Source organism: Corapipo altera, unplaced genomic scaffold, assembly GCF_003945725.1.
Source record: "Corapipo altera isolate COAL_440 unplaced genomic scaffold, ASM394572v1 69, whole genome shotgun sequence".
Lineage (NCBI taxonomy): Eukaryota > Metazoa > Chordata > Aves > Passeriformes > Pipridae > Corapipo > Corapipo altera.
The window spans coordinates 2,682,848-2,827,026 of NW_020884908.1; the positions used below are offsets into that span (position 1 = coordinate 2,682,848).

At 41.8% G+C, this 144,179-nt stretch overlaps 1 protein-coding gene across 1 annotated transcript; it reads left to right on the plus strand.

Annotated features, from left to right (window-relative positions):
- Positions 1 to 17,110: 17,110 nt before the first annotated feature.
- Positions 17,111 to 92,847, plus strand: AFF1 (AF4/FMR2 family member 1). The gene is made up of 21 exons (XM_027652786.1): positions 17,111 to 17,220; positions 42,084 to 42,204; positions 42,721 to 43,719; positions 66,172 to 66,216; positions 67,265 to 67,351; positions 67,956 to 67,992; positions 68,348 to 68,399; positions 72,888 to 72,942; positions 73,074 to 73,111; positions 74,538 to 74,694; positions 75,928 to 76,806; positions 79,177 to 79,274; positions 81,102 to 81,345; positions 82,358 to 82,449; positions 83,126 to 83,189; positions 84,033 to 84,169; positions 84,926 to 84,997; positions 85,573 to 85,666; positions 85,769 to 85,812; positions 86,617 to 86,861; positions 89,365 to 92,847. Exons 1-21 carry the CDS (start codon positions 17,204 to 17,206, stop codon positions 89,484 to 89,486), a joined length of 3,699 nt encoding a protein of 1,232 aa, XP_027508587.1. The 5' UTR covers positions 17,111 to 17,203; the 3' UTR covers positions 89,487 to 92,847.
- The last annotated feature ends 51,332 nt before the right edge of the window (positions 92,848 to 144,179 follow it).

The window sequence follows — 144,179 nt, forward strand, 5'->3', positions numbered from 1 at the left end:
TGTGGCAGAGGCCAGTGTAATATCCACTCCTGCCAACCTCTTAGATGAAGGCAGAAGATAATAGTTGGGCCAGGGTAAGTAGTGCATATTGTTAACAGTGCAGAATAAAATTTTAGTCTAAGCTTTGTGGGTTCAAAAATAGCAGACTTGCAGGTGGTAAAATGCTTACAAAGTGGTTCTGACTTCCTCCATGTTAAAAAAAAAACCAAAACACCCAAACCCAAAACAAACAGGAAAACAACTTCTCTTCCACTGAGAAACCAGAGCAGCTTGGCTCCTTGTGTAGGCTAGCAACTTTCTGATATATGTCTTCTCAGTATTTCTCACATAAGTGAACCCACTTTTAATACTCATGATGTCTGTGATGTCTTTTCTGCAAGGGTACAGAAACCTATGAGCCAAATTCTGTTAATGGAATGATCTCGGCCAGGTGAAGGGTAAACTCAGGGAAATGTTACTCACTGTTTAAGCAGCTTTGAGAGGACAGTGTAGCAAAGGCTCTGAATAATTAAGTGTTCACCAAATACTCATTCAGTGAATGACATTCACCTGGCTGGGCAAAGTCCAGCAAGTGGAACCAGCCACTGGAGAAGAAAAGGCCAACTCAACACTGGGAAAGTATGATAGAAATAAACAGTATATTGGATATACTGAAAAGACAGAGTAGCATTACAAATGTTTGGTAGGATAACAAGTTCCAGTGGCATGTGGTTCTAAACAAACTGGAGTGCAGCCACTGAATTGGAACTGGAGGTAAACTAAATTTCTGGATTCCATCTTTTGAAAAATTCCTTCTGTAGTTACCATACAATTTCAACAGTGACTCTCCAGTGAATTATTGACCGATTAAGGTGTTGTGCTTGGCAATAGTGAATCTGTCACTTTTTCTGAGCACTGGTGTGTTTTTCAGGAGAATTTGTGGAGGGGGATGTTTGAGACCAAATTCTCCCATGAGAGCTGGGATGAAAATGTCCATCTGTGTCCAGAATTTTGGCCAATATGGGTTCTCTGCAGATGCACATCTTGATCCATCCAGTTCATGCCAGGTTCTGATAAAACTGGTGGTAGCCATCGTGGGCAGTCTTGTATTGCTGTGGACATTGGTGACTGAATTTCCAAATGCTCCATAACCCACTGCATTTGTTTCTTTAATTTCATTCTCACTGGCCATCATGACTTGGAGCATGTTGTCTCTATGTGTTTTGTCTTTGCCAGAGATCATGATATTTTAAAGCAGTACTGGTTTATTTGTCTCTCTGGGTTTTGTTGTAGCCATAGCATTGCCAAGAGATGCCAGGGAGATTTCTTTTGCTGTCCAAATATTGGAAGTCAAATGGGTACCTGCACCTCTGGTAAGACAGACAACCTGATTCTGCCAATAAAACTTTACCATTAAAATTTGAGCACTGTGGGTCTGAATGGCCAGTGGTTGTTGATGAGCTGTTGCCAGTGTCTGGTGCTAAAGTGACAGCAGAATCAGTTAAAGTCAAAATATCCCCACAGTGTGCTGAATCCATAAAGGCAGTTGTTATTGTCTAGTCCTCATCCAGCAGTGGATTTGTAGAGAGGATTGTTGTAGTCAGGCAAGACACAAGTTCAAGTGGTTTTCGTGATGACTCTTTCCGAGTTACTCAGAATCGCAGCGCCACCTTCCCAAGGAATTACTCTCTCTGTCAGCACCTTGCGTGTTGTTGCCCACTGGTACCCCAATATCAGTAATGGTTTTATTATTGTCAGTCAGAATTACAGGATTGTTCAATCCCTGGGAAGGTTGGGACAGAAATTGTAACTAACTTGTGTAGGCCATCACTGGTAGCCCATCAAAGGCTAAGCACGAAAACCATCTCAGAAAGTGGTTTCTCCTTTTAGGTCATTGAAAAACTTTCAGCGTTACCTCAGATCACACTTATTTCCCATTTTCCATTTTTTTATGTATGTCGTTTAAATAAACTCAAGTGCCTTTCAGAGCCAATTTTGCACCTTGAAGTGCAATGGAGTCCAGCTGTGCTAGGGCTGCTTTTGAGCAGCTGTCAGTCTGAGTTTCACTGTTCTTTCCATCTTCCTCAGGCAGCAGTGCTGTCTGCTGCCCTTGAAATCTGTTGTTCCTTTGAAGCACTTGTCAAAGACCAGTAGTTTCCCTTCACTTTTCATATCACATGTATGTTAATTGCTTGTACACATGACAAACCATACATGAAAGAACCATACAGGACTCCCATGATTGAATTGTCTGTGCAGTAGTATTGGTGACAGCAAATATGCTTTGGATATCATATGTGGCAAACTGAGAACTGGTTAAAGAAAATCTGACAGAGTGCTGGCACTGGAAAGTGAAGTCCTTTGTCCCTCATGGTAACAGGTACAGTGTCTGTGCTAACCCAACATGGATTACTCAGTCTAGTAGAAGTGTGGCTTGCTGGAATCCCTGCTCACAGCAGCAGAATATCCCTGTGTGTTGTGCAGGTGTGTTGTGATGTGACCATCTGTGATCTCGGCATCACACAGAGAACTGGCAGACTCGGTGCAGGCTTCAAAATGTATTCCATGGCTCTGACTAATACTGCAAGGCCAAATACAGGTGTTAGTCATGTGGCCAGAAGATATTCCCATTCCTCTTTGTCCTATTCTGTTTCTTATCTCCCTTTACTACAACTCTCCATTCCAGCTCCTAGAACATTGTTTGTGCCTTTGATAATGGGTGAATCTCACAGAGTTCTGAGATAAGCCTTTGCTCCACCCACTGCTTTCTTCAAAACTGGAAGGTTATTTTGCAAACAGCAAAATTAAGTATGAATGTACAGTTAATAACCTGCGTTAATATACAGATTTAGTTAAAGAAGGTATGCAAAGGAGTTCTGGGGGTTAGATTTCCTATTTTCCCAGTATTGCATATGTCTGTGATTGTAGCTGCAGCTCTGCCTTCAGCTGTGCATGCTGTAGTTGTCATTGCAAGGAGCAGACCACTCATGAAGAACAGTCAACACCTCAAGTTATTGTTCTTGCCTTGAAGCCTAGTCAGAGGTGGAAGTCAAAGTTTCAGTAAAGGAGCTTGATTTTCAGTTCCACCTCTAACAGTGTTGAGCTTTCAGGCCAAGTCCACTGAAATTGGAGCCGAGTGTTTTGAGCATTTTGTGAATAACAATTCTCTGTCTCCTTGAGATGAGTAAGCCAAATTTGATGTGCTGAGGAAGCCTGCAGTAGTGTTTTGGAAGCTGGACAGGGTTAGAGGATAAAGCAAGAGAGTTCTTGACTATGCACTGTAAAATGGGGGTCACTTTCTCCACAGCTACTTTGGCACTTGTCAAGTAAATAAATTTTCTCTTGTCAAACATTTATGGGTTTAAAAATATCCTGGCCTTGAGTGGTCAAGTGTTGGGGAGTGCAGCAGAACTTTTCTTGCACTTCCTTGTATCTCTTGTGTGTGGTTTTTCATGGAAGAAAGAGAAGGAAGACTGCCTATAATATATGGTCACTGCAGGATCATTTGAAGCCAGACCTTTCTAGCCCATCACCTTGTCTATATCTCTGTAGTTTACTCTTGTTCTGATGCCGCATAGGCATCAGTATGTTCAAAATAGAGACTGTCAGCCTGGCGTGTGTAGTCTGGTTGCTTTCCTATGCTGTCTGTCTATCTGCTGTCATCCTGTTGACTCCTAATATATAAGTTGCAAATTTCTTGTGTTCAGATCTGTCTTTAGATTCTGGCATTGTTCAGTACAGACTTACTATGTGACAAGGCTTTTTATAAGTTAGTTCTTTAAGAACAAATAATAATGTCTCAAAGACCAGTGACCTCTGACTCAGTAATTAAAATAACTGGTCTGGATCTCTTTGATGCATCCATGAGAAAAATCTTCATTTACACTAAATGAAATGATAAAGTAAGGTCAAGTCCGTTAATCCCCTCAATATCTTTAGCAAATGCTGAATGCTCTGAAGCAGCAGTAACACTGCCTGGTAGATCCTAAAGCTGTCTGTTGGGATAGTGACACAAAGGCACCATTTCCAGTTCTACTGTGGAAAAGATTATCATGCTGATGCTACAGATAATAGGGGAGTGAGTGGTTATCAGGAGACATTTCCTCACCAATAGTGTTCCTAGAGCGCTGCCAGTCTTCCCGTCAGCACAATTTGGTCATCTTACCCAGTAACCTAAAGGAAACAATTCCTGAAGCACAGCTACTTGCTTCACTTTTCTCAGTGAATCATAAAACACTAGCAAGCAAGGTTAGGTTAGGCAGGAGTTATGTGGGCCAAGCTAGGATGTCCATTCATATGATCTGCATTCATTCCCTTTCTGTAACCTGTTTTATCATGTAGAGCTGCTTTCTCTTCCCAGCAGACCCTAAATTTTTGGTTTGTTTTTTCAAATCCCTGTATCGCTGTAAGCATTCAGCATTTCTGTCTGCTGTGGTAAGTCCTTACCATGACTGTTTCGTGCTCCCAGCAGCTCAGGCTACTTGCCCTGGGCCTTCTGGTCCCAGGACTTTGGATATAAGCTCCTTGTCTAGTGATGTGTAGCACTGACATGGTGATGGTTGCTTTAGAAATGACCATTATCTTAGGGCAGGATTCAACAGAAACATTTGGCTGAATGGGATTTTTGTGACTAGTACAGCCACATGGATATACTAGTAGGAAGAGTTGCTTTTTTTACCTCAAGAACACTTACCTTCTTAGCCCCCAAATTAGTTTGTCTTTTTTCTTTCTCTTTTTATTATTCTCTTGTGAGACAGACATTATTTGCATGTCTCTTGTGTGACCAGTGACTTGATGGTTTATAGCACATAGGGATAATGCAATTTTCAGAACTTGGGTTTTTTTCTGGATTTGGGCATGGTATCAGAGGCTCCTAGGCATACAATAACCTTCTTTTGCAATCCAAGGTTTTGGAACTGGGCAGAAATCACGTATAAAGGGAAGCACATAGGTGCCTTATCATTCAAGATCTCCTGGCTCCCCAAGCACAATTTATTGTGCAGTCTGGCTGCGTCATGTTGTCCACTTGTCTCATTCACTTAATTTGTTGAGATTTGCCAGTGTTCTTGGCACTTGGTTAGAACACAAATCAGCACCTGACATGAGAAATTTTTCATATTATGTATATGGAGATGTGGATTATATTACATTCCAGTCAGTTTCTTTTTGTAGAAATTCACCTTTGAGCCCAAAGAAGCTGTGGTTTGAAAGCACAGCAGAAAGGCTGGAATGGAAAAAGGTGGGTTCTACAAAGGGCATTTCAAAAGCAGCAGAATGACCCCCATCCTCTGGAACATAAAGTTGCCTCGCTTGCTGTGTATGAATCAGCTCATCCAGGAAAGGAATCCAAGAGGGAATTGTGCCGAGCAATCATAATTCTAACAAAGTACTTATGACGAGTCTAGTCAAATGTAATGTTTATTTAAGAAGTTTCCTCCTCTGTCTAGCTCTTGCCTTACTTTCAAGCAGCTTCTGTGACCTTACACTTGTCCTTGTTGAACTTGATAAGATTTTTGTTAGCCCACTCTTCCAGCCTCTCCAGGACTTCCTGCAGGGTGCCTCTCCCTTCCAAAGTGTCCAGTTCCCCACTCAGTTTGGTATCACTGGCAAACTTCAGGGTGCAGTTGATCGCATCATCCAGATCACTCGTGAAGATACTAAACACCGCTGGGCCCAGTATCCATCCCCGGGGCACCCCACACACAGGTTGCCAGTCTGAAAAGGAGCTACTTACCGGCACCCTCTGGGTGCTGCCTGCCAGACAGCTCCCACCCACCACATCAGTCACTTGTCTAGACTGTAACACCTACCTTGGTCCAGGAGGAAGCTGTGGGAAACACTATCCAAAGCCCTGGAGAAATCCAGGTAGACACTGTGCACCTCTCACCCCACTTGGACCAAACAGGTTCCTTTGCCATAGAAGGTGATCAGGTTTGCCAAGCACGATTTGCCCTTGTTGAATCCGTGCTGGCTTTTCCCAATCACGTGATTCATTTTTCTTGTGACAGCCCCCAGGAGGATTCTTTCATTAACTTTCCCAGGAACGGAAGTGTTACTGATGGGCCTGTAATTTCCTGGATCCTCCCTTAGGCCCTTCTTGTAGACAGAGGTGACATTAGCCTTCTTGCAGCCTTTTGGGATCTTCACAACTTCTCAAAGTTCGTGAAGAACAGCCTCACAACAACATCATCCAGCTCTCTTGACACCCTTGGATGGATATTGTCAGGGCCCATCGATGAGTAGGGGTGAAGCTCCTGTGACAGTTCACACACCAACTCTTCCTCCACTGATTCTGGGGGGTCTGTGTTTGCACCAACAGTTCTGGTAAAGACAGAGGAAGTCAATTTTAGCTAATCTGTTTAATTCAGAAGTCCTTTCAGCCTCTATGGCTACACTCTAAGGGGAAAAGAGAGAAAAAGTAAATATACTGAAACCTTTTCAGCACTCATATACAGTATTCTGAATATAAACTGTAGTGTTAGGGTCTTCCCAAGAAAAGGAGAGGAAAAAGATTTTCAGTAATACTTTTTTATTTTTGATTTCCAAGAACTGGAAACTTGTTCATGATATGATTAAGTAAAGCACTATCTATTGCAAATGTGATTTTGGTGAGTATTTATCTATTTCACCAGGACAGGAGGTCTCAAAAGGACAAAAAGAGGAAAAAAGAATTTTTTTCTCCTACCCTTTCTTTCACTACCATCTTCATAAATTATTGTGCATATTAAGAGAAGCTCTTCTACTGGCGTATTTTTCAGTCTGAGTTAAATGATGAGCTTTTGCCAAACATTCAAGTACAGTCAGATTCCATTTTACAACTTAAAGTTGCAAAGGGACTTTATATTCACAAAAAAACATAAATAGGCTCTTTCTGTATAAGCAAACAGAATTTTTGTGGTCAGTAGGGGCTGGAAGGGCTTAGTCAAGTAACTGGTTTAGGTCAATTCTAACAGGAATAGGCCCATTTCATCTGACATCTCTGAATAATTAAACTCTACAGGAAGCAATACAGCTTCAGTAGCATTTGTATTCTGGAGTCTGTCTGAATGCTGACATTAATTCTAGTAGGATTGTTGAGGTGTAAGAAATTCCTCCAAGACACCGATACCATCAGAAGTTAAAAATAAACTTTATTTTTTTGAAATATATTTTAAAAGTTAAGCAACAGAATTAAATGCCTTAGTGCTTGATTTGGAGAAGTGAGTTTGGTTTTTCCTCTTGATTTAAGTGATTGCAGTAGGAGTTCTGAGCTAGAATCTTGCCCAGGTTCAATTCAGTTTTCATGCACTTTAGCACTGCCCTTGAGAGGCAACTAGTGATCTACCATTTACAGAGGGGATTCCCTCTGGGAGGTAAAACTGCCAAGCTGAATTCCACTCTCCTCTGTTCTGCTAAAAGAGCATTCAAAAAACTGTCTCCCTACTTGCCAGTGGCTAGCTCACACTTCAGGACACCCAGAACTATTACTAAGCAGAAGCTGAAATGTGCCTGCAGGTTTTTTTATCTGTAGAGTAAGCATGAGTTAGTAACTAGGAATCAAGCAAGTAACTAGGAATAAAGCAAGTGCAAATACTTCTGCACTTTATTAAGTCATGTCTATATCCATTTTTATTTCTATATTGATGTCTGCATTCTGCATGGATTCTGTCTGCATTCTTCTGATAGGACTAGAGCAGACCTGCATTAGATTCCAACTTACAAGTCGTAGAGCCATGCAGTGCTTTGGTTTCCCTTTTGGAAAATAGTGATACCATAATTAATTCTGTTGATAGCACCCTGAGATTTTTTGATGGAAATCCCTGTGTTGTCTCTGTTTTGATACGTTTCAATTTACATATTTTACTTTAGCATCAGTTAATTAGTTCTGTTTCTGAAGGTGCAGCTGGATCTAATTGTTAGTGTCTACATTTTAAGCATGCCAAGTGACTATTTCACATCTGCAGTCACTGTCATTGTCTGAAGCACCAACATAGTAGTCACTTCAAGTCAACCAGATTTGAAGACACATCTTTGGGAGCATAAGCATCTTTCCTAATCAGAAAGATCCTGTGCTGCTTCAGAAAGCAAACAGTACCATCTTTTTGTGATATTGGGCCTTTCTCAATGGTTACAGCTCTCTGCAATGTGACAGCATGTCTCTTGAGGATGTCTTGATAAGCCTTCACAGCTACTGCAAAGCTCATTCCATGGGGTCATGCTTGTGACATTTCCAGCAGAAGAGAAAGAACAGATCTTATACAGCTTTGCTGTGTAGTGCTAATCTTTCCTCTTTCTCATTTAAGAGTTATGATGTATCCTAAATAGTGTTAGAATTGCTAAGGCTTCAGTAAAGCAAATAGTCAAAATGTGACCTTTTCTCACACAGCAAAGTCTGTCTCCTTTTGCATTGCCTCATTTTCACATGACTGTTAGTGGCATCATTTTTGGAGGACAAGTTAGCAGCTTGTATAAATGCACACAGGCATTAATTTCTATTTTCAATTGGAAATTCTTGAATAATTAAACAAAAAAACCCCACATCAAAGAACAAACTTTGCAGAAATGGTTATTAGCATTTTTCATATCTAAAAAGCAATTTTCGCCAGTCTTTTGCAAAGGTGTTTCCCGAGTGACTCAGAAGGAAAACCTTGGCATCCTAGAGTTCTTGAAACATTGAAGAGGGGTGTATTGGGCTGCAGGGCAATAAGCAATATACATCACTGAAAGTGAGTGAAGCAACAAACCATTTTAAGCTTTTTGAACAAAAAGTATTGTTATTAACAAAAATGTTGCTTTTAGAACAAGAAAAGGCATCCTAACTAAATTACCTAGCTGGGCTAATTGACATCAGGGAGGAAAGCTTGCATTTATAAACATAGCTTGGTTGCAATTTGTTACTTGGGGAAATACGTCAGGTTAATAATGTCCAGGCAACCGCAAATCCATGGGGCATCCATGTGGTTGAAAACCTGGCCTGGTCAAAGGCATTTGCCAAACTTGTAAATTGTTTAATGAAATCTAGATTTTACTGCTGATGGGATGGTGGAAATAGGTGTTGGACACAGACTTAGCAAACAGTGTTGTAGGAGTGTGCTCTGAGTTCATCTCTTTTGTATGGACCAAAGCAAGGGGAATTTTTTATTTTATTTTATTTTCTGTGATGAGCCAAAATGGTCTAGTTGTGTAGTGGCTGAAACTTAGCTGTGTCTGAGGGCCTGGCTGTGGGGAACTGCTGTTGTAGTGAAATCAGGAGCTCACTCTCTTGCAGTAATTGCTCCGACATCCTCCCCCTTCTGTTTCCTCCTTGCTTTCTGACCACTGCTGCTTTGAATTTTTATCCACTGTTACTTTTTAATCTATAGCTGTCTTTTTAATGCTTGTTTTTTCTCTTCTCTCCTTCCCATTTCCATGAATGCTGCCATTTGTCAGAGGCCTATTTGATTGTCTAAAGGGAGGGCCCTAATGACACATTTATTCTTAAAACTGAACCAAATATCCAGGAGGCTGTAGCAGTACCCTGGTTTGTCATGCTCTTGGCCAAGTCTGAAATTCTCTTTAAGAGCTGACCTGAAATGCAGCATCACCACTGGGGGAAAAGGGAAAATGGATCTTTTGATTCTCCCATTTTTAGCTACATGTAATACATATGTTTGGATTGTGTATGTTTAGGAGCACTATAATGACTGTCAGTTGGACATTCCAGACTGTGTGTAGCATGTCCCTGGAGATCCTGACCCACTCTCCCTACTTTAGGCAGGTATTTGTCCAGCTGCAGTTTAGTTCCCTGTTTGGAATGCTCAAGAGCTCAGCAGAGATGCTGGCTTAGGCAGCTGCTACTCCTTTGAAAAACCTGCTGTGAGAGCCAACATCACATAGTGGCTCCTGCTGCCTTGCAGTTCTAGACACATGATTACTAAATGTATTTTGTTGTTCCTAGACAGTTAAGGCCAATTTCTGCAAACACTCATTATCATCTAGTAATGACAGTGTGTGGCTCTAACAAGTGTCTCTTTTAAACCAGCAGAACTGTTTATAGGAGCATCCCCAGCATTTACAAGCTTTTCTCAAACAGTTTCTTAAACTGTAAGTGTGTTTGGTGCAGAGATTGTGCCACAGCCTCTTGGGAATTGTGTGTGGAGAAAACTGTCAACCTAGTGAATAGCAAAAATTCCAGTGATTTGCTGCCTCTGGTAAGCCGTCTGTTCTTTAGGTTCCATCTAACCTTCCTGTTGTGTTTCACTGAACATAATTGTAATAGAAACATGATTTACACTGCTAGGGAGAATTGAGGGATTCACACAACTCTGAAAATCTCTGTGGGAGTGTTGGGGGCAAGTATTGTGTATCTTTTAATTTTGCAGTGCAGAATTATTTTGGAGAGTTAAATTAAAAGGGAGATTTTGGATGTAACACACACACAAACCTAAATGCAGAGTGTGCACCCACAGACACACATCGACAAAGGAAATAAATGTTTAGATTTCATTTTTTGTTTGAAGGAAATAAGTATTTAGATTTCATTTTTCGTTTGCTGTAACAATTACTGGAATGACCTGCTAGTTTGGAAACTGAAGATTTTCCATGTATGCCTTCTTGACTCTCCCTTTTTCCCTCTGCTGACCCCAAGACTTCCTGGGTTGGTCTTTGTGACTGTGGAAGCAAAGCTAAGGTGACATCTACTGTGTACAACATGCAGTTCTTTTGTAAAAGTGATGTTGAATATCTGGTTTTTCTCTTCTAGAAAGCTGTCTCAAATTGAGCCTTCATAATGGAATCTATAGATTGTATAGAAGCAGAACAGTGACAATAGGGATTCATTTGATGTAATCTTGGCTTTCCCAGGTGCTGTGACAAATGTCAGGATGGTTTAAAAAAATAATCCCTCCCTCAATGCAAGAATCATAATCACTGAGTGGGAGAAGAGGAGTTTCAAATCTAAATGCTGTCTTTTATCAAACAATTGATGACTTTTGTAACTTGAATCTGTTTTGAAATTTTCAGTGTTGGGCACTGGGTCTCAATGGGACCCTCATGTAGACATATTGCTTAGGAACAAGGTTTAGTGGTGGACATATTAGTGTTAGGTCAATGGTTGGACTTGATCTTAAGGGGCTTTTCCAACCTAACCTAAATGATTCTATGATTCTCACTGGTGAGAGTGCCCCTTGTTCCATGTAAACTCATCACGTGGAGTGGAGGTGTTTGCCTACAGCACCCTGTGCCCCCCCGCCTTTTCCCAGGTAGTGTTTATGCCGTTCCCATTTCCTTCTCATTTAGATCTTTACAACTGCCAGTATGCTTTATGCTCATACCACCTATTACATGTGCCATCCTGAGACATGAAAAAGCAAGGATCGCTGGATCACTGCCCAATCACATTAAAGGGGGAGGCATGGGTGGACAGAGATACTGTGAAGGCTATCTATAGCACCTCCCCTGCTATCTCTCTCCAAAGTACATAATTTTTTTTTTTTTTTGGCAATAGATCTGCAAGGAATGAACTTTAACTTGTGAAAGTTCATACTTGTTATGGAACGTTTTAAGGCGTTCAGAGTGATAAGTGAGTAATGCCAAGTAAGATGAGGGAAACTGCTCCCTGGTGGCTGCCAAAAGCTAGTAGGGTGCAGCCCCTAGTGTAGTCTGGTGCCTGGGAGAAGGCGGTTTCTTTTTCAAATTTGTTTTCTTCAATTTAGGTACTGGAAGACAAAGGGTTGTTTTCCTCTCTTTTCTCAGAAAGGTTTGATTCCTAACATCTGTAGAACAATTTCTTTCGTAGCAGGCTACACCCAAGTTAGTCTTCTGTTGTTAAAGTCGACATATCCTTTTGGTTGTATTCTTCCTTGCCTGTTCTTTCAGTGTTGTACTCAGCGCAGTTTCTTTCCTTTGCCCTGCAGCTCCTCTAGCCTTGCTGTAGCTATGCAGTGTGGATTAGACCCAGTGAAATCTAAGTGCTTTTCAGGATTTGCCCAGCAAGGATGTGCTTCTCTAGCAGTCAGCTTTGGTTCTGGAAACTGCTAAGGCTAAGAAGGTGCAATAAAACAAGCCTATAGAGAAGTGCTTTGCCAAAGCAGGGTTAATAGAGAGTTTTGCTGCCTCAGCCTTCTTCAGACTCATCATTGCTCACAGCTTCATTTACCTTGTTGAACTGGTTTTTGTGTGTGCTTGCCTGTATGGGTTTCTGAATTTTGCTTGCTTTCCAACTGTACTTGGGAGGCAGGAGTTTGAGGATAAGATTAACCAACTCCTTTTCTCCAAATGTGTGGAGCCCTTGGAATCCTGCGCTTCATGGTTGTAGCGCCTGCTTTACGGCAGCAACGAATGCATTTGTTGTGTGGCTAGTTCCTTGCCTGCTGGTGGGGAAAGACACAAGAGAATCAAGCCCTTAGCAGGTTTGTGTGGGGTTTGGGATTGCCAGAACACAAGCAACTCTGCAGTCATGTAGCATTTTGTGTAGAGGTAGCAAGGAGATGCAAGGCAGAAGGGTGCTGACAGCCAGACAGGGAGGTTGGTGGGGCTGAGAGGTTTGGGATTGTTCTACTGGTCTGGGGCAGCAGAGCCTATTTGGAGCATGGTCCTTGCCTTCTGACCTGGTGCAGAAGTCCGCTTTGCAAATGAAAAGGCTACCCATGGCTGCCTCAGGCCGGGGAAACAATATCCATTGGACCCTTTTCACCTCCCAGTTCGAAGGACTCATCAGTGGCAATAAATGGCAGTGGTAAGATGGATTTCTTGTCAACAGAGCTGGGAGAACACACTGTAATTAAAGGGCAGCAGTGACTCTTCAAAAGTGAAGGTGGAGGGGTGTGTCTGTTTAAAAACCTGATGTGGTACAGTGCAATGAAATGTTTTGAAAAGCTTGGTAAGGGCATGAATTTGACCTATTTCTGTGTATAAAGAAATATGTCTTTTACTTTACAGCAAATATATTTCAGGAAAGCTTACTTACCAGCTATTTAATTTAATAATTTTAATATTGCTTGGTATGTATTCCTTCTTCATTGGCACTCTAGCTTGATTAATTGTTCCACAATACTGTAAGCTTCTGGTGTTTGTCCCACAAATTTAATGGATTATCATACGTTTATTAGAATAATGTCGTGTTCCATTTTTTTTCTGAGTTAAGGAAAAAGTTAAGGATGTTGCATTCCCCTTCCTGAACCAACACTCCGGTATTGCCAGCATTGTTAGTGGTGAGCAAAGAGATACCAGTCTTCCTTCTGTAGGAGTGCCAGGCCCTGCTGCAGACGCTGTAGGCACAGGGTTTGGCAATGTATCAGCATCTGCACTTTATCTGGAAATAATGTTGCTTTATGCTTGAAACTTCTGAGTCTTTTTGTTTATTTTTCCCCTAGTACTATTAGCTTTCTTTTGGTCAGCATGTCCAGACACAGGTAGGTATACAGGCAGGTGAGAGGGTGCTGTGTACTTAAGATGCACATAATGTACCCACAGCCTGTGCTTTAGCAGTGATGCCTGAGGTCAGTAGTCTGGCATTTTCAGGAATTCGAAATTAGAAACAATGGCATCCAGGTTGCCTGCACACCTTTGTTCAGTTGGATTTGCATTTCTATGAAGTGTTTAGATCACAAGCTCCATGTCTGGAGTACTTCCTTTTCCTCCAATGCATAGGCAGATAAGAATGGATCTTCTAATATTAAAATGCTTATAGACAGCTTAAATACAGTTTGGAATTATGATCACTTGTAGGAAGCTTTTCCTGAAAAGTTTTTAAGGAGGAGATAGCTCAGGAGTGCATTATGAGCTTATGATGAGCTAAAGAGTACAGTAAACAGCTTATTTTATTGATTCGATTTGTTTGCATTTTACTTAGTGGAAACATTTTCCTTGATTTGCAATACATCTTAAAAAGATAATGACTGAAAAAGAGGAAATTCGTATCCCTGATCAGTGAATAAAAATAGGTGAGAAAAGTTGCAGTCTGCTAATTTTGGCAACAACCACGAGGAAGGAGTCAACAGGTGACAGGACATATTGTGACAGAAAGCCTTCTTTGGGGAAACACTGATTTTTCAGACTTGAAATGTTCCTTAGGAACTTACCAGATTTCATCAGATTTTCCAACAAAAATGGCATAATTTGGTTCTTAGAGCAGCTAGTGAGCAGAAACCAGAGGCAGGAAGAGTGAGGCATCTCAGCTCTTCCCTTACATGTGTGCCTGAAACTTCAAAAAAAGCATCAGAATGCAATTTGCTTCACATGAAAAGTTTGTGGCACAGGATTTGTAGGGCTTTATTCTGGGTGGGATGTTTGATGATCTGTCCCTGATCTCCTTCCTTAAAAGTGGAAAGTGGCTGTCAGCACAGCTCAGGAATTATTACTTATCTCTCTCAGGACAAAGCAGACTCCAAAGACTTGGCTCTTTGGAAAACCCTGGTAAGTAAGTGGGATTGCTGGTAAGCTTTAGAAAATCTGAACAATATTGTTCAGTTCATTACCTTCCTTTTTTTATCTTCAGCAAGCTGAGATACCTTTCCTTTCCCTGAAGATATCATCCTGGGAAAGGAGAGCAAAAAAGCCATGCTGAGAACTCAGCAGGAGAATGTTGTTGTATCACTTTGAGCAGCACTGGGGAAGTCTAGTAGTCCTAGTGTCCTAGTCTCCCAGCCCTTTCCTGCTTTGATTCCTGATATTGTTTTTCCTGTCTTTCGGTAGTTGGCAGGATCTCAATATTCTCTACCTTTTCTGTGTGATTTTTTGCACAAAGGTTTCAAATGCTTTGATTACTGATTTTACTTAGAAGCTCCTTTCAGGGGATATGTGTAACATGAGGTTATGATGACTTTGTTAATCTTTTTTAACAGCTGATACTAATCCACTTTTTAATTCACTGTTAAACCAAACTCACTGTGACACAAATTGGTGGAAGGGAAGAGACCATTAGGTAAAAAATACCATACATAAAGATTTAGATGGTTTAAGTAAAGTTCGGGTATCAGTTGACTGACAAAGGGAGGATTTCCCAGGGTGCTTGCCTTTACACTCCCCTTGGTTTCTGTGCCAAAGTTTTATTTGGCCAAACTTTTGATTTACCCGCAGGTTTGCAATCTCATCAGAGTCTCAACAGCGGTCTCTGCTGTGTCCTTTGAAGAAATTGATGGTAGGCAGCCCTTGCCTGGCAGTGTGAAAGGGGGTTAGATTTCACTGTCAGAAGAGGTTTGTAGGTTTGCGAGATGGGCACTGAAATACAGAAGTGGAATAATGACATGGAGGTTTGTCTCCTTCTGTCCTTGGTTCTCTTGAAAGCCTCTGTTCTTCCAGCACAGGTGCCTCACCTTGGCACAGCCTGGTGGTAATACCTTGGATCAATCGAGAAGCACTTGAGCAAGTGCTTTTCAAGGGGGGCAGGGGGAAAACTGCTAGAAACTTTGGATGAAAGCAAACCATTTTTTTCCTGGAGAAAGCACAGGCGTTGTGGCAAGTGTATAGAATATATGTTTTCATTATCTTTTGTTCTGCCCAAAAGAACTGATATTAATTTCACTTAATCTTCAGGGTGATAGCTCAAACTGGAGATTCCCATACAGGTTATCTGGAATAAGAAAAGAATCAAGAGGAAACTGTTTTCTTGGTATCTGCTGAGTACTTCAACACAAGTTGTGCTTTAAACAAGAAAATTAGGAGGAACGTAATGTTGTTGCAGGGTTGGTAGAAACCTTAGCCATGTACAGTTTGTGAGAAAAGTTGAAGTGATCTTGCATAAATGTTTTTTTGGCGGCTGAATGCTTCGTCAATTCCTGGTTGAAAGGAGTTGCAGGAGTAGTTTGTTTTTACAATGGTGCCAAGAAACACCCAGAGCAAAGGACAGGTATTGCTGCTTTCCAAGTGAGTCTACAAACCGCAGTCAGGACCAGAGCCCAGGAGAAATTGCATAACAAACTCTACATACACATATAAATGCACAACGAACTTTTTCTTAAAGGTTTCTTAACCCACAACTCCAAGTTATGGTGCACCTGCAAGTTTAGTATCACGCTCGGGCTTTCCTTTGCTATATCCATGCAGACACGTGGGATTCATGTTTTGCAGCCGGGTTCTGGGTTTGTTTTGAAAACTGTTTTGAAAACTTTTGAAATGTTGAAAAAAGAAACCACCACCAAAACCACAAAACCAATTCCAAGCCGTTTTCTTTTGCTTATCTAAAAGAAGAAACAAATACCTCCCAAACGAACAATAATAAAAAAAAAATCTAACCACCCCAATAACAATAAAAACAAAACAAACAAAAAAACCCTCAAGAAAAACAAAACAAAAACCCCCAACAAACAACAAACACCCCTCCCTAAAAACACAACCCTCCCCAAAAAAGACCAACGAAAAAATCCCCAAAGAAACAAACAAACAAAAAAACCAAAAAACACCCCCCCAAAAAAAATCAACCAAACAATAAACAACAAGAAAAAAACCCAAACAAAAAGAAACCAACCAACCAACCAAACAAACAAAAAAACCCTACAAAAAAACCCAAAGCATAACAAAAAAAATCCAACCCAAACCAAAACAAAAAAACTCCCCAAAAATCCCCCAAAACCGAAAAACAAACCCAAACAAAAAAAACCCCCATCACCAAATCCCACCAAAAAAAAAAAACCAAACACAACCAAAACCAAAAAACAAACACCATTACCCTCCAGAGCCCATGGGCTGTGGCAGAGGGTAGGGAGCCGGTACGCGGAGCAGCATCCACCCCTCCCGCTCTCCCTGTCCCCTTTCCCCCCGTTCCCACCAGGCAGCGCCCCTGGCGCGGTCCCGGGCAGGGCACGGCCATCCCTGCCCCTCTCTCCCGGCCCTGCCGGGCCGTACCACGAGCGCTCTCCCGGGCGGGGGGAGGCGGGCGCGGGGCGGCCCCGGAGGCCGCGCTGCCGCCGGACCCGCCGCCCCGGGCAGTGCGGGGGCACCGAGCGGAGACGCGGCCCCGCTGCCCCCCCGGCCCCTCCCGCCCCCGCCGGCTGCGGGCCGGCCCCGGGCGGGCCCACTGGGCCGGGCGGGGTCCCCCTTCCGCCCTCCCCGTGGCCGGGGGTGGGCCGTGCGCCCGGATGTCGATCAAAATGAGCGAGCGCCAGCCCTGCGCCGGCCGCCCGGGCGGGGGGAGCCGCGGCGCGGGGGCACCGCGCAGCGCCGGGGAGGCGGCCGGCACATGGAACGGGGGGCTCGGGCAGCGGGGTAGAGCCCGGGCGGCTGCGGGGAGAGCTCATGGATAGAGGACGCTTGGCAGGATAACCCCGCGATGGCTGCTCAGTCGAGGTACGGCATTGAAATAACTTCGGCCGCGCTCGGTGCATCTCATTGAGGGGCTGCTCGTAGCCCGGCGGTGTTAGTGATGCCCTGGCTCGGGCACAACTCGCTGTAGGTTTTTTACCCCGCGTCTCTGAAGTAGATTTTTGTCTGTATATTTTGTTCACCGAAGTGCCCGCTCCCTCCTCTCGGTGTAAACTTTATTTCAGCAGGGAAAACAAAAGTCTTAATCGCTCCCCGTCAAATGTCTCCTAGTCCAACAAGTTAAAAGCTCTTTGGAACTGATTTTCTTCTGAAACTGATTTTCTTCTGCGCTGTGGACTAGTCTGCTGTTTGTTTGTTTGTTTTCCCCTGTAACCAGCCTAGCGCGAACAGGTTTCTGTCATTGCTCACAGCAGTGTTTTAATAGGCGATAGATGGTTTCTGTCGGGTTGGGCTGGAGAGCTGGCTGGGTGCGATGGAAGCAGGTTGTGTCTGCTGGTGTGCAAATCTGCCGGGTAGGTGGGAGAGCAGAAAATGGTGACAGAGGGGAGTGTAAAAAAGAGTTATGTAGTTGCCGTCAGGGAGAAACATTCAAGCTAAAATACCAGTCTTGGTTAAATACTTTTCATCTGTGGTTATAAAGAAGCAACATCTTGCCTACTCTCGGGGGCGGGGGAAAGTGGGGGGAGTGTCCTATCTACAGTAAATTTCACACTCAGCATGGAGGAGGCAGCTTTTCTTAAGTTGTAGTACTTGATGGAGCAGTGCTATTTAAAGTACCTGTTAAATGCCTTTTTGCGTTTAGGATCCTTTAATGGGCATTTCAGAAATGCCACAGAGAGAAATTCCATTTTGCTCTTTAGTCCCATACCAAACAGCCACCTTGCTCCCCTTTCCTGCAGGCAGGAGGAAAAAAAAAAAAAAAGAGTTAAAATGGTGGCATATCCTACACAGAAGTTTGGCGCTCACAATGTATTTTCACAGTGGTGCTTTTCTGCAGGTTGGAAGCCAAGAGCTGGCTTTAAATTACATACTGGAGAAGGACAGAGCCCTGAGGTCTGGGGAGGAAGGAGGGGAAGACTGATTGCTTGTTTAACAGCTGAGCTCTTGTCCAGCTTTGATTGCCTGCTCTCCCTGCATGTGGGGAGGCTGGCAATACTTGACATAAAGAGTACTTGACAAAAAGGTAAAGGCTCAGTTTTTAACATATTTTTTTTTCTTTTGTGTGATCGCTTATCCACATGATTTACTGGCCTGCATTATCAGCATTGCTGTAATAGGCCTGCATGCTAAGAGAGGACACAGCATAAATCCTAGTGATGCTGCCTGGCCCTGGAGCTTGGATTTGCTCCAAGGCCAGGGACACTCTTGATGTCTCAGAGGTTGCACAGTCATTTTCCTGGGTGGTAGGAGTGCATGAGGGAGCCAGGTCCCAGCAGTAGCCCCCAGCTTCAGCCAACTGGCTGAGAAAGGGCAGAGCTGGCAGTGGGACCAGTGAGCCACATCCGCCTGTAAAGTGAATGGTGCAGAGAATAAAGTTATGTATGTTGAGTGGTTCAAACTGAAGTGAGAAAAACAGGCCAAGGGTTGGGTCCATGGGGCCAAGTACTGCAGGGCAGGTTAAAGGACTGTGCCCCACACCTACCATTTGAGATGGGCATGGGGTCAAGATGTGCACCAGCCCTTCTGTACCCTTCCTTCTTATGCGTCATATGCATTGGCTTTCGTGTTTGTCAGGATGCTGTGAGGTGCTCAAGCTGTAAAACTGCATCAGAGTGTTTCAGCATAGTGAGTAAGGAGATTACTCTGTATCCTTGAAAATCAGTGTTAGAGTAAAAAGGATTATTGCTCATTTTCAGTCATTTAAAGAGAGTAGGAGTGAGTATGAGCAGCAGAAACGAGTCTGTAGGAAAGAGGCAGCATTTGCCAGAAAACCCGATGCTTGTGGTATTTCTGTTTCAGTGGCACAGGTCCACAGGGGTATCCATCTCATTTAAAAAAAATTGTGCTTTGTGAATAAGTAGAAGCTTTTATTCAACAGTAAAGGATTAATTCATATTCATAATAAACAATTAGAGCTATACTGTGTAGACTGAGAGGCAACATGTCTCCAGAATTCATTTGCTGAAACATGTCAGGGGTTTACTCTGCAAGGTAGCTGACAAATGCTGTGAGCTTTTTTGTGTTCATTTCCTCTTTGGAAAAAAAAAAACAAACCAAACAAAAAACCCTCACCAAACAGAAAAAAATTTACTGAGCTTTTTGCAAACTCAGTAAATTACTGATGAGGTGGTGTGATACCGAGCACCGTAGGGTTTTGTGTATCGCTCTGTAGGAGGCCTTCGGGCACTCCTCCATCTGCTCGTGTGCGCTGTTTCTCACATGCTGTATGTTTCAGCTGGTGAAAGTGATGGGTCGTGGGGGAGGATACTTGTTTGGAAACAAGAAAATCCAGCATCCTTTCTTCAGCTTCAGTGCTGTGATGCTGAGCAGCTCAGTATTTGGGTTTCACTGTTTTGAAAGGTGGAAGGGTAAGGAAAACAAGGTGATTAAATATGCCTGTTGCTGCTCTTTAGCATTTAAAAACTGTAATAGTGATGACTGAGAAGCTGATGTGCTACTGGGTGCCATAACATTTTTAAAAATAGTAATCTTAAGAAATGATTATATGGTGGATTGGGTATGGTTTGGTTTCAGCTGTTTGAGAATGATCAGCTTCTACCAATAGCTGCTGTAAATAAGCTTACGTCTGGAACTAGTAGGTGGAGAAACTATCCTCCAGGTAGTGTTGTTTTGTGTATAATGTAAGTTGTTATTTTTTTTTTTTTAAGTTGCTCACTGAGCCGTAGGTTTGCAGCTGTAGCTTTCTATGCTCTCTCTTCTGGAATGCACAGATGATCTGATGCCTGTAGTGTCCCCAGGCAACAGGGCTTGTGTCAGGTTTTTATAGTATATTCAGGAACGTATGAGCAGAAGCAGAATTGATCTGAATGAGAACAAGTTTACTTTCTTGTTGAGTGTGGTGTGATACTCATCACATGCCGTTGGGCTGCTCTGAGGTAGGGCAGGATCCCTAGGAGGGGTGTGAGACAGGCTGGCACCTGCTCTTACTACAAGGGATTAGGGAGGAGTGAAGACACAGCTCCTTAATGGAATGGTGGAGCCCATCTCTTTTCTGCTCCCTTCCTCGTCGAAATATCAGCTCTACTGCAGCAATTGCAAGCTGAGCATCTTCAGATGAATAGCTAGGTTTTTTTAAGGTGTAGGCTACTTTTCTCAGGCTGGTTAGGATAATTTAAAAAGATCTGTAGGCCCAGTAGGATACATTTATTTACAGCTGGTGCATAAACAAAATAGTTTATCATTTTGGATGCTAAGAATTTCTAGTTGTCATATAACCTGCCTTTCAGCCTAATCAGCAATGATTGGTATCATTGCTGGTGTGCAGAACCAGTGCAGTTTCCTAATCTTTGTACATGGGTGAATACAGTAACACAGTCAGAGCAACGTGAAATCTGAGTGTTGTGCTGTCATCCCTGCTGGGCTCACCTTCCTCTTTCTCCTGAGTCAACCCTGCAGGTAAAGGTAATGATGGACAGCAGCCTGGGAAGCCCTCTATTTCCACCCCCTAGAGCCAAGTTGTACCAGCTAAACCCAGCAGAGCCTTGAAACGAGACAGTACCACTCATTTTTGTAGAAAAAGGTAGTGCTGTGCAGAAATAAAACATGGCTTTATCTACATTTAAGTCATGGTGAATTCTGAAGGGAATAATAACACTGAGGCTTTTTTCCCTTAGGAGAAGCTATGTTGAATAATGCAGCTTAAGTTTGTTCTATGTCATTTCACAGCTTTCCTGGCCAGGTCTAAAGACACATTTCATAACTGGTTTGTTTCGTGGGTCGAGTTGATACTGGCATTTGCCTGTATTGGTGATGCTGCATTCTGGTCAGCTGATGTAGGTCAAGAAGGGCTGAAACAATGTCTCATTGGAGTTTACCTGTCTGTTGAAAGCTAAAACATCCCTGTTGGTTTTGCTTGTATGTTGCTACTAGCCCTGCTGTAGAAATACAACTCTGTTTTCTCCAGAACCAGATGCCCAGATGATCCATGGCATGTTTTGTGGGTTTCTGGGGATTTTCAGTTCGCAGTTCCTTATTGCCTGGACTTTCTGAGCCTGGAGTCTGTTGCTTTGGGCAGGCCTACAGCTGAAACTCTCCCATACAGAAGAAAGAGATGCTCACAGAGCAGTGGATTTTTCAGGCAGGTTTGCCGGTGCTTTGTTTGGTTGGTTTTGTTTTTTTTCGCAGTGAGAGTTCCAATTTGTAATAGGCCATTGGAAACTTTGAAATACAGTTGTATACAGCTCAAGTATGCCAGGACAAGGGAATGTTTCCTTAGGTCACATAATTTTCCTATGTCTGAATCTGTGTTATAGAGAGAGGCATTTTCTCACTGCTTTTTATGAGAAAATCATTTGCTAGTAAAACTGCAAGATGCAGCATCAGTAGCAGGAAACAAGCGTTTAATGAACTGCATAAATTCTCCTCGGCACTTTTCTGCTGAGTGTAGTCATAGTGAGTGACAACATGAAGCTTTTAAATGGCTTTAAAATATAATAGAAAAGGTGTCTTCCTAAAGTACGTAGGCATGCTACAAAGATGTCTTTCTGCATGAGGCAGAGGGCAGTGAAGTGAGGAAGAGTTTCCCACCGAGTGCAGGTTGTCTTCCTAAGGCCCGGGCTCTGGCACAGGGTGGTCAAGAGCTTAGAGGCTAATTTGCTTTCATTTGCTTATCTGGCTTGTGAGCACCATGACAAAAGAGTTGCCTGGGCCTCCAAAAAAAAAAAAAAAAGTAAGGAAAGTACTTATCTTGTTCAGTCTTGAACACAGCATGGCGATTTTTTTTTTTTTCCCCCCTGTGGTACGTTTTTCAAATTTGGCTGCTGCAGTTCATCTGTGTCTGTGATAAAAATTAAGAAGACACATGTAGCACTGGCTGGGGCAGGTATCACTCCAATGTTACCATAGGTGGATTAAGATAGAGCTGTATCTCTCCAGCAGAATGCTTTTATGGGGAACAGACAAGAGCTCCTACATGTGCTAAGAGCAGATTTTTCAGAGTTGCTTGTTCACAGGCAACTCAGGGAAGAGAATTTGAATTCTACATCAGTACAGAATCAAGCAGCTGGATTTTGTGTTGGAAAGTGGTGAGAGGTAGAATCCTTCCTGCTTGTCTTCCCTCTCGACTGGGATGGCTACTGTGTGCAGAGCCAGCTGCCAGCTCTCTTGTATGCTGCTGAGGTGCAGAAATTGTTGATCCCCTTATTTAACTGCATGGCTTATTAAAAGCACATTTCTTTTGCTGCCTTATGAGGAGGGAGAGGTGGCAGATGGGAAGAAAAAGCAGGTGTGTGGGCACAAAACTGAATTTGAGAAGGTACTCTGCTCCTGTTAATACTTCAGCATTGTCAAGCTGAGGTGTCTGGGGACGTTTGATTAGGCAGCTTGCTTCACGCTTCATGAAGATGTTTGTCTTCTGGATTAGGTTTGGATATTGTTTAGTCCATAGAATTGTCATTTTCAGTTGTACTGAATGTTTATTGTACTAATGACCTAAAATTGCCTTTGCTGTTGTTTTTACAATGCTACTGTCAGGTTAAGCGAAAATAATGTCCCTGCTTTAATTTTTAGAGGAAGTTCAACAAGCAAATTGTTAATGTTTAACCTCAGAGACAACAGTAAAAGTCGTTTTCAGGATTTCAAGAACTGTGGGTTTCATTTTTATACTTGTAAAAAAAAAAAGGGGGGGGGGGGGGGGTGGCAACAAAAAGGAACCACAAAAACTCATCAAAAATAACAAAACAACAAGAAACTCCCCTACCCCCAATTCACCAGAACCTAAGCAGTAGCCCTTTTTAAAAAGAAACAAAAGAGGAAACTCTCGAGCATATGGTAGTATTTTTATTCTGTGTATCTTTGCTTAGAATGCCATGTACTGTGTAATCTATAAGCACCAAATGATGTATTCAGCAAGGTATGATCAGCTCCTTCATGGCACAGTAGTGTTTAACAGCTGGTATGTGTATGTGAAGTATGTAAGAGAGCATTTAGTGCACGTGCCTCTTCCCCAAGCTGAGTTATGGGCATTGCAGTTTGAAATGTGGGTATCTGCTAACATCTGAAATTGAAAGGAATTATTAAAATGTAGAGTAGTAAAGGGATATTTACATCTTTAAAGCACGTGGTAAGAAATTGCTTGTAGTATTTTTATTCTTCTGCAGTTTGTAAGGTTTTGCTTAAAAAGATATTACTGAGATAATTCATCTTTGCAAGCACAACTCAGAAACTCTCCCTCATAACTGATATGCAGCTATTTCTCAATAATCCTCTCCCCCCATAGGCTATTTTGGAAAAATCATCCTAATCTGAAGACAGGGAATATGCTGGCATTTTAGGAGTGCTTTGGTGACATGCTTCTCTTTTCCCTGTCCCCACAGCCCTCAGCAGAACAAGCTGTTCTAGGCAAAGTTGTTTTTATGATGTCAGTAAGCTGTGGTTCAGCTGAGAACAAGCTGTCAGTCTAGGGACCTATTTCTTCATAGCTTTGCTAAAATAACGTGTGCTAACAGAAGGATTGCATGGGCTATCCCTCTGTGCTGCAGAGCTGGGAGGTTTGCTTGGATTTTTCAAAGACTCCCTTAGAGTTCCCATTACCTGGAAGCTGCCATGTCTGTCTGTCTGTCACTGCAGGCCTGTTTTACTGTGAAAAGTTCTGCTGGCATAGCTAAAAGGTAGCAAATATACTGCAGAGGTGAGATAACTGTGTTAGCTAAAGCTAACTCCATGATAGTGGTGAATAAGGCTTCTGGGAGGATGGATATGGGATGATGGCTATAAGCTGTGTTTGACCAAAGAGCTTTTCTGGACCACTGTGTCTCCCTTCTTTGTCCAGACCCTGCAGCTCCCTTGGAGCAGCTAAATCTGCTTTGTCCAGCAGTTAACTTTTAATTGGTGAAAATAAAAACCCATCTCCATTCAGGGGGACCATGATGTTTCCTGTAGTTCAACTTGAAAGTCTCTCCTCAATTTTACCTGGTTTTGGTTGATCTGTTTGCCATTTTCTGGCTTGTGCCTCTCTTTAGTATTTGCTACTGGAAAGCTAAGCCCATTTGAAAACTCTTCAGTCACAGCTTGGCATGCAGTTAATGCTCAGTCTGTGCTAAAGGACAGTCTTGTCCAATGCATACCCAGATTTGAGGTACATCCCAGTCTGGAGAGGGAACTTGGATGTTTTCCCCATGGTCCTGTCTTGTTCAGACTGATAGGAAACTTACGGCAATACTTGAAGCAGTGCTTCTCCCTTCAAAAATACTTATTTTCAAAGCTTTAAGAACCTCAATTCAGAAGCATGTGAAGTTTAGATGGGTTTTTTTTCCCCTGTGTCTGTGAGCATGTTTTATGTACATTCATTTTTGAAAGCTCATTGTTTTTAACCTGTTTAGATGCTCTGTATCTCAGAAGTGTTTAAATATGTTTAAAGTTTTGGGTTTGATTTTGGGTTTTTTATTTAACATGTGATACTCTGTAACTTCCACTTTGGAAACAAGATGAATGACTGCCTTAATGTTTAAAGGGAATGTGATCACTTTGCTGAGTTTTGGAACACCATTGACAATCCTTATCTGTTTGTAAACCCATATCCATTTTACATTGACCGGCTTCAGCAACCTAATAATAGTCTTTCTTTGCTTAGCTGGGTTTGTGACCCTCCTAAGAGGAAATGCCTGGTTCTGTGTAAAGCACTACAGGGGTAAAAAAACTGCTGGTCTAGAGCCTAAGAAAATTCTGTGTAATCACCCAGATTTGGAAGAGACAGAAAAATAGGTAAAATTGTGTTCTATTCTTTGAGAAAGTCTAATCTGCTTTTAGAAACACCATAATAATGAGGTGTATTATTCAGAAACATGGGGTACTTTTACCATTGCCTCCTACAGGAAAAGCGGTTGACTTGTACGATGAGGCATTAAAACCAATAGACCAAAATAACTTCCTAAATTGGCTAACTTGGAAAAATTCAGTAACTCAGTGTTTCACCTTTGAAAAAAGACTTGATCATTTAGTGAATTAAGTACCACAAAGCTTTCCCCTGCACTTCTCTATTTATTTGTAACAAAAATGAAGAGTTTACCCTGCGAAAAGAGAAGGAAAAAAACATCAACAGCTTTACTTCAGCGAAGTCTAGAATTTCCCTCTGAAGATGGCCTTAACTTTTTGTTGTTGTTCCCTCCTCCTTCTAAAAACAACTCCAAACTCCTGGTGGTTAAATGGCATGACTTCAGCCTTGGTTCCAAGTGAGCCTGATGAGATAGATCCAAACTGGCATTTCTGCACCTACCTTAACATGTCACTGAGCATAATGAGTAGTGCTGTTGCTTGGTGCTGTGGTGCATAGACAGTGCAGCTCTACATGAGCAGGACCACAGTGGATTAAAGAGGATGGATGAAACTGTCAGTCTGCAAAAATTGATAACGTTAGAACTTGGCTCCCAAACTGCTTCTTCCATTACTTAAACATGTGAATCAGTCTGGTTCCTAATGATTTGGAAAGGGTGTTTTCTTTCTAAGTTAGTTAAGTAAACTGAGTGAACTGACCTACAAGAATATAAGTTTCCCTCATTGCACATCCCTTTTTCCTGTGCCTTTGGTGCACTGCATTTCACAGCCAGAACATTCTTTCTGTAATTCTTAAATTAATGAAAGCCATTTGTAATTATAATATAAACTGGTAATTGCAATCAAAACCTTCTTGGGCTGTGTTTTGGCAACTCTTTTGGTGTGTCTTGATGTTGTTTTGCTGTTTGAACAACTTGTGAGAGAATTTATCATGGAAATTGAGAAACTGTGCTTACTAAAAAAATCCAACCAAACCACCCCAAATCAAAGGAAAAGAAAACTACACACACACAACCCTCCTATCCTGTAATGCCTATAAAGCCAGATGTGATCTGGGTTAGGTTTTAAAATCTAATGAACATTTAGTTGACACTCTGTCCTTTGGGCTGAACCTTGTGTCGTTTTGTGGCCAAATACAGTTGTTTCAGTTCTTACTTAGAACTGACTTTAGTATCTGTGCTGTACTTAGTTATAAAGAGACATGTATAGAGCATATGGTGTTTCAGACAACGGTTCTGCATTCAGTACTGTTTCCACTCAGCTCCCTTAAGAGTGCTTATTCCTATAGCCTTCTGATTTGGCAATAATCATTTATGCTAGTCAAAACAGTAGGGAGTAGGAGAAAAGGTCCTATTTTCAGCTATAGCAGAAACACAAAATTGTATTTAAAAATATTCTCTCCCCTTGCACGGTCCCCTCCCCCCCCCAAAAAAAAAAAGTCTGATAGAAATGCAGTATAAAAGAAGGTATTGTGAAGAAAACTCTTCTTTCTGTGTCCAATCCCCATCTTCTGGGGAATTTCTTCTTTACTTCCCTGTTCCTTTGTGCATTGATTTAATATCAAGTTAATGGTTTCCTTTTGTAAAAATTGCTTCCTTGAAAATGGGCCATCCTCCTCCCTTGCAGCCTAATGACGGAAAAGCACAGATGATATTGATATAAGCTATGTTTACTTGTGTGTAACAACTTTAAAGACTGTTTGTGTACAGTAATCTGCCAAGTGAATAATGATTTGGTTTTGCTTGTTCAATATTTCTTTCTTTCCCCTAGAGAGGGGGAGGAAAAACCAGTAGCAGTTGCTGGAGTTAATAAGATGCATTTAAAAGGTCTTTAATTAAGCCATGCAGTTTTCTTCGAAGGTCCTTGAACTATTCTTTCACCCATTCCTCCTCTCTTTCGCTTGGGTAAGAGCAAGTAAGATCCAGTACAAGTGAAGTGCAAGCACTGACTAGGTAGAGGTCTTGGATCCTTCTTACACACAGCGAAGTCTCAATGAAAAGTAGGAAACCAGAGGAGGGTTAAAATGGTTTGTGTGAGTTCGGCTGGCCAAGGGTGTGCTGAAAGCTGAGGCAGCGTTGAGAATCGTGCCAGGGCTCAGCAGGGTGTACGTGCAAGGTGTTGTAACAGCTGCTGCTCCAAATTTCATGGGTTACTCTCGATTTTTCTACATCGTCCTCATTTGGGACCAAATTGTAGCCTTCAGCATGTACACTGGATTCCAGCTGCTCTATTCCCTCCACATCTTTTGAGAGACTTAAACGGTGTATTTTAAGGCGATGTGCTACTTTGGTGAAAAGAGGAATTTAGACCAGTATCTGGTTTTCTAGTTCCCTTTGGCTTTAACCTTTCAAGTCCAATTCAAGAAGGTGTTCCTGGTAAAGAGCTGTGCTTGAGCTTGTGCTCAAAATGAATTCTCGACCTGGAGATTTTACACAGAGAATGGTTTTTGCACGTGTATAAGCACGTGCTCAAAATGGGTTCCTGGTTCACAGTTTGAAACTGAGGAATGACTGCTAGGTGTGTGTGTGACAGAAAAGAACATGTGGAGGAGGCAGGGATATTGACTTTACCATTTCCTTTGTTCTTTCTCTGTTGTGTGTGTTGCTACAAGTATCACAGCAGGCCTGTCTTAAGTGAAAAAATGTGGAGTTAAGGCACAATATGCTAGTCGGGAAGGATTCTAAGAGTTGTTCTGAGAATGAATAAAGGGGAAGTTTCAGGTGGAATAGAAAAAAATGCAGAAATAGTGAGGCTCTGTTCCTTCCTTACTGCCATTTTTCAAGCGGCTTCCAGAAATACTTATGCATAACAAGTTTGCTATGCAGAATTCTACTCCTCTGTGATTGCATGTTCAGTAACTGTGCCAACTAAGCAATTGAGTAAGATGGAAAAGATGTAGAGTGTATTACAAAATGTGTGCTGAGATTTAGTTATCCTGTGGTTTAAAAAAGGAAGAGTTGTTCTAAGTTGCTGTGGTAAGCTTGCATTTTCTTGAGAAATCTAGCTTTCTACAGATGACTTGGCTAGATGTTCCTTGGGTTATGTGAGGTGTTGGAGGTGTTATTCATCATGTTTGTGGATGCTTCATTAATGAATCTTTGGGCCAGCAAGAGACTACAGGGAGATGAAACAATCCAGAGTCACTGCATCCCCATGACGATGCAGGAAGTTGTCTGGTTGGAAGCAGGTTGTTCAAGAGCCTTACCATCCTTGGCACTGGATGTAGCTCTAGGCACGCAGTCAGGGGGTGAGGGAAAATCCAGCAGCCTACATGTAAAAAATTTAAAACATTCTTCAGAAGCTTGATGCAATGGTTACTCGTGGGCATCTGGTCGGTCCCTTGGTGAACAAAGTGCAGACCTCCTGCCTCATCCTAAGGCAATGAATGAGTTCTGTTGGGAACATGCGTGGGAGGGCAGGGGATGAGGAACCCCAGGGAGAGGCAGTGCTGATTCATTCTCCTCCAAAACTGTCTGTTGCCACTGAGGACAGGAACTCAGAGGCTATTGGTTGTTAACGATGAAAATACTCATAAGGGCAGAGGCTGCAAGGGTGTTATCAGAGAAGGCAATGTATTCCCTGGAAGGTGTCCCGAGTCACCACTGAGTGGACAAAATGCTCCATATGCCTGGTGAAACTCTTCATGTGTATTCCTGCAGCACTTTGCTGTGATTTTCTAGCCTTGTCCACAAGCTTGGCATAAAACCACCACTGTTGTTTGGGCAGATGTGACTTCCTTTGAGAGAGAAAAGGAGAACTGGTTGAGAAGTGTCTTGGAAAGATTCAATCCCCTAGATGGTTTAAACTGTAAATAAAACTATACAGAGCCTAGAAGACAATGAAATAAGAGCTACAACATAATTAACAAGTACTTTGATTGCTCCTTGAAGAAGTGGCCACTTTTTATAGATGTAAAATTTCCTTGATATTTCTTACTCTGCTCTTAGAGGCATGAGAAATGATGCTGTGTTTACAGAGGAACTCAGCCCCACATAGGTGTCTGGCCAGTGACTTTTCTCCAGTTTCACCCAGTGTCTTGGCAGGCAATCAACTCTTCCATTGCTTACCCACATTGGCCCATCTGCAAGCATGCTGCCTGTCCTCTCCCATGTTTGAGGACCCTGCCTAAGAGGAGGATCTCTCTATTGACCTGTGAGCACTGCCTGCTCTTCCTGGGCTGCTTCACCGGGGCTCTGCCTGACAGGCTCCTGCTGTTGCATTACATTGTTTGCTCAATTGTTTAACAAAGTGCTTTTAATGGAAACATAAAACCGGATAGAAATACAGAGCCTAATGGAATAATCTCTTAATTGCAGTGCTGCAAATGACTATTCAGCACATGATTACTGTACTTACAGGGGGAACAGTGGGCAGGAAAAAATATTGAATGAAAGACACTAAACACTTCAGCTGCTAAAAATGATGATTTATTGCCAATCTGAGCATCAGGCTAAGCAGGGCAAATAAACTGACAATAGTAAGTGCTTTTGGAGGTAGAAATTGCCTCATTCAGGGTATTCACTGTGTGCAACATGTAAATTCTACCAGGATAAACGCACAAAGAGCGATTAATTAATAGTGGTGAGATACTCATGCATGCAGTGTCCTTAGGCAACCCAGAAAAAGTATTTATCAGCACATTGCCCAATTATTGGCAGATAACTCCTGGCATGTAGTAGTTTGCTACTTCAGCTAGAAAATGCATTGTCCCTCTGCCTCCCTGTAAAAATCATAGGTTTTGCTGTGTTATGTGGTTTGCAAAAAATCCCTCGCGTTTTTCAGCAGCAAATATGTGCTCAGAGGCACACTGACATTATCAATTTTTGGTACTGCTGCAAGCCTTTCAAGACACATTAGTCCCTAAAGAAGCTGTGTCCATCCTTTGGATATCTCACCCGGGTTAGGCAGTGCCAGGTAAAAAAAAAAATATTAATTCAGTATTGAGCTGTTGATTTGGTGTACAGCTGAGTTCTCTCCAGACACAGAGCATGGCTATCAGGGAACATGTTCTCCAGGAGCATATGCTGCTCAGGGAGGCAAGGCGAGTGGTTTGGAAGTGGCCTTGCTGGTTCCCACCAGCACTCCTCTTTCCCATGATTTGATGTGTGGTTTCCCTGTGCTGCCTAAGTACAAGGACGCCTGACCTCGCCTGCCTGCAGAAGCCCCTCTGTCGCTCAGGCCTTTCTTTCCGTGTTTGGGACATGCCACATGCCTGTTGGACTCACATTCTGGTGCACACACATGCAGACTAAGCAGGTCAGAGAGATTTCCAGTGTTTGCAGTGGGTCTTGGCACTGCCAAGCCCATGCTGCTGTCCCGTGGGAACTGAAGCTGGCTGTTGCTTTTGGTCTGAGCCGGTGGGATGTTCCCACTGCCTGCACACAAGTGTGGCTAACGATGGTGAAGCTGATCAGTGTGCTGTTTGTCATGGCAGCTTCCAAAACCAAGGGGAAGATTAGGGGCTTTTCAAATGGAGGTTCAGATGATGCAGGGAAAATTTTTTGTTTTGTTTTGTTTTAACTTGAAAATCAGAAAGGTGTTGGATGAATGTGTACAGAATGGAAGAGGGAAAGTATTTGTGGCCATTTTATTATTATTTTCTTAAAGGAGAAGCTTTTCCTAGTTGCTAAAAGTAACAGCTTGTGTAAATATTCTTAAAAAGCAGGAAAAATAAGAGATAAGATATTTCAGAGTGTATTTTGGAGGGGCATATGCTTTGCAATGTGCATTAGGCATGCATCAGTACCTGCCTAATGCACCCTGTCATGGATTATTGCTCTTGCTTAGATTGAACACTTGCCAAGTTCTTTCAAATGACAATGAGATGCTTTGTTCAGGCTGATGATTCGTATGCAGTCTGAAACTCCAGCATATAGAGACACTAGGCTACAGAGCATGTGCACCTCTTAATAAAATTGAACAACAGATACAAACCATAGGAAAATTAGCAGGTGCTTCTGGGTATGGATGAAAAAAAATAGGAAACACTTCTAGAATAATTATAGTCTGGCAGAGGCTGCAGGAAAGACTTTTAAATAGGCTTTTCACCATATAAACAGATCTTTTCAACAAACATTGCTAATCTTGTTATGTTTCTACGTAGTCCTTGCTATGCAGATAAGACTTGTCCAACCTGTTACTCAGTACATGCTGTTATGTAAGTGGAAAACTCAAGTAGGAAACCTTTTAATTCGTGTGTGATGGGTTTGCTGCTAATTCCTATGAAAGTAGGAAAGAATTCAGCTCTTTAATATTCTTTAATTTTTCTTAATCAGAGTTTAGTTATGGTACTGGCCTTTTCATAGCATGTTGACTGATTCGGGAAGGATTGTTTGGGAAGGATTTGCACATAGAATATGTTTCACAAGAAAATGTACAGATTTGTTTACATGCTTAATAGGTTGCAGGGGATTAAAGATTCAGAAGGCAGAATTGCACTTACCCGTATTTCTGACAGAGTTTCAAATCCTCATAATTGTAGCTTTTGCTTTTGTTATGCTTCACAGCAAATTAAATCACTGATAGCATTTCATGTGTAGTTTATTATTTGAACAGCTTCAGGTTTGCAGTCATGAAAGCAGCAAATTTGAAGGCTGATGTTACATTCTTTTTTACACTGGGCTGTACTTGTGTTGAGCTGTAGGGCTTCAGGACTGTATGCTGGCCAACAGCTGGGATGGTCACAGAGGGCAGAAAGGAGGACCCTTCCAACCATGCAGGAAATCTGAGGTGAAAGGCTCCTGGGCTCTGCAGCAATCTCACTGCCAGCCTTGTAAGCTGTCTGACAGCATTTAGAACAAGCTGGGTGAAATCAGGGTTTTCGGAAGGGTTTAAGGAAACTGGCTTACATGCCTTACAGTTGTGTGGATGTTTTTGTTGCCTCAAGAAGAGGATTGACAAAAGCAGAGTTGTGATGTATGTGCATGTATTAGTGTGTATCATGCAAAGCAAGAGGAGGTAATGCTGAAACTGGTGCTCCACCTGTGTGACACAGTGAAGGGAGTGTGCAGAGGCTCTTGGTGGAGAAATGGTGCTAAGTTGAGCTGCGTGTGAAAGGAGAATGTGGCAATAGATGTATGTTGTGGCACCTGTGGATGACATGCAATGTGACTGATGGACTTAGGAGCTGCTTGGCAGAGCATGGACAAGGTCAGCTGATAGCAGGCTCCTGCAGAAAACCAGTGACATGTTCACGTGGCTGGATGTACAGGAAATTCAACTATGAGAGAAGTATTGTGTGAGAAGATGTTTAAAATGCAGACTCACAAAGCAGCTGCTCATTAAACATTTCAGTTTTTCTTTTACTAATTATATATCTTGTTAAAATTCTTCTTTGATGTATTGGAGAACAATAATATTGGGGTTTGTTAAAAAGCATTTAAGAAGTTCTATAAAATCAATGGACAAAAAGCACATCCACTTGAATAATTTTAATGTAGTCCTAAAGTAGAAAATTTATGGCACTTGACTTTTTGCACCTGAAGGAAGCATTTCAGTATACTCCCAAAAACTGAGGTAGTAAAATACATTATAGGACTTGAATCCTTGATTTAACTTGCAAAATGATTTCACATGGAAAATTAAACACTGGTGTTTTTCTGAAATTTAACAGCTGATATCACCTGGATTTTTTTTTTCTTTTTTTTACATTTCTGTAAGCTACTTTTTATCTTAACCGTTTTTACTGAGAGAATTCTTTGGAAGGCTTATAATTTTTATGAGAATCCTGTAGAAACAGTAACTGAGTTGAAGTGAACCACTGGACTCTGCTTTACTGAGTACTTCTGTGCCAGGTCAGGAATAAAATATTTGGACACTTGGTGTGGAGGAACAGTAGGTCTAAGCAACTGTGGTTTCATTTCCTTTAATCAGTAAGATGGAAATGTGTGTGTGAATCAAAATCTTGTAATTGTGTTAAAATAAATGAATTAAAATAGGTTTGGGAAGTTAATATTAAAGGTAAAATTTTTTTTCCTGATCCCTTAATTATTATGCTCCTTTTCAAACAGTACTAGCTTGCAATAGCCTTTTTACCTAAACTCTCAGATCTCCAAAGTTTGCCAGTAAAGGATGCTTCTTTTGAAGCATATGTTAAAGAAATAGAAACTTGACTTCATCTTTACATTCCTCTTTTTGTAGCTTACAACTGTGAATGCAGTTCTCTTGTTGCCTTTAAACCTATTATCAGTAAATTGATTGTACTCAACAACAATAACAACAAAAAGAGATATTTCAAGGCAAAAGCAAATGAGTGGGTAGGATAGGTTTTATGTAAGGTAGAATGTAAGTTGTACCCTATTCATTTTCCCAGGCAAGCCTACAACAGTTCATCCCAGGTGCTGGATTTCTGCCATTGAGATGAGGAATTCAGAGGCAGATGGGTACGGTGGGAGATTTCATGCACCACTTCACTGAAGAAAGCCTTCAGACTGATTGAGCAGCAGTTGATAACCACTTCTGACTGTTCAAGTATGCCTTGTCAGCGTTAGAAACAGTAATATTTTGCTAGTGGTGGGTGAGCTGATAAAACATGTAGATGCAGTGAAAGGGTATCCCTTCTCTGAAAGGCTTGCTGCTCACCACGTAGCAGTTACCCTGTTTCTGTGTTCGTATAACTGATTTAAAGAACCATAACAGAAAGATTCAGCATAGAGCTAATAGCTGAAGCAGTGCACTGAAGTGCAGAGTGCTGGAGGATCCAGCCAGGCTTAACAAAGCTTGAGTTTTGGCACTCTTCCACTGATTTTACTTCAGTCACATAATCTTCCTGAGCTGGGGTTTGTAAACCAATACTTGAGTTAAATTTATTTACGTATCTCAGGCTGACTTAAGCAACCAGGAGAAACGCAGGATGGTTTCATTGTGAGTGACAAGTAGATAATCAAGAGGAAGAAACACTGTGTGGGAGGGTATAATGTAGGGCAGTCCATTCCCAAGTAGTTAGAGTTGCTCCAGGTTCTTTTATCTTGGTGAAGAGCAGAAGTTGTTAAATTGAGTCTCTAATGGGTCTACTCACCTTAATTTTTCTTGCTGCCTGCATACTGTCTGAACACTGACTTATCCAAACAAATTGCCACTGTGCTGCTCTAACATGACCACATGTGAGTTCATGTCTGCATGCTTAGTTCATAGCAGTCACCAAATGCTTTAGCTACATTTTCATCAAGGGGAAAAAAAAAATCCACCTTGCAGCAAGCTCCTGGTGCTGCAGAGGCAGGGTATGTGCTGCTGGAAGACTTACTGCAGCAGCAGCTGGCACAGGGCTTGTTACCCTGCTGCCAGCATGCCTGTGCCTGCCCTGTGGAGAGTCAGGAATAATGCAAGGTTGCATTTTGTTGATGAGACACTGTGTGACTGTGTCTGACCTTTAAATCTATAAAAACGAGAAAAGGTCACTTCTGAGGGAATCGTGGGTGACTCAGAGTCCCCACTCTGTCCGAGCAGGATCTGCTCAGCAGGGAATGCCGCTTCTCCATACAAATGGGTTCTCAGACAAAGCCAGGATGCAGCATGCTGTCAGAGGGATCTGTGTGTACCAGCTGAGCTTGACCAGATTGGTCCTGGGTCTGGGAGCTCTCTGTGGGAGCTCCTCTGGAGGCGCTTGGGGCTGTGTGAAAATGTTTGCTCAGCTGTGCAATAGAGGAGTTTAGCTGTGTTAGTGGCAGACCGAAGCCTCCCATTTTGACAAAGAGAGTGAAGTTTAGAATAACTCGTTTTTCACTGTCACCACTGCAAAGCAAACCCAGTCATTCGAGCAAGTGTCTATCTGTGTGCCGACAAGGCCAACTTTTTGATCCTTGCTGATGAAGTGAGAAGATATGTGGATGGGCTCCTCTTGACTACAAAAACTGCTCATATGTAACTGCTCAGTCTTGTCACGGTTGAGTCACTGCAATCAAGGCTGCTTGGTGTGCAGCTATGAGGGGGCTCTCCAAACGTGGGGAACTAGTCCTGCACTCAGGTTCCATCCTACACTGCACTTCCAGAGCTGCACTGTCAGTGCTGCAGACAAGGGCCAGCAGCTTTGAATCTTTCTGTGCATACCCAGTTACTGAAATAGCACTAGAGTTGTAGGTCTTTACTCACCTACCCAAAAAGACACACATGCAGGCCTTCAGGGCTGAAATGCAGACCACTCACTTGGCTCAGGGAAATCTGGAGATGTGTGCCTGATGAATTAGACTGCTGTATACAGAACACCTTGCCTCTAAAAGGCAAAGTGGTCAGGATTTTTCATTGCACATCCCTGGTGATTTAAATTTTTCACATTTCCTCCTTTGCCTGCCACATCTAGAACAAACAAAGCCTTAAATTCATCAACTCCTTGTCTGCTTTCCTTGTAATTACACTTCACACAATCACACCTTCTTAAAAGCCCTCCTAGTATATTTGCATTTAGATGGAGAATGACAGCTTTCCTGTTCTCCATCTAACTTATAATTAACACCTTTTCTGACAACATTCTATTAACGTCAAGGTACATAGGGAGGGGCTGAAAGCCTGCGTTTCTTTAGACTTCATTTCTGCAGCATCAAAAGTGAAGAAACTACCATTTGTTTTGTTCAGGTGCTTCAACTACAGCAAGGTAGTTAAGTGCTGTATAATTGTTATGTTTTTCCACATTTCCTAAGTTACTGTTTAGTGAGGCTGGACATCAGCATGAGCTCCTGCTTTTTACTGGGAGCATCTTTCTGTTAACAGACTGTTTGTGTGCTGTATTCTGACCTCTTGGGGACTCACCACTTGGGGAGGGGGCCATTTGTGTTTCTTACTCATCATGAGGCTTTCCTGCCTCTGGCAATCAAAAACCCATTTAGTATGATATTGCTATACTGGCTTTTATTTACAACTAAGTAAAAGATTTTAAACATTTCAGTTCATGAGGTAAAGTCGTAAACTTTTCACTTGTTTGCCTTTTTTGAGTAGGCATAAAGGTGCCTACTTTAAAGGCATAAAGTAGACATGCTACTGTCAATTATTTGCATCTTTAGAAAAGTCTTTTTGCTCTTTTGAGACCTCAGTAGTTTGTGGACCATAGGCTGAGAGATCTTGGGGTGTGTTTTCAAGTGCATAGCTGTTTAGGGTTTTTAGGCAGAAGTCTGAGAAGGATTTGTCATGTTTGAAGAACATCTGAGAGTTCCCAATTCCTGCCAAAGTCGCTGGGCGCTGCAGGGACTCAGTTCTTCTCAGGAAACGTTTGGGCTTACTTCTGGGAACTGCTTGAAGATGAAAGGCCTATTGATGCTGAAAGGAAGCAAAAACCTTCTAATGGCTGAGTAATGAATATAATTTTAAACTTGGCAACAGTGGTAGGAAACAAATAAGTAAGAATTTGAACCCAAAGATTACCATAGGAGAGGCCAAGTGAGAAGATGATTAATGTTACAAAAGCAGAGCTGCCTTTTTTTTTTTTTCTGGCAAAAGCTAACTTAGCTTCTACTTAAGCAAACTGGCAGTTCCCTTCTGCCTGTTGTAACATCCTAGCCTTCTCTACTTCAATTTCTTGGTATAACCTAGGGGTCTGTGTATTTAAAACATAGGAAGAGGTGTATTCAGGATCATTTTTCCATATGCTTTGAAGGAAAGGTTGCAGCAGTTCTGCATTTTCTTGGAACATTATTTGTGATGAAAAATATTTGACTGGAGGTTTTTTGAAATCATTGTGGATAAACAGGTGGGCTGTGAGGCCTTGATCTCTTGCTCAGTGGGTCTAATGCTGCTCTCATACAGTCAATAGTCAGGGCTGGATAGACTCAATGAATTAAAGGAACTAGAGGAAGCAAAATCTTGTCAAGCAAATTCAATTCATATTTCTTCAGTGCAAAGATGTTTATTTTTGGGAAGCATCTACCAAGGCTGATCGATGATGATGCAGAAAATAACTGACTAACTGTACCATCTGTTGCACTTCTGCCTTATGTTTCTATTTTATCATTTGTGTATGTTGAATCTGTGTATCTTCTGCAAAATAGTATTTGATGTGAAACAAATTTTAAAAATTTAGCAAGTCACAACTTGACAATGTTTCCATAAAGGAAAGGAAGCAAAGGTTGGGGCAACACATTTTTGATGCTGTTTGGTGTTAACTGTAATGTTGTCCTTTCATCTGCTTCTCTTAGTCACTGTCAGGCTCACTGCTCAGGTGATACAGTGTGAGAACTGAGCACAGTTGTGATGCTCAGTAACTTTCTGTGCCATGCCATTATCCATGCTTCTTTTCAAGCTGATAGGCTGAAAATTTAATCTTTGTAGATTTGTAGGCTATATAAATTGGTGGCCATTCTTCCATAGAGACTTTAAGAGCAGCAGAATTGGGATGCTGCAGCGAGGCTGTTACGGTGCATCCATGATTTCTGTTTAACTGGTTTTGGGGACAATACGTCTTGCCTTAAACAAGAATATTGTCTCTCAGTCATGAGAAGTGTGGATCAGCAGTTTCTCATGATAAAAAATGAATCCATTTTAATGACAAAACAGTTTCAATAAATTTGTGATTTCCTGCAGTTGTACTCAAATGTTGTCTCTGTGTTTCAGAGGAAAAGGTTCTGTGTGTTGAGAAGGAAGTGAGTGTGTTTGTGTATTTGCTGTGTAGCCTTTCTCCACCCCCCTTCCCTGCTCCTGGATAATTCCTTTTGGCAGCAATAGATCTTTACAATTAAAGCAAATTTTTATTTTCATTTTGTTTTCATGTGGAGAACACACAGGACAGGAGAGGCAGAATTTCTTCCTGCGCCAGTCTATTTTTTGAAAATGTTGTCATGGGCTGGATTGTCACATAGCAGCATTTGAAACTCTGTAGTAAGGATTGGCATGTCACTGAGAGTGATTTCAGAGCATGCTGATATTCTCATGGCTTCTGTTACAGACCCAAGTCTGGATGATGATGTGGGTCAGGGTGTGTGCTTTGCTGAACTTTCTGAACCAAATTTCTTTATTACAGCCTGGGAATATTTTACTGTTTCAGTCTGTAGCAAGGCATGATCTGGGTTTTTTTTGCTGTAGAGGAGGTTTATCATAGAATCATAGAATAGATTGGGTTGGAAAAGACCTCCAAGATCATCAAGTCCAACCTCTGATCCAACTCCAATTACTATATCATGGCACTAAGGGCCACGTCCAATCTCTTTTTAAAAACCTCCAGGGATGGTGAATCCACCACCTCTCTGGGTAGGCCGTTCCAATGCCTGATAACCCTCTCTGTAAAGAATTTCTTCCTAACATCTAACCTAAACCTCCCCTGGCAGAGCTTGAGCCCATGTCCCCTTGTCCTATTGTTGGTTGCCTGGGAGAAGAGACCAACCCCCACCTGGCTATAACCTCCCTTCAGGTAGTTGAAGAGAGTGATGAGGTCGCCTCTAAGCCTTCTCTTCTCCAGACTAAACAACCCCAGCTCCCTCAGCCTCTCCTCACAGGACCTGTGCTCAAGTCCCTTCACCAGCCTCGTTGCTCTTCTCTGGACCCGCTCCAGCACCTCAATATCCTTCCTGAACTGAGGGGCCCAGAGCTGAACACAATACTCAAGGTGTGGCCTCACCAATGCAGAGTACAGAGTACAGAGTTTGTGCATGTGTCCCCTAGCTTCCAGGCTCCAATGTGCTTTGTGTGTTGGTGCTAAGCCTCAAGGTCTGGTTTCCCAAGGCATTTTTGCAAATCAGTAAGTAAGAGTTTGGGGGTGGGTTTGGTTATGAGGCTTTGAGGTTTTTTGAGATCCCGTTCTAGGAAAGCCTAAATATCAAAGTGGCTAGTCTGGAGAGGTTCCTGAAGAACAGAAGCCCTGCAGCTTTGGCAGTAGGGGGGTTGGGGCTCTGTCTGTGCCTGCGCAAGGGATGGCTTGCTGGAGCTGAGCAGGCGGTGTCTCTGCACAGGTTTCCTCTGCTGGCGCCTGGCTGGTCATGGAGACCTCCTCTCCTCTTGGCACAGGTCCCTGCAGGGCCCGAGCTAACTGTGGTTCTCCAAGGCTTTCTGCCTGGCTTCCTAACGCTGACCTTAGGGTAGCCGTTCAGTTTTACGAGTTGCACTGTAGCCCAGGATTTCAAAATCTCTGAAGAGCATGTTGACAAATGCCCTCAATGGCCGGGTTAATGGTGGGCAGGAATGGTGTTTCCACAGGTGTGGAGAGTAGGATATCGACAGGCTTATATTAAGGAAGTGGGCATTTCAGTAGACAGCAGACTCTTCTGCTCTGAATTTGGAATACCATCTAGTGCAATAAAACCTATTTTTAAAAAAAAATAAATGCCCCTGAAGTATGAGATGAGACAGCATGTGTGGAAACATGGCACCTACATGACAAAATGGAATTGAAATGAGTTTTAGCTCTTGTTTTCAGGTAGTTTAAGGTCTTCTCTGTAAATTAAAGGAGGGAGGGCTGCTGGTCTCAACTGCATGATCAAGTAAGTAGCTACTCAGTGTTTCTTCCCTTATCATTCTGCTTTTAAAACTGCAGCTCCTTCTGTTCAGTGAAGCTGGAGGAAACTACCGAACAAAAATAGCTTTGATCCAATTCAGACAGGGAGGCAGAGGGTGGATGAGGAACCTGAACAGGAAAGGGGAGGGGAATGACCCTTCTCCTGGCTGCACAGGCAGCCAGCTGTGCATGGCCAGCAGCCTGGGCCACTAGTCACCGTGAGGGCATGAGGTGGTCTGCAGTGGTACCAAGGCATGACTAACCTTGCCAAGCAGTGCCCTGTAGTCCTGTGCATGTGTGAGCACCCATGTCCACCAGGCTGCTCTGGAACAGGCACCTTTTGTCTTCACTTAAATCTGCAGGAACTGGCATTATGGCAAAAAAGCGGTGTCCCTTCCCCTTGCCTCTGTCCCTCCCCTCTCTCTCCCTTCTCACACTCTTTAGAAAGAATTTATTGCTGGGAAGACAGCTTGGGGTCAAGGAAGGTTCAGGGAAAGAAAAGGCCTTTAGAGGTATTACAGCTGCTGTTTTTGCAGCAAGAGGCATACAAGTTGTTTTACATTCAGTGTTGGGGTACGTATAGGAAACACAGCTACTTCTCACTGTAAATATTATCGTTGCAAGAAGCTCAAGTGGTTTAGGGTTTTCCTTTTGTTTGAATGTGATCAGAACCCCTGAGCAAAACAGCCTGATTGCTCTGAATTTGGATGCTTGCCAGCCTAGAAATAGAAGGACATCCATAATCCACATGGACGTAGGACACTGTTCAAGTAGAAGGCAATTTTCAGGGTCATAATATGTGGCCTGGCTTTCACTTAAAAAAATGCATTCACTTAAAAAATCTTTTGCAAGCATACAGTAGTAGATACAGCCAAGATTGCTTCTAGTTTGCCTTATAATTCCTCCTAAGTTTTTGTCTTCTGTGGTTGGCATCTCCCACACCTGACTGCAAAAAGCTTTCCTGGCACATACAGGGCAACCAACCCACTAACTGCTTATAGATAGGAAATTGCTCACATTCAAAATGACATCAGATGCAGAGGGGAAATGCTTCTATTACATAGTTTGTAACAGAAGGATTATGTATACTGACTGAAGCAATGGTCTGTGATTCCTGTTTGGGATTTTTTTTTGTGTGTTCCTTTTTTTTGTTCGTTTTGTTTTTATTGTAGTTTTTTTTAAATCGTTTGCATTGTTTGCAGAAGTGGGTACATGGATCTTACTGTACACTTCTGTTTTGCTATATTTGGAAACAGTTCAGCGTTAGCAAAGTTGGAAACTATGTTAAATGTGAACAATCTAACCCCTGAATATGTTTTTCTGTTTTAGTGGTACAAGTACATCCTGGCTGCAGTTCCATATATAGAAATTTACCATCAGACAGCATCATTTTTCAGAGCTCCCATTGATCGGGAAACCCCTTCTGTAGCAGTCAGACCTCTTGGTTAACTGCTACAGCAAAGCCAGTCCTCTGCCTTTCCTTTAGGGATCATCAGATTTTCAGGAGCAGATTATTGGTGTAGTATTTGGGAAAATGTTACTGGTGGGGAAGACAAGGCCCTTCACTGGCAAACTCGGGCACTTGAGAAGATGAGTGTATGAAGAATAATATTGGAATTGTGTGTATACAGTAGACTGTGCAGTGGAGTAGACACAGGAGACGAGAGAGATACCTGCATCCACTATGCCTGTGTACTTTTTCTTCCCCAGTGTCTATAAAGATTAGAGCAAGAGATTCCTGTGGTTTGCAGTAGTATTTTAAAGACAAGGTGTAGTTGAAAGGATCTGGTTTTCTGTGAAGTCATTCTGCTGCGCCCGTGACGCGGCTTTATTGGTGTTTTGATGTGGGGCTGGTGGAATTGAGATGCACAGATGTGACTGAGAAAGAACAGGGGGGGTTGACCTTGTGTTTTCTGAATTTCTGATACCTTTTTTCTAAATAAGTTTACATGATCGCTTTAAATGCAAGTACATGGCTTTCCAGGAAAGCAGCTTTTCAGATGTCCATGTGAAGTGGAGAGTGAGTTTTCGAGCCTGTACATTGCCAAGTTGTATTGCCTTGTTTTTTGCCAAGTAGGCAAAGCTCAATCTTTGAAAGGGGCAACACCTTCAAAATAGTGGATTCTCTTTTACTCTTGGATGACGAATTGACGTAAAAGTCTGAAGGAAAACAGGAATGGTGGTTTTTCACATCAATCATTGCAAGCGGGATCTGCCGGCTCATCTGCTTATCACGCCCATTGACTCATTTGTTTCACAATTAAATGGGTAGATAGTTTTTCTTCTTGAAGGATGCTATCAAGAGAAGTAATCACTGAGAATGTGACACTTGTGTGTCACATTACTGTGTTGTGCAGCAAATACTTGACATAACTGATTTGTCAACTGTAACCACTCTGTGAATTACAAAATTACTTTCATTCTGGACATGTACTGTTGTCTGAAAACCAGGGTTTCTGCACAAAGTAGGCACTTGTTGATAACACTAGTGTACAGTGTTAGTCACCCTTTCTTTCTTTCCTTCCTAAAGCTTGTGCAACGAGGACAGAAACTTGCTGCGTATTCGAGAGAGAGAGAGACGGAGTCAGGAGGTTCTAGAGAAGAAAGACCAGTTCTCAAAGAAGATTCCTCTCTTTGCAGAACCCTACAAGGTAATAGTAGGGGGGGAATGGGGTGGAAGGAGAGGAGGAAGAAGGGTTTGGGGGGAAGAGGAGAGCTGTGTCTTCTGCATGGGGTGTAGCAGACTTGAGCATGGTACAGGCAAACAGAACATCTTCCCATCTGCTGTAGTTCAGTTCCTCAGAGGGTGTGCTTAAAGCTCTGCTGGCTGTGCAAGACCACGATGGACTTGGGGTTGGCCTCCTTTGAGGGAGAGTGCTCAGAAGCAGCTTGGCTGCCTGTCTTCAGATGTGCTTATAAAAAATAGATCTGATGTTAGTGTTCCTAAAGGCTGCAGGTGCACCTGCAAGCTTGGCTTGGAATAATTGATAGTGGCTACAGGAGTCCTATTTGCTTTGGAGAGATTTACAGGATCAAGATAAGCTTGCAGGTGCATCACTCATGGTGATGTGTAGTGATTAAGTTAAGATCCTGAAGAACTGTCTCTTCTTGAGCTGGATCTCTTGGGCTGTTTTTGAAATTTCCACTTCTTTGTTCTTCTGTTGCAGACTAATAAAGAAGATGAGTTGTCAAGCCGAATTCAGAACATGCTGGGCAATTATGAGGAGGTCAAGGAGTTCATGAGCAACAAATCCTGTCAGAATCTCATAGGAATTCCGAAAAGCGTTGTTCCTCTGATCCCACCAGGACAGCCTGATTGCCCATACTTTCCTGGAAAGACCAGCCATACGTTACCATCTTCATTCCAGCACCCGCCCCGCCGTCCACCCGTGGGACCTATGGTTGTAGCATCTCGACCTCCAAGCCACTCCATTCACTACCAAAAGGCACAATCAGGAACAGAACCAGCTTCAGGTTTGCACACCAAGAGTCGCAGCTTATCCAACAGTGGGAGCCAAGGTCAAGGACGCAATCGTGGTGGTCGGGAAAGTCAGGCAGGTTTTCAGCACAGTCAGAATGACAAGCCTGGGGATGGTGAAGGTCGTACTCATGAACTGCAGGCCTCCCCTTTGCCACTTTCCCCATTACTGCCATGTTTGTTGTCTTCTCCAGTGGCACCCCTGTCACCTCTACATTCCAGCCAGCATATCAATTCCAGGTCACAGAACAGCAGCAAAAGTCATGGGCCGACTTACAGTCAAACAAAATCATCTCAGGACCTAGTGACAGGATCCCAGGAGAAGGAAAGTCGGGACAGCTCAGCCGTTACCTTGACCAGCACCGCTCAGCCTTCCTCTCAGACTTTTCCCCCATCTTTGACATCAAAAGCCAGTGCAATGCAGCAGAAACCAACTGCCTATGTCAGACCCATGGATGGCCAAGATCAGGCACCATTTGAATCCCTGGAGCTCAAACCTCTTATGGAGGAATACCGTGAAGGACCTAATGAAGATCTCTTGGATTTGAAGGCAAAAGTCAAAGCTGAATTATCCAAATTGGAAACCCCTTCTGAGCCCAAGGAAGAACCCAATGAAGATATCTCAGATTTGAAGGCAAAAGCCAAAGCTGAACTATCCAAATTGGAGACCCCTTCAAAGCCCGCAGAGGTAAGTGCAGGGGTCTCTGTTGCCAGCAGGATAACTTCAGCTCTGGGAGAACAGGTCGTCAAACAGCAGCAACTGCCAGAAGCAATGACAGCTGTACGTGCACGACCCTGTTTAGAAGGTGCATTTTGAGGTTGGCTTTTGATGAGCTGGGTGAGATAGCATCCGGTTTGGATGGTGGAAACAATGCTTTCCATGATTCTTCAGTGGATTCTTCCATTTTCTCAGTGAGGCTGCAGCAGGTTTTATGGTTTGAGAGACTGCTTCTGTGACTATGATTTTTGTTTTCCTCTAAGGCTTATTGAAAAAGAAGGGAGAAATGATGCAGTGAGAAGGTCAAGTGGCAATGCAGTTAGTACATGCAGAGTGTCAGTACTCAATCTGAGTCCCGGTGGGTGGAGGCCCCAAATCCTCACTGAATATTGAGACAGCAAACTGTGCAGCAAGGTCTGCAGTCACCTGGGACTGTGAACACCACAGGATGCTCCTCAGTAAGTTCGTAAGATTTCAATTGTAGACCCACGGGAAAGTATGAATTGCTCTTTTCCAGGCTGAGCCATTTCAGTTGGTACAGCAAGGCTGAGGACAGGGTTTGCAGATCAAGAGATACAGTTCAAAACACATCACTGTTGCTGTTGTACTATTTAAATGTCCTTGACAGAGGGAAAAAAACTTTGGAGAAGATGCTATTTTTTAAAATATTTTTTTTTTTGTATCTTAAGTTGATTAGAGGTTATGGGCAGTGAGTGGCAGAGACTGGCACAGTTGAGCTGTGTTCTATTAGTCTGTTGTGGCTTTCACTTGAGAGAAAAAGAAAAGGACAGTGGACAGATTGGTTGGGAAGGCTTTTCTGAAGATTTCCCAAAGCATCTGTCACCAGCATTCCTATGTTTGGGCTCTGCTGGGAAGTCCTGTAGTTTCACTAGGAGCCAGGTGTATTGTTTAGGAGACTATTAGGAAACATGAGGGGAAAGAGGTGTCTGGAACTATATTTCCTTCTTAACCAGAAAGTTAAGATGTGCTTCTTTCCTTTATAATTATTTTGATACAGCAAGATTCCTTATTGTAGTCCATTTGTTTTTGCTGACCTCAAGACCACCTCTCTGATTTTGTCCTGTGTGATGGAGGCAGAAGCCTTGACTGGTAAAGCAGTGGGAGAGGAGGAGCAGTGCTGATGTACATATGCTGTCCAGCAAACACAGCTCTTTTTCCTGTGGCCTTTGAAGCCCAGTGTGAACTGTGCCAAGGGACCAGCACACTGACCCTGCCTGCCTTGTGGCTTGGTCTCCTGTGAGCTCAAGGGCACTTGGTTCCCTGGTATTTTTTTGGGGTTTTACTCTGCTCATCCTTCAGCACTGAGATTATTGCTCTGCCGTATGGGATATGGGATCCCACAGTGCTGACCTAAAGCAGCAGGGCCAGAAGAGCTACAAAGATATTTTGCCACCTTTGTAATGAAAAGGAAGAGTGTGGGTGAAATCTGCTTTTCATGGAAAAGGGTGTGGATCAGCTACAAATGGCTGTAGGCAATATCTTGTGGAAAATGAGAGGAAATGATCAAAACTACATAGCTGAGAAGTTGTTAATTTTTTTTTTTCATGCTGAGAGATTTTATTTGCTTCCAAATAGGTTTGGCATTGCACATCACAGCTCAAAACAGGAAGTTCACTGAGGTCTGCATTTCCTTATTTACCTGACCAGATATTTTACTCCTGGGGGAGAAGTGAACCAGTGCAGGGCATCATCTTCTGCATTTTCTTACTGTCTCATCTGCATTATTGTCTGTTTCTCTTTTCCCATACTTCTCCTGTGATCTCATGTATCTCTGATTTAACATGAATTTCATTAGGATGATGTTAGCTATGATGCTGTGTGCTGAATGAAACTTCTTTCTCACTTTCCATTGAGCACGTGAGTCTGAGGCCAAATGCCCATGAAAATTCTACAGCTGCCAGTGCATGAGTAGCATTACTCATGCTCCTTCTGTTAGATCTGTGGCAAAGTAAGAACAGAATAAAAAGGGAATTGAAGATAATACAAAAAAAGTTTTTGCACAACCCAGGACCCTGTATTTAATTATAAGCCTAGTCCATTTTGAAGCAGATAGATGAACCTTTTTGTGGATATGCTGAATGATACTGCTTTGATCTAGCGATCTTTAGGCTGTGGCTCCTGACAGTTTTCTGTGCATAGGCATTTTGGATAATGGCTCTGTAAGCCCTTGTGAAAAATTCATTACTTCATTTTCTGCTTATTTCAGTCTTTTCATTGTCACATTTGCCTGTTTCTGTTTGGTCTTAATGATCAACATCTATTTGATAATACAGTCCCTCCAGTGCTGAAACCTGGAGAGGGAGGAGGAAGAAACAGTGAGGTTGCAGCCCTGGCTGTGTGCCCTGTGTGCTGTATGTACAGTTCAGGGCTGGTGACTGGGGAGCAGGGCTGGCTTGGTTTGCTTTTAGGAAACATCCAGTGAGGGCTGCTGCACACAGGTGAAAGATTCACCCAAAGAAAGGATCTTGAGAACGCTGACCAGGGGTCCTTTGGCTGAAAGGTCGTCCTGTTTAGTTTTTGGTGAAACAGAAGCTGCTGGGAGGCTCCTGCTCTGCAATGACCCTGACAGTGAATAGGTCTCAACTAGCAGAAATTCTACTGTTCTTCTCTCCTCCTCCCAGCAACTGGGAGCATGGCTTTACACATTTTATTTAAACTGTTTGGCCCCACTTTACTGAACAGCCACATGCCAAATATGGTTCTTCCCATCATCTCCCTTGACATGACTTAAGAAAGCCATTTCCTCAGCCACATATGTGTTGGCTAATTGAATTTCTGAGGCTTGTGTCACCTGCAGCTGTGAATACGTTATGGACAGCTTCTGCTCATGGGAACACTGAAAAGTTAAGCCTTCCAGCCCAAATAGACACACAGTTCCACTGTAGAGTGAATTAATCCACAGAGGATAACCATGCAGTGACTCACATCACATTTGCATAAAGAAACTGAACAGCTCTTTCCACTCTTTCCCAAATCAAAACCCTCACTTTCAAATGTCATCCCAGTCTCTTTAAGGCATCTTTCCAAATTTATTGTGAGTCTTAAAAATATAGCACACGTGAAGAAGCTTACATGTACCCCTTGTCTTCATGTGCCAGGTTTTACCTCTTCCCCCAGCACCTAAACAAAGATGCTTTTAAAGCTACTCTCTCTTCCCATGTCTTTAGGAGACCTGCAGCAGCAACAGAGACCCTTGTATTTCCCCCATTGACACGGTCTGTGATGTGTGAAAGGGAACTGGCTTGACAGCAGGGCCAAGAAGCAGTGAGGCTCCTTTGAGAGAGATGTTTGTAAATCCTCAAGTATTATTAAGGGCAGAGTGTCTGGAAGGAATGTACAGCCCTTGATGCTCACTGAAGGTTTGGCTTTGTTTTCCTGGCAATTTTGTAAATGTTAGGGCATAGGTATTTTTACCTCTGGACTCTCCTGCCTGTGAACCAGGAAGCAAATAGGGAAACAGCCAATTTAAAGTGTGAAAATGACGAAAAGAAGCAACAATGAAGAGGCCCAGATGTGTTAAGTCTTTTTGGTAACACTGTATTATCCTTGAAGCACAGGGTACACACAAAGATCTTTGTGTTCAAACTGGGATTGCTGTCATTTGAGCTCTGTTCCCCTCAGTAAACATTTATGAATGGTCACCCATTAAAACATGGTTGTTATATAGTATATGTAATGACTAAATACCTACAAAGAAGTCTGGATGACAAATATAAAAAGTCCATTCTAGTAAGTAATTTTTCACTGACTTCTCTCCATGGCAACTGAGCTTTTCTACTGGCAGGAGTTGTCAGACAGGTGAACCCTGTAAGGTAGAAATAAATATATTGTTTCAATCCAGCATCCTTTTGAAATGAAAATCTTTAAAGACAAATATATAGCACTCTTGGCCTTACGTAACGAATACACAGTATTTAATATTAATCTGTTATCTTTCTACCAACCTCATGTATATTTCTCATTTACTGAGTAGAAGGGAGATTGTGCTTTTTTTTCCCCTCTCCCCTCTGTATTCCTTTTTCTGATTTATTTTTTTTCCTTTCTTTGCACCGAGACAGGTAACAAGGTGTTACTTCTGTGTCTCCCCTTCTACCCTTTTTATAATCAGAAGAGCCTTATGTGATTGGAGGTTTCCATGCTTCACCACAAGCATTAATTTGTCTCTCTGTTGGTGCGCGACTTAAAGCAGATCAAACATGAATGAGAATTGTTACTTTTTCTGACTGTTTTGGTTAAGAAAAGTTAAAAACCAGAAAAAGTAAACCTCAACTTCACTATAAGGGCTGAAACTGAGCTATCTGATTTTCAGTAAACGTCCCTAACAACTTGTATGTAAATATCCAAAGCTGTGCAGTCCAAGGCCTTTCTCAGAACCCTTGGGCATTGTGGTGTGAGCTGAAATTAATTGCAATCAGAGAAAGGTTAACTGTGGGATTCTCTGCTTCTTGTTGTAATACCAAGCACCCAAAGACATATCCTTTTACTTGAGTCTTCTCCATGGTCCTTTTTGGCTCTCAGAAGTGAAAGCCGTTTTTCCCCTCAGTCTCTGTAGCAGCTGAGTTGCAGATACATCCAGAGGCAATGACCCTGGTCACTGCTCCTTGGGGTGGTTGCATAGACTACCGGCAGTTTGGGGGTTGACAGAGGTTATGAGGTCAGGATTGCACACAGCTTTTGCATTTTTAGATATGTGAACAGATTCTGGCTCCTCTTTGTTTTCTGTCACTTGATGTGCATGCAGTATCTTAAGAGAAATCACAGTCAATCCCAGGTGACAGGAGAGAATTGTATGGCAGTGCTGAGTTTTGTTCGGTTTTTTTTTTTTTTTTTTTTTGTCTAAACCAAGCCAGAGCATGCAGGTGTAGTTATGTAAACAGAAAAAGCTACTTGTTTTATTTGATTTAATAGGTAAATCCCACTGGATGTGAAGGAGGTATTTCCCTTGTGTGCCCCTCCTTTGGAAGGAGCCACACATTTTATCCAGGTTGGAAATAAACCAGCAATAAAATGCCAAAGCAGCTCTAAGAGCTCACACGAAACATCCTCCACCAACCTGTTTGTAGATTTTTGAAACTCTCTGCACTGCTTCTTGCACAAGTGGAAAGTGCCAAAGGGACAGATGTTGCCAATTTGAACTGTACAGGGGGAAGGCAAATATTGCTAAGCAACAGAGTGCTTGAGAGAGCATTTTTCGGAGAGGAGCCAAGGGAGTTATGCCTGGGAGCACTTGCAGCTTCTCATGGCTCGGCGCAAGGGAAGAGATTAAAAGTTCTTTCCTGTCAGGGCTGACGCCGCCAGCACAAAAGACACCATAACCTATTGACACTGATTAGGGCTGACAAGGGAATGTATGAAAACAGGAAATCTCCCCTGCCATGTAGGAGGGCAGCAAGACATGTTCACGGAGGTAAGTGCACCAGGCAGACGTGGCACTGAGCTGCCTGTGCCAGGGCGGTGTCAGGAGCTGGCTTCGGCGGGAGGAGGTGAAACCCAGGCAGGCGCTGAGTGCCGTGAGGGCCAGCGGGGGCCTTGTCGGGGTCCGGCTGTCACGTCTGACTGGGAGCAGGTCACTGAAGGATGGGCTGGTAGGGAGAGGGGGCTCTTTCCAGTGAGCCTTGTAATTGCAGGCTGCCTCATGTAAATGGAGTTAACTTCTCTAGTTATTGAAGGATGAAAGATCTTATAAACAAGGCGAGTCTTAAAACATCTGTCTGTGGTTGTGCTCCTCCCTGGCCAAGCAGCACTTCATAGCTAAGTGGCAGCCTGGAGGTCTTTCCTCTGGTGGTCCTGAATACCACTGGAGATGTTTCCTCAGAGAGTAAATCTACCCATTTCAAGCCTCTGAATTATTCTGGCAGTAGACTCATAGCGTCCTGTTCAAGAGATGTATTTTCAGGATTGAAACACAGATTTGTTGTCTTATATTGGTCTTTGCATTAATCATCTCCTAATGCTATTTTGAGCACCTCTGGTCTTTGATCTGATTCTTTGCATTGTTTGAGTGAAGGAAAATGGTTAGCACATGCTTTGTGTTGTATTTCTAACTTCATGGGAGTTTTTACTGGCTACCAGTGAACCTCAGTGGAAGTGGCATTTTGCAGCTTAGGGATGCTCCATAGGAATAGTCTACATCAGCACGGTGATGTCAGTTATGACAAGTCTGGTGGTACTGCTCCTGCTTCTTGGGCACTGATCACAGCATTCTTGCCACATACGGTTCTGCAGCAAGAAGTTGCTACACTCAAATATTGGTCAGCTCTCTGGTTTTCAATGAGCCTTGAGGGGAGGAAAGTTTCCCTACTGTTTGTGTGAGCTGCTACAGTCCTGCATCTTAGAAGGGCTTCCTTTTCTTCCCTGGTAGAGCATAAGATTGCCAGAGCTCGCCAAAGCTTGACATACCAATATGTTTAGTTTTCGAAATGAATTCAGCAAGTAGTGGTATTCTTGCCCTGGCATAACATAGTCTGTTTTCTTTCAGTTATGCCTCTCCTACTTGTTTCCTTGTGTGGTTATTCCATACTTTGCAGTTTCAGGTCTCATTTTTTTATTTTCTCTGGTGTCTAACAAGGTTGCTCTCTGAATTATCTTTAACATCCTTTTCCCTCCCAAGATTTAGATGCCAGTTTTCATCTTCATAATGATGAACATATATTACTTAAACAATAAAATAGTCCTTTATTGTTTTAAGCAGCAGAATATTTTAATTCTCAGTTGTAAAAGGTGATACTCCTAACTTTTTGATCACCTGCTTTTCAACACACCGATTTCTCTTCTAAGCAGCATTAGCAGTGCTACACTTACTTGCCAATTTGTTCCATTGGTCAAATGGTTCATAAAATGTCATTTGATATTGAGGCCCTCTTTTTGCGTGCAGTCAGGTGTAGCAAATAGTGCGAGACGTGATCTTGGCAGTCCATCGTGCTCCCAGCAAAAGGTCCGGGTGCATTTCCCAGAGAGGCTCTGCCGTCTGCTCAGCTGCCTTTGCATATAACTAACCTCCTGGGAAACAAACTGCAGCTGACATGACTTTGTGTTTGTTTCAGACACCACAAGGGCTTGATGCTGGAAAGTGTCCTCTGCCCCCTCCCTTCCCCCCAGCTACCTTCCTCTAATAAAAGGCATTACTGCCTTCTGTGAGACCTGCTTCTCCAGGATATTGAATTCAATCGCTTTGGCCTTTCTGCCCATTCTTCAGATGGAGCTTTTCTGGAATCAAAGGAGGAAGGAACAAGTGTGATGTTTGCTTTGGCTGCTAAGGAAATAGAGCTCAATAGTACTTGGCTTGTGGACTAATTTTTAACCGGTTATGAAACTTGACCTAAACTCTCATTACTTACAGAAACTCCAGTTTGGGTGACTTGTACAAATGTGCACTTTCCTTTTAAGTTAAATAGTAACTATTGCCATTCAATACATTACCATATAGCTTAGATTATGCCAAAGTCAGAAATATTGTCTTGGCTGGCTTGTTAAGCTTCATGAAGTCAAAAGAAAAATGTGTCCATTAAACCAAAAAAACCTCAACAAACCACCTTAAAGTTTTCAGATCTCTATTATGCTGCTTGAATTTAGAAAGAATAGTGACAATATACCAATAGTTGCTTTTTCTTTTCCTTGGGAGATGTCAAGAAATTTAAGTTTCTGTATTAGCATAATTTTGAGAGAACTTATGCCTCTTGAATCAGAGCCTAAATTCAAATGTTTGATTTAAGGCACTTTTGAATTGAATAAACAAAGTACCCCCAAAGGGAAAAGTGAGTGAGCACTTCCCCATGATTTTTCAGGCTAACTGCTGCTGTATGTGTTTACAAGTATTTTTCTGTGTCTCTAGAGTGAGCCCACTGGCACAGTGACAGAAAACCTTTTAGAAGTCTATTGTAAAATAAACAATGTGTGGAACGATTTCATGTTAACACTGTGGTATATATTTCTTCTAAAGGTTGTATTTTTTAACATGGTAGAAAAACAGTAGTTTTTTTAAAATATGTTTTGTGAACATTGCATTTTGAATAGCAGTGGCTATGGTTTGGGAAGATGTAGGGAGAATTGATGTAACAGCAGACAAAGTCATGTCAGATTCAGATCCTGCCAACCTACTCCTTCTTATACAAGGAATACTTTGGTTTCTTTATCAGCCTGTCAGCTCACTGTTGTGCAGACCAAGTTGTAATTCAGACCTGGTTGAACACCATCTGTTCACTAAAGGTGAAAGGTGTGGTATATTCAGCCTAAATGTTTTCACTTGAAGCAAGCGTTTCACTAAAGGTGCTCATGGCTGTCACGTTGCTTGTCTATTTGCAGTTTTGCTTTGTTAATCCTTGGCTGGATGTGCTGAAGGAATATCATCTGTGCTTCGCCAGTGCAGGGGACAGGCTGACCTCCCTTGCCTCCTTGGTGTGCTGCGCTGCAGAGCAGGGTCAGCTCCGTTCCTGCCCCTCTGAGCAAATACAGCGTTCGTGTTACCACAGTAAGACTGCGCCTGTTTCCATAATGAAAGCAAGAGGAGAAGCAGTGTGGTATTTCTGTTTCTGTTTGCTATGGTAGCAGTAACCCCTCGGGCATGTCCTACCCTTTCCTTAGACGTTTCCTTAGACATTTCCTCGGAGCATTCTGTGGTGCACAGGGAAATGCTTGTCCAGCTTTCAGGAGTTTGGAGATTGCATGCGACTCTATTGTGATGTAAAGACTTTGCCTGAGAGGTCATAAATTGCAGTATGCAAAGGTGTTGAGCCCAATCCGTCATATGGCTACAAATTATAAAGCTGCCTGCTCACATCCCTGAGTATTTTAAACGGTTTGAGTATTTGCCATTGGTTCGTGGTAACTTTTTGCACAAATAACAGCATGTCTCAGTTTAATGAGACTGAAGTGTTTTGCTAAGGAGGATGAGTTATGAGGAAGACCAAACTCCTCCCTCTAAGCAATTGTAAATCCGAAATTAAGAGGCTCCAATGTTCTGCATTGTAATTGATCCAGAAGCAGCAAGTTTTCCAGCCATACCAAAAGCCTTAATTCCCAACTGCTCGTACAATAAAGATCCTCCTTCACTGGCAGTCTTCAAAAGAAGATGCACTGAATACAAAGAAAATATTGAGACAAACAGCAGGAGTATCACAAAAAGAGCAATTCCAGTGTTAGCCATGGCAAAAGAAAGACCAAGAATGCCACGACCCAGAATAGCATTGCTCAGATTAAATACTGATATTCCAAAGGAAGTAGTACCCGGAGTTTCATATTTCTTCTTTCCAAAATTGAAGTCGAGCAAGAAATGTTGGTTTTCCGGATCAATATCTGCATAGTGGCTCTTCATGGCAGACGGCTTAGTGGGGTACAAGTAGCTGAAGTCGTCGCTGTTGGAGCTGGAGCTGTCCTCGTCGAGGGAGATGTTGAACTTGCCCATCTCGTTGCTGCTCATGCTGGCAGGGCTGCTCTTGTCCTTGCCGGCTGAACTCGCTGCGCCTGCCAACACAGGAGTGGAGGAGGGAGAGGGCAATCTCCTCCCCAAAAAGTTTCTCTGCGGGTGGGTCAAACCCCTCCGATGAAATCCGACCAGGTCCGGGCTGGGGGCAGAACAGGGCGCAAGAAAACGGAGGCGCCGTGGCCAGAAAACAGCCAGATGACCAGGCTGAAAACAGAGTGAATCTCCGACTCCTCAAACACACACCTTGCCTGAGTTAAGGCAAAAGTAAAATGTCCCGTTTCCGAGGAGAGAAGAAAAAAAAGCTCATCACCCCTCCCCACAGTTTTTAGGAGGGCCATCAGCTTGGAATGCAGGCCTGTTAGTTCTTTTGTGTGGATCTATCACCCAAGGCAAACCACCCTCCCCCATTCAACATCTTTCTTTTACAGTGAGGCAGGGGAAAGAAAAATTCCCTGCTTGGTTTTTTAGAACAAGTAAACCTACAGGCTGGGGGCAGAGTGGCTGGAGAGCAGCCAGGCAGAGAGAGACCTGGGAGTTTGGATTGACAGGAAGCTGAACATGAGCCAGCAGTGTGCCCAGGTGGCCAAGAAGGCCAATGGCATCCTGGCCTGTATCAGGAACAGTGTGGCCAGCAGGACCAGGGAAGTGATTCTGCCCCTGTACTCAGCACTGGTGAGGCCACACCTGGAGTGCTGTGTCCAGTTCTGGGCCCCCCAGTTCAGGAAGGATATTGAGGTGCTGGAGCAGGTCCAGAGAAGAGCAACAAGGCTGATGAAGGGACTGGAGCACAAGTCCTGTGAGGAGAGGGTGAGGGAGCTGGGGCTGTGCAGCCTGGAGAAGAGGAGGCTCAGGGGAGACCTCATCACTCTCTACAACTTCCTGACAGGAGGTTGTAGCCAGGTGAGGGTTGGTCTCTTCTCCCAGGCATCGATCAGCAAGACAAGAGGGCATGGTCTTAAGCTGTGCCAGGGGAGGTTTAGGTTGGATATTAGGAAAATTTTCACAGAGAGAGTTGTCAGACATTGGAATGGGCTGCCCAGGCAAGTGGTGGATTCTCCATCCCTGGAGGTTTTTAAGATGAGACTGGATGTGGCACTAAGTGCCATGGCGGTAGTGGATCAAGGGTTGGACTTGATGATCTCAGAGGTCCCTTCTAACCCAGCTGATTCTATGACACAAAGTCATTTGAGCAATTACGTATGAAGTAAAGTATAGGCAGTGAAACAGTAATACATCAAATCTTGAAGTGAGCTTAGTCTTCTCCAGTTTGTTGCCCCTAAGCTGCTTCAGGAAAAGATGCAGAAAGCTTTTTTCTTAAGCAGAGGTTGGTTGGTGTCTTGGTGCTTCTTGTAGCCATCTCCCTTTGTTTGGATTTTAATTATAAGCCATTCAGACTGTATGTTAAATAAGCAAAAAAGCTGCTTCTCCCCTCCAGATTATACAAACAAGGAAAGAAACAGTGAACTGATCCTCTCTCATCCTCTCAGCATTGCTTTGTTTTCTGACAGCCTTTTGAGCTTGGGAGGCTCGTGGCCCAAAGCCATCCTATTACACCTGGCTGAGAAGAATCAATTCTCTAATGCCAGCCAGGTATGTTAGCTCAGCACCTCCTGCTTCACTTAGCTACAGATGAAAATTGTATGTGACACCTCTGGAGTGCCTAAGCCTGACCATAAAGAATTTCTGGGACCTGGGAAACACTGCAGCCTTTAATGCAGAGTTTTGGGGATGATAAAATGTTTTTTAAGGAAGGTTACGTTGTGAATCATAAGAGAGGCAGATGTCTTCTATATTGATTTTAAATACTAATTGTAGACAGGTTGATCTAGGCAGAGCATGAGCAAAGCAGGTCCTAAGAGGCTGTGTCCAGCCCTGGTCTCTGCACCCACCTGGCAAACAAGCTGTGGGTGCTGTGGATTTTCTGCTGAGTGCGCAAAGCTGTGAGGAGAGGATGAAAGGGTCTGTGTATTCAGATGAGTAGTAACAAACATCTCCTAGGAACAGGCCTTGTCAACCTTGGACACTGCTTTTACAGCCAGAAGTTTAAGTTGAAAAAGAAGTTTTAAGTTTCAACAGTTAGTTTTGTGCACTGAAAAGAGTGACCAGGTAACTGGTAGATAGGACTTCCTCTGCCTTCCTATTGTCTTTGGCAAGATAGGGGAGCTTTCCAAGAGACTTGTCCAATATTTTGTCTCCAGAAGGATAACTTTCATCTGTGTATACATGGTGATAATAATAAGGCACTTGGCTGTCTCAACCATGAAACATAAAAACTAGAAATAGTCTTTTTGCATTTAGGTCTGTTGTAAAACAATGGCGAAAGTTGCCTTTGCAAGCAAAAGGATATCCTGCTATTTTTTTTCCCCACAGGTTAGGTTCCTTGGTTTGGAAGCATTTAAAAATATTTTTTTCAGTTTTCATTAAGGTTTAAAAATAACACCTAGGCTCTTTCTGAGTTAAGAACTTTTGGGGGGGTTGGGGTTTTTTTTGGTGTTTTCTTCTTTTTTTCCTGTGGGAATACTATCCTTAGATCCACTAACAAGCATTCCTTTATTCACAACCCTCCCACTTGCCTTCTGCTTTGATGCACTGCTCCTGGTGGCTGATGCCTTCTAGCTCCCCTCCAAGTTGTGTGGTCTGTCCCAGGCAGCAGCAGAGTTGGGCCGGGTGCTGGACTGGGACTGATGATACCGCTCCAGGCTCCAACCTGCCTCTTCAATTCCTTTATTTTCCACATTTTTATTTGCAGTGGTGGTAATACAGGGAAGTGCTGTGAGGCACTGCACAGAGGATCCAGCTGGCTGAAAAACAGATGGACAAATAAAAGGTCTTGGTTCAGAAAAGCAGTCCTGTTAAGTATTAAAGCAGTGTGAGAGCTTGCATCTCCAAGTCTTGTTTACTGAGTCATTAAGAGGAGGTGCACCAATTGCCACCACTATCATAAATCTAACTCAGCTTGCTTTCCAAGAGGAAAGTGGTGTTTGGAAAGAGAAAACATTTCTGAGAGATGGCAGCACTTAATTATTGTCTGAGGTGATCCCCAGAACCACAGGATGCCTCTCATCACCAAAACCCCCAATTCCCTTGATGTTCTTAACAAATGTAGTTATTGTTTTCTTATCTTTTGTTTTATCAGCTTCAGGGACCAGCTTTTTTCTGGAGTAGGCTAGGAGTCAGGCTACTCAAATTGCAATGAGTTAGTATTGGAAATGAGAATACCCGAAATTGTGGCTTGCTGCTCTTACTCAAATGCTTTTCATACTTAAATTTAACACTTAAATTGAAAGACACCTTGTGTTTGTTCTGCAGGGAACAAGAGGGACACAGCCTCAGTCTTTTATTGGCACAATACTTAGAGATTCATATTAAGCAGTATTAAAAATTATTTACAGGAGACACTTTAAGGGGAGAGCAGGTAAGAAAGTTTTGTAGAATCAGGGGGTCGAAATTAGAGTTTTGAGAGCTACTATACAGATGGTAATTGGAATGGGGAGGTGCTTTTGTGTGGAGGTTCTTTATGTAGAACAATTTGCTAGTGAAATAATCAGCCTTGGCTGGAGTCATGGTCTGCATGGCTATATTCAGGTGATTCTGCACTTAATTTTCATGTTTAGTTTGTTTTGATTTCAATTATATTATTATTAGATGAAGGCTAACAAGAGATGCACAAATTTCTTTCAGCAGCTCAAGATTTGTAAAGAATCCTTCATTAAAACATATCAACAGTCTGTTCCCCCAGGGCACAAACCCCTTTGCTACTTCAGTCAAAGAAAGACAAAATAGTGATTTGTTTTTCTTAGACTGTTTGAACACAAGGAGGCCCCTGCATTTATTTTTAGATTCAGCAAAATAATCCATCTCAGAGTCAGAAAAGCGTGTAAAATCTTTAAAGAATGTTTTATTTCCTCCAGGCATCCACGCAGGAACAGGACAGTACAACCATTGTTTGCTGAGTATTTTGATGTAAAATGCTTAAATTGCCAGGATCATTCAGTGTCAGCTGAAGAAAGTTCTCGGGAATGATTTGATTTGTTTTCAAACCTGTGACAAGAGTGGTGACAGGCTGGAGCTGCTGTCTTCTCTCATGAGCTAGGCTCTGGGTCGATGCTGGGGCAGAAGCGGGAGAGTGCCTGGTGGTGTGGCATTTTTTTTTGGTGTAGTAACTTCAGCACTGCCTTGGAAAAAGAGAGGAGTGGACTCAAATGGGTTAAGTGTGCTTGTGAAACTGTCCACAGGGAACTTGGCTACATGCAAGCTGCTGGTTAAACCCTGGTGCCCACAGAGGACCTGAAATAGCAACCCAGAGAAATTATTTTAGAGGGCTCCCGTGGACTTTGAGACTGGTGGATTGGATTTGTAGTCTACAATGAAGTCTTGTGACTTCAAGCAAGCAGCATAAACACAAATGTGAAAACAAATGCATTTATAGTGTAACTTCTAAGATTTTGTCTTGCTAGATGAGGCAGAGTCCTTCCATACACTTCTGTGGTGCCTCGGCATTGTTTTAGTTTTTATGCTTTGTATAAAGCAAAATGCATAAATAGGCTTTGTTTTTTGTGAAATGTAGAAGTGAAACTTGGTGCTGTAAGCAATGTCAAGCAGATCTACTTTAGCTTTGCTTTGATTTGCTGGAATTATTCCAATCTCACTCCATTAGGTTGAAGAACTAATTCGGTGAGAGGGGAGACACAGGACGTATTTCTTGTTTCTGCCTATCCTTCATAGCTAACCCCATCCAGCTGGCTACCTGAAGCTAGCATGAAGCCTGAACATGTGCATCCCCAAATGTATATTTTTTTACAGCTGCTGCAGTATGTGGTACCTTGTTCCTACTCTCCACAAAGATAATCTGATACAAGGTTTTTATAAAATTTCAGTTTTCCATTTCAGTTTTCTTTGTGTTTAATTTTCTCTTTTTGTCCCTCTGTATTCTACTTCCTTATGTGTTTTTTGTTGTGGTTGTCATGTTGTTGTTGAAATGGGGTAAGCTTTCTTCTTCTGTGCTGAAAGTGGTGTGTCTAGTGGTAATTTTTAACCTCCTCTGAAAATTAATCCTGCTGAGAAAATTGCCTTCCCTTCTCATGGATTTGTCAGCTTCTCTGACACCAGTTTCCTGAATTTCCTGCAACAGCTCAAGCTGCTGTTAGAGGGACTCTGCTGCCAAATAGTGCTTGTACGTTATTTTACAGTAGTAATGAGAAATGGCCATTAAAATCTGTAGTTATAACTTATGAAGCCAGTCATTAAACACATATTGAGCTCTGTACAATTTGAGATTTAAAAAAAATGACGCATAGAAAGATTTCATGACTAAAGTCCTTTTGTATTATATATTTCTGAAATAAACATTTTTGAGCTTAATACAAAAATAGCACCAAGGAAAACCTAAATATATGCAAATATTTCCATACTTGTATGGAAGGGAAGTGTGAAGTCAGGGAAGGGATGGTTTAATCCTTAAAATACAGCTTGTTTTGAAGTGTTTGCACATCTTTAATCTGATTTGTTATTGACCTAATTTAAAGCTCACAGGCAGCAGTACAAAGTCTTACACATCTCAGTTTTAGCTCAGACTCCATATTTTTCCTTTCAGGAATCCTAATAATTTTTGCATGCAGTTTAAAAATGAAACAAACAAAAACCCCAATCCCTACAACTTCTGGACCTGAAAGAAATTAGAAAAAAATCTTGTGTTGACTGCCTGCCTGCATCTCTCTTACTTGACACAATTTTGCTGCTTTTGTTTGCCCTTCATCACTGTCCCTGTTGCCCCTGTGTAGTCAGCTCTCCGGTGGTTTGGAGGGGTCTTTTTTATTGCAGCAGCTGCGATAGCAATATTTTCCCTTCATATGTTCTTGCAAAACAACACTTGCTTACAGATGCAGGTGACGTATCTGAATCATTTTGACTTTCAAGTATGTGTGTTTTGGGTTAACCACGTGCCCTGTGAGCCGGATTCTCCGGTTGCTCCCGAATCCTCGCAGCATTGCAGATGGTGCAGGAATGAGGCAGACAAACTCCTGTGCTGCCCAAAGCTCTGGCTGTTCCTTCCCCACAGCCTGCTTGCTGTGCAGCCGGGATGCGGCCGCTCGGAGCTGCGGAGGGCGGAGCCCTGCGGAGCGCCTGGGGCTTGTTCTGTTCTGTTCCCAGCACTGTGGGCTCTGCAGCCCTGCAGCACTGCACAGAGGAGCCAGCTGGCTTAAAAATCTCCGCTCCCTGTGTGTGGGCTCTTGCTCATCTCGATCCTCCACCAGGAACGTTGGTGCAGTGTTTGCTTTTGAGTTCATGTTGCTCCCACAAGCCAAGGAACCCATGTGCAGGCAGGGAAGGTTGTCATGGTGGCAGGCAGTGGCCGTTTGGCTTCTTCCTCGGGAGGTGAACCGAGGTTCACCTGAGTGGTTGTTGGTGCCAGAGCTAAGAAAGTTGTGTTATGTTAAAAGGGGTGGATGCTGATAGATAGAACCTGTGGGTTGAAAATGGAAGTTTGGTTTTATGCCTCAGAGAGCTGTTCAGGTTACTGAGTTTCACCAGCATGCGCTTCAAAACCGAGTCATTGCTCTCAGTTATTTCCAATCTGTTTAACTACAAGCAATTAAAATACCCCTGATCCATAGTTTAGGGAAACCAGTGCCTTGGACTAGGTTAGTGCATGTGGGAAAATACAGCATCATGACACACACTTCTGTGTGCTTTTTTAGGGAAAAGATGATTTGCTGGTAGCAAAGTGTACATTGATTGCATGGGAGGTTTTCTTTGTGTCTTTTTCATAATCTAAAATGCCAATTTAATAAAGTTTTAAAATTATTATTTTGAAGTATTGGGTACACTATAAGAGGCATTTCAGATTTACAAAATGCAAAGAATTGTAACATTTCTGTTTTGTGATATGGAACATTAAAACACTCTTGGCTTGGTTTCTGGTGTTCCTCAAGAAAGTGTGTGAAGACCATTATGAATTTATGTGTTTGTTGATTAACAAGATGGTTTGAACTTCAAACTTTGGAAGCCTTTTTCAATACGTGGCAGATCATTATTGCATCCATCATCAAGATTAGTGTAGAGGCTTGGTTAAAATAGGTCTTGTCTCTTTTGTTGGCTGGTTCATTTTGGAAACGTGCTCTCTGTGCGTGTGCATCTCACATCTCCCTATAGAACGGAGAAGATGGATTTTTAACTACACAGAAATGCAGGTGCAAGGTTGCAGAATAAGTTAGCATGCTATCGCTAGCGTGACTTGTGTGCGAGGATGAGAATGCATCTAATATGCAAGATCTCCTCCTCCTCTGACTGGTTAAGCACAGATGGGTGAAGTGAGGACAAGGATGGTAGCTCTCAGTCTGATTTTTGTCCTGCCTGTTGTTTTCAAACTATCCCTTTGCGCATATGCAGTTTTGTGATCTTCGTTGCATTCAAGTGATAACAACTGTGAGGCTGACATGAAAAAGTAAATTTAAAACTAGATATTTCTATTCAGATACATTAAACTGTAGTATTATAGGGGAAGCAGCTGTAAATGTGAATTTCTTTTTTTTTTAGCATGAGAGCAGGTGACCTTCTCTACTGATTGTTGCAGCGGTAAAGCTCTCATTAGGAAACAAAACTGCCAACAGAATGAAGGGCATGAAACTCGTATTTGGCTTTTCTCATTCTTGCTGCACCGCCTGCTTGGGTTTTCTTGGCTAATAACTCAATCTGAGATGAGGCAAAGAGCAGTAGCTGGCATACTTGAGCTACACACACACATTTCATGTTTTGATTAGGAGATCCCAGGAGGCGTAGGAAACGCATGCGCACTGTAGCTGCTCCTCACCTACACCTCCTGGATATCTGCAGGCACCAGTTTATTAACCTGAGATGAAGGAGGTGGAGAAGTAAGGGGCTTGTTTGTGCACAGGACATCAGATGGGCGGCTCCAAATTGGCTGTGACAGCAGAGGCATGCAGATAACAGAAATAAGCATTTGGGTGGAAATTACTGAGATGAGAAGGAACAGAAAGGTCTGCAACACCTTAATGCTTGCCTGAGAGGCAGCCTGTATCCATTCCAGTTAATATCTCCTTCCAGACCTCCTGTCCTTATCTTTACACACTCTACATACTGTTACTGCCGCTGGCCTTGTTTGAGCGGGTACATCTCAGCAGTGTCATGCGGTGACTTCTGGAATAATGCATGGCCAAGTCTCTCTAGGAGGTGATTTTTTTTGACATGCTGCTTAAAACTACTCTGCTACAGCCTCCAGATGAGGCAAACTATTTAAAGACTAGAGAGAAAGCTTCAGTCCCCCACGCGTGAGAGCTGTACGGTACTTCAGCTCCACTTGGCACATGTGGCAGAGTGGGATAAGGATGTGTGCTGTAATTTTTAATGGAATGTCTTTTAAAAAAGAAGCAACCTTAGAAGTTCTTCAACCCCATCTTCATTACAAAAAGAAAAAAAAAAAGGCACTGCTTATTCATTCTAGTATCTAAGGCCCACATATTATCATGGCCAGTGGGCCATCTCATTTGTGTGCCTAGTGGTTCCTCAAGCAGTTTAGTCTGGTTTTGGATGATTCTTAATATCCTTATTTCCTCATTCTTCTCCCTAACAGAGCTGAGCAAGTCTTGGGGCATGAGCAGAGCTATGTGCTTTTTTGTGATTTTTTGGAATTGCTGATGAAGAGAGGATTTAGAAGTATTTCCGAGAGTTTCGTCACGCAGTTGCTATGAAGCTGGAATTGAGTGCTGCTCAGATTTTAAATTGTTTTCTAAATTAAGAGCTCCCTCTCTTCTTTTGCGGGTATGTGCACCTGTGCATTTTTGCAAGCCTGTTGTACTAAAGACAGACTAATTCCTCATGGAACTTCTAGGGCTTCTTACATTTGTGTAGATGCTTGAAATTGTGTTGGCCCCAGTCCTGAAGTCCTTTTCAGTTCATGATCAAAGTAGTAGGGAATCCTTCAGTGGCTGTTTTCCTTTTTTACTTTTAAATTAGGATTGTTCTTAATATTATTAGTAATTAAATTAGTAGTATTGCTGCAGGGGGGGTAGCCATTACGGAAGTACAGCATCAGTTTTGTTGGGAACACTGGCTTTAAAAAGCCAAACAAAAATCCAGAGACCCAGCAATTCTGGATGTCCTGTGACTGTGCTTGACCTCAACCAAAAGTGACATTTAGAGGTGCCTGTGTCATTCCCAAACTGAAAATGAGTCTGAATGTGGCATGAGGAAATCCTAGCTGGAGATTGTACAGATGTCAGTGTCAGACAGCAAATATGCACCAGGCTTAAATGGAGTTGTCTGTGGGGAGTACATTACAATATTCCCAGTAAAGGCTGTAAAACTGGTAGTGGGGTTATACAGCCACATGTAATATTTGGTCTCCTACACCCACAGTAGAGCTGATCTCATTTCAGTGATTTCTTTGGCTTTATGGCTTTTTAACTCTTCTTGGAGCAGCAGTGTTATTTCTCCTTTTCCCTAAACTCTTCTCTTAAAACTGATAAGGACATCCCTTGCTACTGGGTCGTAATTGTGGTTTAATAGTGGTTTAGTGGTTTAACAAGCAGAAACAAAGCCGAGATATGACTTGAAGGAAAAAAAAACACCAAACAAACCAAAAAAAAAAAGGACAAAAAATTACTCAGCATGCAGAAAAGCTCAACTCCTTCAAGCACTGAATGAACAGCTTTGTAAATGACAGGGAGTCCACATTCACTGCAGCTGGGATGGAGTGAAATGGGGTGTGCCCCACAGTTTTGGGGCACAGGGACGGGTTTGGGCTGCAGGCTTGAGGTGGAAATGACAGTTGCAGTCCTACCTGAGAGCAGGAGTGTTCCCTGGTGGAGTGTTCCCCCGTGCAGTCAGATGACTCTTACCAGCTTTGATGTGGTTTTGGCACTGTGCGTGTCCCTGATGGTCTGTGACTGTAATCTCTAGAGCAATCATTTCACCATGTATTTGATAATGGTGCCTTAAAAAACCCCAACAAAAGTAGAGACCCTTGTGCTGCCAATGCAGACTTGTGCTACTTGTTCAGTGTCATGTGTTTGCTTTCCTTTAAAGTTTGTGCCACAAAAAGAAAAAGCAGTTTCTTCTAAGCCCCTGGACCTGTGAAGAACTGGGGGCACTGAACAGTGCTCTTGGAGGTGTTACGATAAATCCTCCTGACAATTGAACGATAAATACTCACTGTATGTAAACCTGTATGGACATCAAAGCCTCTTCAGACTCATCAGGAAGAACTTCAGGAAGGAGTCTGTGTTGTTTGGCAAGGATAAGAGAGATCCAGGCTGGCTGGTGCAGATATGCTCTGATTCTTGGGTTAATTGAATCCATTTTTGTCATCACTTATCACCTCATAAAACTTAAGTTTCTGAAATACGTGAAGTAAACTGATTTTTATTTCTTGCAATCAATCCATTACAGAGAGAGTTTTCAAATACCTTGTCCAGACAGGATCTTGATTTCTTATCTGTTTTGTGGGAAAGGTTTTTACTGTGTTGCTCTCATGGGATATCTCAGGATTTCTGAAGCAATCTACTAGTTGAGTGCTGCTTTTCTGTACAGGAAGATGCAAGCTTCTGTGTCTGCTGTTCACCACTTAGTGAATTAAGAAGTAAATTAGGTTGAGCCACCTAAACTTGCTGGGAAGAAAAAAGAAAAAGAGGTGCCTTTTTGGCACTATGAGATATGAAGCATCCCTATCTCTTGCCATGTGGTAGTTCCCTGTTGTTTGTTCTCCCCTTCCCCTCCTCCTGCCTGCTCAGGGACACATCTGCAAGCCTTGCTTTCATTCCTGTGACTCATCTGGCCATGCCTCAGCTTCTGCTTGTTTGGGTGAGTAAGGTCAGAAACATCTCTCTGTCCGTGATTTTCTGAAGAAAAGTCGAATCTTTGTCAAACGAGCACTGCCTTGATGAGAGCTTTATGTAGACTCAGACAAATGAGATTGCAGGGAAAAGACATTCCTTATCTCCCTTCTGCCTCCAATGTAAATAGTGCAGCATGTGGGAAACAGATGAGTGGCCTTTCTGTGAGAAGGCCAAGAATGACACTTTTTGTCTTTATTGAAGTGTTTGTTTTGCTCTGTACCTTGTTCTGGGAAAGATCCTTCTGACTGGGCCCTGTAGCTTACTGCCCTCTTTCTTTAAGCTGAATAAGTCTTGCTGGCCTTTGCCTTTTAGTAAACTCCTTCCCAAAGAGGAGCCTGGATGCAGCTGGAATCCAGTCTTAGCCCCAGCCTTTGTCAATGGTTTATGCCTGAAGGATTATATAGGTGTAACTGAACCTTTATACAACTTTCTCCTGCATGATTAAGGATGGTAAACCAGATATATTTATATAAATATAAATAATTTATTATAATAATGGTTAGACAAAAAGAGTTTAATCAGAATTATTTGCTACACAGTATAGGAGCTATAACAGCTAGTATAGTACAGTGCACCATGAAGCAATGTTAAAGCAGTTATATTAAAGTGATGGTATTAAAGCCAGCAGAAACAGTTATTATGTAGAGATTGATGTTACTGCCCCATACTAACGACCATAGGCAAAGCTCTTGCTCAGCCCCAGGGTGTAACCTTGAGGGGGATCCCCACTCAAGGGAGGAATCTCCACACATATGCTCCAAAAGGGGTATGTTAGAAGACCTTGCTGTTAACATTTGGAATTGGGCTTTTATAGTATAAAGTGTTTCACTGTCAGTCAGATGTCTTCTGGCCAACTCAGCAGCTTTAGATAAGTTATTAGTAGTATCACTTGTTTGTTCCTTTATCAGGTACTTTATCAGGTCTACATCTCATTATCAGAATGTTTAACTTTGGGATTGAGGAGTCAGACTGGTTTCAGCATTATTCAATGCCAAAAGCAACTTGACACTCCCTTCTCCTTTTACCACTGGTAGCTTGGCAAATGCCATTGCCCTCCTGCCCACGTGCCTGGGGAGCAGGAGGTGTTAGTTGTGCCTGTCCCAGCCCCTGCCTTGCCCAGCAGTACCCACGGTTCTGATGAGAGGTGTCGCGTGTGTGCCGGGTGGGTGTCCTGCCAGGAGCCAGTAAGTGGGTTTGCTGATATGTTAAAAGCAGATTTATGTGTTTGCACAAGCTGCAGTGTCTTCTGTTTGTTAAATAACTGGCAGATATAAGCATTGCTGTTGCTTTGTACTCTGCCCCAGAGCTTGGCTGGTGAGCCTGGTTGAAGGCAGCTGCAGGCGCTGCTGTGCTGTGTCCTGGTCCCGTTCTGATGGCTTTGGTGGAGTGCCAGGGCACCACAGGGAGCTGGCCTCCCTTCAGAGGGCATCACCACGCTTGTGCTGGGGAACAGGGGCCTCTGCCAGGCAGGCGTATGTGGTCACTGCCTGGCCTCCAGCAAAATGGGTGGGGGAGGTACAGGGGCAGTCCCTTGATCCAGATCTGTGCTATCTGCAGGCTTCTCCAGAAATTGCCATGTTGCCTCTACCCAGCAGTGCGTTCAAGGTTTTATTCTAAACTACACAAGTTAAAATTGTATTGCTTTTGTATTTTTTAATGGCGGTTGATGTTCCCATGAGTCCAAGAGCTGGAATTCAAGGGCCTGGTGCATGATTCCTCCACTTAAAACCACCTCTACTCTGTCTTCTTCAAGCTTAGGACTTTATACTGGCTTCTTTTTCTGCTGAGTACACATGGATGCATAGAATAATGCACATCATGAAACAAGGGGAATCCTGTCAGCTGAATGAACACCATTGCTTAATGAGCTCTGTTTCGCTTTCTTTTTCATCTTTATTAGACCATATCTTCTATTCAAGACTTGAAAACAAGAGGCTTCTTAGAAGTGCATTATTAACTGCCCTTCTGATGGGGCTTTTAATCCTTACTGGCATTTTATTATTAATGGACTTCCATGAAATTTATAGAGCTGTTGCTAAGCAAATCTTCACCAAGTACCTGCTTGTCACATGTCAGTTGGTAAAAAACACAAACAAACTCATGCTGCTTCCCTCTTTCTTGTTTCAGCAAACCAACTCCATTGATGTGCAGTCCATTGAAGAAATTTTGAGGGTAGGTGCTCTTAAATAGTAGATCTCTGTTTGCACATATTTTGTATGCATTAAAGTAATGGATGGGGAAAATGGGTGCTTCTGTTCACTTGATGGTTGTTGCCATTGCTAAAAGTGTATTTTGGTGTACTAAGGAGCACTAAAGGTAAAAGTTGGCCTCAGATACAGCTGGAGTTATAAGATAACCTTTCTCTGTGTATGAGTGTAATACAGTCTAGTGCAGTTCAAGAGCCACACTGACAAGGCATGTGAGACTGACAGATCTGCTCTGTCCTCAAGTCAGGGGTTGCCTTTCCTGAGTGCCCTTCCACCCAAGGCACTGGACACACTGCCTCGTGTCCGTGCTGCCAGCGCCAGCAGCGTGGCCCTGAGCAGGACCACACACCCGAGTCCTTGCACCCACCTGTGGATGGCACTGCTGCTGCCCCTTCCCTGGAATTCCAGTCCACTCGTGCGAAGCCAAGCCAGGTCTGATGCAAAACTGTAACCTGGTGTCTGAGCTGGCTCTGTGAGCAGCACACAGGCTCCCAGTGCCTGGGTCTGAGTCCATGTCACCCCTTCCCTGTGCACAGTGTGAAAATGCCCTGTGATTCCCAAGCCAGTGGTGCTGATCCCGAGTAGACAGTTCCTTGATGTCAGATGCTATTCTGAGACCTGAAGTCCTAGTGGAGGTGTTTGGTTTCTGCAATTCACTTCCCTCACTGTTGCTTCAGGTTGCAAAGTCTTGATGCCTTGATTGCTCTCAAGAAGCTGTTGTTGGGGCAGTGTTTTAGTTGAAGGGGAGCTGTGCACAGGTGCTTGCTGTCTGGTGTGTGCTGGTTGGAATTGCAGTGTGAGGACTCCAGCTGGAAGTCCAGCATCCTTTTGTGTTTCACCAGGCAACCTGCGTTCTTGCATGTTAGGAATGCATATCACTGTTTTTGTAGTAACCATGGAGAAGCGTGTACAAATACATCAAGAGGTAGATCCATATGACTTCTGAAGTGTGAAGCTTCCTCTGTGTCTACCAGCAAAAGTCCTGATAACTCTTCTTCTCAATCTCTTTCCAGGAAATGACTCGATCATGGCCGCCTCCCCTGACAGCTCTTAATACTCCTACTAAAGCAGAGCCTTCCAAATTTCCATTCCCAGCAAAGGTAAAACATCTTCTTTTTGCCAGGACTTTTGATAAACTAGAAGAGAGCTTTCTGGCTCTTGCATGTGTTTTCATCTGATTCATCTGGCCCCCTTTCATAGATAAAGGCTGTTAGGAGGTATTATCTTCAGAAGTCAGATAAATTAAAAGGACAACAGGGATGAATAAAAAATGCTTAATCAACTTAGACATTTGTTGTAATTGTGGTCTTCAAATGTAACTGCTTTTCAGAAACATTTTAAGTATCTCTGCTGAAGCACAAAATATATTTTATCTTTATTGTCAATGGAAATATTTGCTGACTGTGTTAAACAGAAGTGTTTGGCAGCTCTTATAACATTTTTTTAAATATTTCTTAAAAAATGCACATGCCCATAATGTGCTAGCAACACATTTTTGGTGGCAGTAGCATGTATCATTTCTGTCCATGCTAAGCTACAGTAGGCCAACTTAGACTATTGGACACTCCAAAGTCAAACTTTGACAAGCTAGTCAAAGTATTTATTATAGTAAGTAACACATGGAAAACAGATCATCAGTACGCTGCTGTTAAAAGACAGCTGATTTACTTTATTCTCAATTTGCACTTCATCCTTTCTTTCTAGGAATTGCAGCCTGAGGGATCTGTAGCACGGGATCAGAGTAAGTAGAAATCCAAAGAAAACACAGTTATATGTGTATTGACAGATAGTTTTGTGTGTTATATGTTGTGGAGAATGTCAAATGTTTATATTGATTAACAGGCGTGATTTAGTTTGCTTTGTTGAACAGTGATGAATTTAGAAATGGCTTAAGAGATAGTATACATTCATTACCTAAAAATTAAGGCTACAGTTCAGCAGAGGACAAACCCCATTTAGAGTGGTGAATAATCTCAATGGCAAATAATTATGTCCTAGAAGAAAGTGACTAGTCTAATCTGGTGCTCAGAGACCATAAGGTAAAATAGGCTACAAGGGAGGCGAATAAAACCAACCTGTTAATTTTTGATTTACAGAGCAGTATGGCACAGCTTCAGAAACATTACCTAGTTCTCAGCCAAGAACATCGTAAGTAACCAAATCCTGTTCCTAGCTCTACTGTGCAGTTAGTTAAAAGAACCTGGAATTACCTAAAATTTGGGTTACTTGACAATTCTGAAGATTAAGGGTTTTATCAGTCTGATTTTTCTTAGAAAACTTCAATACAGGGAATTTTCACCGACAGAAACATTATTGTTTTGTGATGAAATCGTAGAATGGTTTAGGTTGGAAAAGACCTTTAGGTCATCAAGCCCAACCCTTAACCTAACAATGCCAAGTCTATGAAACCATGTCCTGATTGTGATGACTGTGTTAAAACCAAAACAAAACTATATTAAAAAACAAACAACTACTAATGTACCAGATTCAAGTTTTTTTAGTTCTTTTAACATGTGGCTGATTAATATCACACTTTTTGTGCTCTTCAGCCTACTAATAATGCATCCAACTGTAAATTATAAGGGATACAAACTGAATCTGATCGATTCTGGATATCATCTTGAAGCCTGGGAGGGCTAGTAAAGCTGCAGCTACAAAAACTGTAAAAACTAAGGTGAAATTTTAAAGTAACTGTGTGATATAATTTTCTGCAATTGCCCAAGGAAAAGTTTTCTAAAAAGTGTTGTCTTAATTTTATTTTTATTTAAAAAAACCCACAAAAAATTTGCATGGGTTATCTAAACCCCTCAATTTATAATCTAATAACATAGTTAGTTGCAGAGTGGGGTGAAGATGAAATTTCTGTAGTGTATTTTATTATGTGTGTGTGTGTGTATGTATATATATATAAAATTAAGCGTAGTCACTATGAAAGTTTTACAAAGCAGGAAGGCGCCAACTAATAAATTATTGCTTCAATAGAAAATTTTCTGTTGTTGGATAAAATAACTTGGTACTGTCCTTGTAGGTGAAAGTGGTTATTCATTAATTAGGTTAATTACAGAAGTTGCTTGAAAGCAGTTTTGTGTGGCCTGACATTAGTCTTTTAGGATTAACCTGGCCAGATGGCAGCATTGATGTGTTCTGAGCCCTGAGTGATAAATGGAAATCTTTCAGTGTCTGGAAGGCTCGGGGGTCTATTGCTGAACCATTAAATGCCTGTCAGTTCATGTGATACATAAAGATCTCATGTTACTCCGTAGTATGTTGTTCCATAGAAGGCTGCAAACTACAGACTACAAAGCTTATTCCACTTGTTCTCCTTTTCCTTATTGTGTATCATTTAATTAAAAACAAAACAAAACTGGGCTAGTCACAAGTAAGAGAGAAGAGCATGCCTCCATCTTGGTTGAGATTGTAGAGTTTTGCATTCATGCTCTGTAAGATCTGTTAAATATCCCTTTTCCTACTGTTCCAGCATGATGCAGAGGAGCTCCTACTCACTGGGAGTATGCGATAGTGTCTTGTTAAGCAGTCAACTACTCTCTTAAACCATTCCTTATTTTGCTCCTCTTTCTTTCAGCCTAACTTGCTCTTCCTGAATGACTTCTGGAAATTTTCTTTGCACAATTGAAACTAGTAGTTTCAACTTCTCGAGGCTCTGTCCTCCTTCTCAGCTACCGTATGACCTTCATCATTATTTCAACTCTTGAGCTGCTTGTAAAAATCTCTTTAGTGCTTTAGTCAGTTTTCCAGGCAGCAGAGAGAGAATAAACTTTTCCTGTAGACAAGAATTGGAAAAGACTCCTTTCTTAGCCCAAGGGGCCAGAGTTGTAAATTTGGCATGGTATGTAGCTCTCTCCTTAACCAAGATCCCCTCTCTGCTCAGGGTCCTTGCCAGGCACTTCAGAGCCAGCGCTCATCTGCCAGGGATGTGCATACCCACAGCTGACAAAGGCAGTGGAAGCAGGAGAAACAGAGTGGCTTGGGTTTATGTCCAAAATGAAGTCAAGTGAGATTTGCCCAAGGACTTCTTCTGTATCTTTCCCTTGAACCAATGCATCCCTTCTTTTCTGTGTTTGTTTTCAATGGCACAACAGGGCTGGGCTTTCTTAGCTGTTCAAAGCGCACATGACTGTCTGGAAATTCAGCTGCCTGGAGTAGCTTGTGTTGCAAAGTGTAGCTGGCTGAAAACAAACAGCATTTGTGCTGGTTAATTAGAAGTTGAAATCCCAAGGCATCTGTCCACCCAAATTAAGCATTCAGCTTTTCAGAGCGTGCAAGGGTTTCCCAGATGGCTTTTATTCTTGGATGCAGCCCCGAAGTTCGCACCTGGCTGCACTGGAATGAAAACAGCCCTTCTTTTAAAAGGGGAGATGCCAGCTCATTCTTGATGATACATCTTTAACCTGGCTAGCAGGGGGACCCCAGCCTGTGCTTTCAGTGGGGTTATTTGGCAAATGATATTCATTTTTGTGCTGCTTCTTTCTCTAAAAGAGCTCTTTTTAAATAGCTTTACAGGGAGATTAATGGTGTGTGTATAAGCTGCAAATGAACAGGTCCTGCAAATGAAAACTTGGCATCTATTAATCTGTTAGCTAATTAAAGCATTATTAAGGCAGATTTTATTTTTTTTTTAACTAGGCTGGTAACAATTTGTTGGAAACTTGTTTTGGGGCAAGTGGCTTTGTCTATTCTTGAAAAAGTATGACTTTTGAAGTTTTATTGTTCTTCCTTGATCCTAAATTAAATAGTTGCAGTGTTGTTTTATGCTGATGCATTTTATTTGCCAGCAACTCCTGCGGAAAGGGCATTTTATTACTGTTAAATCAGATTTAAAAGAAGACCTAGGTAGCTTCTTTGTACATCCCGGTTCATGGCAGGGGGTTGGAACTAGCTGATCTTTAAGGTCCCTTCCAACCCAAAAAATTCTATGATTCTGTGGTTATCCTCTTACCTCTAAAGGAAATAAATCTGTAGTCCACGATGTCTTAAAGCAGAACAAAACAAACCAAACCCAACCAAACCCACTTTCAGAACATTTTAGCAAGCCCTAAGGAGTTGTAAAAGAAAATAAAAAGAATTCATTGAGACACCAGTAGACATTTGGCCAAACTGCCCAGAAGTGTGGAGAGTGTCTGTATTGTTACTGTTCTTTTTTTCCTTTTTGTGCCTCATCTATCTGGCAGTGAGCTTTGGCTCTAGCCCGCTCTAGTGCAGGATTTTTGTAGGCTGTGAGCTCTTTGCATTCTGTAGGAAATTCAGGGGTCTGGTTTTCCAAGATGGTGTCTCATAGCGCTTTCCTTCAGTGTTTACTCTAAAAGAAGAGACAAGAGGTGATTTCCACTGAGAAGGTGTGCGAGGAAATGAAGCAATAAAGCCTAGTCACAGGGGAATGACAGTCAAAACGCCTGAACAAAGCAAGCACCAACTTTCTCCGCCTTTTTCCAGTGTGATGTAGTTCACTGGGCATCATTTATATTTGTTTTCTTGCTCTAAAACATATTGTCATGAGGAGTTGCAGGCTTGTTTTTCTTATTTAACCATAAGGGCTCTCTGTGAGAAACTTCTTAGTTTGAAATGAGGTTGAAATAAACAGAATTTTGACCTGATTGATTTAAATCCCTACCTCAGTTCCAAAGCTTTTTATCCAATTTTTAGAAGGGCACTTGAATAATTCTCTGAGTTGAGAAGTTTCAAGATTTGAATAACTATACTTTTGAATAGCAAGAGTTTTGCCTAACTGTTTTCCAACATCCTTTTGGGATGCCTGCATGATTGCCAAAGAGGGGGATAACAATATGGGAGAACTTTGGGTCCCTTCCTAAAAATCCTTCCCTTTTAGCCTTATAAGGACCTTAGTAATATACTGAAATTGCTACAGTAGTTACCACCTACAGGCAGAGAACTAAGTGATATTTTTGGGAGCATTTGCAGGCAGCCTGCTCTCTTTGCCAGCAGTAGTAAAACAGAGCTCATACCTCCCCAGTTGTAAACTGCTTTGGGTATCCAAACTGCTCAACGGTACAGTTACTGCTAGGATGTGCAGGAGCATAAAGTTCATTGTGCAGAGAAGAAATAGGAGGTGGGCTTGACCTTGGCATTTACTCATGTATGTGTGATTGGAGACTTCAGCAGCAAAACGAGAACCCCTGTGACAGGAGAAATATTCGCAACCCCTGAGTGCAGAGAGTGTGAACATGCACAGCTTCTGGTGCAAAGACGATGCTTTCTGTCCCTTGGGGAACCAGTGTGTGCTGAGAGTGTGAGAATCTCTTCCTGGACAAGGTTCAGACTTCTTCCACCCTGTGCTAGTCTGCTAGATAGCCTTCTCTGAAGAGGATTCCCCTCACAAAACTTGGTCTTTGTTTTCTGTAGATGGCAGCCATTGCTATGGGCCTCCATTGCAAAATATCCCAACATCAATAGAAAAACAGAGTAAAAAAGAAAAAAAAAAAGGCATTTTAACCATTTATTCAGGTGTTGACAGGTTTTAGTAGTTCGAGCATGCCACATGTTCAGAAATTACGTGAGAGGTTGATTTGTTTTGGCAAACACAAACCAAGTATTTTTCAGTGTCTTCTACTTGAAAATGTGTCTGCCTTGGCTGATATTTACCTTCTGGTTGTCTTTCAGAATGCTCCAGGACGACCTGCAGCTCAGTGATAGTGAAGAGAGTGGTGACGACCAAGTTGGTTTTAGATGTTTTATACACTAGGCACACAGACTTCCCTTTAAATCATCACCACTTGTTGCATTGTTCTGAGTTCCTTGAGCTAACCTTTCCTCCCCCTCTCCTCTTTGTTTTTGTGAACAAAACAGGTTGTTGAAAAGTCACCATCTTCACTTACTCCTCCAAGGTACAGGTTTGTTGCCAAACTACTAACTAGACCACATAAGGAGAAAAACAAAACTACTTTCTGTATATAGGGTAGATGGGTAAGGGTTCCTGCTTTCTCTGGTAGCTATGGGCTTTGGTTTCTGGCTGCTGTTGAAAGTCAGCTTTAAGTGTGTGGGATTTTCTGGAAAGCTCCAATTAGAAGTGAATAATTTAATTTCATACTGGATTTTGCCTATGAATCAGAACTGTATTTCCTCAACTGCTCCCTTCTTTTTTCCTCTTCCCCTCCACCTGTGTGTATGCAGATCACACTGGAGGTGAAAGGATTTTCAGTTGTAGTAGCGATGGGTGAGAGGTGCAAGTCCAGGTGTAGTTCATAAAGAAGCACAAAACAGCCAAGTGGATTAGAAAAACTCATTGAAACTGTTTCAGCTCCTGATAAGGCAGCAGATTGTAAGCAGTTCCTGCCGTGTATTGTTGGTCAGAAGCAATATTCAAGGTAGACTGAAAACTGCATGCCAGCATTAGAGGAAAAAAGGTGGAGAAGCCCAGAATTTTTCCTGTGGGAGAACCCTGACATACATTTTTGGCTTGATATCTGTATTCTTCAAGCACATGATAATGACCTACAAAGTCAGACTTGCAGAAGAGCACACTGATTTTTGGCACAATCTGTGTGTCTGCAAACTCTTAAAATAGGAGTGTTCTCACGACACCAGTCTTGGATCAGCAAGGAGCATGCCTCAAAATCATACAAGTGTGTTGATACTAATGTGGGGAAACCATTTGCAAAGTAAAAAAAAAAAAAAATTTAAAAAATCAATATTTTAATTTTGTAAGCACATTGCAAAAAAAAAAAAAAGCTATGCATAAAAGTGACAGCTTTCCCTCAGTTCCATCCTCTCCCATTGTCAGTGGAGGAAAATACTTGATTAGAGGAGGGTGTTGCAAGAAATGCTGCTGCTTGGTGTGACTGTTAATGAAGTGGTTACAGCAGCTTGACCAAGTAAAACAAATGTAGAAGTGAAAACTTCAGGGGGATGAATAGAAAAACCAGAAACCATCCTGGAGTATATGTTTCTGTCTTGTTCACCTTCTTTGGAAATTTTTCATTTTGTGGGTTGGGACTTTCAGAAAAAGCACTGGTCACTTTTGACGGGTTTTTAAAATTTGCTTTGCTAAATGAAGCTTTGCATTGTAGCAGTGGCATCCTGTTTACATGTTTGGCTGGGCTGGAGTTGAAGGTTTTATTATTTCCAGTGATTTTTTTATTCCAGTTCTTTATTTTTTGAGTGTGACAGTATGTTCCTCTGGCCTTCTCCCTCTAGTCTCAGTGCCAAAACACGGGGTTTCAGTTTTATTTTTGAATACTGACATGTCAATGTAGTAAGTAAGTAACCTTCACCCATGCTGCTTTCTAATTTTGTCTCATGGTGGCCTTGCAGTTCCTTACAGTCTCAGCCCAAGAGCGTGGCATCAGCACATTCCAGCAGCTCAGAGTCAGGGAGCACCAGTGACTCAGAGAGCTCCTCAGACTCGGAGACAGAGAGCCACTCCAGTGACAGTGAAGTGAACGACCCTTCAAGAGCACCAGCACCCGAGGTGAATGCAAATAGAACCTAGAGACTGCTTAACAAAGCCTCCTGCCTCTCTGCTGTCTCAGTGCAGTCAGGACAAAAACACTGTAATTGCTTGGGTACCCCCTTGACATTTTTGCTGCATCACCATACTTTTCTTGCCCTTTGCTTCCTTCTAGAGGTTTTCGATTAAATAACTCTTAGTAACAACGTAATTAGACTTTCAGATGCCTAACCTTGAAGTATTCTCCCTTCTCCTTTGGCATCATTGTCTAGCACTCACTGGCAAGACACAAGCGAGTTGCAGATGAGAAGCATGGCTGGCCTGGGGTGTCTGCAGCATTTCTGGGTGCCAAGGCATTGGGTTGTTTCTGCAGCTCCTGTGCCTGAGTGACAGATTCAACTTCTCCCAGGTCACAGCTGAAGGGATCAGACCTGCAGGAAGGGCTGGAATGTGCTTAGTCTTGCTTCTGTTGAATTTGGCTTGGATAGTGCTGCACTGGCATTTCTGAGGGTTTTATTGGGGAAAGCAGACCAACAGAAATTGGTATCTTAAAGTTTCGTAGTTGAGATCATGCATTTTTTTAGAAATGTGCTGCAGAAGTGCTCATGTCCCCTGCTTTCAGACAGTTCCTCCAGCTTGCAAAACATTCTTAGGCCAGTGGGAAGTGCATGGTTATATATGCAGACCACAGCTGATGTAAACCGATATACTGGCAATTCTGAAGTACTCTTAACAAGGGCCAGAAAACTTGTAATTTATTTCTCCTCCCCTGCCCCAGTTCTAGCTTTCTTTTCTTTTACCTTAGAAGTGCATGAACAAGGAGAATTTTATGTGCTGAAAATAACCTTTGAGAAGGCCTATCTTTCCGTCTTGCCCCAATACTCTTTACCCTCCAGTTCAGTTACAGACTTTGCCCACTGCAATGTGAGTGTCTTTGGAAGGAAACAGATATTATACTTCTCCTCTTTTACCAAATTCTGCCTGGTTTTCCTAAAAATACTAAGTTTTAAGACCCTCCTAGCTATTTGCCATTGACCATTTTATCCTTTTTTTTTATTCAGCAAGCTGTCCATCCATGATGCTCTAGATCAAGTTAGTGTATGTGGCCAGTTTGTTTATAGTCAGTTCTTGTGCAAAATTATACACTTTAAGGCCTACAGGCAATAGTCTCTGGGCTCTGGTAAACTGTGCTAGGATGGAAACAGCTCATAAGGGCATCAGTCTTGAATCCTTCCTTTCTCTTTTTGTCTGCAGCCCGAGCCACCAACTTCTAATAAGTGGCAGCTCGACAACTGGCTGACCAAGGTGAACCCACCAGCAGTGCCAACAGAGAGTCTCAGTGAAATTTCCTGTGGGGATGGACATGAGGAGGGCAAGAAGCAGGAACAGGGCTTCAGCAGCAATTCCTCCCATAGGCACACTGAGCCAAGGGAGCCTCATCACAAGAGCCAAGTGGCCAGGGCTCCTCGGGACACTCATCTTCCAACAAAACGCAACTGCCAGAAGCCCCCTGTTCCCACCGAGGAGCCCTCGCCCAGACAGACTGTAGGTATCAAAAGGCCCAGCAAGCCCCTGGTGCATGAGGGGTCCAAGAGAGGCCTGAAGGTGGAGAGTGACCCTGGTCCTTTGGAGATCAGAGACCAGTCTTCCAAGGACAAGCCGAAAGTCAAAAAAATAATCAAGCCAAAATCCACTGACAGAAAAGACCTGAAGTCAGCACCTCAGGAGCCCTTTGAGAAGAGAAAGCACAAGGGCTCCCACCAGGCCAACGCCAAATCCTTCTTGGACCCCAAGCTCATGGAAGATGCCCAGACATGTGATACTCTCATTCCCCTTCCTCAAGGCCAGGGCACAACCCCAATCAGGACCAGCAGCCACAGGCCTCAGGATTTGCACAAGGAAAAACTGCCTTTGCCTCTCGGGGAGAAGTTACTCTCACCAGTGAGGGACCCCCCAACCCTTCACCGCCTTGTGGTGAAAATAGATCTCTGTCACCTGGCAAAAGTCCCTCAACCCCCCAGGAAAGACCGACACCAGAAGAGAACAGAGACCAAGGACCTCCCTAGTCCAAGAAAGCAGGACTTGAAGAGGAAAGCCACAGACACTCCTGAGGAGTCCCTTCAAAAGAGGAAGGTGAGAGGTGGAGAGGAAGGTGTGTTTGTACCAGAACCAAGGTGGTGTTTCAAAAACCTCTGTGGAGTTTTCACTTCATACCTGTGATGATAGTTATAATGAGCCATTATCCTCCTCCTATGAAACTGTTAACACACTTCTAAGGAGAATGTGGATCAAAACTGTCTGCAATTGCTTGTTGGTTTCAAATTCCCTCTTGAGTGAATGAAAAACCCTGTCAGCTGTCTAACATGCTTTGGTATTTTAAAGTATTTTTTGCTGTGTTTTTTTTTAAAATCCTAGTTTTCTCAGACAACAAAACCTCAGCCTTCCTTCGTTGGAGAAGCTTTCAGCAGCAGGCTATGTCAGCATGTGGCTGACCAGCCCCCTGACAGTGTTGGTGGGTTTCTCTGGCTTTCAACCCAAGCAAGAGCTTTGCAGGGCAGTGGTGGCCCCTCCCCATGCCACTCCATTAAAAGCAGCGTCCTGGTCTGTGCAGTCACCTGCACTATGCATTTAGTCTGTTTTGGGAGAGCACCCAGCCTGCAGTTTGTGGAGTGCCAAGAGAGAGAACTGACCCAGGACACTCTGGTCTGTGATTTTCAGTTTTGCCCATGGGTGCACCTTCTGCTGCTTTGAGCCGTGCAGCCTCAGTCTAAGTAATGTAGTCTTTTCCTGTGTGAAGTCATTTATTTCCATGAAGCAGTTGTGATTGCTTGCAGGAGGGATGAATTCTGCAGGTGGGAACTATGTTATTGCCAGAGGTGATGGCAATGGCCTTGTGCCTTTTGCTTTTCTGGAAATGCAGACTTTTAACTGGACCAGGCTCGCTCATGGTAACATCTGTCACAAAACCCTGCTTTGGATCTTGGCACTTGGATAAATAGGTAGAAAACTTGTTTGGTTTTCCTTGGAGCTGCTGTGATGCTTGTGGTGATGCTGATGCTTTAGAGATGTAAGGGGCTTTCCAGAAACCCTTTTGCAGAGTCCCTCAGCAATAACAGTCATTTTCCCTTGAATTACAGCCCTGTATTTAACTGAGCTGGTTGTTGCTCACAAGTGCTTTTGGAAAGCTGACTCCCAAAGGGAACTATGAACATACCTCCAGCCAGCTGCTTTAGCTGCACAAAGAGTTGGCTGCAGGCCCTTTGGTGAATGGGTATTCCCTGTGGATATTTCAGTGCCTGTCTACCTTTTTGCTCCCCAGAGAGCAGGTGGCTCAGCATGGGTGGGTGAATAACCATGGTTCCTGTGTGGGTTTCGTTTAGTTTTGTCATTTTCTGAATTTCCTGTGGTTGTGGGGGAGAATTGAGAAGAACAGGGAAATGGTGAAGAAATTTAAGAGACCCCAGCAGTTCCCTCTCTTGCAGAACAGAGGGAGAAAGGAAAACAGGCAGTCAGTTTGTCACTTATTCTGTTGTCTAAAAAACCCAGGAGAGAAGCTATTTGATGTTAGGCATGTCTTCCCTTGCAATCTCAGTGCCCAACTTCAGGAAAATGCATTTCAGAGTCTCACTGTCCATCCTGTCAGTGGGCATCAGGTATCCTTGGAGGCTTAGGCTTCACGGCAGCCAGCTGGGCCAGGTACAACTGTCTTTCATGGTAGTGTGGAGACCAACCTGAAAAACAATTTAAGGATGTGATCTCATTGCTGGAACCTTGTCCTGAGCACACTGCCAGAGGTAGACTCTGTGTCACAGCACAACCCATTGAGTGACATAAGCCTGGATGTGTCCCAAACATGGGTACAGGACAGGGAGAAGAACTCACTGAGAGCAGCCCAGCAAAGAAGGGGCTTGGGGGATTTTAGTGGATGAGAAGCTGGACATGACCCAACAGTGTGTGCTTGCAGCCCAAAAAGCCAACCCCATCCTGGGCTGCATCAAAAGAGGTGTGGCCAGCAGGTTGAGGGAGGTGATTCTGCTCCTCTACTCCACTCTGGTGAAACTCCCCCCTTGAGTACTGCATCCAGTTCTGGGGTCTCCAGGTTGTAACTGACTGTTTAAAAATTTCACCTATATCAGATTCTTATTAATAAAAACCAACCTCCCCTGCACATTTGGGGGATCTAATTCATGTGCAAGTGCCTTACCTTTGATTACTTTTGATTTTTTTGATTAGCAGCAACAGGTTTAGCAGTTCCATCCCTGCCACTACTAAACAATCAATCTATACAAGCAAAAGTAGATAAAATGCCATTTTAGATTACTTGTCAGTGAGGCTGAAACCTATATCTGCTGCACTGTGGGTTTCTACTTTACCAGTTCCAATATCTTGTTTTTTCTTTTTTTTTTTTTTTAACCAAAATCAGTCAAACTTAGCTGTGTTGGTCTGTACTTTATGTGAACTTTGAAAACTTGAGTGACTTTTTTTTTTTCCCCTTCCTGTTAGAGGGAAGAGAAGGAGGAGACTGATAGGAAGAAAAAGAAATCAGAAAAAGAAACAAAATCATTGCAGTCTTCAGCTAACAAAGACTCCAGTAAACTGAAGTGAGTAAATGGTGGTGGGATGGCAAAAGATGCATAAGACTAAGTCTTTCTTTATAAGGTTAAAGCAAGGAACTGTATCTCTTGTCCTAACGCTCATGATTTTGCTTCTAACATAATGTGTCTTCTGAAACTCAATCTACTGTAGATTTGCCTTTACATCCTAGAAGCAAGCACTAAAGAAAACAGGGAGCATTTCACTTCTCCGCTAAAATCATCTTGTTGTATTTGTCTTTTTATTCTGTATGACCCGACAGAAACATAACCAGCATGCCTTTTGAGTCCTGACTGTCTGGCATTTCAGGTGGCCTTTGTGGCCAGGAATTTCTCCTTTATCCCAGCACAGCATTTGCAGTGTTCTGGTAGATCTGCCAAAGCTTGCCCTGTAATTTGCATACCAGGGCACTGCCAGAATTTTGGCCAGGTCTTAGCTAGAGTGAATGCTTCCGAGAGCAGGTCTCCAACTGGGCAGTGTTCCCAAGAGGGAAGACTCATGCATCAGTCATGGGCTACTGCCTTCAATTCCTGCTTGCTTGTGGCTTGAATTTGAGTTGTTGGTTTGGATTGGTATGTACTGTTGAGGTTTGTGTCCTGACAACAGGAGTAAACAGCTTTTCTGCACAGAAAACACTGACGTATCTGAAAGCACTGAAGTGTTGGGACTAACGTTTAGTTGGGTGAAGGGATATTTGAGCTGTGGTATTGAATTGAAGAGCTTTAATTCTGGGGTTTAGTGCTCCTTTTTTCGGTGAAAATGAGCACCTCTTATAGTTATGTTCTGGCTTTTGGAGTGGGAAGAATAGGATGCATTTTGGGGGAGACAGTGCACTGGATCACGTTAGGGGATGGTTCTATGCTCTGTGGAGCATCAGCTGTGGCAAGGTAGAGAAGCTGGGGAGCATGTGTGCAGTGAGTAGGGACCCATGGGAAAAGTGAGTGGTGAAAGAGGGGAGAGGACTGTCCCATGCAAAAACAGAATCAGGCAAGATGTGCAACATCACGCCTGAGCCCTCTCACTGGGTTTAACTTAATTTCCTCCTCTTCTGATGTTGCAGTCAATGAACCGGGATTCACTGCTCAGTGTTTTCTTGGAAACTTTGAGAAACTGAATAAAAATGATGTAACTGAGCAGTGGTGAAACAAGGTTTAGAGCTATTTGGTGCTGCTTAGAACTGCCCTGGTCATCCTAACTTCAGATAAGAAATCTAATATGCCTCTGTATTATTAAATGTGATAATCTCTGTCATTTAAAAGCAGAGCATTTTAAGTCTCCATTAGTTGAATCCTCTCAACTTTGTAGGTGTTGTCTAGTCAAGCTGGAAAGTCTTAGAGGAAGAACTCAGTTTAATTCTGTCAAAGCACGTAGAGAATCAAGTGTCAGGGTGAGTATCTCTGACCGCAGAAGATACTGCCTACCAAAAGGGGGAGAGGAGGAGTGCTGCAGCTCATTTGCCTTGTTGGGTGATTTGTCCTAGGGATTTGAGTCGCTGTAATTACCCTTTCATTCAGTGAAAATGAATGAGGGCTGTTTTGGAGGGATGCCTTTTTTGCAACATCCTGGTATTCTGGTTGCATTTGCTCCGAGGACAAGTTCTGAGGCTTATTTTGAAAAGCAACTTATTTGTATGTTGATGGTAGGTGAAGCTTTGGTATCTAATACACAACGAAGTCCCTGGAGTTTCATTTTATTTTTGTTGGATTCTTTTTATTAACAAAACATCTCACACGTCCAGAGGAATTTAAACAGAATTGGTACATGATATAAATAAGTTTTTAAAAAATCTCTACATATATGTACATCATATTCATGAATTTGCTTCCCATCTGCAGAGCATCAAAAGCTTCATTTGAAACCCAGAAGAAAGATGTGTTGCTCCCAGCACTGCCACCCACGTCTACTGTGCATCCTGCACCAAAGTCAACCAAGATGGCCCAAAAGAAACACAAAACTGACACTGATGATCTGCCTGCCATGGATAGCCCTGCCAGAAACAAGAGCAACCACAAGGATCCTCTGTCTGCCAAGCACAGGAAAGTGGAGGGAAACCATACAGAACTGTCAAAGGGCATCAAAGTAGGTGTCCAGGGTAACTGGTGGGATGTTTCCTGCAGGCCGTGGGTGCTGTGTGATTCTCTTTAGAAACATACTCTAAGGATATGAAAAAGAAAGGAAGATAAACCAGCCACCAGAGAGAGCTCTTGGAAGCATGTAATGGCTATCTGTGACCTTATGTTGGTAGCCCAAAAGCCTGCGTGGTAACTTCTTTGCAACTTTCCATCATCTGTTTTCATCTCACCAGTGAAACACAGTGAGAAGGAGTGACCACATAAACACCAAAGGCATAATTCTCATGTTTATGCTAGTCAAGGTTTCTGGTTGTAGGCAACTGCAAATACAATATTGCTGGAAAAATAACGTGTGTTTATAAAAAGAATGAGAACATTGCTTAAAAATAAGAAACAAGCAACCAAGGGTATTGGCTGGAACTGAAGTATAATATTTTATAGCTTGTTTACAAAGTTGTTCATGATCCTAACAGCTGGATCTTTGCATTTCTGGGTTATAAAATTCAATTACATGGCTATTGACTAGTGGCTTGGAGTGTGTGGTCTAGGATGATGTTGTGTGTCTGTGTTAAGCCAGACTGTACATGCTGTATTAGCAGGCTTTTAACTGCTTACTTTTTCCTGACAATGTAGTCATTAATGGAGAATCAGCAATTGTTGTGTGGTTTAGTTGGAAATAAGTGTGAACAGATCTTACCCATTCCTGCCTTGGCTAGTGGCCCTGAAAAAAACAGCCTTCCTGGTCTCCTAGCCCCTGTGCAAGGAAACCTGCTACTGCATTTTAACATGCTTGGGAAAAGTTTGAATGATGTTAAGTATTATGAGCAGTCAGGTGAGAAACCAAGCTTCCATTTCCATTATTTGAGGGGTTGCTGGGGAAGAAGGTGAGAGGGGGAGATCCTGGACAATAGTCTATGCCTGGGACAAATAAACATTTTCTCTTGAAATTTAGGAAAGCCAGGCATTGGAATTGGTTTAAGCATAACTTTCTAAACAGGTTTATCTCTGTGCTTTTTCAGGGATCTGCAAGGGATGACACAAAGCCTTTCCCAGTGCCTTTTTTGCCAAATGGTACCTCCAAGCCAAGAAGACCTCAACTCAAGTTTGAAAAGTAAGTTTTTGTTTTACACCCCTCATCTGTATTTCTCAAGATGTGAGGCAAGGCAGGCCCTGCAGACACCCTTCTGCTTTTTCATGAGCTCTTTTGGGAGTAGAGAGAGAGAGAGATGTGTGAGACTACCCTGTACTGGCTTCTGGTGACTTGGAGTTAACCCACCCACCATAAAGCAAAGGTTTACAACAGTTCTTGGTTTGAGGGAAGCTACTCTGGAAATTAGGTATCATCTCTCTTGTAAGTAGATAACTTGAATGCAAGGTCTTTTGGTCTCAGATGAGTGTGTGATGCTGCCAAGTTTACTGTGTTTTTCAATCAAAATGTATTTATGGGACTGAATTTGAGGAATGATAGATGACATAACTACTATCTTTCCATGGGAATGAGAAAATAAATTTGCTCCCATAACCTAACCTCTGGTGGTTTTTTTATTTCTAAATATGAATTATCATTATTATTTCAACATGCATTTTTAAAGAAATCAGTTACTTTTCTCTGTGCAGACAACATTCATTTAGTAACTATCGTAGTTGGAATGTGTGTTTGATCAGGCTGTAACAGCTTAATGAAACAGTGTTTGGACCCATAGCATTCTCTAAATATGAAAGTAAAGCTGATAATCATCCTACCCTTCTTCTGTTTTATCTGTTTCTCCTCTCTGTCCCCAATTCAGACAGCATTCAAAGGAATACTACTTTGAACAGGCCCAGAGGCTGAAGCACAAAGCTGATGCAATGGTAAGTTTTGGCCCTGCACTAGAAATGTTAACCAGCTCTTGCATCCAGACCCGGTACCTGTGTGCATGGGAATAACATTCACTGGCTAACATGACTTCCATACTCCACATTGAACTATGTTCAAGTCATATGTTGGGAGACTGTTTTATTTGCCAGATGTTCAGACATTTCTCTTTGGTGTAAACCCCTCTAAAGAACAGGATTCAGAACCAACATTGTCTGAGGTTAGCAGGCCTGTTTTTTTTTTTTTTGCAGAGCGATAAAATAGTCCCTAGAAGACAGATAGAACAGTTGGTTTTCAGATTGTTTAAAAAGTTGGAAAAGTCAGGACCCTGACAGTTATTGTGTTCCTGGTGACCAAGACTTCGAAGTTTCCTTGGCAGATCTGACTGGTTTTCTCTGTTCTGTGCAGTGTAACAGTGTGCATGGGTGAACATATTGTTTTGCTAATTATGACTCCATGAGATAATGTCCATTTGCTACTTGCCATTTACCTGGGAAAATGAAGTGAGGGAATACTGCAGTGGGAAGACCCCCTCTGCCTCTCAGAAGGCAAGCCTCCAAGACCAGACAATAAGGTCTGAAAAAAATGAAGATAATAAATTACTTGAGGAAACCACTGAGCCAAGAGGAAGAGATACAAATAGCCAGAGCAGGCAAAGGTGATGACTGGGACCACATGAGGGATTCTGCTGAGAACTCTCTAATTGTCACCCAGAGGCCAGACTGGGATCTTTTTCTTTCTTCAAAAGCTGCCTAACCAGGGAGAAAAGAAGAATTCAAGTACACTTGAGAGAAGTGGGTTTGGTCTTGGACTAAAAATGAGTATTTTCTTCCCAATAGACTGACAAGACTGGAAAGGCCTTTCAGTACCTAGAGGCTGCCCTTTTGTTCATCGAATATGGGATTGCCTTAGAATCAGATGCACTGGAACCAAAATCAGCCTACAGCATACTCAGCGACACCATAGTTCTCATCAAGTAAGTGCCTTTCAAAGCATGATCGGAGGGGAAGGATTTGGTTTGGTAGCATGTTTGGAGGGGAAGGATTTGTTGCATTGCTTGTTTGCAACTGTGACACCTCTGGATTCCCACTATGGAGTGGAGGTGGGGTTGCTGTACGTGCCTGAGATACAGACCATCCAGAGGCCCCAGAGGCAAATCCATTGAAATGTTCCAGCATTGCTTATCAGAAGGTAGCACCACATTGCCCTCAGCTTTTGAGAAAGGCAGCTGAGGTACACCAGAGGACACTGGTTATGACAATCGAGGAGGTGAAGGAGTTTTTACTTTACCCAGATCTGCAGTTGCTTGTGCATGTGAGCTCAGTAGTATTTCAGTTTAAAAAAGCAAAACAACAGTATGTCATGTGGAAGAATGGTTTGTACCCCAAAGATCTTGCAGCTTGATTGAAGGCAACTTTTCCTGGTTTCTCTAGGCCACAGGCCTGTAGGTGGCCCACACAGGGCATCTACTTGTTGCCCCTTAATTTGTGTAAGAGGAGAGTGAGTCACATAGGGGGCCACATCTGTTCCTGCTGTATGGAAAACAAGGCATTTGGAGAGACAGTCCTCTGCTCACACAAAAGTTCTTGGTACCAGGACTAAGAACTCAGGGAAGGCTTCCAGGTTTTTGGACTGGTTTTTGAGGTAGTGGCAAGCACTGTTTTTTTCATAAACAGTGGGACTTCAGAGCGCACTGATGGCTGACAAGGTTCTGTTTATTTTGTCTCCTTAGATTCATTATGACATTGAAACCATTTGCAGACTCCTCAGTCTCTCCACATGGAAAAATCTTTGCTGTGTTACGGTGCGTAGCTGTTTTTTTTCTGTTCCTTTATGTTCTGTTTTGAGACTTGATAGAAAGACCCATTACTTTCAGTGATGAAGGAATGACAGTTAGAGTTATGCAAGGTTAAAAACCACAATATAAAAACTAGAACTAACTGAAACATCTCTAAAGTAAGCTGGAAGATCACAAGGGACCACGTGTAGAAGGCAGAGGCTTTAAAATTTGATCTGCTTGTAACTTGAGAGCGCATAAGGGCTTTCACCTAAGGTGAAAGAATGCAATTTGGCTGCCCATGCTTGAACCATGTAACTGAAGCTGTAGCTGGACATGGCTGAGGCACTTCTGGGCGGGGGCTTACTCAGCCTTTGGCACCTCTGAGAGGCTGGGCACCTGTTTATGTAAAAGAACAGACAGGGCTCTTCCTCATTTCTTTCTTTCCCTTGTGATTTTTTTTCACAAGTCTTTTTTTTAAGATGAGCAAAAGGAGGAAGAAATTGGCTTTTCAGTACAGCTAAGGTATGCCAGCCTCTGTCTCACAAGGCTGATGACTGCTGAGCACAAGCAGTGACACTTGGGTGTGTTTCTGTTCACAGCATGCGCTGCCAGTCCATTCTGCACATGGCAATGTTTGGTTACAAAAAAGACACTGCAATGAGGTATTCCAGACTCCTGAACGACCACTTCAAGGTAGGGCACAGGTATTACTAAGCTGCCAGATGGATGGCTGTGGTAGTTCCAGATATCAGCTGAACAGCCCCAAACTAACAATACTTTTATTCCTTGCTGCAGAGTAATTTCAGAGTAACACAAGCACCTTCACCGGGTTTTGCAAGGTAAGATTTAAAAACTTGTGTGGTGTCATGTGTCTGTGTTTTAATGATAATGAGTAAAAAAAAACTTTTGTGTGTGCCATGGTAGTTGCATTTGGCAGAAAGCAACCAGGCTCCACATCTGTCCCCTCTGTGCTCTATGGCTGAGAGAGGGATGTTTGGACTTAAATAGTGGTGCTGATTCCAGTTACATTTTTTGGCCACCTTGCACAGTACAGTTCATAGGAAAGTAAATGTCCTCTTGAGAGCAGTGGTGGAAGCCCTGTCTTACCAGTGACTAAAATTAGGTTGGTTGAAGTGGTGGGGTGAAGTAATGTGATGAAGCCAGTCTGTGTCTGGAAGGCGGGTGGCTGACCACATTTAGCTTCCCTAGGCCTATAAATAAGTGTGTGTAGGCTGACCTGGCTGCTTTGAGTAGGTGTCAGAAAGCTCCAACCTCCATGGAAGGGGAGCTTCAGCATGCCTGAAATGGAAAGCATTAGTTAAAAACGCTTGGATAATCTGGTGAAGACTTTCAAAAGTAGGTGTGGATTTTGGAAGGTGGATGAGTGGCCCTTTCTAATGCCTGGTCCCACATTTTCTTTTGTTGCGAGGAGTCCTTAGAGTCACAAATCACTTCCAAAAACTTGGCCTTGCACTCGAAGGACAGTTACTTGTGCTGTAGCTGAACACATCTCGCTTTTCAACAGTCCACTCCATACTGCAGGCCTGGATGATACTGGATAGCTCCTGGCATAAGACAGCCTTGTGGAAAGACTTTTAGCTCTGAAGTTGAATGTTCATGATGGTGTTTCTTTTCTGCTACAGAAGCACAGGCTTGCCTTCTCCTCTTTCTCCAATACCCTCTCCTGCTGGTTCTGTGAGTTCTCAGCTGGGATCAAGTGATAGCAACAGCACTGGCCACAACAGCATTGGCAACGGCGTTGGCTCTACAGTCACTGTCTCCTCTCATATCTCAAGTGTCACCTCTTCCTATGTCAACATCACTTCCTATATTCTCCATGCATATGAAATTTGGGAAAAGGCTGATACACTGGCCAGAAAGAATAAGGGTAAGTTTTTTTCCCCCTGTCTGTCCTGTCTCATGTGTTGTGGTTATGTGTACTTGCTTAAATTCTATCACTCAGTGCAGCAAGCATCTAAAGATCAAAGCATTAAATATGTTGAGTTAGACAACCACAGCATATTGGCAGGTTATTGCCAGAGATGGTGATATATTGGTGAGTGTTCCAATTAAAAGGTTGTTTTGGCATCCTCAAATGTCTAAGAGCTAAGGGATGAGGGTATCAAGTGCAGGAAACCAGCCAATTTGCTTCATGGTAACAGAAGAAACATAACAAAAAGTTGCCCTTCAGGCACTGAGCTTTTCTGAGTTGGTTCACTTTGTTTAAAAACATCTTTTTGGCCTATAGCCTTGTGTTTTAGTTTTTGTCAAACTTCCAGGTCATTTTCTCTTGAAAATGGTTAAGCTGGCTTTTCTGCCCAGCAGAAAAGCTGAGCAGCACTTAAATTTGAGTCCTTGCTGGGCACGTGCCCAGTATTTGCCAGTAGCAATTCCTAGAATTGCTGCTACTCTTTTTATCTTACGGGGCTTTTTGTTAAAAATGTTGTATTGTCCTGTGGTGCAAGTCACAGGGTGGGTGCAATTCAGCCTGTAACCTGCCATCCCATGTGGCCTTTGTAGTGTCATTTTTCATAAAACACAAAGTTTTGTGAGCCACTGTGGGCGAAGAGATGCATTGCCATGACCTGTTGGGAGACTTGCAAAAGAAAATAAGCAGTGCCTAGCTGAATTGTTGTAAGGCTGTAAAAACCCTCTAAAACACTAATGAGGCAGTTGCTGAAATTCAAAAGGCATTGCAAGTCACCTTTAAATAAAGTAACCAGTTGTTGGCTGTCCTCTGAGCAAATCTGTGCTCACAGCAGCAGTTCATCTGTAGTATTTTGGATTCTGTCATCAAAAGGCTGATAAAAGACTGTCACACAGAAGCAGCAGGGGATGCTGCTAGTAAGCCAGAGCAGTGAGTCACAGAGGAAAATGTGTGGGAGGGCAGCCTGAGCACAATGTTGCATTAATCAAGACTAAATTCAAAAGCTGCTCTGTGCGGCCAGTTCCAATGTAGGGGAATGATGACTGGAGTAGTGAATACTCTCAAGGGAGTGGATCCTGTGCAGGAGACCAGTAAATACTCATGTAGGCTTGGTGGTTGTTGTCACTGTTCAGGAGGCATTTGAGAAGTGGAACTTGTTGATATTCAGTGTAGTGTAGAGACATGAAGAGGTACAGAGAGTGAGAACATAAAGCAAAAAAAAAGGCCACATCCTTGCTTCTTTTGTGCAATTCATAGGGCATAAGAAGAGGAAGAAAGAGCAGTGGCCTTCTGCTACCGAGATCCTTTAAACAGGGAAATCCTAAGTTAGTGAAAAACAGTTGTAACTGATGTCCAAGTCACTTGTGCAGAGCTGAAGTGCTTTCTGGTGGGTCCACAACCAGGACCCAGCTCCTTGCTGTAATTCACAGCAGTGCCATGAATCGTGAGGCTGTAACTGGTTGTTTAGTAAACAAAATTTTTTAAAACATGGATTTAGTAAACAGAAACTTCTGTTCTCTGCTTCTGAATTGGCAAGTATTAAAATGAAAGTGTTGTGCACTCTGCTTCTGAAGAGTTGCTTGCACAGCCAAGCACCCTCAATCTTTGTGTGTCAAAAAGCAGAGCTGGGAATGGCTGGTTTCTGAAAAGGTACTTGGCAACATGATTGAGGCTGGAGAGACTGAGGGACTGGGACAAGTCACTGGAAGGCTGGTCATACAGGAATGTCTTGGTAGGGTGACTGTAAAAGAATAGGTGCGAGAATTTTCCCTAACTTGTGGTCACCTGCACAGATGATCGCCAGCACAGAGCAGGGCTTGCAGGTGACCAGCACGTCATGGCAGGCTCAGATGTGCTGCAAGAACCTCCTCCTGCCTGTGCTAGAGGAGGAGCATGATGCCTGAAGTCGGTGATGGGAGAGGAGGACTATGGGATCTGCCTGGCATGCTCAGCTATAAGCAGTCCAAATCAGATGTATAGCCTGGCAAGCTACAGAAATTGTTAAATCTGTTCAGTGGAGAAATCGTGGTGTCTCCAAAGTTTGAGGATGAATGCAGAAAAGGGACCGGTCTGATGGCAGCTGTGTGTGCTTCTGGGTGTCACTCAGAAAGACACTCAAATTTGGCCTGTTTAAAATTTGGGGAAAACTTGAAGCAGGGACTGTGGTGTGAACACCCAAACTTTTGTCCACCTACCATGGAGTGTTGATGTCCTTTAAAGACAGCACATGGGGAGGCAGGTCAGTGGGTGTATGTGTGTGCAAGTGTGTTTTCCTCTTGTGTGCCCTTGTTACACTTCTCAGCCCTCTAACAGTGCTGAGCTGTCTGCATTAACACTGTTTAACTGGACTGGCCAACTGACCGTGTGCTGCTGCTGTTGCTTCTCACTGCTCTCCTCGCCTGTCAGACGTGCCTGTTGTATGAAACCAACCAAATGTTTTCTTTCTCCCTTCCTTTTTTTCCAGAGTTTTTTGCTGAACTCAGCAGAGCGACCTGTGCTCTGGCACTGACCAGTAGCCTGACTGACCTGGTACACTACATCAGACAGGGATTACAGTGGCTGAGACTGGAAGCAAATATGCCTTAACTGCTTCTCCAGGTGGTTAAATACCTTGAAGTTTTTTGCACTTTTGAAGCCTCAGAAACAGCCTCAGTTTAATTTTTTTTTTTAATTATTATTCAATACAAGCACCTGCAAGGGAAAATATTTTAAATAAAGTTGGAAGTTATCTGGTTACACTGGAAAACCTTTGAACTGTGTTATTTTAGGGTAGCACTTTGCTGCCTTGAAAAAGAAGAGATGGAGGATGGCACCTTCCTTTAAAATGATGAAGTGCAATGAATTGTCTCAATGGCCCAATGTATTGATGGTCTTTAAACATTTCTATTACAAATAACCAGCAGGACAAGAGTTGCACATGATGCTGACAAGAAGGAAATCTGCCTCCAGAGGTGGTTATGCAACATCCCACAGCCTACAGCAGTTGTGTGCCCAGAAAACGTGCCAGAGAAGTTGTTTTTGCAAGCACGGATGCAATCTTTGGTGTCTTTGTTCCCCAGAGAGCAAGTAGCAACCTCCTCAGCACCGGACAGCATTATGTTACAGTAAAAACAGCAGAAGGATCAGCTTTGCCTGCTTTCCAGCCTCACCCTCTTGCTTTTGTCAGCCAGCTGATGGAACTGGGAAACCCACTGCCTTCAGTGCTGCAAGTTTACTTTTTAAGTCATCACTGCTTTGGTCCTCCTTGCCGTGCTCTCGTGCACATCCATGCCCATGGCACTCGAACTGTGTTACTACAGGTCTTGCTCAGTTTCAACCTTGTAAGCCAAACATAGCTGGGGTGGCAAAATGACATGGTGTGGTTGGAACAGCTCTGCCTCTCTTCTGAGGAGTGTCACAATGAGGATTTGTTGTTGGGTTGCTTTTTGTCATTTTGGGGGGTGGGGGTGCAAAGCTGCACTGGGTCAGTGTGATTGCTTGGACATTGTTATGAGTCTGAGAGCTTCCATGGGGAGGAATCGCTTCTGATTAATGAGGAACTAAGAGGCTGAATGTGGAACATAAGACAAATTTTGCATGTGGATATTTACCTGCAACCATTGGGGGGCTTGATGAATATCTAAGAGCCGGATTTGGTACCAAAGCGAGTCTCCTTCATGTGGGACAGAACTCACATGCTCTTTCTCAGCCACTCTGTACAATGGGCCCAGTGACTTAGAAACCTGTCAAAGGAACACGAAAGGGAATAATTAGTGTTTGCAAGCATTTTTTCCTTGTCACGGTATCAGTGAAGGCAGCATCCATGGCATTTGCGTGTTTAGTCAGGTGACACCCTTCTCTATCCAAAGATTTCTTGTTTTGTGACAGCAGCATCCTGCCATCCTCATATATGAGTGTGCCTTAGCCCTCTGGTGCCCTCTCACATCCGTCACCCTATCTCTCTGGCAGACCTGTGGGAGTGGTGAAGAGAAAGGTAGTATCTTAAAATAATTGTGTTTACAAGAAAAAATTCTCCCTTTTCCACATAATTTCACGATGGACAAACATTTCTGCACACATGCAGCAGTATGCCCTTTGTAAAATACTTGCTCATGTGTTTGAGGCTCATCAAAATGGGCAGTAAATAAATATCAGCAAAAGGTCTGCGTTTCCAAAAGTAATTTCTGTAGAAATGGCCTGTGCCACAGCGAAGCCTGGAGTCATCCAGCTCTGGGAGGGGGTGGCTGCAGCTCTGCTCTGGTCCCGAGCACAAGGGAGCTCTCTGGCAGTGCAGGACTGCTGGGATCATGACTGGGTCTTCCCACACCCTGAAGGGACTGTCCTTTCATGTTCACTTTGTTAAAAGCCTTAGTACATTTCAGGGATGAGCTCTCCTAACAAATGGAAGGAAGGTCCGTGTCACTCCTCCCCATTTTACCTATCAAACTTCGTTTTCACTCCTCCTCCCTGGAGCAGCAACTGCTTGGAGTGAGCCAGGGACAGAGAGAGGCTCAGCATTAACCATTTTGTTCTCAGGAAGCATGGGGATGGGCAGACAGCCTGAAGGCTAATGTGCACTTTGGAGCTCGATCCTAGACTAGTGGATCGATGCCGCCTTCTGACTTTGTCTTTAGACAAAGCTATTTCTAGGATCACCAGCTGAGGAGGAGGAAAGAAGAAAGAAAGCTTTATTGAACCTGAAAACCACTGTGGGAACCTGCAAGAACTGTAGCAGGGTGTTAAGGGTAAGCATAAGGTGTAGCAGGGACATGGATCTTCTTGTACTTTCATTTTGTGTGCACCCATGTCTCTCCCTGCTATCAGGCCAGGTTCCCATTGGAGAGCCACTGGCTCACAACTTTCCCTCAGCCAGGAGAACCACCTGCCAGGACCCACTAGGCAGGCGTGTGGCTGCCCCTGTCCTGCATCCAGCTCAGCCTGTGGTGCTCCAGGTCCTGTCCTTGCCTGTCCTGATAGGGATTATCTGTTGCCCTGCCCCTTGCAAAGCTCACGCGAGGGTGTCTGGCGAACAAAGCCAGTAAGAAGATGCCCAGAGAAGGTAGATGAATTCCTGATAATTGCTTCTTTACAGCTGGGAAAAGACAGCACGTGCTGTGCTGCTCTGCAGAAGCGGTCGAGCAAGGGCTGCTCCCATTCCTAGGGCAAATTCCCCTGGGCTTTGCAGGAAATGAGGTCATGGGCAGTTTGTGTCACGGGTTTGTGGGGGGGGCTACTCGGGGCCTCTTACTTCAAAAGCAATCTGTGGAAGCATCAGTACCAAGCTCCATAGCAGGGAGCTATGTTTTGTTTCAGGACACAGAGAAGACTGTTTAAATAATAGGTAATTTTTAAAAAGCCATCATATTTCAACCTTGAGCCAGGTCAGAGGCCTGCAAAGGGTTAGGAAAGATAATCATGATTTTCATCTGGGCCTATTCAGGCCTTTACAGAAAACAAACAAAAGCCAAACAAGAATAAATAAAAACACAAACCAAAACATAAGAGTGGAGGAAATAGCATTTGCCATTAAGAAGCAAACCATTAATCCAAGGAAATCCAGAGGTGATGGTTGAGTTGCAGAAGGAAAGGAGGCAGCTATGGTGGCAAAGAAGCATCATTTCCATGCAATATTTATTTAAAAGAAATAATAATACATGTGTTGAAATTGTCAAATGTTCTATTTTTAAGATGCCATTTATTTAATAGTTCAAAACCCCACTTACATGGAGATAGAGATCTCTTGAAAGTCAAAGTCTGACTGCAATGTCCTTGTTTTTGGTTTTGTCCTCTCCCCTCCCTCTTGGTTCCCATGATAAATCTGTACATCTTATTTTGGGGATGTGTGTCCCACTTGTATATAACCTTTTTCTGCCCTGTGTGTGATGGAGTTTCCAAGATGGTTGATGGTTGATTCATTCATATGGGGAAATAAACAATAAATGAATGTTTGTTATGAGGTGTTGCAAGACTCCTTGTGTTCTTCTTAGCTTCTTGTAGAGAGATTTGTCTCTGAATGGCCTTAGTTTTTCCCTTCTGAATGAGGTTTAGGTATGAATCTCTGTTTCCAGTGCTGCCCTTGCCCTTTCCTTAATGACCAAAAATGGGTGCTCAGAGTAGCAGGAGGGTCACAACTCAGGACATCTGCCTCCTATCCTCCCAAAACTGATGACTCTGCTGGGATGAGCTGCTGACAGCCAGCAGAGCATGGCTCTGAGCACTCCCTGGCAGGAAGATCCCATAATAAGTTGGTTTCAGACAATCAAACAAATTAAATAAGAAAACCGGGAGACAAGGCATAAAAGTGGTCCCTGAAACATCCTGCTCTGTGTTTACCACAGAGTTGTTGCAGGGCTTGGTGCTGGGAGAAGGGTCTGCTCATGTCTTATTCATGGATTAGTTTCTGAAGTGCTGTGAGGAGGATTTCCCTCAAGGAACCCCACAGGATTTCATGCCCTGTGGTGTGCTGCGTCTCGTTGGGTGTACAAGGGGGTCTCTTTGCCATGGCCTTACACTTCTTGTTTGAGGCTTTTTCCACTTTTTTTTTGTGTTGGGCAATGTAACTGTTCCCTGGAAGAATAACTTTTTCATCTCTCTGCACTATTGGGATATAATTTGTGTGTGTAATTCAGGTCCATTCTACAACAGGCATTGGACTCAAGGTGTTTATGGATATGGGTTTCTAATGTACTGTGTAAATTGTAGAGGATACTGAAACCAGTTTTAATACCCACTAGATTTTTTGTTGTTAACATATGCTGTGTCTAGAAACGCACTCTTATATTAAGGTCAGTAAAGTTTTTCACTCCATGCTTAAAATCCTGATAGCAAAACTGGATTGAAGTAAGAGTAGAAAGAAAATGTATCTAGTTAGTAAAATAAATGAAGCGTGAAATGTCCCTAGATGAGCATTGGGTGGGATTTTTAGCTATAGACTAGGTAGGAGGAGCTTGGTGGTGCTTTTGCTCAGGCGAGGTGGGTCTGCAACTCAGTTCACTGCCTTCAATTAGTTTCAAATGACCTGAAATCAAGTCAGCCACAGACTGTTTGCAAGATGGGTGGAGGGTAAGCAAAGAGCATGGAAAGAGAGCTCGTGGTTGTGGCCATCCTTATGCAGATTAAATGTCTGTGCATTCTGTTCTGCTTTGAGTGGGGTGCAAGGGGTGTTTGGACACGAGCTGTCCTGTCTGCTGGCTGGGGGCAGCTGCTTTTCCTGGGTCACTCACATCCTCCGTCTCAGCATTTCCTTCCACCTCACACCCCAAAAGGTGTGTTTCCCGCACTCCTTGCTTGTGGCAAAGGCAAAGAGGGTTAGTTTTGGGGGTGGGATGGAGATGAGGAGCAGTGGGAGGGATGCAGAGGAAGGATGTGCAATGTGCCAGCAGGGAGGTCATCCAAAAGCCAGGCAGGGAGAGGGGGGCTTTAGCAAGTGTCGACAGCCCTGCTTGGCTTTCTGCCCAGGGCAGCAGGCCCCTCCCCCCAGGCTAACACAGCCAAAAATAGTTTGGGGTTGTTTTCCAATAATATTTTGTTGTTTGTTTATTTAGTGAGCCTTTAGTGACCGAACCTGATTTTGAAGTGTGTTTAATTTATTTTGAGATTTGTTATTGATTGTAGATGAGCTTGCATTCTCTCTTTGGCTTGGCTTACCCTTTCCAAAGACAAATGTCATTTTTGGCAAAACAGCTGAATCAAAGTTGATTGCAGTTTCTCAGCCCTGTGCTACTCTCCAAACACTAAAATAGCCCCTTGGCAGCCTGTGCTTTCTTTTAATTGCACTTTCTGTAACCTCTGTCACTACTCTAAAACAACACCATCATCAGCATTTCTGAATGTGTTTCTGTAAACTTTGTGTCCCTGAAACAGGGACTTGTGCATGTTACAACAGCAGTATTATGCTCACTGCTGCCTTGTGCTGTGTTTTGTCAAGGTACAGGGTTCCTGGAGTTCCCGCTGGGTTTTTCTCTGCTCCTACTCAGTATTGCTGAGGTTTTCTTTGGGTCCAGCATTTCATATCACACCATTATGGCCGTGTTGTGCACTGCCAAAGGCATTTGCAAAACTTCTAGGTTGTTTAGTGAAGTCTTAATTCTACTGCTGGTTGCTTGCATTTAAACAAATGCTTGTAAATGGAAAAAATAGTTCAGTTTTTTGTTTCAGATTCCGAGTAATAAAATGTATCTGTTTTTCACTTGTTTCACATGGGTTTTTCCCCCAGGTGCCTGCTGTACCTTTCACTTGGAAACTATAGGTATGGTAAATTCGAGTCTTTGTTCAATTTTAATTTGGAAAACTCAGAAAACTTTAAATTAAACTGTTGATTTAATGATTATAAAGGAGCCATTACTTAGACTATATAGTGCCTTGGTAGTAGTTGCAATCTGTTGGACTGGAGAGAGGTTGTGGGCAAAAAGTAGTTGTGCTCCAGATCAGTACATGAAGTACAGTGTGTGATGATGAGGTGCGTTATAGGGCTACACATCTTGAAGTCATTGCACAAAATCTTTGTTAACCCTCACAGCTGCGAGAAATGAGCCTTTTACTTTGAATGGATTCAGTGCTAATTGGAATAGTAAGCTAAGTGCAGGTAGTAGGTTAGAGTAAAGAGTCTGACTCAGTTAAAAGGTGAATAGAAATCTGCAGATCACAGGCACAGCGTTTATTTTAGAACACTAAACATGCTTTTTGACACCCGGTGGGTTTTCTATCATGATTGTTAAACAAGAGGCAAACAGTTCGTTGTATTCGTGTAGCTGGTGGAGGAGAAGAATCGCTCCAAACAGAGGCTTTACTTCCCCCTGCTGTTACTTTGTGTAAGGGCAAGACTTGCCCTGGAAAAAAGAAAATCCCTCACTCAATTTGGTAGCTAGAACTGACGTGGTGCAGTGCAGATGTTTTACTGGTGCATCAGCTGCATGTTGTTTCTCTTCAGTGATTCCTTGGGACTGTGTGAACAGGAAAGGCCACAAGTGTGCAATGACTGATGATAACTGGAAAATGGCAGACTCATTTGCAAGAACACTGGTAAAGAAATAAATGTGGATTTTTTTCTTTAATTCTCCTTGTAACTCCAGCATTAAACATGAGAACATGGGACACAGAAGATTATCTCCTTTAAAACAAAAATGTACATTTAAAGGTGAGGGAGTAGAAAATTTTATAATAAAGCTAAAAAAGTGTGAAGTGGAATTAAACCTCTGATTTATTTCCAGTGACTGTAGAGGTTCAGGCTGGGAAACTGGGTTAAGTGAAAAAAGGTTGGGCAGTAACTACTGTGTCTCTGATCAGAGCTACCCTAAAGAGGAATTTCATAGGGGATTTCTTCTTTTCACAGAAAAATTTCTGACATAGAGTTGCAGTGTAGCAATCAAATGTGAAAAAAGATTGTGCAGCTGACAATCTCAGAGCAACTGAGCTGCAGGCATTGGCTCCCATGAAAAAACCATCTGGTAATTATTTTTCAGTGGAGATGTGGGCAAATCATCTCCTTGATTTGTACAGCAAATTTGGAATTCTTGGAATTGGTGATGTGTACCTTATCAGTGATGTCTTGATTTTAATTTTTTTTTAGATTAATTGTGACCATTTGACTGAGATGACTTAATACCACATTCACCATCTGATGAGATTACTCAGTGTGCAGAAGCCTTTTCTCACATGAAGTCTTTCAAGAATCAGCTGTACTTGAAGGAAACATGAAGAATCTGTGAATCATAGAGATTAGTTGGGCTGCTGTTGTGTTTCACTGGCTACAGAATTCCAGTGTCATTTTGCCTTTCTTATCCCATTAACCAGCAAGTCACATGTGAAATTCTTGTTGCAGAGGCCCTGGTCCAGGAGTTTGCCTGTCTAGAGTGGTAAAAGGCCTCCTTGCATTTCCATCAGTACTCAGGCCCCACAAAATATGACAAAAGTCGCATCGTTTGATCTCTTGCCACTTGTTTTCCTTGAGTGCCTCTGATCCCGCAGCCTTTGGGCAAAGCAGCTGCATGTCTGGCACTGGTAGCTGAGGGTTCCCTCGGTGGCTCCGTGTCAGCGGCTGAGGCGCTTGGTGGCACAGATCTGTGCTGTGCCCCCACCTTGGGGATATGCTGTGTCCTGAGGTTGGGAAGTGCCAGTTACCCCTCTCCAGCAGGGTCTGTCAGTGTGTCCCTAGCTGGGGCAGTCGCTGCCATATGGCTCTTGCCCTCTGATCCCCCCCGTGACACCTGAGCACCTGCTAAAAGCAGAGCCCGTCCTTTGGTAAGGCTGTGAGGTGCAGGGCAGCTGAAATCACATTGGGGCTGTCATTGTGTGAGGCATTCCTTATCTGGAAGGCCTGTTTGTGCAAGGTCTGAAAGCGGGGGTAATGGGCAGGCACTAATGTCTGCTGTCCCTTCCATCACTGTAGATCGACAGGAACAGCTTTAAATACCGATTCTTACCACTGCCTCTGCAAGCTGAGAACATTTTCTCTTAAAGAGGTCATCTCACATGGGAAATTGCAGGTAAGGCTGGAGCTGCTGTGAGAGGCCAGGCTGGAGAGAGCTGTGTCTATGCAGGGGAGCAAAGCAAGAGCTGCTGGGACAGGGAGCTCAGTCTGGATAGTGTTTCTCAAGTGAGGGACACCACTGTTCTCACCAGGGCATGGGTATTAGTCAGTTTTACAGCTGAGCTGTTGCAGCCACTGACTCCAGAGGAAGATGGTAAAGCCTGTTTGGAAAAACCCAAATTTTTTTTTTTTTTTCAGCTTTAATAATCCAAAGCTGTCTGTGACTGTACATTGATATATCCTTTCAAATAATTTATTGTATGCAAAGACATCAAGTTTTTTCCATCATAATGTCATTTCTGTGTTAGTAATAGCAGCGTTGAAGGGAAGGGAAGCTCTTGAGATGTGTACCTAAGGTTTAGCTTTCCAAGCAGCTTCCATGTGCCATTAGAGCAGCTGTTTGCCTGTGGCTTGATGGAGAAAGGCAAAAAGAAGAAGAACCAATGTATTCAGCTAAGGGATACAGAAATCGGTTTGGCTAAACACAGAACTGTAAAAAAACTTATAAAAATTCTGATCAGGACCATTTGGGTGCCTGCTTTCATCTCCATTGTATGCTGTGGCCACATAAGACAGTAGCTTTAAAAAATGAGAAACAGTGAGTATGAAGAGTTCAGCTTCATTACCAACATCTATCCATGCCCTTCCTTTTAGGAGAAATGTGAAGGAGAAATGAATGAGTGGCAGCAATAGAAAACTGCCAGCTGCTAATAGCCTATCAACAGGGAAAACCAGTGAAACAACTGACTCCTGCCCCTTATTATGATAGTTTTTGCAGTTTCTGGGATGAAGAGTCAGAGCTTTCCAGATTAAGGCTCTAATTCTTTCTTTCTGTTCATGAATACCAGTTGCAGTATTGATTTTGAGTGATAAGCTACGTACACATGCATCTCGTCTGGCTTTTCATTTTTAATAAAATTTAAGCTATGGTACTGAACTGTATGTTTTGCTTGCTTCCAGACAGTTTGATGAGAAATACGAAATAACAGTAAATTTCGATTCATTTTCTGGTAGATTGGTGGAAAAATCTGCTTTAGGCAAGTACTCATCCAGCTGCAGCTGTTTGGAATCCTGAAGAGCTCAGCAGAGATGCTGGCTTAGGCAGCTGCTAGTCCTTGGAAAAACCTGCCCTGAGAGCCAGCGTCACACAGCGGCTCCTGCTACCTTGCAGTTCCAGACACATGATAACTAAATATATTTTGTTGTTCTGAGACAGTTATAATATTAATGTATAGTATTAGAGCAAGAGACTCCCTTGTTCTGCAATGGTATTTCAGAGATGAGGTGTAGTTTAAAGGATCTGGTTTTCCATTAAGTCGTCCTTCTGTGCACTTGACGCAGCTTTATTGGTGTTTTGATGTGGGGTTGCTGGAAATTGGTGCATGCAGATGTGGGTGAGGAGGAACAGAGAGACTTGACCTGGTGTAGGCACTTGTTGATAACACTGGTGTACAGTGTTAGTCATCCTTTCTTTCTTTCCTTCCTAAAGCTTGTGCAACGAGGACAGAAACTTGCTGCGTATTCGTGCGCGAGAGAGAGACGGAGTGAGCAGTTTCTAGAGAAGAAAGACCAGTTCTCAAAGAAGACTGCCCTCTTTGCAGAACCCTACAAGGTAATAGTAGGAGTTGGAAGGAGAGGAGGAAGAAGGGTTGGGGGGAAAGAGGAGAGCTGTGGTTTCTGCATGGGGTGTAGCAGGCTTGAGCATGGTACAGGCAAACACAGCAGCAAAAGTCATGGGCCGACCTACAGTCAAACCAAATAATTTCAGGACCTAGTGACATGATGACAGGAAAAGGAAAGTCGGGACAGCTCAGCTGTTACCTTGACCAGCACCGCTCAGCCTTCCTCTCAGACTTTTCCCCCATCTTTAGCATCCAAAGCCAGTGCAATGCAGCAGAAACCAACTGCCTATGGGTGGCCAAGATCAGGCACCTTTTGAATCCCTGGAGCTCAACACCGAGGTATAAAGAACAAGTCACATGAAAAAAATGCAGTATTGAACATTTCAACAGCACTTCACAATGTGATCATTATTTGTTTTAAGGGCTTAGCAACTACGGAAATTGTCATCTGTGGTCTCTTTAAGCAGACAAACCATTACAGGCCAGGTCCAACAAATGCCAGCTATTGCAGATCAAGAACCAGTGTGGTAGGGCAAAGGGTCAGTTGTCCTTCTGTTTAGATTCTACTGGGCTTAACAGTGAGAGGAAGATGACAATCTTCATTAATGGGTCAGGCTAGAGTATGGAGGTTCCTCAGTTCTGCATTGTCCTTTCTTAATATATCACAAAACTCTAAAGATGAATGAGATGTTCTCACCTGGAGATGCCAAGAAGCCTTTGCCACATTCTCAGCCATGTTGCACTGGGAGAGACAAACCCTGAAGTAGTGATACCAAGCTGTTTTCTTCCATGTCAGCTCACCTGTTCCTACAAAGGTAAAAATCTTACTAAAAGCTAGAGGATTTTAAAAAAAAAATATTTTCTATTGGCTTTGAGTTCAAGTTGGTTTGCATAAGAAATTACTTCTAGGCCCTGACTGAACCAAAGGGTTCCTGTCCTTCAAAAAGGAGTTACATAAATCAAGATGCTGCCTACTCCCATGCTGATTTTCCTTCTTTTCTTCTTGATTCTGCAAAACATATGTTCTCCAGTTTATCTAAAGGAGAGTTATTGCATTTTCTTTTAGTTGTACAAGTCTGCAAGGCAGTGCTCTACATCTTCCCCTGACCACCATGAAAGAAGAAAGATTTCTGGCACCCCATTAGGAACACCCAGAATGATGATGTTCCCAGTGGTTCCTGCAGCAGTATACATGGCAGGGTTTCATTTGTTACTTTTCTGGCATACATTCTCTCTGTGTTGGCTGGCTCAGCAGTATTTAGCAATTGTTCCTTGCTTACGTGGAAATATTTCTTGGATTAGAATTCAGTGTCTCTGTGCAGCTGATTTGTTGAACTATGAGGTAAAAGAAATGTTATTTTGCCCTTAATCATTGTTAACAGAAACACAACCATGACCAAACTATCTTGGATGTACGTACAATATTCAATATAATGTATAACAAAAGGCATTGTATTAAAAATTTCTATTGAGTGTCAATGGTTTTAGCTACAACCTATAAAATTACACTTAATGAATCCCATAATGTTTCACTTATGAGCGTTTCCGTCTATAACAAATGCTGAACTGGGAACTGCAAAAGTAGTACTGCACTGATTCTTACAATAAAAGAGTTCATTGCAATAATTTTACAATAATCCTACACAACTTGCAGTTTCCAAGTTTGTGATCCTTTGATGCTTATTTGGCTGGAAAAAGAAAGCCTTGTCTCCAGATAATGAGGGAAAGGAAGGTTGTTCTGGACCATTTGAAGTCTGAGAATATTTGATTCTTTCATTGTTTGCAACTAGACTCGAAAAGGATCAAAAAGATTTTTGCAGGACTAGCTTAGTGTAAAGGCTTATTTCTGACTTGTAGCACAAGCAGTGACCATAAAGAAGGTATTATCTTTAAGAATCAATTACACACAGTAATTAAAGCAAACTACAGATCATTTCATACAACAGGGAGTGGAGAGATGTTTCAATATGAAAACAACTTCTTTATGTACAAGCCAGAAAGCTTGAATTCACCTAAACACTAAGAACTCTGTTTACTGAAAACTTCCATTTCTTAATCTTTTTCACTTGTTCTGGAAATCAGCAGGCACCCAGATTGCCATTAATGACTGCACCTGATTTCCTTCATGAAGCCATACCTAATTATCCAAATGGAGCACTAAGACACAACAGACTAAAATAGATGAAGAAAAGTTTGCAGCTTAGTTCTCCATTTGAATTTATCTCCATTGGAATGAGATTTTCCTCCTCTCAGGATCTGAAGCAAGTGCTTTATTATATAGAAATGGAGAAGAATTCCACTAAAGAATCTTCTAACAATCCTACTACATTTTATTATTTTCAAAGGCATGTTAGCACAAAGCAGCAGGATGCACAGGCAGCTAAGCTCAGAACATCAATAACTGTTGAAAGTAGGGCATTTGGATCTCACAAGAAAGAACATGAGACAGTGGCAGACTAGGAATGCATGGTGAGTCCTGTTTATGATGGATTAGTGTCTGTTTAGATGAACTAAAACCAAGATTGGAACAAATACAAAGATGAGGCACCTGATGCATACTGCTTCAAAGGAATTCAGACCTATTTTGAGACTCATTTAGTGAAAGAAGCTTCTATTTCCTGATCAGACCCCAGGATCAGGGGTATGTTATACCTGTGTCAGTGGCCTTGGAAAGAGAAACAAGATGTCAGCAGACTTGGAATTACTCCAAGACCAAGAGAACCTGTCCCTTCTGACCCAGGGAAGGGAACAGGGCTTGTGGTGAGCTAAGGGTAAAGTAAACTTTATAAGGAAATTCACTTGTGGGATTCTGTTGTAAACAGTTTTCTTTTGGTAGGGAGATTCATCTTCATTCAGAATGTGATCTCTTTGAGTCACAATGAAAAGTGGGCTTTCCAGTGACAAAAACATTAAACTTATGGGATCATGAAGAGAGAAATCAGAGATCCAGTCCAAGACTAGGACCAGAGTCTGTATGAAGAGAACAGAACGGATTTTCAAAGGAGCATGAGCAACCACCTGAAATGCAGTTTTACGTATGAAGAACAGAGAACCTCCATCTAAACCAGTGAATAATCTACCAGTGTACTCTGCTGCTTTGGCTCTTACATCGCTTAGGCATTATACCTACACATACTATTTTCTGGTCAAGTACTCAGCTAAAAAAGGAGGAAAGGTGGACATCAGCACTATCATTTTTACTTTTGCTTTATAAGAAGGTCTCCATGCACATATTCTGTGGGGAACCTCATCCTACATGAAACTACTGAGCATACACTTAAGTATATCTACTAGACTGGGACAGATAAAAAGCTTTAAAGTATCAGTCCCAGGTGGCAGATAATTCTTGCCCACCCCCTGCAGCCCCACCCACACGACGTGGAGTGCTGCCTAGAAAATCTTCACTGTATTTTTTTCACTGCTCACTTGATAGGTCTCAAAACACTGTGACTTGGCAAAGGGTAGAAAAATTGCAAATTGTTTCTAAAAAAAAATTGAAAGACTAATTTATGACAGATTCCAGTTGAATCTATTTACAGAGAACCCTGTTGCTGAGGGAAATTGATCTTGGCACTGACACCTTAACAAAATGCAGTGAAAATGAACCATCAACATCAAGGCTATGAGAGTAGTACTGTAGCACTGGCTGCTAGGTAGGTATGTAGATGTGTGTATTACTATATCACAACTACTCACAGTGATGCAAAATGTTTGTAGGAAGAATTAGTATTGCTATTGAGAATACTCTTCTAACCTCTTTACATAAATAATAAAAACTCCTTGCTTTTTGCAACTATTTCTTCTCGCTAAGTACTCTGTTAATACATGTTGACTTTAGGATATTTCAAAACCTGAAGAAGGCAGATGATAGGAACACCTGAACTTCTTATTAAGAACAGATATTCTGCTTTTTAAGGTGCTTTAAGGTATAAGATGACTATAGATTTCAGAGTTTATGCACATATTGGTCTGCTGCTACTCTGCTACATACAGAGGACAGGCACAATGAGATGAGTTTATCCATCTCTCTGGCCTGGGCTTATTATTTAGTAAGACTATAAAAGGGGAGATAGAGAAAGTGCTTAGCCCTACAGCAGTCAGCAGATTTTATTTGTTTGATATCTGAAGCATCTCGGGCGGTTACTAAAATCCACCAACATTCTTCATGCGTTAATTCCTCCTATGTTGCAGAGCTGCTTGTGATACAGTATTGCATCCCAAACTTACCCTTGGTTGTAGTGGTTTTTCTTAGTTCTCTTCTGTAGCCCATGGTCACAGAACAGGAAACAATCTGACTCTTTCCTACATGAGATGTTTTTGTTTTCACATGCCCAGGTACAAATCATAATCCTGCAAAAGCTACACTAGACCTTTACCTGGAAATATCACTTTCTGTTGGAAATATCACCCTCTGTTTGTCAGTAGAGACATGCAAGAGAGCTTCTGACATCTAAATACAACAAGTTTCAGTGGAGACATTCATCTGCCTCTAATATGAAGACTGAGAAGTACAAATTGTGTGATATGTTTACTCCAATCTTGTTTTTCTTTGGTTTCTGGTTTATTTTTTTAGTAGGAGAGTTACAAAAGTAGTTACAATAATGTTTGCTAAATAAGGCATCATGCTGCTTAGCTGCACAGTTTTCTCTAATGAAGACATTTATTTTCTTGAATTTTTATTTCCTCTTCTCCTAAACACTGGTATTCCCATTTAAACGTAAGCTTACATACAAAGATACTTATCTTAATAAATATATACATATTTATATTATATATTTGTACCCTTCTAGCTTACTTATAAGGCTGAAATTTTTAAAATTTGTTACTAAGCTAAAAGTTAATTGCTTTGGGAACATAATGATACAAGACATTAAGACTGTTAAGTGTGATCATGATACATGTTACAGTTTAGTCTCAGAAGGAAACATGAGCAAGGGGAACACTGAGCTGATAAAGTTCTCTTATTAATATTAGTCTTTCATTTCAGCTGTTTCGCAGACATTTGATGTTTAGCAAAACAACATATTTGAGCTGGGACAAATAACGACTTTCCCTTTTACCTAGGATTGTATTATTACAATCTGTCTAGTTCCTCATATGTAGTGAAATACTCCTCCAAATAATGTGCATATGGAAGCTGTTTATGCCCTACATGAGCTGTGTTAAAAATATGTTGAGCTGCATGACTGAAACTATGAGATATGCCATATTTCACAAAACTCTTTCAGACACTGCCATGAATAAAGACACAACCCCCACCAAGTTGCTCCTGAACAGGAAAAAAAATCTTATATATGAGGTCTAAGCATGTGAGGTGTATGTCTATATACATAACTTTCCAAAACACAGAAGACACCCAGCCTTTCCAAAAGCAGGTTGCACGAAGCCTCCTGAATTAACAAAAGCTGACAGTAGTTCTGGCAGCCAACACTGCCCCCGTGTGTGAGTTGTTTTAATTTCATTCTACAATGGCTTCCTTCTTCGGGGTTAATAAATGCATTTCATGTGCATTGCTGAATATGTCGTCCCATGCCTAAATTTATTTTAAGTTCTACAGATCGACTAGATCATCTTCACAGATGATGTATTGTGGTTGTATTGTGGATTTGCTTTCTGCAGTTATACTTCTATATATTTTGTCTGTGTGCAAATATGATAGTACTTACAGAGATGTCTATCAAAAAACTGGCAGAACATACTCATTTAAGCACATACCTGTCTCTTCAGTGAATGTCGAGGGCTTGTGCAGGAGAAGACCATGTGAGGACCTAACCCAAACCTCACTGACAGACATCAGGAGTCTCTTCAGTGAATTTTGTGAGAGACAAAGGACTTCATACTTTCGTATACTGAGCACTCAACCTACCATCTAACACAAATACATCCAGAAAGTGTCAAAACTCTACAGCAGCAGTGCTGCCAAAATTAAGTGTCTTCAGAAAGCAGCGTTATGGGTCTGTGAGGATCTGCCCTACCTGCCACTCCAAACTGTCTTGCCACACCAGCACCCCTGTGCAGATGGGTCGTGGATCACCACACAACCAAGCCAGCCAGCGTTATCCCAACCAGGCAAGCAAAACTATGCTGAGGTGAGAACAGACTCAAACATTTTGTAAGAAGCTTGGCAGACCTTGAAAAGACAATAAAGAGAATCAACGTTATTACACTACTATCCCAGCAGATTTCTGTATCAGAAATTAAAAAAAAAAAGGATAAAGCATAAAACTCTTTCAAATAAAAAAAAATAAAATCCCTTCCAGCATCCTCAAAGCGTTGGCAGCTGTTAATGTCTAACTATACAATTCATCTCAGAGTCAATACACTGCCTATATACATGCAAACGCCTCACTCTAATTTGGAAATAACTGGAGGTGGTATAGGCATAGCTGATATTAATTTATTACTGAATTATCTTTTTTTCTATCATTCATCTAAATTTCAATCCCAAATTGAATTAAAAGGTAGCATTAATGCTAACACTAATTTAGTATGCTCAAGTCCTCTCAATCAATAAGTCGCAGAAAGGTTAATTTAACCTCTCTGGATTTTTATTAACATATTGAACAACTACTGGAGTACACCTTTCATAAGGAAAAGAAGGGGAGGGGGTGGGTGTGCCTGTCTGTGTTTCAGAGAGAATAATTTCCAGCCCAAAATGTATACAGCTTTTGGTCAAAACTGTCCACCTCAGGGACTGCTTTTTGCAGAGTTTGTGCAAATACTTCACTACATTTCTATGTGAATGCTGTGTCACATGGGACATTATTTTAATATAAAGAAGCACATACTTTCCCAAATTAAGATTCTTTCCAGAGTTATTCAAAGGTATCAAGGTGCTGTAATTGTTTATCAAAATGTACCATAGAGAAGGTGGCTAGAAAGCCCATTACAGTTAAGAGGAAAAGTAAGTAAGTTGAGTTTGCACCTTCAGTTGTCCTGAGAACAAAGAATGATCCCATTGGTTCCAGCCACTACAAAATAGCTGGTTTTTGGTGCTGGTGTTTATGATGCTGTACTTGCCCCCAAGGCTGTGGAGCAGCCATGATCTCAAACACCCTCCTTTTCTACATTAAGTGGTGCAAACCCGTCAGTTCTGGTGTGCACTGTTATGCTGAACTCCGTGGTTTGGTTTGTATTTCATCTGATCTTTGAGTAAATAAATTCTGATGGAAGTGCAGCTCGGCTTGGCTTCTCCTCAACCCCCTGCTGGCACCAGCAGTTGTTCCTGGTCTTTCTGTTGCAGCAATAGGGGAGGTTTTGTGCCAGGCAACTGCAACTGCTAGTGTCAAGGGTCAGCTCCACAGCCTCTTGTCTTTGTCACCAGCTCTCACAGCTGGCTGGCATCAATTTATTCTATTCTTTCAGTTTACAATCAGCTTGAGACTTTCTGCCACACAAATTTTGCTTCCCCCTATGACCTGAGTAACCTTTACTTGAAATATCCTATACTGTTAAATCCTGGGGTAGTTTGGCTGTGTCCCTGGGCATTGATTTGGTTTCAGTGTCCTTTCACCAACCCTGTGTACGTACACACAGCTGTCAGATGCCATCAGGTGGCAGAACACATTTCACATTTCCTATTTTGCACAGACAGGGCCCCAGTAGTAACCCCTGGGGTACCCCACTAATGACTGGTCTCCAGCTGGACTCTGTGCTGCTGATCACAACCCTCTGGGACCAGTGGCTCAGCTGGTTTTCAATCTCCCTCAGTGTGCCCTTAGTCTGTACTTCATCAGCTCATCCATGAGGATGTTCCAGGAGACAGTGTCGATAGCTTTGCTAAAGTCAAGGTAAATGCTCTCATTTCCTCCACCAAGCCAGACTTTATGTTGGAGAAGGCTAACGTGTTGGTGAAAGATATTCTCTTCATAAATCCTACCAGTCCTCAGGATTTACCATGACCACTCAGAGATTACTGAGAACTGTCCCCTAGTCACTCTTCACACACTATTAGGAGCATCTCTGTTCTGGATTTATTAGCTCTGGGCTCCTCATTCCTCATTTTTAAGAAGGCTATAATAGCGGTGTAGAAAGCAATCCTCATTTTTAATTTTTCACAAATAAACCTTTTCATTGGAGTACCAATGGAATAAATTCTAATTTACAGATTACTAGTCCTGAGGTGCTAATGACAAGCCACTAAAGAGCATAAGATAATCACACTCCATCTAGTAGAGGCAAAAGCTGAATGTGTGCTTCAACAATGACCATGACTCAGAAACATTTTGCCATTGTCTTCCATGCTCCCTAAGAAAAAGACCTGAAGGAAAAAATGCTGGTTTTGTTCTTGACCACTCTCCAGAGGCATTTTTTGACTTGAAATCTGAGACCAGTTCTTTGATCAGTATCTTCCAACATGATCTCATTGCTCCAGGTCATTCCAGCGGATAGCTAGAAACTTCTGGAAAAATGAAAATCCAAATACGCTCAGAAGTGATGATAAAAGTACCTCACAGGACAATGTTATAAGAATTCTAGTGAAACTAGGGTTATACTATTGTATGGTTTTGTATTTCTTACATAAATGAGTTCCCCCTAGCAAAAAAAAAAAAAAAAAAATTAATTCATAAACTTTCTGTCCCTCTATTCTTCCCCAGGAAATTCTAAATCTCCATGATAAATCACTTGGACCTTCAGTTCTTTTTAAATAAAAATGCTAAAGTCTTATTACGCTTTTCTAGGTCTCAAGCTACATAGAAAAAAGCCTGCAGTGAGCCTCTGGGGAGGCAGTTTAAGGCCAAAGTAGGAAAACATTGTACTACAGATCCAGTCAGAGAGCCCTGAAGTAGGCTGTTCTTCTCTTTGAAATATTTTTTCTTTCCTCCTACTCCCACTTTAGTCTATCTTTGCATAATCTCTTTTATTTTGTTCAAAATCTCTTTTATTTTGTTCAAGTGAAGCAGCAGCAAGAAATTCCCCCCTCTCTCCCTTTTTTTTTTTTTTTTTTTAATTGAGAAGAACTGCTGGTACTCAGCCTCTGGTGGGAAAAAGCACAGGCCGAGGCAGAGTCCTGGCTCACTTCTCCCACATTATTCACTCTGATGCAGTTAGAAGCCAATGCACACTAATTGCTGTGATCTCCCCATTTGGCTTTTAACTTAAATAGCCATCTGTAGGAGAATCTCAGCTGCTTTCAGCAGCCAGAAGCACTTGAAAACAGCAGCCCCTAACATTGTTTAATTTTTACTTTGAGATCATGAAAGAGACCACTAACTGTTTCAATGAAACTCCATAGGATGGGCTTTGGCTGGATGATTTGTTTCTGCTTTAGGATTTAATTTGAACAATATGGACTTTTCCCCATTAGCATAAAATAAATCAGCACTTTGCACTAGTTTCCCACGCATCACTTTCCACAGGCTGGCAGCATTAGGATCACATGGACAGATGACAAGCACTCAAAATACTTACATTTATTACAGCCCACTGGTCACATCAGCTCCTGGTTTTGATCATTCTTTAAGTTGTATATCACTGTTACTTGCTTCCCACAGTCACCAGGTTTAATATGCACACATACCTTGTAATTCAGCCACACAGCATATTTAGACAGTCATAAATTCAAATCAGGTAGCAAGAGTCTGAATAATAGAAGATATTTTTCCTCAGTAATGCAGTTATTTGAAATACACCATAGCTATACTTCCAGGATTTCAAGGAGATCAAGTATCAGAATTCATATTTTCCTTCCTCAGCTTTCCACATTCATGTTAGCACATAAAATTCTGTTTTATATAGAAATCATTTTGTTCCACTAGTCTGAGATAAGTTTGAGATTTACTGAACTAGAGTCCAGTTATGTCAGTTCATCTTCAAAATAGCATGGGATGAAACAAATGATCCAAGTTAATGAAGGGAAGCCACTGAGCTAGCTGGAAAGACCAGGGTATTTTTCCATGAAAAACTTTCAGGCTTCTCATTCCCCCCTATACCACTCCTGCCCTACTGCACTGTGCCACTGGGGACACTATGCTGGTACGAAGTTGCCCCATTCCCTTTGCCGGCAGCCCTCCGTGCTCCATGGTGCCTTCACCCCTTCCCCACAGCCAGACCCTGCTCTGAGCTTTCTGCGTTTGGCCACACAGCACCCCCCTCACCCATCCTCAGCAAGACCAGCAGCATCCATCCTGGCAGAGCCTCATGAGTCAGGGCACTGCCAGGAGCCACATGTTTTCTGGGAGAGCAGTAATACATCCTCAGTGTTCCAGCAGCCAGCCTGGTGATGCACAGAGGTGACAACCCTCGATGGAGCACACTTGGCCTTTTGTACCTGCTTTTACAACACAGAAAAGTCCTGCTAGGGATCTCTGTGGCTTTTCTGTAAGGTACACATTCAGTGATTAGTGCTGCATATATGCAGTGGCAGGGGGAGCCCTGGCAGCTTGGGAGCTCATGTCGGAGAAGCTGCTGAAAGCCTCGACTGAGCTGCCTCTGTGAAGAGGGACGAGGGCAGGAATTGTAGAATCATTAAGGTTGGGAAAGACCTCTCAGATCATCAAGTCCAACTGTTAAGCCAGCACTGAAGCATTTACCACTAAACTATGACCCCATGTGCCACATCCATGTTTTTTGAACACTTCCAGGGGTGGTGGCTCCACCACTTCCCTGGGCAGCCCGTTCCAATGCTTAACCAGCCTTTCAGTGAAGAATTTTTTCCTTATATCCAATCTAAACTTACCCTGGCACAGCTTGAGGCCATTTCCTCTGTCCTTTCACTTGTTACCTGGAAGAAGACACCAAACCCTGCCTTGCTACAACCTCCTTTCAGGTAGTTGTAGAGAGCAATAAGGGCTTTCCTGAGCATCCTTTTCTCCAAGCTAAACAATTCCAGCTCCTTTAGCTGGTCCTCATCAGACTTGTGCTCCAGACCCTTCACCAACTCTACTGCCCTTCTCTGGACACACTCTACCACCTCAATGTCTCTCTTGTAGAGAGAGGCCCAAAACTGAACACAGGATTCCAGGTGCAGCCTTGCCAGCGTCAAATGCAGGATACATGAGTATATGTCCAGCTTGTCTCAAACAACTCTCGCTTTCTCCCCTGATCTGGGTGCAATGGGTACAATCCCTCTGGCAGTCACTCTTCCCAGAATCTGCTTCAAACACACAAGCCCCCTGGATTCTACCATCCAGTCTCACATCAAAGGAGACAACATAGAAAGGGAGTCTATGCTGAAGCAGCATGATGGGATCCAGCAGCATCCCTGCAGTCAGTCCCACACTTACTGCTTCATACATTTCCCCCCATGCAAAACAAAGCTAAGTAAAGTGCACTTGGGTTTTAGTTGTGTAACCATAAGTTCTACACACCAAGAAACCACTTAAAAATATCTTCATTTTCTGGATTTTTTTTCTAAAGCAGGTATGTCCTAAACTATTGATGAGTGAAGACATACGGTACAAAGGTTTGGGGAGATTTACAATTAAAAAAAAAAGGAAATTAAAACTAAACAGAAACTGAACTAGGGCACAGGCAGGAAAAGCATGTGATTCCTGGCTCTGGGTCCAACAGACAGGGTTGGTGATCTTCTGGGTGTGTCTGTTGTGGAGAGTTTCTACAAACAGTTTTGCAAACTACAGCAGAGGTCCCAAATATTTACAAAACATTCAGAAACATTCAGCTTTCTGCACCAAATGAAAATATGTATCCTATCCGTGGTCAGGGGCTTTACCTAGACATTTCTATGATCATCTTTTCAGATCCAGTTATCTCCAGTCCAAATTAATCTGTAAATGCTTTTTGTCCAGACCAGCATGTATATTGTAAACTCATGTAAACTCCTGTGCCAGTTTTAGTTATGAAAGATTGGACTTGCTGAAGAAAGAAATTGAATATGTATCTAAGTACCACTATAAAACAAACTACAGATGCTTCTCTGAAAACTATGTCAGATTAGAGATGCACATTTTTTTCTAAACATTTCATGTTTAGATTGGCAGCTCTAAGCCAAATTACTCTGCCTAATCCCAAAACAACACTTATAACGAAGCATCAAAATTTCATGCAGAAAAGCTTTCTGAAAATGAGGGAATTTTTTTCTTAAGACTTTACATGGATAGACTAAACATTACTAGATTTTTTTAAATATACAAAAGTCAGATGTTGTCCACCTGCTAATCACTGAGGTCAGATAGAAAACAAACCCAAATTGTTCCACACTCGAATTTTTGTGTGTGTGTAAAAACTTCATTTTGTACAACTGTTAGAGGAGTTTAGATTGAACCAAATATTAAAAAAAAAGAAGTGGCTTCACATTTTGTATTAACAAGTTATTGTTTTCCCTGTCTTGCTGGACAATTCCAGCACAGCTGCAACCAGCCTCCTTGGATGCAAAGTTTTCCTTTTTGCATTCACCTCAGATTCCAGTGCTGCAACAGCTCAAAGATGGGTTTTTTAAACCTTGGTAGGAGTTCAATGAGCATGTGCATTTGTTTGTATCTGCAGAGTAGGTTACAGCTGGATGTAGAAAAAGGGTAATTTTGTTGTTTTGTAGGAGGAAATGAGAAAGACCAGTGCCATAGACAAGGATTTCATTAAAATGAAGAAATTCCAGTTCTCCAAAGGGAAAAAATAAAATTAAGCTTTGCTTGAAGATCTTTCATGAAACTATTTGTGTGGTCTTTATCATTTCAGACTGTTCATGCGTGATAGCTGCAGATTTGCATGATTTTATGAACTTGCCTTGGAATTGGAGTACTTCTTTAGCCTGCTTAAGCCCTAAATTCCATTCCAACCAAGAAAATTTTTGATCAAAAAGCTGTTGCACCAGCATGTAATCTTCCAATGAAATCTATCAAAACTGTAACAATAGGCCTAAAATGAGACAGTAAAACTTGACAAGCAAAATAATTAGCTGCAATTATATATCATTGTCTTATCCTCACTGCATCTCCTAAAGCAGTCAGCCTCTAGAGCATGTATAGAGCATGTTTTTGCATGTCTGCAAATGTTTTCATTATCCTAAAGTACGATCAAAAAGTCTCACAGTAGTGTCAAAACGTTGAGAGCAGCAGAAGAAAGAGACATTTTTCACATCAGAAAGTGAAACAACCTGAATTAGTAAAATTAAATTAAAAATTTGTTAAGATGGGACAAACCCAACTTATTTACATATTATTTTCCATAATTTTAAAACTTCTTTTTGTGTAGTTGGTTTATGACACTTTTCACCCTCTTTTTACAGACCACAAGGGAAAAAGTTCAGTTAAAAATGAAACCTTCTGTAACATTTACAAAGCATCTGTTTCATGCCAAAAATGAAATGTTTTGTTGTCTTCAAAATTTCCTTTTCTCTACTGTGACTGAATCTATGTGCCAAAATAGATCCCTGTTTTATACAGGTATTCTTTATGCTTACTGATAAGGCTATGAAGCAGTATAGGAGAGCAGGAGCCACTGTCTCACAGCACGTATAGGTGGGTTATTTTTGAGGGCAAGATTCCTATACATAAGACCTGATGATTGGAAGAATTACTATGAACAAAGAAACACTGTTTTGACCAAACATCTAGTCAGGTTCTTCTGAATTCTTCCTCTTAGCAGCATGTCACCTTGATGTAATTCTCACCACTGCCATCAAACACCCCATAAATAATATAAAATTAGATTTCCCTGGAATTTCTAGCTGTCCATTAGTTTCACTTTGGTTTTCTGAAGTGACACACTCATTTTCCTAACTGTGATCTGAAGACACTATGGTGCTTCAGTTGCTGGTGAAAATGCACACGTGCCATAATCATAGTATTCAAGCACATTTTTGTTTGGGTACTTCTATTATGGGATTTCCAACAGGGGAAAACCAAGTTTCGATTAAAAGATAATTTTTCATTTTTAGAGAACTGTATCAGTCATTTCAAGCACCTTGCATATTGGAATTGTTTAGGACACTGCTTCCAAAAATTTGAGCCTGTTCTAGAGTTCAATTTTTTCATTGGAAGGGATTTTTTCTAGGTTAACATAGAAATGAGTGATAAAGCAGATAGTGACTCCAGAAGAAAAAAGAGAAAAACCATCACAAAAACCCCCCAACAATAAAAACAACCCTCTCCCATCAAAACCCCAAACACAGAAGAGAAGAAATGAAATTACTAACCTTTCACTTAGGGATATAGTGTGCATAATTAACTTGCATTGCATTTAGTTATTGAAAACCCACGCAAGTCTGTTGTGTAGGACTCAACATAGAGAGGACTTCTATAATTAGGAGAAAAAAAATGAAAAAAAAAAATAATTGAAGCCTGTGCCTAACAACAGTGCAAAGCTGCTGTAGGTAAAAAACACTACTTTTTTCTTTTTTTAAGGAGAATGCTTACATCATCAATATTTGGACTGAAACACTCTGAGTTCAGGATTACTTCAAACTGCAGTTTTTCCCATTATAAGGACAGTCCTTGGTTACAGTACTCAAGTCACACATAAGCCCTTATTCTGAGACATGCTGATCCTTTCTAACATTTTGACACTTCAAATCAATACTTATTTGGTTTATATTCATCTTTAGTTTTCCAAGGTTATACATTGAGTTACTTGATTTCACTCTCTAAATCTCAGCATTTCCTTTCCACTTCCTCCTGTCTGATGTCTTCAGCCTTCCAAGCTGCCACCCTGGTTGTCTTCCCTCACTTCAGAGATCTCTGTTTCTCAAACATCATCATTGTTGGTTGCTTATTATCTTGGCTGCTTTCAGCCTTCAGATCTCAATTCCTCATCTGTTTTTCCAGCTATTGGTCTTTTTACACTCTTTTTGATATTTTAGCTTTTATAATCATCTGGAATTCTTAGATCTATTACTTCCATTTATGTAAACTATTTCTAGCCCTGATCTCTGTCCTTGTATCATTCCTGTGCCCCAGGCATCTGACATTGTCACTAAAGCCTTATACTCTTGCTTAATCTCTCCATTTCATTTATTCTTCACAAGTTCCCAGCTCTCACTCCAAATTGAAAACACAGCTTTTTGCTGTAGTATTTCAGAACTGCACTTTTGATTTCTTACATCTTAGCAAAGGGGGCATCTGTATCTGTATTATTTATATGCAGAAGGCATTTTGGTCATGCACGTTGTGTGACTACATAAAAATTGCATTGTTCTATGTCTCCACACCACCTCTGAGGGTTCCAGGATTCTGTGTGGTGAAAAAGCACAAGGGAATTTTAGAAGATTGTATTTTCCACTAACATCTCATTCTGAGCTGAAGTGAGTGCACACAGCAGTGACACTTTTAGCTCCGAGCCCAAATGAAATTTTTTTTTTTTTTGTGGTAAAAGCCAACCTAACCCTAGTATTCAGAGGCCTGCTGCTATATCCACTTTCTTTGGCTAAAACTTGGCCCAACCACATCTACCTCTAACCTGACATTCAGCTTCAGACTCGTGATTTCTTTGATTTTGGCATAATCTACACAGCTGCAAAATACTTAGTGCCAGTCTCCACTAGTCTGGAGTTGTCATTAAAAAATACCTAATATACCTCACAGACAGGAAACTGAAGATTCTGTGAAAAGCAGATATGTTCTCATGGGGAGAGATCCTGCCATCAGACTGCTCTGTAGTACTTCAGTCATACAGCACACAACCTTGCACCCATGTTCACTGCATCCCTCAGAGGGGCAGAGGAAGGCCTGTTGCCCCATTTCTTGGGTAAGAAAAACAGCAGGAGAAAGTTCCTAATGTTTTCCTCACACTTGTATCAATGGGCAGAGAATGAAGTGCCTTAGTAGGAGAAGATATAAAGTGTATTCCTTGGTGATTACAGATGAAATCTCTGATGTGATTTTCTTTCCTAATTGGCTGGATTTTTTGCAGAACAGAGCATGTCTGAAAGCAAGTTCTTAAAAAATTTCAGCCACTACAAATCACAGAAGCTGACTCAGCTTCCTAAACAAAGCATTACAAATATGTTTTAAATAGAAATTTAAAGAGTTTAACAAAATCTAAAAATAGGCAGGTAGGTACCTTTTGAAAGGTAGCTTCCCCTTCCTCCCCACTTTACATCTTGCCTGACTGTATAACAAATGCAAATCCTGAAGGGAATATAATTTTAATCTTGTTTGAAAACCTTAAATATGCTATGCCCTAATTCCAGTTGTATATGGTCCTTGCTTCCATCTCAGTTCCTAAATTAAAGCTAGACATCAGAATATCAGAGCAGATAGATAGAAGCAAAAGGTTTTTCACCCAGAGTGTGGTTGGCACTGGAACAGGCTCTCCAGGGAAGTGGTCACAGCATCAAGACTGTGTGGGTTCGCGAAGCATTTGGACAACATTCTCAGGCACATGGTGTGACTCTTGGGCATCCTGTGCAGGGCCAGGAGTTGGACTCGATGGTCCTGATGGGTTCCTTCCAACTTAGGATATTCTATGACTGTATTCTATGACTAGACCTCTTCTGTCTAGTACTGAATTCATGCACTTCAAAGAAGTTGATACTTCCTTTTTTGCTCTTAAAGAATCTTTTGCAATGTCGTTATTTTAATGAGAATCTTTCTGATGATTACAGACTATTTTTCTATCATCAGGGTCTATCATTGGTCTTGGAATCAATATGCAGTTACAAAAGCAAATCCAGCCTTCTGAGTCACCAGAATATCTCAAGGTGCTAAGATTCAAAATGCAGTGGTGATGAACTCATTCTTCTTCTGATTGCAGTAGGATTACAATTTGGGATGCCATGTTAATTATCCTCACAATAATCCCATTTTAAAATGTACTTATTTAATGCTAGGATTATACATCTTGATCAAAATGTATTCTGGGGTTACAATAGGGTGCCTGTAAGAGGGCACAGACAGACTGCCTAGGTGTAATGAGGCTGGTGGATGAATAACAATGTCCCTATTCATATACCCAGACCCTGCTGTATCTGAGCCATCTGCTGCTGAAACTGCAAATCTATACTGAAGAATGGTAGATTATTTTCCTCTTCTATTATTCAGACAGCACTTCTCATTTGACGTAACTTGCAGGCACTAGGTCTGTGCTTATTTGTTCTCAGTTAAGAGCCTGAGACCAACTTTTCACTGTCAGAAGGCACTTTGCAAAGTCAGAATAACATGCAACTGTGAAATTATAGTCCTTAAAAGACTACTCCTAACTGGATGAAACTGTAAAAGCAATTCCTGTGTTAGCAGAAATGAGATCTGCATCTGGAATTTTAGCTATAAAGAAGTTGTATGGGAGAAGAGAACAGCAGCAAAATATCGCATTTGATACCTCTGCATATTTTTCATCTCTGCTAACAGTAGCAATTATTCTATGTTCTGTAGAGAAGAGAGGGAGCTGGGCTTAGCTTTGTTTTGTAGAGTTGCTGCCTTTAGCAATGAAAAACCAAAATGTTTGCACAAGCTCAGTCTCCCTTCCAACATCAATGATTCCATGATTCCATGTGTGTGTGTTTGTGTTTAAAACTCCCCGATCCTAACAGTGCATTGTGACTGTAACCTCATGGGGAATCTTTTACTGAATAAGCAGCAAGTTCCATTGCCCCAAACTGCTCTGCAACAGCAACAAGAGAAAACACCAAAGCATTCCTCAGACACGTACATGCCTTGCCAGGACACACACTTTTCTAGGCACTCACCCTGTCTTCCCTGATGATCCTTCTCAGAACCCAGGATTTTCCAGACTTTGGTTACAACACAGCCTCTACTGCTCATATATTCTATACACCTTTACTGGTGTCCTCTGCATCCACGGGTCCTGAGGGAAGTGGCGGAGGAAGTGGCTAAGCCACTATCCATCCAGACATTGTGGCAGTCCACAGAAGTTCTCACTGACTGGAAAAAGGGAAGCAACTCCCATTATCAAAAAGAGAAAAAAGGAAGACTTGGGGGAATCCAGGCCAGTCAGTCTTATCCTGGTGCCCCGTTCAACAAGATCATGGACCAGATCCTTCTGGAAACTATACTAAGGCACATGGGAAACAGATGATGTGTGACAACCAACATGGCTTCTCCTAGGGGCACATCATGCCTGACAAATTTGGTGACCTTCTGTGATGGGGCTACAGAGATGGTGCATAGGGAAGAGTGACTGACATCATTTACCTGGACTTGTGCCAAGTATTTGACACCATCACACCCAACATCCTTGTCTCTAAACGGGAGACACATGGATTTGATGGATGGACTGCCCAGTGGATAAAGAATTGGCTAGATGGTCGCACTCAAAGAGTAGCAGTCAGTGGCTCAGTGTCCAGCTGGAGGTTGGTGACAAGTGGTGTTCCTCAGGGGTCAGTAAAGCTGTTTAACAGCTGTTTGACAGCTTTATCAGCCAACACAGACAGTGGGACCGAGTGCACTCCCAGCAAGTTCGCTGACAACACCAAGCTGTGTGGTGAGGTCAACATGCTGGAGGGAAGGGTCGCCATCCAGAGGGACCCTGACAGGCTTGAGAGGTGAGTCTGTGCAAACCTCATGAAGCTCAGCAAGGCCAAGTGCAAGCACAGATAAAGGCTGGATTGAAAACAGATCAAGAGCAGGCCTAAGGAGAAGGACTAGGGCTGTTGGTGGATGAAAAGCTCAAAATGACCCAGCAATTTCCACTTGCACCTCAGAAAGCCAACTGTATCCTGGGCTGCATCCAAAGCAGCATGACCAGCAGGGTGAGGGAGGTGATTCTGCACCTCTGTTCATCTCTTGTGAGGCCCTGCCTGGAGTACTGTGTCCAGCTCCAGGGCCCCCAACATAGGAAAGACATGGGCATGTTGGAGCAAGTGCAGAGGAGGTCACAAAGAGGAACAGAGGGCTGCAGCACTTCTATGGAGGCAGACTGAGAGAGTTGGGGTTGTTCAGCCTGGAGAAGAAAAGGCTCCAAGGAGACCTTATAGCACCTTTCAGTACTTAAAGGGGGGCCTGCCAGAGAACTGGAGAGAATTACATGTCCCTGTGCAGTGATGGGACAAGGGGGAATGGCTTTAAATTGAAAGAGGGTAAGTTTAGACTAGATATTAGGAAGAAATTCTTTACTGTGAGGGTGGTGAGGCACTGGAACAGGCTGCCCAGAGAAGTTGCGGATGCCCCCTCCCTGGGAGTGTTCAAGGCCAGGTTGGATGAGACTGTGAGTAACCTGGTCTAGTGAAAGGTGTCCCTGCCCATGGGAATTCTGCTTCTTGTTCCAAACACCCTTTTTATACAAAAAAACCCCAAGCCCCAGAAAATAAAGGTAAAAAAAATTATGTCCGGCAAGAAGTGAAAACCAGGGTGTTCCTGGGTTATCTGAGGCAAGGGAGGGGCACAGGGGAACATATCTCTGCAGGGGCACCTCACCCAAGCCCTATCACTGGCACACATTAGAATACACCCCTTCCCACACTTGTACGCAGGCTGGAGTCCCTAAAATCAGACAACACAGATGTCTCATTCTGGCACGTCTCTCTACTGTACTTGAGGGCACATATGAGGGAACAGAAAGCCACAGTCAACTATTTGAATACTATTAAAACATGATTATAAAGTGAGGTCTGACAACAAAACTTAATGCTTTGAAATCAACTGGTTGGAAATTCTCTGACAGTGGACCCATGTCTTTCTATCAAAAGTGCTATCAGCAAAAAACATCCAGTTTGTCTCCAACACCATTGCTTCCAGCCATCCAGCCTGTTTGAAGCTTACTAGCAGGAATGTTTGTGAGACAGAAAAGTATTTCATATGTTTGTCTGTGTGTCTACTGAATGCTTTGCTTCTTGTCAAGGACTACTGAAGAACAGAAACAGTCCTACCAATTCCTGATGATTCACTGCAAGGTGCTTGCACATTCCTGTTTGAGGTGGTGTGAAATGGCCTGGCACTGGTGATTGCACCTACTGCCTGTCTAAATAAAGACACAGACTGTTAATAATACCCCTGGGCCCTTCAGTCCTTTCTCACCCTGGTTGGTACTTACCATTTACAATACTATTTCTGGTTTCTTTTATAGGTTAAACCTCTATAGACAGGAAAACATGCTGGCTGCTGCTGGGTTTGTTTCTAGTGTATACAAGCAGAAGAGGAATGGAAAACAAGTGGATACAAACAAAATGTCAAAGGCCTGAAGGATGACTTTGCATAAGAAAGGTTTGAAGGGTTAAAAATGCCTGAGTCTTTACTACCAGGCTTTTGATATTGATCATATTGAAAATGGGATTTTTTTCTGTTTTTCTCCATTAACATTGGTTAATGCAACTTGTGAGTGAACCCTTCAAATTAATATCCATCTTTATGGTAAGCAGAAGTAAGTCTTTCAGTTTGACCAACATGGTTAATGTGTATAAATCCAGGGATGACACGTAACTAATACAAGTGACTATACAAAATAATGCCAGTGTTCTTTAGCCAAACACACATGAACTGAAGACACATGCTTTTTGCTTTTAACTTGTGTTCCACACCATTAGTGCAGACACCAACTTTAAAACATTTTGTAGAAACTGTAAAAATTGCAATTATTACCCCAGAAAGTACAGTAAGCTTTTGATTTTTTGCCTCCAGTTATTAAAAGCAGATATTTTTTTCACATTTTTTAAGTGCTAAAATCTAAATCAATAAGTAACACTGCTACTTTGGAGGACAGAGTTGTTCTAGTGGTCTATAACATCATGAATGACAGGGGAAAGGATAAGAGTAACTGTCTACTGGTTTTGTATATAGTAAAAAGATAAGAGTATAATGAATAACCCTATTAGACAGCAGATTTTAAAACAGAGAAAAGAAAAGAGATATTGAGCTACAGAATTCATATGTTCAGAGTGTTGTACAGGTCAAGTCTGCACTGCTGAAAGGGCAGTAAATTTGAAAAGGTTTGAATGCAAAGGGAGGAAGATTACCCTACCTCTGGCCTATGCTCATTTCTTTCCAATGGCACCTATTACTTTTGTTGCTGGCTGCAGTGTACAGGGCTTGGTGGGCTCTCAGCATTTTAATTTTTTGCAAGTTACAAATGAAACTAGCTACTGTACATACACAACTATCTAGCTGTGGTATTTGTTAGAAAGTGGAAATTCAGAGCTTGAAGGGATCTGCAGAGACTATTCAGTGCAACCTTCTTCACCTTGTGGAGGTAATAAGGGTATTTTGGGTAATCTGTTTTTAAAAGTAATCTCCACTGAGCAAGGTTCCGACACCACTTTGGGTAGTTTGCTTTTCTCTTCTTGTACTCAGAGAGATTTATTTCTATCTAATCTAAAACTTCTTTCCTTCAAATTGAGGCAAGTCCTTCTCATCTTTCCTACAGTGGAAAATAATGTGTGAATAAAACTAACCAAAAATGTGCTTACCTTTCAAATGAATATAAGGGCCATCAAACAACAGGTAGTATGTACTGCTGCTCTGACTTCCACATCCACAGCTTCTGCAGATCAGGGCTTTCTTGATTTCCACACACTTCTCCCTTTCCATTCATGTTTTTTTCCCCTCATTTTCAAATCAGAGCCACAGGACGTGGTTCTTTTAAGTTTTCTGTTGCCTTATTGTATGAACATGCTTCTCTAATACCCTTTCCCCTCTGCTTCCCAGAAAGCTGCTACTGCCATCCCCCCCGTTGGTCTGTAATGCCTGGGAGCAGCTCTCCTGCTCGGCACACACGGAACTGCAGCACAATGAGCCACACAAACCACTCTGTGAGCACATGCATCAGCCCACATGTTCCACAGGCTTCACTGACACAGATAATTGCAAGCTCACAGGTAAGTTTAACTGCTAAGCAGTCAGCATCCACTCCTCTGGGACTGGCCACCCAAGGCAGAGGGAAGTTTTCAATGACTTCAGCAATCACAAACATCTTAAACAGTGCAATAACAAAACACGAACACCAAATAACAAATATTAAATATTATTTCTACCACACGAATTTTGTAAAAGTTCTGAAAAAAAATACAAACACCCTAAAAGCCTTTTTTGAAAGCACACAGTGATTTACATGGAGGCTTGCAAACATCAATTTTAAAGTACTGGAAACAGAGTTTATATGAATTATTGCTCACAAATGTTTGTTAATTTTGCTTCCTCTGCATTCAGCTAACACTGTTTGTTGCTCAGGGCACTTAGTCTAGTATTTAAAAAAGCATGTAAGCATTCACTGAATTTCTATTGAATGCAAGGAAAACAGAAGATGCACATTAAAAAATAAACAAAACAAAAAACCAAAACCACACCATATAGATATAGCAGATATAGCACAACTCTCCCACCCTCAATATTGCTGCACATAAAATTCGTACAATTACCTCACTCTTAAAGTCAGAATAAACAAACAAATGAAAAAGGTATCAATATCTATGGAGCAGATGGAAAATATTCCTTTGCATTTTGTTTCACAGAAGTCATCTGAAAATCAATTTTGGGCTTTCATAAAGTGCAGACCCTGACAAGAAATTGCCTTTATTTGTAGAGAATGTCAATTGGTACCTGAAATTGAAAGCTGACATAGCATTCTTTACTGTTACTGGGAAAAATAATAATGGTTTGAGAAGACTTACATACAAACTGAATGTGCCATTTCTTGCAAATTTACAGCTCTCAAGACAGCTTCATTGCTGCAAATATATTTATCTTCACAGATATATATGAGGTAGGGACGTACCACTGGTTTTGTCCTACAGATCAGGAGCTCAGTCTCAGAAATAAAGGTCACTTGCCCAAGCTCACAGAGGAATATTTTGGTAAAGCCATCTCAGACAATCCCCTTACCTCTCTGGTCCTCTTGCCTGTACCACATTACTGTAGGGCAGCTCTTTATGTGTGTCTCCTGGCCCTTGCTCAGTCAGAGCCCCACAGCACCTGACACCACTTAGTAACTGCTACTCATTTAGGGGAAGAAGTAGTGGAATAATGACAGTATCATCCAACAAAATTCAGGTTTCCAGCCTTAAATGCCTCTTGATTATTATTAAACCTGTTTTGAAGTCATGGGTAGCGCAATGAGTAAATGTAGTCTTTTGATTAGTTGCTGATCATGAGTGGGTATATCAAGTATGTAATTTAAAATGAGCTTTTAATAACTAACAAGATCTCGACTACTGAAAAAATAAAACAATGCCTAGGAGACTCCCAGGCAGTGGAATAGTACTGTTTATGCTGGTAAGCTAGTTGTGGCCCGAGCCAGATTTTGGAAACTAGAGCCATCTAGGAGCCATTTCCAGTAGGCAGTTCACATGTACACAAATATAAATAGTGGCTATTCCAGCTAGTCTCAACAGTAGTGGTGTTCCTGTGCAGGTTTAATTTATTAGAACAGACATAGTCTAAGTGTGGCATTTTCTCTAATTAGGATCTTCATAATTTCAAGAATGTAATCTTTTTGAAGATACAGCTTTTTTGAGAGTCTGCTGAAATAGCTACAATAGGGAGGATTTTTCTTTCTTATTTTCTCCTGAAAAGAATGTAAGAAAAGTAAAACATGAAAAATATTACATAAGAGAAAAAGAGATAAAACATGAAAAACATGAAATAAAATGGAAAACCACCTCACCACAATATATAACAGATAAATATACAGCAAAGGCCATAAATACCAGCTATTGAGTTTGACCTTTCTCTTGTTACACTACAGGCAATGCATGCCACTTCTTAATGGTATTGACTGAGATTCTTTGGGTAACAGGATTTTCTTGTTAACTCAAATTCCAAATTATTGGGGAATGATTTGAAACGCTCACTGAAAAGGGGAAAATGACTGGCTCAAAATGTCATGGCACACAGCTCTGCCATCCAGGTGCACAGTCTGAAGGGTCATGCAAGCTCTCCTCCTGTCAGTGTAATGTTCTTTCAAAAGGCCACTCGGGATGGTTCTCATTCATTGACATATTTTTTAAAGACACTCCAGGCTCAGTGTAGAGGACAGAATTAATTTCTGCTGAACTTTCCTGTGCAAGAAATACAAATATATTATTACCACTGCAGTATGAACTTGTGTAACACAAATACAAAACCAGTGATGTCAATATAATATTAGTTCTTCTGATATTTTTCCTTGTATTAAGTTGTGTCATTAATAGATTATTTTTGGGTATCTGAATCTATAGTGTATCTTCATTTATTCTTATTATAAGTTACCTAATATTTTATTTTTTAGCAATATCAACTTATCACAGATAAGAGTGTGTTAAGTTATTATAGCATAAATGATGATACGTAATTATAACATCTAAAGTAACTCAGACATAAAGCTCACTTGAACATTTCAATTGTTGTCATTGATGAAGGATCCTTTATGACTATCACTGCAACAGTGAGAATAAAACTGCAAACCAGAAAGCATTCCTACAAAAATGTGAGCAGGTCCTAACCAGGAAGGGAGGTCAGCTGAGATAAATTAAACCTCGATTATGAGCTGGTAAAAAAGAAAATCCCAGTGGAAAAGCAAATACAGTGCAAAAGAACCCCAGAAATCTGAGTGAAAAGTGGGAAGCTGAAGTTTCATGTTCTAAAATACATGCAGATAAAGATGCACACAGTAACAAATAACCAAAGAAAAGACTTGAACTTACCTTTGATTTTTTCCGTGCATACCAGAAAACAGTAATTATAATAATAAAAAGGAACACAAGGGAAATGCTGACCCCTGCCACTAGAAGAGCAAAAAGAAAGGCAACCATGACTCTAAACCATTAGGAAAAGGAAAAAATTAATACCTACATTTGTGGTGGATAATTATGCAGCATAAAACAGTTATACGTGACAATGAAAAATAGGTCTTCATTTTTCCTACAAACAAAAATCTCATTCGAATCTGTGTTTGTACAGAAATAAGCCAAGCATGTCACAGATCATTATAGCAAATTTTTTAGCAATACAAATGTGTATTATATTAATCTCCAGTGAGCAACAGTTACTGCTGATCACAACATTAATATCGGTGTTACAGATTTTACTAAAATGAAAAGCTCCAAATACTAACTACAGTAATAAGAAAGTAAATTACCATGGTTTAGTCTAGGACAGCAATACTCTTACTACTTGAATCACCAGAGAAATACCATGACTTGCAATTAAGGAGTGTCTTAAATACTATGCTATGAAAACAGAGTTTTTCAGGCCAATGTAGGCAACTCCCTGCATAGCTTTTGTATTCTATAACCAACTGCAGTAAAAGAAGTGAAAAATTCAAAACTCAGCTAAAGAAAAAACATATTTAAGCAGCAGTACTTATATTGAAGTTGTCAACTTACCTACCACACTTGACAGGTGTCTTGCTGCTAAAAGGAAAATAATAAAAATTAGAAACTTGACAAAACTGTACAGCTATATGTAATGAAGCTAAAGCTGATTTTCCTACCATTTTTTTTCCTTGGTGATTACATGGCACTCAATTTCCAGCTAGGTATTAGAAGGAAACTAACCCAGTATTTCTGTCAAAATCATAGATGAAAGCTATTTAGGTACTCTGTACCTAAATTCACCATACCTGCACACTCTGTTCACGCTCCTTTGTACCTGCCCTGTCTGTTTGGCAGGTAAGGCTTTGTGTGGCAGAGTGCTCTCATATATTTAGACAGTTGGGCATTTACATGTATTTATAACTAGGAAAACTAAATCCATGCCAGAACAGCAGCTTCCTCTAGATCCTGCCACGCTGAACAAGGAAGGAGGAAGTAAGCAGGTAAGACTGTTGCTACCAAGTTTCCTCCTCCTTTTTGCCTTTCTTCTGCGTTCACCACTGAGCCTTGAGTAGTACCCTGGTATAAGAAGCAGAGAGAACACAAGAGGAAGAAACAGGAAAGGCAGGTGAAATCCCTGATGCTTCAGCTATTATACTGCCCTAGCAGCTGCTTTGGAGACCACCACCACACAGAGCCAGGCAAATGTTGGAATTAAGAAAGCCACAGTGTTCTGAGCCTGTACCTAGAAAGTTTCATGCAGCTCATAGATGTGATGATAAGAGCAAAGCAGGTGTGATGTGATGTTAAGAGCAAAGGAGGGGCTTGAGAAAGCAGTCACTTCATAAAGCCTCCAGAAAGATCAGCGCGAGCAGGGTATCACTTGAGACACACACGGCAGTAGGTGCTGGTGATCCTGCACAGAGAGGCCTCACAGAAAGAACTGGGACACTTTTCAGGTCTGGGGGACATTTTTCTGCTGCTATCTTCCTCGTTAGTTGTCCTCTTTCAGCCCAGAATACCAAGCTATCATGAGAAGCACCTGACATTTTATACTAAATGATGTATTTTCTGCCTCTCCATAGGCAATTATTTAGGCTGTGTTATTTGAGATGTCTTGAAATATTCTTTGTGCTTCAGTCCCCACCTCTGCAGGTGGAAACCTGTTTAAATCAATCACAGCATTATGTTGCTTCTAAACTGGTTTGTGCTCGCAATTCTTTTAAGGAGAGTCATTGCATGCAAAACACAACAGTGGGAAAAATGAAACAATGCATTCACAAGTCTTGGGTGCGTACACTGAGGGAAGAACTGACCCAGGGTTTAGATAAAGCAACAAATTAAAAAACAGACCTGGAGGAGAATTGTGGTCATCGTAGTCAGGTTTTGTTTCCCATTCAGAATCATGTTTGGCAGCTTCATGATCTTCTAAAGGAGGTGATAAACCTTTTGTGGGCACCATCTCTGTTGTGAATTCATCATCACCGTTACAAAGATATCCTAAAATTAAAAAGAAAAAAAAATTACTGCTGGGGTAGTATGCCATACCATGTATTTTTAAGGTTGTTTGATAATTTCACTTATAAGATTCAAATGCTCATAATTTGGGCAATCTTCCTTGCTGTTTTACATTTGGAATGTTTCTCTCCATTCCTTTTCTGTGTGAAAATTTCAGTTGAAATTGTTAAGATTTCTCAGAAAAAGTTTTGAACCCCCCCCCCAAGGTCATTTACTCAGCCTTTTAAAAAAAAATCATAGGTATTCTTCTCAGATATTGTTTTCTTGCTCTGGAGTAAGAAAATGAAATCCATAATGGAACAGTAGCAGAGCCTACTACATAATGGAGATGATACCACTCATAAACTTGCTTTAATTAACAAATGAAAACACTCTTTCTTTCACATTACTTCTCAACTTCAATTGAAAAAGATTTGGGGAGGGTGAAAGATATTTTCCTTGAACATTTTGCTAATGCCAGGAAGAGAGGTAAACTATACCCTTTCTTAAGTTATTGGAGCATTAAGCAGATGCTTTCTTACATTCTCAGTTGTGACTCGAAAAAACAAAACCAAACCTCTTCTATGGAAGCAGGTTTAGCCAGGGAAGTTCTAAGAGATTCCACACAGGCTCTAAAACATCACTGGGGGACAAAGCTGTGCTCCGTGAGGTTCTTGGACACACAAGTTGAAAAAAATTAACATCATCAAACATCTTAATTCCTATCTTCCCTAAGATTTCTTTACCTACAAAGTTTTTTCCTAGAATTACGTCATCATCTCCAGATATAACATCCATAGTTTCTCTGCAAGAGAGCAAACAGATGCACCCATGAAGTTGCAATAAAAATGTACTTATGGGCAGATGCTGCCTCTCTCAGAGAAGACACTGTACTTTTTAGCAGTACATTTAAGTTACTCTGGGGTTAGGAGAAAAACTTGCATTGTCACTTTAAAGTTTTCATAGGACTCTGCCAAGATGAGCACAGCTCAACAGAGGGGGACTGATGATACACATATCTCCAAGAACTCCTCTGAGGAGGGATGGCATAAATTCTCAGTCAGGCTTGTGCTCCTGAGAGTGCATGTACATTCATGATAAGAAGGTCCATCAGCCAACCTGCTCCACCTCTTTGCACTTTCTTAAATTCTCCCTCTGCTGCTGCCTTTAGAGGGACAGAGATGTAAAGAAGAAACTGCCTTATCTCTTCACACCAACCTATGAAATTGATACAATTAGTCACAAATTCTAACTGACAAATATAAACCCCTTTCACTGTTGTCTAATATTAGACTCAAATTTTGTAAGTAGTCTCTGGTATATAACATTCAGTCACAAATTCTGAATATTAAACATAAACGTTTCCATTAGATAGAACTGATACAAGGGACTGGGGTCCTGACAGTCCTAATCATCATCATGCAAATGGTGCAGTTGGGAAGTTCATGAAACTTGCAGGGGGAGATACCATCCCTTCTCACTCCTGCTCTGTAAATTTACAAAGTCTTTGTGGGACAACTAGGAAAACCCCTGCTTATTGTTAAATGGCCTGAAATAATTCAATTTTTTTGTTTTCTTTGCAGCACCACTGAGACACTGCCACTGTAGCCATAACCAGCAGTGCAGACAAAAAAAACGGATGAACTGTATTTGTTATTTCTCTAGCTCTACTGCTGATTGTTAGAATATTGACCATTAGAGATATAAACATTTATTTTTATCATTCATTAATGAATCTAAGATGACTAATGTTGCAAGGAGTCTTACCTTTTACTGACCTTTTGTTATCTTTCTGTACCTGCAGGGGATTTCTTTAAAATACAATCTAATTATTCTCAAAGTTTTGTTATTAGGAGTGCTACAGATGTTTGTATGGCAAAATAATTGTGTGCTTTTGAAGCATCAATTTACTAATTAAGATTAAATTATTGATAGAGATGTAACTAAAGTAATCATTCATGTGGTATAATATAATAATGCACAGATAAAACATCGTGCATAGGTCAAGTCATACGAATTAACATTCAGAATATACTTAGGAATATCTTCAAAAAGTAATTAGGAGTATTGAAGAGAAAGTATTAGCTGGGAAAAATATAAAGAAATGTTCACTCACCTGTAATCATCAGAATGAAAATAGATATTGTCTTACACATCTTCATTTTTTCTTTTTGTGTCTGGAAAAGGTCAAAACCAACAGAAAACAACCCTGAAATATCCCCAGGTCACAGTCCCTACAGCAGTGAAGCTGTGGCTGTTACCCCCAAAGGCAACAGACGTCAAAAGCCTGCCCTTGCTGCACTTATCATTTGCTGGGCTGCTTATTGGCTGAATCAGACTGTTCCCTAAAACAGTTGTTTCAAGGGCTGAGATGCCAAATGGGCTCTGTAACTCCAGGAGTTTTGGATCTACTGAACAGGATTTACTGCCAAGTGAAGTGTGCAGGGAGCACAAAAATTGCAAAACCAACAGGTGAATGACAAGTTCTATTCATACGTGAACAAGTTCTGAACTGCACATTTACTAAAATACTCTAGTTGTGATGAAGATATTCTTGTATGTCACACCTACAGAGGGACTGTGTAGATCTCAAAGCTCTTTTTAAGCACTGAAAATATATCCAGATGGAAAAGCCTGGACACATGGAAATGAAATGAATGTTGATCACAAAACCCAAGCGTTTTCTTTTGCACTGGTCACTGTTCATAATATATATTTAGTGGACCATAAAATTAAGTATTTAAAGTGAAAACACTGCCAGCCTGTAAAGAGTAATGACTGTTCACATATCTAGATATTTAGGATCATAAAGAGAAACAGTGTTACACCTTCCATAGCTGCTTGCCAGGCCCATCTCAAAATTGATGGTCAGTGTTCCAGAGGGGTTGGCACAGGTATGTGTTTCACCAGAGGCTATACCACAGAATGTGCTGAGTTAACTACTGGTAATTTGAATTCAAAGAAATAAATCCATCAAGCAAAAGGAATGTGCTCGGCAGACTATCATCCTGCTGTCAAATTTCACCTTCTTTCTCCGCCAAGACAATTTCTTTCAAGGTATACAGCAGTACAACCTGAAATACTTGTGTCTCTGTGGACCCATGCACTGTACCACAACTCACACTTGGTAGGCCTGTCCTGGATGTTCCTCGGTCACCAACCTCCACACATGAAAGAGATACCAGTTAGACTTTCAAGAGTGACAAGGTGCTATCTCATCAAATACTACCAAAAACCCCCACAACTGTTTACAGTCTGTCTACATGAATAAATTGTGAAATGGCACTAAATGCAAAGCAAACAGGAATAACAAGCATTTGGACAGACATCTCCATTCCACAAGACAGCACAATGCTTGCAATGATGTTAAATTAATAGTTTTTTTTCAGTACGCACATCCATATCTTTTTTATTCTGAACGTTTCTTTATCAGGCCATAGCAGACCTTTGCATTAAGAAATGCTGGCACAGTGTTTTCTGCCTTCCAAATCCATTGCTAACCAGCATGAGAAATCACTTTCATGATGCCTCCTTTTTCTTTCAAAGACTTTCTCCCAGGACTGTTTGTATAACAGATATTTTCTTCTCAGACTTCGCTTGAAGACTACTTCCAATAACAATTATGTTTTTTCTCCCTTCTTATGAACATTTTTACTGGAGTAAGAAATTAATATCTTCATGCATCTCCTGTATACACAAAAAAAGTATTTGTGCAAGAGACAAGTTTAGAAGTTCCCAGATTTCCATCCTTGTGTCATCTGGAGGCTGGAGTGAGCCTTGAAATCTGTACAGCTGCATTTGTGACACTCCACATTTAAAAAACAAAGTAAGGTGCTTAAACTGAAGTCATGTATCTCTGAAATCAAACACAATACAAAAACTATGGCAAATCAAATAGAATTGCTTTGTTTTGGAGAAGTTGTTTATATACAAATTTAGCCATGTATGGTAAATTTTATTTATTCTCAGTAGACACCACAGAAACAATAATTAATCTAATGGACAAAGTTTGTGGGGTTTGGTTTGTTTTTTTTTTTCTTTTTTTAAAAAGTAAAATTGGGCAGTAGTTATTTATAGGTTGTTTGTCTAAAAAAAAATTGATGGACACCATGTGATTCTACATGGTCTATCAGAATGTTCACTGCCGCACCGTGGGCACTGCTCAGATGTTTGACCAGGAAATACTTGAGAAATGCTTGAGCCCCAAATCTCTGACTCTATACATCAGACACACAGTCTACAGACATCTGGATTCAAGCACAGCTACCTGAATGAGTGTTTAGGACTCATCTGACCTGATCCCAAAGCAGTGAGTTCAGATTCAATTGTGATTCTGTTCTCAAGTGCAGAGCTGAAGTACTGAGAGACAGGCTGTTGACATATTTTCCTTTCTCCTTTGTGAGTCTCCCCTGAAGAAGCCATCACATACAGATCTTCCCCACAGAAAATCAACAGCCAAGGTGTCAGTAGAACTGTCATTATTGACCATGGAAGAACAGATGAATTTTTCCTCTAGTGCGACTTTATGATCCTGATCCTTCTTTTCATTCCTCCATCTCTCTTAGAGCCCATATTCTCAATGGAATGCACTTAAACTTTACTTTGGTTGTCATATCTTGCATTTCTGAAATCTGCTGCCACTGCCATTGATAGCACAAATGTCAAACTGAATCCAAACTTACAATTTTACAAAGTGCCACTGCAGCAATAGATGCACTGTATGACAAAAAACAGTGATTTATGAAACAAAGTGGAAGTGGGAGAGAAAATTCAGAAAGACACCTATAAACAACTTTGCTGAAACTGCAAAATTCAGAAGGATTTTGTCAGCCCAGTTTTGCCTAGGAAGCTGTCATTTGGAACCCTTCTCCAATCCTTCTCAACTCCATGTGCTCATTCGCAGTCATATCCTTAGCCTCAGACACATTCAAATATAGGTTCCTGAAATAACAGAAAATATAGACACAGGCAACAGAGAAAGAATTAGCCAACAAAATACAAATGGTGGCAGCAAAGTCTCAGCACCCTGAGGTGCAGGTGAATGCAGGCCACTAGGTGAATGTGCACATGAGCTAAGGTAATGCAAGAAGGAACTTAAATTGGTACATTCTTCATCTAAGTACTTTAATCATCAGTAACAAAGAGTTCTCTGCAGTGGTTGACATGCTGCCAGCATATGCAAACCTGTCCTGGAGGAAATGATCAGCCACTAACACCAGGGGAGTTACACTGGCTACTGAGGAACTGATGGTAAAAGGTGAGAGTACTAATGTCCAAATCTGTGCACAAAGAAGCTGGCTTCTGTGTGTGTGAAAAATCAATTGGCTTTGGTAATAAATGTTCCTGGCAACAAGTATTGGAGAATAGTTTGAAATTATCCCTTTGGAGTAACTTGCAAAAAGTATGAAGAGTTAAATATTTTTCCAGTGACTTCAGTGTCCTGTGATCATTGAGGGGCTTGTTACAGTATTTAAAAGACATATGGCCTGAAGATGTAAAATTTAGGATTTCTGCAGACTTATATTGCCAACAGGAAAATCCAAGCTGTAAGCTCAAAAAAAAAAAAAAAAAAAAAATCTCTCTTATTTGCCCTCATGGTAATGCTATGTTATGTCAAAACAAATCAATGTGTGATTCCTTCTATCTTCTAAAGAGACCTCTTAATTTAAAAAAGAGTTCACTAGGAAGCCCTCACTGACTCAGTGTTGCCAGCACTGCTTGGCATCCTACACAGCAGGTTACTTAGAGAATTTGATTGTTACTATTTTCAACAGTGCAGAACCCTCCATACATTCAGAAAATTCTCAACTATATTCTAAACTGCTATTGCAAATAGCAGTTTTTGCATCATATGTCACTGTAGAAGCCTCTGTTCACTCTTTTTTTTTTTATTCTTTTATTTCTCTTACTACTAGAAGGGACCAATTTATACCAATTTTCAGTTTATGATTTAATAATATAACCTAGTAAGCTTTTTTGGACCCTCTGACATTTGTCATTCCTTTTTGACCATGGGTATCTACGATTGTTGGGTGCTCCCTTCCTCTTAGGAGTGGGACGTGACATATATACATGTGCACCCACACTTACAGTTCTTTGTCCAGGCAAGGCTAGAAAGGTGCTCAAAATCATTCCACTGAGGAAGCAGAGTTTATCCCTCTGAGGAACGAGCTGCCAGGATCCCTCTTTGACAGGTTTTACCAGGACTAGTTGCCATTTGTTGCTGACTTATTACACAATGCCATCAACCACAACTGAGATAACTGAACGGAGAAGATTTCTTGAATCTCAGTGGTTAATGAGCAACATGGTTGTCACATGTGGAAGCAATTTTGTCTAGTCTGATTTGCAGCCTTGCTCACTGGCAGGTTCTCTTTCAAAGATTTATGCCGTGCCTAGCTGATATAGGAAGTGGAGGTAAGTAGTTCATTCCTCTTCCTGCTTACCTTGGCAGAACTACTGACACCACACAAGAAGTTTCAGTATTGTGGACAGCAAGCAATCACTGCTGTCTTCCACCTCATATTTGGAGAACTTAAAAATTAATCTTACTATCTTTGCCTTTTGAATAAAAACTAACATGTTGGCCTTTTACATTAACTCTTTGTACCAGCTGTCTGTACTGGAGATGCTTAATTTGAAGAAACTTTCTACTGGAAACTGCAGACATGTATAACACAAAATTTCTGTCTCAAAGCAGCTTTAGTTTCACTTAAATTCCCTCCAAGTTATTCCACAAAATAATCTCATTTATTGAGGAAGGACCTTTCACAGGCCTGGTGAAATTTTAACCCCTAAACCAGATGAAAGTTTGCCCCCTATAGCCACAGCTCTCATTTTCATGCTTCCATGTTTGTGTTACACTGGCCAAGTCCTTCCTTCATAGAGTGCAGGTAGTAGTTAGCATTCAGCACCATATACAAGTTGCTGAAGTGAGAGACCGTCAGCTATTTATTTTTTCACATATGAGCATTTCACTCAGGAACTATAAAATGCTTCATCCTCTCTGCATTTTGTAACGGAGAATAACATTAAGCCCCTTGTGTTTTAGTTCCCTTGATCTATTGACCACACATTTTAAGGAGAGGCTGACAGCTAGCATGTCAGTTATTTCCAGATATCTATCTCTGTCAAATTCAGAAATCCCAAGAAAATAAACTAAGTGCAGGATTATAAATACATGTGAAATCAGAGCTGTCATCACTCTCAAGGATTTTCCATTGTGCCTGCTGCACTATTTTTAAGCTAAGATTTCCCAGATGTTTAGTAGGAATGTTTAGAGAGTAAAGCATTTCATTTTCCTAATGACTGCAACATTCCTAAATTTAACCTATTCAAAATTGGCACTCTGTGCCTAATTTATTTTGCTTTTTTTTTTTCCAATTGTATAAGTGGAGTAGAATAATAAAAACAAAGTTTAGCAAGCCTAAATAGCTCTTGATGGCCTGAAAGTTGTTATTTCAAAATGTCACATACACTTATTGATTCAGATGAATAAAATATGACAGAGAACCCTGAAAGGATTGATGCTCACGTGTGCCCACCCTGGTCTTCAGAGGCCAGCACTGGCTCTGTATTGCTCTGAGCCATAGAGGAGCAGAGCAGGAACTATATTTCACATCATGCTCCTTCTGCAAACCAGTGGTTTACTGAAAGCAGTTCTGACAAGACTGATTTAAACTACACATTTCAATTATGATTTAAAATAGAAAGAATGAAATTTACCTGAAATGTTGATCTTACCTTGCTAATGGATATATCTGAAGAACTCCATCTTTCTAGTCAAGCAGGAGGATAGCTATAGATTTTAATATAAGTAAATATAGTTTGAACATACTTATTTGGAAAGCCAGTTTTTACACTGGTTGAGAATTTTTGATGTCTCCTACAATTGTTCCTTTTCACTTGACTTTTTTTGTCAAGCTGCACTTGAAAGAAAATCAGATTCCAGCTGAAAATACATAAAAGTTCTAGAACTAGTAGATCTTATATTCTTAGACTCATAATGAGTCATCCTATGATTTTTACTCTCTTTTTGGCTCAGGCTATGGAGGATCCAGTCACTAAACCAATCTTAGAGATGGGAAATATCCCCTCTGATTCTTCAGAAGGGGCTGCTATTGTCAGAAAGGTACTTACAGCCTCCAGGTGTTTGAACAGTAAAAGCAGAGCAGTGCTTTGGCTTTCTTTAAAGAACAGGTGCACTTTTACTACCCCAGTACTCCTTTGCTCTAGTCTTTGGTTGTTTGGTTTTTTCTTTAATTTATAAAAGTGACTTATTTATGCAATCAAGTTCCCAAGCTTTCAATTCAGTTGTATATGGCTACAAGGTATGACATGGGACACACGGTAGATGTGTGTAATCTAAACTATTAGAGTACTGTAAGAGATGCCAAGTGGCACTATACATGTTGGGCAGCTGAATTAAAGCCCCTACAGCAGTAATAAATTTCTGTAAGAATAAGCAGGAGAAGCTACTCTGGTATATCAATAACCCCCAAACTTGTTTTTTCGTAGACTCTGCTGGAAAATGGAGACTGATGCAGGTTTCATCTTCATTGGTTTATGTCAGGCATGACAGGCAAAATTGTGTGTTACAAGCAGGGATGATGAAGAGGTTCTCACGGGCAAAGGGGCTAATTACAGCAAGGCACTTCCTGCGCTGTGACACATGAATCAATTCACACTGGCAGTAAATTATAGCCCTGTATTGCTTCCAAAAATTGTGTCTCTTGCGTTCCTCAGGTAGTGTGGGCAGCACTCTGCATCGCTGTCACCTTACAGATCCTAGTCAGAGGACCACTGCTGGGCAGCCAACATGATAACAGGGTAAAAATGTTTACCTTAAGAATGTTCAGCTCATGTTTGAATTAAGAGGCAAGTTGTTTCCTATGTCTTTATTAAAATAAAAAAAAAGTTTCCCCATCCCAAAGTTTTGCTGTGCTTTGTATACAGTCAGCTACTATAATTTACCCTCCTGCTAAGTTCTTATATAAGCTGCAGAAAGCTTAAAAGTTTGTAGCTAGGTGGCTTGTGTTCACTGCCCACAGTCATCAAATTACGTCAGAAATGAAGTCATGTAATTGGCTTTGCCACCCAGCGCACAGATTTTAAGATTTCACTTATGTCTCCCCATGTGTAAGTGGATTTGGCATCGTTTATATTACAGGGAGGACTTGCTTCTGTACACACCTCCTCTCCTTCCCATTCCCACACTCTGTTTTTTTCTCACACACATACATACACATGCTTTTACTCAAGAGATGTTCAATAACTATAATGCTAAATTTCTTTGACCCCAGGCCATTAGCCCTCCTCAGGACAGACCCAATAAACAATTGAAGCAGCTGAGAGTTTTAGGCATCTGATCTCTGGAGAATACCCTGCAGAAGGTGTTTGTGCAGTGAGCAGTGAGATGAAGGCAAGTTGGAGCAGCAACTTACAGAGTCTGCAGGCTGACCTGAGTGCTACTGTATCGCAGGCAATGTTCACTCTGCAACAGCAAGGGCACTGCAACTGCCTCCCTGTGACACAGACTCTTGACACAGTGCTGCAGGATGATTTCTTCTGGGATGTTAATTAGGAATCCATCGCAGCATCCTTCTGTCTTAAAACGTGATTGGAGAAGAGGGCAACTGCCCACCTCTCCTGCAAGAGATCACATTTCAGAGCACTCAGAGATACAACTGCTTTATCAACATGATATTGAGGAATGCATTCAGTGCCAGCTGCCCCTTGAGCTCTGGGTGGTGGGAGCCCCAGGCAAGAGGCCCTGAGCTGGTGCTGACCTCTGCATAACAAAGAGCACTGGGACCTGTGGCCCAGCCAGGTGAGCAGACACTCAGAGACACAGCAGGGGCCGACAACCCCCAGACTTTCAAGCTCTGTTCAAGCTCTGGGCAGGACGTGGTAGCAAAACTCTCCTTGTTGTTGGTTAGGGTCCAATCTTGGAAAGAGAGATCCGAGATTCCAGCCCTGCCGTAAGCGTGATTTCTGTACTTTATCTTGTTTCTGTTAAAATATATATCGACAAAGTGTTAATGCATACATTCAATTATTAATTCCTTGATATATATAATTTTCTAGTACTTCTCTCTAGTATGCTTCTTTCAGAGCACAATGTAATACACTTCTGTTAACACTGTTAGGCATATATTATTTATATAATAGGCAATACCTATTATTTTCACACCTCCGAGTTAACATTAGCCAAAGAAAATTTCTCTTCACTTAAAGTCTGAGTCACAGACAGAAATCCAAGGCAGAGACCCACATATTCCTTGGAAGTCAGAACTACCAGGGCACTTTGCCCAAGTGACATGGAATGCCTGGCCCTTTGTAACTGCCCATCACTTCCATAGCTGACAGGATAGCTGTGAAGTTCGGTATTGCTTTGCAGTTTGATCTCCCTTGAAGAATAATGTTGCGAAGGAAATGTGTAACATACATTTTCCTATCTTTATGCCTTCATATAGGAAAGAGTCTACTCTCATATCACACTGATCTACATTAACAGAAATACCATAATCTAAAAAGAAATACCATAATCTAAAATCTCAAGATCTGAACCACTGCAGTCTTTAAGAGGGTACTTAGGCATCCCGTTTTCTCATCTAAATTCCAACTGGTTGATAACAATGTTACCTACATCAGCCTCATGCTTGAAGGTCATCTGCACTGTTGTGTGACATTTGCAATGTAGGTTTGATACCTTTTCACAGACTAAAGAAGTGACAAGTGCCTGAAACAGATAGTCCAAATGTGAATAATCTTGCATAGTATTCATTTTTACAAATAAGTAATTTTCTATAGTCTTACAACTAGCATAAATAGTTTGCTTCCCCTAATACACTGAGTTTCTGTATTATTTCTTTGCATCTAAAATATTGTGAACTGAAAGACCATGTCAAAATTTTTAATTTTTTTTAAAAAGGAGGCTATTTTATTTCATGTTCTCAAAAAGAAATGCTCTGGAGAAACTCTGTATACCTGTTCTTGTCCTTGGGCACTAGAGGTCACCAGTGGTACAGACACGAGGAAAGGAATTTAAGTCCCCCGTAGTACAGAGGCCTCAATCCCTCTCCTGTGACTTTCATTTAAGTTGTTACTGGAAGTCCTTTGGCATCTCGAATTTTGGAAGAGTGAGATTAAACCATTGCTTTCAACCATGTTATGTCTCAGATGTATGTATAGCTGTGTATCTATTTGAAAGGGATGGGTGTTTCTTGAAAACATGATTTATTCATCCCTCTGATACTTGAGAGTTCCTTGGCTGATACCTGCTGTATTTGAGCTCTGAGTAATGTTGTTGAGACAGAACCACAGAACACCCAGCAGCAACACATGTTGTTTCAAACGAAATAGCATGGCCCATTTCAAGAAAGAAACAGTGCTCCTTTACTGGTTCCATGTGTGGCATGTGAAGGGTTCACTGAAGCAGAACGTTCAAGAACATCAGTTGCGTTTTTTTGACTAAGAGACCACACCATCTTTTAATACATTCAGGACTTTCCACTTCTATGAGTGATGCTTATGACAAAAAACCCCAAGTCCTCTTGCATATGAAGAGGCTCAGAAATGCTTAGAAATCTATACAAGAGCACGGCTACTCCTTAGAGAAAATACATCCAGATTTTAAACACTTAAAGATGGAAATTTGCTTAAAATATTTTTATCAGATCAGTAGTTAAATTTAACAACCACCAAGTTTATATACTCTATCAGCTATTTATATAATGCATGATACTAATATAATCCTAAATAAGAAGCAGGGTTTTTTTTAGCAATGATTCATTTTGTAGAAGAGTTGGACTGGTACAGTGTAATAACATATAATGTGTAATAAACATACCTCTGCAGTTATGGAGACTGACTATAATCAAACAATTCTACCTAAGAGAAAGTCTTCTTGGTGCAGTGAAAGTTATAACCATGCTAAATATCAACTCAAAGATTGTTTTGTCAAAAGATTTCATAAGATTTTGGATATTAGACCTATCTCAGACTGAAAATTTGGTGAAAAGTCTATTGAAACCCTAGAAATCCTGAAACCTGCAGTAAGGTAGCAATACCACACAGGCTTTTTTCATGATTGCTTTCTTCACCCAGGTTTCATCAGACTTTGAACTCCTTTTACTTTGAGGTGCAGCACATAAAGAGGTCTTAAAATATGCAAAGTTAAAAATTAGGCAGGCAGGAGGAATCTTACCCTGGAAAGAAATAAAAACAACTGGACACTATATGCTACGTATTTTTACTACTTTGTTTAAAATAGCATATTGATGCACTTAAAACACTTCAGATCTGTGTGTTATTTATGATGCTGTAAATATACAGAAAAGCATGAAAGTCACATTTTCCACTGCATCCAAGGAGAGAAATTTAAAATTACAGCTATTGGAAATCTGTTTTATGAGCTGTGTGAAAGGTGTAGTTAAATGCAGTGTTATAAACTTTGGCCTACAATGCCCTACCTATAGTAACTCCTTGATGGTGTTAATACAAAGAAAAATCAAACTAGATGGAGATTTCTGGCTACATTCTGATTTTTCTACATTCTTCTGAAAGGAATGTGAGAGCATACATGAATCTAGCCCACATCTTATAGATCCTTATATTAGCAAGACACAAAATCAGAGTACTGCAGTATTTAAGTTAATGCACTACTTATGATCAAAGGTAAGAAGGGAAGACAGCTCAGCTCAGCAGGGAGGAATATCAAGGGGTTTCGTGAAGCTTTGTGAGTCAGGCATCAGATCTGGGACACTTTGTGGAGTGTCTTTTCTTGTGAGCTCCTGCAGCTTCTGCTCATGGGCTTTTTTCCCTTCTCTCCTCCTCCCACTTCTCTCACCAGCCCAGAGCAAATGTCAGCTGAATGTAAGCAGAGCATAATGTGGAATACCCACAGTACTGCCATGCCTGTGCCCGACCCAAGGTATCTCTTACACCACGACCAACATACACAGGAAAAATGAAGCGCCAGCAATAGCTGAGAACTGTGTTTGCATAGGGAATTCACCACGGGACAAATCTAACTGCTTTCAGCTTCTTTTTGGCAACTCGTCTGTGCAACACAGCATCAGTACACATTGGATATGGTCTTCACTGCTCACTGTATTCATCCAGTAAGTCTGAACTGGTCTTATATAAAGAAATGTTATTTTCTTACTCAGTGCACTCATAAAAAGGCTGGTACCAGATAAGAAAGGGAGTTAGATACTGGATTATGAGATACAGCTCTGAAATCACTCAGTGATTACAAGTTAATTTTCACCTGGATCAGTTCTCTGTTGTCTGTACCCTGTATTCAGGGAAATGTGCTCTATAGACACAAATGCTGGTGCTGGCACAAGATAGCACACACAGGAAGGGATGGATGGGACCAACCCTTTTGGCAAAAGACTGAACAAGCTTGACTGAAAAGTCATCACTGAACTGCAGAATGTATTTTATGAATATGCACACGAAAGACAGAAGCTGGCATGAGAGTGGGCCTTAAATTTCCCCTTTAATATAAAACATCCAGAGGTATTGATATTCAGGATATGCTACTAAGCTCATCCCATGCCTTTGTGGATGTGGGTCTGATCAGAGGGTAAGGGTATTAAAATATGAGACGGGGCTATGTAGCTGGGTTTGAAAAACCAAGTTTTTCTTTGCTGATCTCAGGGAAGCTTCTGACATTTTTATGTAATAATTTACTACAGTTTTCATATTTGGTGAATATATGTAGGTCCTGGAAAAGCTCTTCTGTATTTACATAAATCTACTATAAACAAGGCTCATTTACCTTCATCCACCCATCATATAGTTCTGGAACTAGAGAAAATAAATATTGGAACTGGCAAATATAGTATTTTATCCCTCTGGTCCCTTCCCTTTTTCTTAACTTTCATCATCTTCCAAAATTATGTTTCTATTTCAATTATTCAGTTGTTTTGTTGTTTTGCCTTTTTTTTTTATCCCCTAAAAATGTCTTCTTGGTGAGAAAGCTCTGTTCAGCTAGAAAACGGCATTCTGCTTAGTAGAATATATGTTCAAGTTGGTGAACTCAAAAGATGGGCCAAGTACATCAGTTTTCTGACTCTTTCCTCTAAGCAGCTGAAACCTTCACTGAAGGTTTCTCAAGTCCTTATAGCCTTTCTCTACCTGCTTTGCACTGACCCTGAAGAGTAAGGTAGTTTATTTGGGCATTTGTAGCTCTTTTCATAGCTTGCAAGTAGCTCTCCTCACTTGGGTCTAGGTCTATGCTCAAAGAAAAGAGGCTGCACACCTTGCTGGCCCAGCGGAACCGTGCTGCTTGTGTTTCATAAGAGCTCTGGCTTGCTGAGTGAGTCAGGGTAAATAAATAAATTGCACAAATAAATAACTGGCACAAATAAATTGCTTAGTCTTGAGATCTGAGCACACAGCCATGCAGTGTCAGGGAGGTGACAGAGGCGCTTTAGAACTCCCTGTGTGCTTTGTCCATGAACCTCAGCGTGCATTTCCAAAGTTGTTATGGTTTTCCACCAGACTTGTGCCATACCAGGAGTGAAGTTAACCATCACGGTTACCTTTGCTGTCAGAGCCCCTGCAGTCCAGGCAGGAATGCAAGTACAGGCTGATAGCCAGCTATCCTCAGACTGTGTAGTTGCTGGACTTCAACAGAAATCAACTTGTAACACAGAGACTATGTTGGTGGGGGAAGGGACAGCACTCTATCCGTGGCCACCCACTGCCTAGAAAAAGTCTGGCAACAGGGGTGTTATTCTTGTTCCATTGGCAATCGTGGGACTTCTGCTAGACTTGATCCTAAATGAATGCATTTTTCTGACCCAGAGTCCTTTTATGTGGTTCGGTATGGAAAAGTGCCACGGTATTTGTCACAAAAAGTCCTCACCGGCTAATCTGTTTTTAGGATTGTTGATGGTTTATAAATTAGAATTATTAGTCAAACACTGCTCTGTGTGTGCAAACTCCTAGTACAGACTGGGCTATAGGGCCAGCATGGAACCACCTTTTTATCTATGGCAAATTGTTTTGACAAAAGAGAAAGGCAGTCAGAGCAAAACCAGAAGGATACGTAAGCAATTTACCCCTGACATGTACTCTAACAAATCTTAGTAATTGTATTGGTCACGCAACATTTATACATCTCCAATAAAAGCGAACTTCTTACATAACAAAGGTCCATTTGGGAAGGTCCCATTTAAATATGCCATATGCTCTGTGGCACTAACTGCCTTGTTATTTCCCAGAAGAGGGACACATTAAAGATTAGAGAGGTAAAACTAGATGAGTCTGTTGGTTCTCTCCAATCAAAGCAGAAGTCCTTTAGTAGTGCACCAACCTGCCTTTCCCAGGCATTCAGAATGCCCATCCTAGAGATGAGCTGAAAGAGGCATCTAGAGGTGAAGAACCCTTCGTGGGAGCGCGACCATAAATCCCAAGTCAGGAAAGTTTTGTTGCTGACAGCAGACTGAAATAATGAGAAAATGAAAGTTGGCAGGCACTTCTGTACATCCATGTGTTGCTGTGCTAACCCGACTTCGAGATGTCGCACTGCCAGATTCTCTTACTCCCTTTGTATTCCAAATTCCTTGTTCATCCAATTAGCATGAGTAAAATTATCTATAAATATACATATAGTGCTAAATTCTGAGACAGATGTAGATGTGAGTCTTGAACTGCACGAATGGCTCAAATCACACAGACCCTGTGATTTTTTGTCATTCCACACCTGGCTGAGTTTTAGAGCCTCTCTGCCCATTCTCTGAATGCACACTCTTACATTAGAATGTTCTTGTGGAAATGTAGAGTTGATGATAAATATAAACCCAATGTGGATTAATTTTAAAAAATTTTGGGAATTGGTTGCCAGTATTCCTCTCTATTCCTAAAATTCAAAGCTTGAAACTCAGAATGGGCAATGCCATCATATGAAAAAGAAGAAGATTGTGTTAGCTGCTCATGATACCCCAAAAGTAGGCCACTTTCAGCTTGGAACTGGAACACATATCTTTTGTACTACTGCCACGTGAAAATCTGTCCCTGCAGTTTTGGTAACTATTTTTTGCATCAGATTTGTTCTGATAAACTCTCTTTTTTTCTTTCTTTTTTTTTTTTTTTTTCATATCCACACAAACAGGTATCCACAACTTTGGGAGAATGACTTCCTTGACCCATGGTTTTTATGGTGATGGATTTCAAATCCTACACATTCTCCTCTTTTCCCAGGAACACTAACTACAAAATTAATACAATATGCAAAACAACAGGCAAATCTGAAGATCAAATGGGGTTGGAAAAATCCACCAAACCCAAACTCTTATTTACACTAATACAGAGTTAAACACCACAGAGAACTATACTTGCTATTACCCCAAGTTAATTTCTTTTAGGAACCTACTAAATATATTTGCTTTGATATGTCTTTCAGTCAAAAGATTTCACTCTCTTTTCTTTAATACAGCAACCTGAAATAAGTTATTTGTTTTGTATTTGGCAAAAGATATTAGAAAGATTAGAAATGTTTATGTTATTCACAGTCACATTAGAATGAGAGTGCATGACAGCTGCTAACTGCCTACAATTTATGCAAAAGTTCTCCATTTAGATTTTTATATACATATGTACTTGTGTTTATAAAAAAAATAAATATCACAGAATCACAGAATATGCTGAGTTGGAAGGGACCCACAAGGACCATCGAGCCCAACCCTCAGACCTGCACAGGACCATTCCCAAGATTCACACCACATACCTGAGAGTATCATCCAAATGCTTCTCAAACTCTGTCAGGCTTGGTGCTGTGACCACTCCCCTGGGAAGGACTTAGCCACTCCCCAGGTGAAGAACCTGTTTCTAATATCCAACCTAAAGCTCTACTGACACAACTTCAGGCCATTCCCTTAGGACCTATCACTGGCCACCACAGAGAAGACATCAGATCCCTGTGGAACCCCACTAGTGACAGGTCGCCAGCCTGATGTCACCCCATCCACTATCACCCTCTGTGTCAACCTGTGAGCCAACTGGTCACCCATCACATAATGTGTTTATCCAGATGTGTACTGGACATTTTGTCCAGGATACTGTGAGAGACAGTACTGAAAGCTTTACCAAAATCCAAAAAGATTACATCAACTGGCTTCCCCTGATCAACTAGGTGGTTACCTTGTCATACAAGGAAATCAGGTTTGATAAGCAGGACTTTCCTCTCATGAAGCCATGCTGGCTGTGACCAATGACAGTGTTGTGTTTCAGGTTTTTTTCAATACTTCCCAGAATAATAATTTCCATAACTTTACCAGGCCCTGAAATGAGACTGCCAGGTCTGTAGTTTCCAGGGTCTTCCTTCTTGTTCTTGAAAATCGGGACAACGTTTGCCAGCTTCCAGCCAGCTGGGACCTCTCTGGATTCCCAAGACCACTGAAAAATCATCAAGAGAGGTTTTGCAATGACATCAGCAGCTCTTTGAGGATTCTGGGATAAATCCCATCAGGCCCCATAAATTTGTAGGGATCCAGCCTGAGCAGCAATTGCTCATAGTTTCAGGGTCAGCTAGGAGTTTACCATTCTCACCGTCATAGTCCTCCAGCTGAGGGCACTGAGACCCCCTTGGTCCATCATCCGTGTTGAAGACAGAGGCAAAGAAAGCATTAAATACCTCTGCCTTGTCTCTGTCCCTTTGCTGAGTGGTTATATATATATGCACACAAATAGTATATATAAATATACAAGGTCAGCTTCCAGACAATTCCACTAGAGCATTTGCTACAGAGGCTGATAAAAACAAGGCAATATGAACAAGTGGTAAATCTACAGTGGCAGCTTTTCCTTGCCAAACTGTGTTGGGCAACTTTTCATGTAGAGGAGGGTGCTAAAGCAGTGATTTGAATGGTTTGAACCTTCGCCTTGCAATGCAGCCAGAACTCCACACCATTTTTAATCCTTTTGACCTCTCAGGGGAGAAAGGATCCTCAGAACTGTGTTACCTCTCTAAAAGATGCACATATGTCTGAATGGAGATCAACCTTCCTTGGATTTCTGGGCAATGGAGGGATTAATGGCACAATGTGAAAAGATGGAAACTCTGTCTTTCCCTGCTAGTACTTGACGTTGTTTCCTCATCTAGCACTATCAAAAGCCAAGTTATGATGCACAATTAAGAGAATTAACTTCATTTGAAGTCTGACGATGGAGATGTGCTCAGATTCTCAAAGAAAAACATAAATCTCCCCTAGAAGCATAATCTACAACAGTGCTATTGAATGTCTTCTAATTAACATTCTCATTTCTTTGATATTGAACGTTGTAAAAGACACACCTGTGCAGACAAGAATAAAACCTGCTGTATCAATAAGACACAACAATGTTTGAAACTGAGCCTGTGCTCTACATGTGTAAAGTAATATAATATGCACAGAGGACTAAACTACCACCTATTCTATCATGTTAATGAATGTGTTTTTTCCTTGTCTACAACTACATCTAGTTGAGGCTAAGCAACCATTCTTTTGCATCTTTGATGTACTTTGTCAACAACACACGATTTTCAAAGTGTTAACAATATTAAGACATTTGCAGTCACAAAGCATTAC

What these genes read in the sequence shown, in the direction of transcription:
- AFF1 (XM_027652786.1), top strand. An exon ending in CCCCTTCAAAGCCCGCAGAG is followed by an intron (nt 43,720 to 66,171) that starts GTAAGTGCAGGG and finishes TTCTTGTTTCAG; the next exon opens with CAAACCAACTCCATTGATGT. An exon ending in AAGAGAGTGGTGACGACCAA is followed by an intron (nt 72,943 to 73,073) that starts GTTGGTTTTAGA and finishes TGAACAAAACAG; the next exon opens with GTTGTTGAAAAGTCACCATC.